At 47.7% G+C, this 107,515-nt stretch overlaps 3 protein-coding genes across 6 annotated transcripts; 1 reads left to right on the top strand and 2 right to left on the bottom strand.

Moving 5' to 3' along the window:
* Positions 1–33,527: 33,527 nt before the first annotated feature.
* On the bottom strand, positions 33,528–67,007 carry RNFT2 (ring finger protein, transmembrane 2). The gene is made up of 10 exons (XM_035098402.3): positions 66,933–67,007; positions 63,788–64,250; positions 58,014–58,492; positions 55,105–55,181; positions 54,367–54,467; positions 49,634–49,787; positions 37,759–37,908; positions 36,794–36,859; positions 35,097–35,198; positions 33,528–34,082 (listed from the first exon to the last, which is right to left on the bottom strand). Exons 2-10 carry the CDS (start codon positions 63,868–63,870, stop codon positions 33,948–33,950), a joined length of 1,347 nt encoding a protein of 448 aa, XP_034954293.1. The 5' UTR covers positions 63,871–64,250; positions 66,933–67,007; the 3' UTR covers positions 33,528–33,947.
* A 73-nt stretch (positions 67,008–67,080) lies between these two features.
* Positions 67,081–79,508, top strand: SPRING1 (SREBF pathway regulator in golgi 1). 2 transcript variants are annotated; one of them, XM_035098785.3, is made up of 5 exons: positions 67,081–67,693; positions 68,977–69,133; positions 72,491–72,642; positions 75,794–75,907; positions 77,014–79,508. In XM_035098785.3, exons 1-5 carry the CDS (start codon positions 67,583–67,585, stop codon positions 77,095–77,097), a joined length of 618 nt encoding a protein of 205 aa, XP_034954676.1. In that variant the 5' UTR covers positions 67,081–67,582; the 3' UTR covers positions 77,098–79,508. The 2 variants fall into 2 exon arrangements, with proteins under 2 accessions (XP_034954676.1, XP_088516294.1); XM_088660168.1 differs by having other exon boundaries at positions 75,794–75,977.
* A 10,935-nt stretch (positions 79,509–90,443) lies between these two features.
* Positions 90,444–104,495, bottom strand: LOC118076201 (peripheral-type benzodiazepine receptor-associated protein 1-like). Of its 3 annotated transcripts, none has more exons than XM_088660166.1 (2): positions 92,742–104,495; positions 90,444–90,620 (listed from the first exon to the last, which is right to left on the bottom strand). In XM_088660166.1, exons 1-2 carry the CDS (start codon positions 98,131–98,133, stop codon positions 90,562–90,564), a joined length of 5,451 nt encoding a protein of 1,816 aa, XP_088516292.1. In that variant the 5' UTR covers positions 98,134–104,495; the 3' UTR covers positions 90,444–90,561. The 3 variants fall into 3 exon arrangements, with proteins under 3 accessions (XP_088516292.1, XP_088516293.1, XP_034954716.2); XM_088660167.1 differs by having other exon boundaries at positions 93,435–104,495; XM_035098825.2 differs by having other exon boundaries at positions 90,464–90,620; positions 92,616–104,495.
* Positions 104,496–107,515: the final 3,020 nt, after the last annotated feature.

Genomic DNA, 107,515 nt, shown 5'->3' with positions numbered 1-107,515 from the left:
GGCTGCCCCTTTTCCATAGAGCAGCATCGCAGTCAGGATGTGGCAGATGCTCCTGCTATCTGCACTTTCCGGAAGCAGTTTGAAGATGTTTCCTGCTCTGGCAGGCATTTATTATGTTTGTGGGGTGATCAAATGTCGGTACTTGTTGACCACTCGCTCTGATTTGTTTGTAGGGAGGTTAGAGGTTAGCAGCAACAGAGCAAAAGTTATCCAGTGCCTTCTGGTCCATTTCCCTTCACTTTCCTTACCGCAGAAAATTCCGATCTTTTTGGGAAATGTGTTTGTCGCCCCAGGCACCCCCAACAACAGCACAGCAGGGCTTTAAATCCCACACAAAAACAGTCTGGGAAAACCTCCTCAAAGAGGATTGTGGATCAAGTGATAGGAAGGCTCTCTTGCATGAGATCTTAAAAGAGTCAGAGTTGACTGCGGACGGGCAAGACATCTGAGCTGGTGTAAGGCACCTTCTGATGTGCCTAAACACTAATTCCATCAAATCTTGACAAAGCTCTGCTTGAATTGATTGGGGTTCGAATTTCACCCAAAGACTGCCAACCAGATCTTTTCCTTTTTTAAAGAAAACACAAACCTTTTTTAAAAAAACAAACACAAACCAATAACAGATCAACATCCTGAGTGTAACAGTTTGAACGCCTTACTCTAAACTGGAAACTCTTGCTGGAGGCAGGGATTTCTCTGGCATCTTTCCTATATGCTGAAAGACACAGCCTCTTTAACCCTGGGCATTTGACAGGTGAGGTGTTGTGTTTTGCAGGACCTACCTCTTTGGCTGAAGTTCTGCCCTCTTCCCTTCCCTTTGAAGCGGGTTTTCTTTGTTCTCCAATGGCAATGGTTCGATCTGCTTTTATAACTCTGTGCTGTACTGTTGCCTCCTGCTCTGGGACCTTATGGTGAAAGGCGGATAAGAAATCTTATAAATAAAAATAAATAAAACCCTCTTTCTTCTTCTTACGAGGGCAGAAACTGATTTAAAGCAGGAAATTGACAATTGGTTTCCCCTGGAGGCTTTTTTTCCACTTTAAAGTGCCTAGGAAGGGGTTTTTTGGTTCCCTTTTTTATTAGGGCAGCAGCATTAGGAGAGGGTGGGTGTTTCTCTCATATCTCTCCCCCCAATCTCTCCCCACTTCCCTCTAAGCTACGATTAGTCCTGGTCCAGGAGAGTGAAAATATTTTCAGGGTGGAAGAATGCATCTCTCTCTTTTTGCTCTGAGGAACTGATACTAATTTAGAGAGCTGGGTGTGTTTTTGTTTTGGGGAGGTTAAATTAGATGGGGTGGGGAAGGTTAAATACTGACCTCCCTCGCTACCAGCACTGTTGATCTGAGGAAGATCAGAGTCCTTTGCAGCTACTTTATAGTAAGAAAAATAAAGGCAGGTCATGGGCATTCTTGTCTTACGCCCTATTTAATTCTCCAGCATTGCAAAGCCTGTTCCTCTCTGGAGCAGGGACACAACTTTAGTTGTTTTCTAAATGGGTGCCCACATGGATGTCCAGTATGGATTGGTGGTAGAGATTTTGCTCAGTGGTAGATGTGTCGTGTGAATTTGGTTTCGGTTCACATCATTTACACTTCCAGAAGGAAAACACAAAATGAAAAGCAGCTGTCCTTTGAAATCCACACTTCTGAATTTGGGGATGCATGTCTCTAACCCAACAGAGCCCAGAAAAAAATAATAATGCATCTGTTATGGGAAAGTGTGCTTGAAAATGCATACATTAGTGAAACTAATACACAAAGATACATTGTATTTTGGGGGGAAATTGCTTGCAAAAAGTCTGCCTTTGAATCAGTATTGTACACAAAACATGTGTGTATGAGCAGAAATTCGCACCAAAATGCTGATGAATATTCGTGAGGACTTAAAAAAACTGATGTGGGAAATGGGGAAACTGATGCAGAAAAATGGGAGAGTAAAAATTCAGATTGGAAGAATTAGATAAACTGCAATTGACAGATATGCCCATCACCAGTACATAAACCAAGTGGTTTGCACGCAGAAGGTCCTGACTTCATTCTCTTTCATTTCTAGTTTTAAAAAAGAACTCGGTGTGTTTCACTGGACCACAAACATTGTTAACCAGATTACCTATCCTGGCCCTGGTTTAGCCCTTCTCTCGATATTTCTGCAAAAAACAAATGGCCTATTGTACAAAGTCCTAATCTTCTGCTTGATAGCTACTGTTCGGTTAGCGGTAGCCGATCGCTATAAGGACTCCACGCAGTTATCATTGGTCCAAAATCTGGTCGTCTGCCTAGCTGAAAAACTCAAAAGGAAATACTAATAAGGGTTGAAAGCAGGAGGGACAAATTTGCAGACAAGTGGGATCCTTTTTGCATTACATGGCCCACCACTGAGGTGTAATACAACTTCCACTTTCCTTAAAAAATAGTTTTGGTTAGATTCGTTACTGAGGCACCTCCCTCCCTGCCAAAAGCAGTCCCTGATGGTCAAGGCTGAAATGGATATATTCCGTGTGCTTGTGAATTTTCCCCTGCTAGCATGTAGCAGATTGCAGGGCCCTGTGTTGTTATGGTTATGCTAACATCTTTTCATGTCATTGTGTACTGTATGACACCGTGATGTCATGGATTGATAAATAAAAATGTGAGAGAAAAGATCTTGAGAAGCAAAACCCCGAAAGAGCTGCTCTGTCTATCCTGAGATCGAGGAGAGCTGCTGCCGTTCAGAGCTGACAGTTCCGGGCTCAGTGGTCTAAGTGGCCTGACTCAAGGCCAATTCATGTTAGTGTAATAACACAGGGATGCGGGTGGCGCTGTGGTTTAATTCACTGAGCCTCTTGGGCTTGCCGATCAGAAGGCCGGCAGTTCGAATCCGCACAATGGGACGAGCTCCCGTTGCTCTGTCCCAGCTCCTGCCAACCTAGCAGTTCAAAAGCATGGCAGTGCAAGTAGATAAATAGGTACTGCTGCGGCGGGAAGGTAAACAGCGTTTCCGTGCGCTCTAGTTTCCATCACGTTGTCCCGTTGCGCCAGAAGTGGTTTAGTCATGCTGGCCACATGACCCAGAAAGCTGTCTGTGGACAAATGCCGGCTCCCTCAGCCTGAAAGCAAGATGAGCACTGCAACCCTATAGTCACCTTTGACTGGACCTAAGCGTCCAGGGATCCCTTACCTTTACCTTTTAGGGTAAAGGTAAAGGGACCCCTGACCAAAAAGTCCAGTCGTGACCGACTCTGGGGTTGCGGCGCTCATCTCGCGCTATTGGCCGAGGGAGCCGGCGTACAGCTTCCAGGTCATGACAAAGCTGCTTCTGGCAAACCAGAGCAGCACACGGAAATGCCGTTTACCTTCCCGCTGTAGCGGTTCCTATTTATCTACTTGCACTTTGAGGTGCTTTCAAACTGCTAGGTTGGCAGGAGCTGGGACCGAGCAACGGGAGCTCACCCCGTCGCGGGGATTCGAACCGCCGACCTTCTGATCGACAAGCCCTAGGCTCAGTGGTTTAACCCACAGAGCCTCCCAAAGCTACCGTGTTTCCCCCTTTTTAAGGCGTAGTCATAAAATAAGCCATAGCAGCATTTCTAAGCATTTGAGAAATATAAACCGTACCCCGAAAATAAGCCATAGTGATAGGCGCTGTGCGGAAGAGATCACTGAGCTCCCCGAGTCAGCAGCAGCAACGCCGGCCGCAGCAGTGTTTGCTGAGTCCTTTCTTGCTTTTGGGACTTGGTTACTGTGCTGGCTTGGGATGGTGTGTGTGCAATTGCTGTTGCTGCTTCGTGTTTTTCAGCTGGATTCTCTGGGTTCTAAGCACTTTCCCCCGTTTGTTTGTGAAGCAGCACTCGGCTGCAGCCCCTGCCTCTCCCGACGGCTGCATGAATGCGAGGCTGGATTTGATCGCTATCTCCTTTTCCATTTCTTTTGTCTTTGAGCACCCGGCCCCGCCCCCTCTCCCCTTCGTGGAATGAAGAACGGAGTTTTAGCAGCATTTCCTCATTATAAAAAAAAGGTCAGGAACTTTTACTTTAACCTCAAAAATGGGATATTTCCTCTCTCTAAAAACAACTCTGACCTGAACACCAATATAACGGGGGTAGATCACCTCCAGTTTATAAATCCGCAAGTAGATCGCAGTCTCCTAGAAGTTGGGCTCTATACTTTGGCTGATTGCAAGCCTTTGCATCTTTAAAAAACAAAAACCATGCGCTTCTCAGTCTTAATTTTCCTTTAATTCATCCCCCTATACCCTCCTCCAACCATTGCCTCCTTCCATTCCTTACCCCCCTCCCTCTCTCCCCACTTCCCTCACTCCTGTGCGATCTCATTTAGTCATATACTTGCTTTTTCTGTTGTGTTGTCTATTTTATATTTAATATTATTACCCTTTATGATGTTATTTTTCCCCTTGCGATAATTATTTATTTTTTATCTTTAACTAACTTTCCTTTCCATATTTTTCCATATATAACTCAACACTTTCCCATTCCTTCTTAACTCTTTGGATAGAGTGCCCCCCCATTATTGTTGTTAATTTTACAATTCCTGGATTTTTTATGGAACCGAACAGCTCGGGTGCTTCAGAATGTGCCTTCTGTTGCTACAGGGCTATGGGGCTTCACTATTTGACCCCCCCCCCCAGGTTGGGATTTTTAAAGTAGTTCTGTGGGTCCCAGGGCACAGAATCACCCCCGATCCTTTCCTTTGTCTAAACAGACCTATTCCCCCCTGACTTTGGAAGGCTGTGCTTCAAGGGTGATACCAGGGGTTTTTTAAGACCTGCGCCTCTTAAGGATTGTTACAGTCCATAACTTCCATTGCTTTCTACAGGGTTGGGGGTTTAAAGCACTGCCACCCCCACCCCACCCTGCAGGCGCTCGGAACTGGCAGCGCCAACAACGCGCCCAGCAATGTGCAGAAGAGAGCACCGAGCATCCTGAGCCAGTGGGTCCCAGTTGTACCAGCACTTTTTTTTTAAAAAAAAGACACCCCCTGAAAATAAGCCACTGTGTGTTTTTTTGAGGGAAAAAAGTTATAAGACGGTGTCTTAAAAAAGGGGAAACACGGTATTGAAGGCTAAGCTACCCGTGCTATGTGGAAGTGCCTGTGGGTATCGCTGGGCAGCAGGCATGCCATCCTCTTATCAGATCATTTCTCCTCCTAAATGTCTGCTTGGATGGTGGTTTTGAACCTTTTCCAGCTCTATGTTTCTGTCTCTCTCTTGGATCCACCTTGATCCAAGCATCTTCCCCTGCTCTCCCTTTTTTTGGGGGGGTACAATGCACGATCAGGAACAGGAAAGTTCTCTGGGGACAAAGGCCATGAGCCTCCCCACAACACAGGATCTCCATCACGCCCTCCTTGTCAAAAGGCACCATGACAGCAAAGAATGGACCGCATCTCATTAAGCAGACTTTTCCCAAAGTGCACGCTTCAATTAATTTGAGGCATGTTAAAAGAGTTAACGAGTCTGTTGCTTTTGCCAGGGTGCGGTGCAGGGAACGATAAGCGCACTGCAGTGTCAAGGCAGCCGAATCAGCTTTGTTATGTATTTGCACCTAGTTGTCAAAGACTATCGAAAACAAAAAGGTTGGAAGTATGAACGTCATCCAAGGTAACCTCAAGCTGAGTTAGCTCGGGTCCACTTCAGGGGCGGTAGCTCAGTGGGACGGCATCTGCTTTGCATGCAGAAAGTCCTTGGTTTGATCCCCAGCATCTCCAGTTAGGGCTGGCAGAGAATCCCATCTGAAACCCTGGAGAGCCACTGCCATCTGGGGTACACAATACTGAGTTGGGGGATTGAGGCTCTGTAATTGTTGTTTAGTCATTTAATCGTGTCCGACTCTTCGTGACCCCATGGAGCAGAGCACACCAGGCACTCCTGTCTTCCATTGTCTCCCGCAGTTTGGTCAAACTTATGTTGGTAGCTTCGAGAACACTGCCCAACCATCTCATCCTCTGTCGTCCCCTTCTCCTTGTGCCCTCCATCTTTCCCAACATCAGGGTCTTTTCCAGGGAGTCTTCTCTTCTCATGAGGTGGCCAAAGTATTGGAGCCTCAGCTTCACGATCTGTCCTTCCAGTGAGCACTCGGGGCTGATTTCCTTCAGAATGGATAGGTTTGATCTTCTTGCAGTCCATGGGACTCTCAAGAGTCTCCTACAGCACCATAATTCAAAAGCATCAATTCTTCAGCAATCGGCCTTCTTTATGGTCCAGCTCTCACTTCCATACATCACTACTGGGAAAACCATAGCTTTAACTATACAGACCTTTGTCGGCAAGGTGATGTCTCTGCTTTTTAAGATGCTGTCTAGGTTGGTCATTGCTTTTCTCCCAAGAAGCAGGCGTCTTTTAATTTTGTGACTGCTGTCACCATCTGCAGTGATTGTGGAGACCAAGAAAGTAAAATCTCTCACTGCCTCCATTTCCTCCCCTTCTATTTGCCAGGAGGTGATGGGACCAGTGGCCATGATCTTGGTTTTTTTGATGTTGAGCTTCAGACCATATTTTGCGCTCTCCTCTTTCACCCCCATTAAGAGGTTCTTGAATTCCTCCTCACTTTCTGCCATCAAAGTTGTGTCATCTGCATATCGGAGGTTGTTGATATTTCTTCCGGCAATCTTAATTCTGGCTTGGGATTCATCCATGCAGAAACGCCCCTATTTTTCTTTGCATCACGCCTCTTTAAAAAGGAATAAACGTTCTCCTCTTAACGAATATTGAAATAAGGCAAAATGAGAGACAAGATGAAATGGATTTACTGAAGCCGACTTAAAATGACGTCAAACCTAAATGAATAAAGGCATGAAATAAAACTCCGCATCCCCAAATCTTCCTGACGAGGCACAGCAGTTTCTCGTAAGAGTTTTCTGCTTTCATCCAGAGAGCAGAATTGGGCTGGGGAGGTGGGGGTAGGGGGAGCAGGACGAAGCCTGTGTGATCCTTTATATTAATAGCCTTCTGTGCCTGCCCATTGAAGCGTTTTTTTAAAAAAACATGATGTCATGAGTAGCTTTGAGGCTCTGTCACATGCACAAATCAAATGGGCCCTGCAACAAAATGTTGCCGCGTAGCTCCTTGCAGGAGACTCGTTGTTCACGGTTCCTTGCAGTTTGCTAAGGGTGCTGAGAGTTGTGAGAAGACCTCTTTCCACTCTCAGAGCTACAATTCCCAGAGTGGTTTAACAATGAATTCTTCTTACTGGGGTACTCTGGGAGTTGCAGCTCCGGGAAGGGACTGGGGTTTTTTCCCCCTAGCATCTCTCAGCAGCACCTTTAACAAACTACACTTCCCAGGTTCCTTTGGGGAAAGCCACAAGGGTTTACAGTTGTATGGTACTGCTTTAAGTGCATAGTGCAGGTGTGGCATTAGAAGGAACAGTGCTCACCTGTTGGACCGCTTCAATCTGCAGAATTAGCCATTTACAAGAGCCACGTAATGTTTCTTCTGCCCTTGCAAGAAATAGCTCCTTCATTGTGGTGGCACCTGCTCATTGGAACTCCTTGCCCATTGGAACTCCTTGCCCATTGACATCATCATCATCATCATCATTTTCCCCATTGACATTATTAAGCAGGTGCCTTTGCTGTATTGTTTTTGGTGCCGGCCAAAACCTTTTCTTCTTCCTTTCATCCTAGCGTGTGATTGTAAACGTGCAATTCTTAACGCGCAATTTCATCATGCATAATTGTTTCGAAACGACCGGTTTTATTTATGTTTTGGATAACACGTCAACTGGTTTTTAATGCTTTGCTTTCATCCGTATGGTTTAAATGAACGGGTTTTTTTAAAAAATTGTTCATGGTTAGCTTAAGAGGCTGAGTAAGCGGTACATACCCTTTGCTAAGTAAGAAATAAATAAAATAGAATAAATTTGGCTTATATGAGAAAGAATGTAGGAAAAGGCCATTTCCCCCACCCTCCCCACTGTAGAACACACACACTATAGCTAAGTTAGTCATGGCCACCTGTCCGAAGACAGGCTGGGAAGCAAGGCAGGTAATAATAAGAATGATAATAATTTTATTATTTATACTCCGCCCATTTGGTGACTGGTGTATAAATGAAGCAACACTGACAGAGAGACTAGGCTTTATACTGTATTTACTTGAATGCAATGCACACCTTTTTTGACAAATTATGTCACGAAAATTAGGGTGCGCATTAGATTGGATGGCGCCAGCAAATACTTGTTTTTTAGTTCCAAGGTTTTGAAAGTTGAAGTGTGCATCAGATTCAATGGCACATTAGATTCGCATAAATACGGTATTATAGGACCAGGTGAAACCCTATTGGCCCTTTGTGTCACCTGATCCCTGCTTCGCCGGTAGCTCTGGCGCCTCCTGCTGGTCACCGAAAGCACAAATGTCGTGGGCTGAAAACTTTGGAAGGCATTATTCCAAGATGGCGTCGCTCTGCTTCCTTACATGCTGGTAGTTACGTGACTGCTTTCTCCTCCTGGAAGTATTCCCCGGGCGCCACGCAGCAGTTACAACTCGGAGTGATAAATACTGTGTGGTGTTTGTCTGCCTGCGCGATCCCTGCAGGATCGAGGAACACAGGTGGCACGCCATCAGTCCTGTAATTACTATATTATTTATTTATCCCTACAGCTAATTAAGTATATTAGACTTAATGTAAGTTCCAGAACCTTCTCCTGAACGCTGGGGGATCAGTCCTGGAACATGCGGAATAATTGCACACGCTGAACATAATCAAAGCTTTCTTGCACCGAGTCAGAACGTTCCCTGTTAGGTGGCCCAAGAAGTATCTGTTCTATCTAAGCTGTCAACTCAAAAATTAGGGTGGAGGTGATGAACTGTTGGGGGGACTCAAGGGCCACATCCCCTATGCTCTGCCTCCACGTTTGGAAGCAGCAATGCTTCTGAATGCCAGTTGCTGGAAACCACAGGGGAGAGAGAGAGAGAGAGCTCTTATGCTTGGGTACTGCTTGCAGGTTTCAAACGGGCATCTGCTTGACCACCCTGAGAACAGGACGCAGGGTTAGATGGCCCATCAGACCAGAGCTTTCCAAACTGTGTGTTGTTACATGTTAGTGTGACGGCTGCCAGGGCCGTCTTAAGTATATCTGGCGCCATAGTGCAAAGATCCCTCTGCCCCCCCCCATTTCCCAGAGTTGTCAACCTTTTTATGGTGCGGCCGGCAGCTTTGCGGCGCTGGAGGAGGCGGGCAGCGGCTGGAGGGCAGCTCTTCCGGCGGGGAATAGGTGGAGGCTCCGGGCGCGGCGCTGCTTCAGCGAGGCGGGCGAGGGTGCTGAGCTGATGCCGGAAGTCCAGCCTCCGCCTCTTCCCTGGCGCCCTCCAGAACTTTGCGCCCTGGTGCCCCGCGCCACTTGCCTCTATGGGCAAGACGCCCCTGACGGCTGCAGTGTGTAGGTTTGTCGCAGGAACGCTCAAAGGGGTTAGTTTAAACTCTGGCTAAATGGAGGTTAAACAGAGCAATGGATAAATTTTTGAAACAACCATGGGATATCAGTTTTGCCCAAGGCATGATGGATAAGAGCAACAATCAGTGGAAAGAAAGTTATAACAGTATACCTGAAGGAGCGTCTCCACCTCCATCGCTCTGCCTGGGCACTGAGGTCCAGTGCCGAGGGCCTTCTGGCGGTTCCCTCGCTGCGAGAAGCCAAGTTACAGGGAACCAAGCAGAGGGCCTTCTTGGTAGTGGCACCCGCCCTGTGGAACGCCCTCCCACCAGATGTCAAAAAGAAAAACAGCTACCAGACTTTTAGAGGTCATCTGAAGGCAGCCCTGTTTAGGGAAGCTTTTAATCTTTAAGAAATTAGTGTATTCTAATATTTCTGTTGGAAGCCGCCCAGAGTGGCTGGGGAAACCCAGCCAGATGGGCGGGGTATAAATAAATTATTATTATTGTTATTGTTATTACTACTACTACTACTACTACTACAAGGACAGGAAGAAACACCAAGGACGGAATAATTGCCACACACAGGGAGAACGAGGATATAGTTTTATAACTTGTAGTTTTATAAATCATTTAATGTGTCAACACAAATAGAAGTTATTAGTATTGCAGTTGTTGTATAACGGATTATTATTATGACCGGAATGTAATGGAAATTAATAAGATTTTGGAGCACAGAAAAAACGCATCGTTTCATCAAGCCATCATTTCTACCGTGTTTCTCATATTATAAGACACGTCTTATATTTATTTTTTCCTCAAAAAAACACACTATGGCTTATTTTCAAGGGATGTCTTATTTTTTTCCTCCTCCTCCTGCCGTGGCCGGCATTGCTGCTGCGCTTATCACTATGTCTTATTTTCGGGGTATGGCTTATATTCCTTGAATGCTTAAAAATCCTGCTATGGCTTATTTTATGGGTATGCCTTAAAATATGAGAAACAGGGTAGCACGTGGGGGGGCCACCTTATCGAAATTATATACCGTAATTTGATATTTGAACTATTGGTATTAATAATTGTATTATAAATTGGTATTATAATGGGGATATTATTGGATTGTAATTGAAAACTGATAAAAATTATTATCAGAGAGAGAGAGAGAGAGAGAGAGAGAGAGAGAGAGAGAGAGAGAGAGAGAGAGAAGTTTAACCTCCGGTTTGCTAGTAAAACTGAATTAAAGGTAAAGGTAAAGGGACCCCTGACCATTAGGTCCAGTCGTGACCGACCGGCGTACAGCTTCCAGGTCATGTGGCCAGCATGACAAAGCCGCTTCTGGCAAACCAGAGCAGCACATGGAAATGCCGTTTACCTTCCCGCTGTAGCGGTTCCTATTTATCTACTTGCATTTTGACGTGCTTTCGAACTGCTAGGTTGGCAGGAGCTGGGGTCGAGCAACGGGAGCTCACCCTGTCACAGGGATTCGAACCACCGACCTTCTGATCAGCAAGCCCTAGGCTCAGTGGTTTAACCCACAGCGCCACCCAAAATGATGCATATCTTAAAAAGCGTGTCACCAACATGAAAAGTTTGGAAAGCTCTGCATTAGACCGATCCCGCAGGGTCTTGCTATGTTCTTATACTCAATGACCAGGGATGATGGGAGTTGTAGTCCAAAACACCTGGAGAGCACCAAGCATAGATGATGGGCCAGTGGTCTGACTCAATATAGCAGCTTCCTCTCTTCCTAAAACAGGGCCAGAACATTAGAGTCTGATTTCAAGCTTCCAGCTATAACGATGAAGACATTTCAGGATTTCCAACTGGTTCAGAAATCCAGGAATATTTCTTTCTCCTGAACTTGGTTTGGGGGAGTGACCAACGAGGTTTCATTGTAATCAAGTGGCGTATAAATTTTGTTAAGTAAAAAATAAATTAAAGGGGAAAGTCTTGAGGCAGTACATAATTAACCTAGAAAATTGATTTGCTGCCCGCAGAGCTCTCTGGGTTATTTTTGCTGCAAGCAGGAGTTTGATACCATAAAACTTGGATCTGGCCAGGGACTTGGGGCCAGAGAATGTGGATTACATGGGAGATTTGTGATTCCTCTGTGAAGGAAGGGGAGGGCAAACAGCGTAGTGGGTGGATTTTGACTGAGGAAGAGAAAGCAAGTACAGAACAGGTAAACACTCAAGTTCTGTGAACGAAATTTATTGTTTCTTTCTTTATTTGCTGCATTTATATCCTACTTTTCCTCCAAGGAGCTCCAAGTGGCATACACAGTTCTCCTCCATCCTGTTTTACACTCACAACAACCCTGTGAGGTGAGTTAGGCTGAGAGGCAGCAACTGACCCAAGGACAGCCAGCGAGCTTCGTGGCCAAGCAGTGATTCGAACCCTGATCTCTCAGGTTCTAGCCCAACACTCTTAACTTAGTACACCACCACTGGCAGCCTTCAACTGTGATTTCAGCCTTTAACAGAAGTTGGATTGTCTCAAGTGCAGCTTGGCTCGCAGGTGGGACCAGAGAATACCACTGAGCCTCCAAGCTCAATGGCACTCTATCTTGGAATAGATGGGGGCAGTGGAGCGCTTGAGTTAAGGGTGCCAATGGCTGGCTCCATTCCTTTTCGTGACGTTTTGGACCAGCGGTTCCCAAATGTTCCACTTCCCCCGACCCTCCCAATGGACCATTTGGGAAAGTCTGTGTTAGACCCCTTAGCTACTCTCATGTGTTATAGCGATGGGAGGGAGCCTTGTTGTGGGTTAAACCACAGAGCCTAGGGCTTGCAGATCAGAAGGTTGGCAGTTCGAATCCCCGCGACGGGGTGAGCTCCCGTTGTTCGGTCCCTGCTCCTGCCAACCTAGCAGTTTGAAAGCATGTCAAAGTGCAAGTAGATAAATAGGTACCTCTCTGGTGGGAAGGGAAACGGCGCTGCAACCCCAGAGTCATCCGTGACTGGACCTAATGGTCAGGGGTCCCTTTACCTTTACCTCTTTGAGTCAGGGAACAATGGCTGTTTTGATTAGGGATAGCCAAGGCCATGTCCTTCCACTGCTATGGACCACAACTCCCATCATCCCTGACCATTCGCCGAACTGGCAGGGGCTGATGGGAGTTGTAGTCCCCGATAGCGAGAAGGCACCAAGTAACGAAAAGGGGGATAAAACTACACGGCAGCATTCTCATTTATTGAACTGCCTTGCAAGGGTCCCACCACATCCATATTGGAGGGAGGCTGTTTTCAGGAACAATTGGGGGCACTTTTGTAGGTGCTGAAGGTGCTTGGGTGCGGGGTCCGAGCCAGAAGAGATTGTGCCGTCTCTTGGCGGCTATACAGTGAGAGATTGAAGCCGTCCAAACTCTTCTGGGGGAAGTTCCAAGGCTGGGACACAGATGCGAATGAAACCGTATGGTGGGATAATTAACTAGACAGCTCGTGCAGCCCAGAGCTCACCCCACCCCACCAGCTGTGTTAATTTATATCATTTCTTCCGCCTCGGACTTATTATTGCATCTTTGCAATCCGTCTCTGTCTCGCTTTGTTTCGTTGATGGGCAGCTCGTGTTCGCTTTGAAGGTCACAGCTAAAACAGCGCATTGGATAACCCATACAGGGACAGAGGAGACCGCCTTGGACCAGGCCACATTGGCTCCACCTTTCTCAGGCCCACCTTGCTCAGACTAGCAGTGGCTCTCTAGATCGGTTTGAGTTGCAAATGACCCCCAGCCTTTGCAGAGCTGGTTCGACTGGATCAAGCTCATTAGTTTTGTTGAATTAATTAATCTAAATAGTTTTAATTGGATTTTGGATAAACATGCAATTATTTGCTGCTGTATCGTTTTTTGTTATGTTATGCTGTATTGTTTTTTGTTTTTTGTTTCCTTGTGGGTCCAGCAAAGCACTATTCTGAATAATGCTTTTCATTGGGTAGCAGGCACTGGGGGTGAGTTTATGGAACCAAGGGGGCACGGCATTGAAACTGCTGCCGAAAGAAAGATTCCCCATCTCCTACATTTTAGCAAGGTGCTTTGACGCCCCAGCTTTGGGACGTCAAAGCACCAAATCACCAGCAGCAAATTGCCTGATGTCTTTGTGATGCTGGGTGATCGGTCCACCCAGCTGTCAGATTTGGCCCACAAGGCCAATCTTGATAAGAAACCAATAAGATTCCCCACACCTGGCACATCCTACTTTCCCCCAGCAGTTGCCTTATGAAATATTTAAAAAACAAAACAAAAAACAGTAAACAAGGATCTCATCACGAAACATGAATGTACATATATCGACTGCTGCACACGTTTACTCTAAAGTAAGACAAGGCAATGGATCAGGCCAACGGCCCAATCTAGTCCAGCATCCTGTTCTTACAGTGGCTGAACAGATGCCGGTGGGAAACTAACAGTGCAAGTGACTAACAGTACAGTCCTATGACATGCTTACCTGGGAGTCAGTTCTAGTGAATTAAATGAGACTAGCTTTTGAGTAGACATGGTGCCGAAAAGACAACAGTGAAGGCACCTGCCTGATATCAATAGGCAGGGAGTTCCAGAGTGTAGATGCTGTCACACCAAAAGATTGAATTCTTACGAATCTGGAATGGGTATTAAGCGTCACCTGTAACAGAGCCAGTTCTGTCCATTGAAGTGGTCGAGAGGGCATAGATCTGGTTAGGCCAGAGTTTCCAAAACTTGGGTCTCTAACTGTTTTTGGACTACAGTTCCCATCATCCCTGACCACTGGTCCCACTACCTAGGGATGATGGGAGATGTAGTCCAAAAACAGCTGGAGAGCGAACCTGGCTTAGGCAATCTCGCAGGTATGCCTAGGCACCTCTATGAATTTCAGTGGGTCTACTCTGAGCACGATGCCACACTGGGCGCATCCCTCTGTGTTGCCGGGCCTCATTCAACCCTGATTTTGAAAGGAAGTTGGGCGTAGTTGAGGAACCAGCCCTCCGCGGATTGCAGCTGTTAAATATGCAATCTGACATCACCTTGAAAGGCCCAGCCAGCCTGTCTTATGCCAGCCTGGCGCCGGCTGCATTTTGCTCTACCAGCCTAGACGTGGCACAGCGTGTTAAATTAAAGCCCTGCTTCTCCCTGCCAGCCCCACTGCCAGCTTGGTCCACCGCCATCAGTGCTGCCAAACCTTTTCCCCGCTGTCAGCTGCTGGGGCCGGCGTGGGGCCGCGCAGTCAACGTTTTCAGCAGAGTAAATTATCTGCATTCGGAATTGGACTGATAAGATTTCCGGAGGCATCTCGTGCTGGGCAGTGCAGAAGTCCAAAAAAACCACACACCAACCCCAAACCCAGGCAAAGGCTGGAGGCATCGCCTTCGCGATGGGGCTTGGCCAGCTGACTGAGCAGTGAGCAATGTTTTAACACGATAAACAGGAAGCTCGCGGGATTTCTCTCTTGCGCTCCTGCTTTTGAGTCAGCAGCTGACGCCGTGAAGACAGGTTTGCTCCTTCTCAGTTGCACGTTGACTGGGAGGGGCCGTTGTTGTTGTTGTTGTTGTTGTTGTTGTTGTTGTTGTTACCCCGGCCACCTGGCTGGGTTTCCCCAGCCACCAGCACATATCAAAACACAATAAAATGTCAAACATTTAAAACTTCCCAATACAGGGCTGCCTTCAGATGTCTTCTAAAAGTTGTATAGTTCTTCATTTCCTCGACATCTGATGGGAGGGCGCCACCACTGAGAAGGCCCTCTGCCTGGTTCCCTGCAGCTTCACTTCTTGCAGCGAGGGAATTTCCGTTTCTCTCAGTTTCTCATTTCCCCCCCAGTCTTAAGTTCAGTTCTCCACATTTCCCCATCCATTTGCAATTCCCTCCTCCCAAAACGTCCTCGTGAAAGCCTGCCAGCAGTTTAGTAGAAATTGCTCCTAACATCCATACTTTTGTGTGCAACTTTGCCTAATAAACACATTTTTTTTTTTTTGCGGAACGGTTTCTCCCAATGTAATGCATTTTTCACTGCGAACTGAATCGGATTCCTCCTCCATCCCTAGAGGAGATACATGGCTTTCGAGAAACCATCAGGCTGCATGATGCTTTTTTTGTACAGGGCATTTAAATCCTGTGCTTTGACCCCCTTGGCGAAACCCCTGCTCAGTGCGCAATCCCTAACTGCATGTTTCTTCCTGTTAAATTCTGAGAGACGGCTTTGGCTTGATGCAGGTGTTGCAAATGGGACCAGAGCTTGGCTGCCAGCATGTCTCATTAGTGAGTCAAATCCTGGCAATGGATGCTTCGGTTAATGGCGATGCAGAGCCTAAGATCGCCAGATCCGTTTATTAGCATGGAGGTGTGTGTGTGTGTGTGTGGTCATGTTGACGGATGAGGTTGAGGAGAGATTGATACTGTACACTGGGGCCTGCAGGACCATCACTGGATGATGTGCAGCTGATCAATAGAATATTATATTGCAGATCGCTTCAGAATCCCTTGTGGGAAGCAATCTGCAAATGGCATGATTATGATAAGTAATGATAATAGGAATATAGGCACATAGGGAGCGGCCTTAAACCAAGTCACACCAACTTGTCCAGTTAGCTCAGTATTGTCCACACTCTCTCGCAGAGGCTCTCCAGGGTTTCAGCCAGGAGTCTTTTCCAGCCCTACCTAGGAATTGAACCTGCAGCCTTCTGTATGATGCAAGGAAGATGCTCTGCCATTGAGATGCCACCCTTACTAGGTCTGAGCTAAATTAAAGGTAAAGGGACCCCTGACCGTTAGGTCCAGTTGCGGACGACTCTGGGGTTGCAGCGCTCATCTCGCTTTACTCGCCGACGTGCAGCTTCTGGGTCATGTGGCCAGCATGACTAAGCCGCTTCTGGCAAACCAGAGCAGCACACAGAAATGCCGTTTACCTTCCTGCCTGAGCAGTACCGATTTATCTACTTGCACTTTGAGGTGCTTTCAAACTGCTAGGTTGGCAGGAGCTGGGACCGAGCAACGGCAAGCCCTAGGCTCTGTGGTTAGACCACAGTGCCACCCATGTCCCGCTTGAGTTAAATTACATGGTTATATATTTTTATATTGATGGGCGGCCCTGAAGCTCACTGGGTGGCCTTGGGCTAGTCATTGTCTTTCAACCCAGCCTACCTCACAAGGTTGTTGTGAGGATCCAACGGAAGGGGAGAGGGACACACCATTTGTTTCATAAGTTGACTTCCCACCCTCACCTCCACAGTGTCTTACGCAAACCTTTTCTCCTGCATTATATCTTCATCCATATTAAAATTATTTTGCCATTTTTCTTCCACTGCTTTTATCTCGAATCCTACCCGCAACTTCATTAGACTGTAATATATTTTTTAATAGGCCTCCATTCTTCTATAAAAAGTTCATCATTTTGATCTCTTAATTTCGCTGTCAGCTTTGCCATTTCTGCATAGTCCACCACTTTCAAATGCTACTCCTCTTTTGTTGGAGCCTCCTCCTCTTTCCATTTCTGTGCATGTAATATTCTACCTGCCGTTGTCACATACATAAAGAGTTTAGCTATCTTCTTTGGAACATCCGTCCCTATAATGCCTGTAAGAAAAGCTTCTGATTTTGGGGGGATAGCCCATTGAAACATTTTCTTCATTTCATTGTATATCAGTTCCCAAAAGGCTTTAGCTTTTTTTTGCTTTTTTTTGCAAGTCCACCACATGTGGAGGAACGACCCATCCAATGTAACAATACATTTCAAGCAAAGCTTTCCCTCCTCTTTACACATGTCTCTCTTTCTCTGTCCCTCTCCCCCCGATCCTTTCGTAGGCTATGAAGGAAGATCTGGGTGCTTGGGAAGTTCCCCCATTCCTGCAGGATTGCAGTCCTTGAGCAGCGGATGCAGAAAGCGAGGCGGAAGAGGAAAGCTGCTGTGCGGTCCGGCGGCGAAACCGGAAGGTGTGCGTGTGAAACGCACTTTTGTACAGAAGATGAAGAAGATGAAGATGATGAGGAAGAAGAATGTAACCCTTCCGTGTCCAGACACGGGCAGCCCCTGCATGCCTTGTACAGCTGAGGTCTGAGTGGCGTGTGAGTCGCCCGCTTTAGCGACCCCCATCCCCTTGTGGGCCACTTTCGGCTACGGGATGTGGCTGTCCGTTTTCCAGCAGCAGAGTGGCACCGCCCTGAGTCTGGCATAACCGGAAGCCACTCTGGCCTGCTGCTGCTGGGCACCAGCCCGTCGATAGGGATGTGGGTCTTTTTAGCAGCCCCTGCCGAGATGCAGCCTGCGTGGGTGTATATCTATCTCTATATCTCTCTACATATGGGTGGGGGGGTGTACATACCTCTGTCTACAAGGTCTAGGCAGGAGGGGCAAAATAAGACTTCTCTGTACCTTTAGTTTGCTGGTGCTACCAATTAAGGTTTTCTTGGGGGGGAGCTGCCTCCATGGTGCTATATTGTGGTTGTTTTTCAAGCGAGCAAACGATCGTATCGTGTGGAACCAGACGACGTGTATTTTTTTTTAGGTTGTTCATATTTATAGGGAAGGAAGGAGGGGGTGCTCTGTTTATTATGTCTGTCCTTCCAGACCAGTTTGATAGCTTTAATCGAGCCTGTCCGCTGTGCTAAGTACAGATTTTCAAAGGTGCTGTTTGAAGATGACATTGTTACCCACTTCATATTCTGTTCAACTACCAGGCACCGTCCCCCGTCCCCCCACGGATGTCCTTTTTTAAATTGTGCACTGGAATCACAGTGGTTATATGCGATTCTACATTTAATACAGTTTGCATCCGCAAAAGTTTTGGGTCGGACACACTGCTTCCTTTCCAATCAGTGCACGTCCCATAACTTCCTGCTGAAATCATGTCACCTGTTTATACCACAAATGATCTCCGGTTATTTTTTATTTTTGGTCCCGCTTTTGTTGTGCTGTAGGGCAAGAGGGCCCCCTCCAGATGGCAATAATGTAGTAACGTTTTTTGGGCGGGAACGGGACATCGTAGAACAACTGGTAAAATGGACTGAAGTCTGGACAGCCCAGTATAGATTCATGACTAATGCACTATTAGTGCGTCATTGGCATGTTGCAGAATACACCTGAGCAAAAACTCACGATTTTGGAGAGCGGGGGTATTAGGTAGTATTTGCAGCAAAACAATGTACACAAACACACAGCATTCTCTTGTTCATTGCATGCTTACCAGGAAGGGAGGGCCTCCACTTTTGTAACTGACAGAATGATACTATGAATCACGTCCACAATGTGCGTTGAAAGTGCTCCTGTATCACTTTAACAGTCATGGGCTTCCCCCAAAGAATCCTGGGAATCGTAGTTTGTTAAGGGTGTGCTGGGAATTGTAGCTCCATGGGGGGGGGTGGTTTCCTCCTAACAACTCTCAGTGCTCTTAGCAAACTACAGTTTCCAGGGTTCTTTGAATTGGGGGTGTGTGTTTAAAAGTGGCGTGAGAGTGCTTTAAAATGTATGGGGTGGACTTTTGAATGCAAAAGAAAAGGGGGGAAGATGGTAGGGGGAGTTTTCACCCAGAGAACGTGGCTCCCCCCCCCCCGAATCAGAATGACCTACGTAGGGGTGGGGGTGGGGATCACCATAAATAAATCGCAGCAATGATATGCACGGATCTGGCGAAGGGCGAGAAAGGCACTGTTTAACCAAGGTAATAGTTATTTTGAGAAGGGGGGTGGGCACAGTCAGACCATACATTTAAAGCACTATGATACTACTTTAAACGAGTGTGGCTCCCCCAAAGAATCTTGGGAGCTGTAGTTTGTTAAGGGGGCTCAGAGTTGTTAGGAGACACACACACACACACCCCTTCACGGGACTACAATTCCCAGATTGTGCTTTCACAATCAATCCCTTTCCCCTGGGAATTCTGGGAATTGTAACTTTGGGAGAGGAATGGGGGAGGGGACGGTCTCCTAACAACTCTCAGCACCCTTAACAAACTACAGCCCCCAGGATCCTTTGGGGGAAGCCATGACTGTTTAAAGTGGCACCACAGCGCTTTGAATGGATGTAGCCAGAAAGAGACCGCTGGCACTGTTTTCTGTGCAAAAGGCTTGTTCTTTTCCTTCCCTTAGACTTCATTTTCTAAGGCAGGCATGGCCAAACTTGGCCCTCCAGCTGTTTTGGGACTACATTTCCCATCATTCCTGACCACTGGTCCTGTCAGCTAGGGATGATGGGAGTTTGTAACCCCAAAACAGCTGGAGGGCCAAGTTTGGCCATGCCTGTTCTAAGGGATGCAGCTGTTGAGAAATGCAGAAGTTAGAAGTGATACCCAAGGGTGCTAAAAGAAGCCTCCAGACCTCCAGGTGTTGTTGCTGCTGCTGGAAGACAGAGTCTAGCAACAGCTAGAGAGTCACCGTAAGCCCATCCTTGCATTGAAAGGTACGATGGGTCATTTCAGCAACCCCCCCCACCCTTTATCCTCTATTTATTTGGAATTTCACAGTCAAGCGCTGCTTTTCCAGTTATAGGAAAGCAGCATGCAGATGACATGAACCCCCAGTTTACGGTCACTCTTAAGGATGGAGTTGTTTCAGTTGCACGGGGTTTACGAGTCTCAGCTTCGGGATCTGTGTTTGGTGCAGCAGGGCTTGTGTCAGGAGTGCCTCTGAGTATATACAGAGTGCCTTTCCTCCTCTGCCGCAGCCACAGCCAGCCTCTATATTACTGGAGGGGGGAAAGTCCAGGCATGATTGAGTCTTTATGCCTCTGTGTTGTTTCGTACAGTGGGCAGGGGGGTTAAAGGAATTAACTTCCAAAATAATAACAAAGAGAAAATTAGGGAGATGGGTGTGGCCCGGCCCCATTATCTTTAGCCCCTGCTTTTTAGAGTAATAAAGGTGAAGGGGAGGATCTGTAAAAGAAAAAGGAGGGGGAATACTGATTAGCCAGAATGTTACTCTTTTAGGCACTAGGAAACAGCTGTTTTTATCAGCTCTGTATGGGGGGGGGGGGAAGCCACCTTTATGAAGTATATCAACGATAGGTTATTTGTATTAGAAATTTGAATAAGGACCATGGAAGCCTAGCTATTGCTTGTATGGGCAGCGAGTCCAAACCAGAAGGGCTTTCATTGTCAACACTCTTAGCATTGAGCTCCTGCACAGTCCATAAGTTGAAGTGTAAGCCAGTCGCTGGGTTGGCAAACATGCACGGTCTGATGGACAATTTGCGTGTGTGGGGAGGATTTTCGGAGAGGCTGCCTGCCTCCCTGTGCAAAACATTGGGGTGAGGTGCTGAAGGAGGGAAAGGGGAGCCCAGTCCGGGTTTCCGTTTGCAAATAAATCCTTTGCAGATAGAAGATCGCTTTTCGTTTTGCACCGAGCTGTTGTCTCTCTTTAGATCCTGCTCCGCTCCTCTCCTCTCCCCGCCCCCACCCCGGCTATTTCCTGATCAGGTGAAAAGAGAACCCTTGCTCATGAACAGACTTTGCATAAGTGTGTGTGTTTGTGTACATGCGTGCCTAATGCGTTGCCATGGAAATCGAGCATGGTTACAAAGGCTGAGGGATGATGTCAAACACAAGTCTCCATTGTGCGGAAGGAGCTGTGGATAAAAGGAGGTCGCCGTGATACAAAACAGCACCCAAGGATTGATCCCGAGGCCTGAGAATTCTTTAGCAACCCCGCCCACCCCACCCCCGTTTTTATGGAAGAAGTTGTATCCTCGTCAGACGAGGTGCAGAAGGGTGCAGCTCAGATGGGGAGTGTTGTTTTGTGCAGTGGAGAGACTAGAAACGTGAGGGTGGTGGTCTAGTTGGTTAGAATGTGGTGCCGAGAACGCCCAGGTTGCAGGTTTGATCCCCGTAAGGGTCAGCTGCATTGCAAGGGGTTGGACTAGATGATGCTCAGGGTCCCTTCCGACTGTGTGATTCTCTCTGGGATTTCAGGCAATTCCTAGCTTTACCTGGAGGTGCTAGGGGTCGAACTGGTGGCTTTTTGCATGCAAAGCAGGTATCCCATCACTGATAAGAAAAATCAACATAAGAAGCTGCCTTATACGAAGACAGCTCATTGGCTCATCTAGCTCTGCAGGTAAGGGGTGTTCCCAGCCATCTCAGAGGATGTCGGGCATCCTCCTGCAATATAAACAGGTGCTCTGCTGCTCCGGAGCTACAGCCTTTGTCCCAGTTTGCGAGACTACAACTCCCATCACCCCTGGCCATTAGCTGGCCAGGGCTGGTGGGGTCTGGATTCCAACAACCTCTGGAGGGCAACAGGCTCCCCCTGGTCAAAATAAACCTCTGCCCACCCCCTGCAAGGGAATCGCAAGTTTGAAACAAATCTCCATGGATGAGTTTGGTGCACTGAGTAGGTTGTTGATAAATGACATGAAGGTAACCACTGATTTAGGGTTTATAATGTATTATTATAATGCCATCGGTGCATGTGGGCTTAACAAGAGGACACAGTGACAAGCTCCCTTCCCTGAAGAGCTTAAGCCAGCCAGAGATTGACAGGTCAGGCCTGAATTCATGGATAGGCTGCCAAATAAATAGCTCATATTTTGCGGGAAACGTGCTCAGTTGGTTATGTTTCCTCCTGATCCAGAACTTTTGATGGTTTTTGGCTAGGCGTGAGAGAGGGGCATTTGAAGTGGAAGACTTATGTCAAGAAGGCATACCCCCACCCTCAAGACAGGTAGCCGCCATAAAATAATAATAATAATAATAATAATAATAATAATAATAATAATATCCTTCCTCACCACAGTAGTGAGCTACATGGATCAATGTTTAGACTTAGAAGGCAGTTTCCTATGTTCCTAAGCATGAAAGTGTGTGTGTGTGTGTGTGTGATTAACCCAACATCTCTCTCCCAGCCCACTCCATCCAACAGTTAAATTTGTTTAAAATCATAGAACTGTAGAGTTGGAAGGGACCCTGAGGATCATTTTGTCCAACCCCCTGCACAATGCATGAATATACAGTTGTCCCATACAGGGATTGAACCTAAAACCTTGGCATTCTCAGGCACCATTCTCTAACCAACTGAGCTATCTGAGCTGTTGCCAGTTAGCAGGAGACAATACTGAGCTAAGTATAAGCTGCCTTGGGAGCGTTTCTGGTCTTGAACAGCAAGGCACATATTTATTTATTTTTTTAAAAAATCTGATATTGGAGTCCAGTTTTGACTGTAGGGGATGTAAAGTCAAGAATAAAGCGAGGGTCAGTTTCTGGGAATCGCAACTGTGTGTGTGCGGAGGGGGTGGGGAGAGAATAGCTGTTGCATTCAGGTCCTGCTTATGTGTTTCCTAGAGGCACCAGGCTGGCCATTGAGAGACCAGGATGCTCCAGCTACAGGACAATTCTTACGTTCTTAATCAGTAGGTATGAAAGGGCAGAACACCCCTTCTGGCCCACTGACCGACCGTCATGTAGCTGCTCCCAATGTCCCAAATTTAAAATGTTAAGAGAGTTCAGAGAACAAAGAGTTGAGGGCACTGGAATGGTGTCAGTTTTACACTGCCTAGAGCTGAAAATAAGAGATTTTCACGGGCACTGGTAAATTTCCCGCTTCTGAGACAGTCAAGACGCCTTTTGTCATTGCAAAACTTAGAGAAGAACAGTCCATATTTGCTGTATATAAATGTTGCGGTTTGCCCACGGATGTATAGTTGTTGGTGCCGTACATGTTTTAGGGTGATCAATTTTCTTGGGCTGCTCCATTTTTTAGGAGGAAGGGAGCGCTTTTTTTTTAACAAAAACAGGCCGACACCAGCTACCTTTTGGCCGGTATTTGCAACAGCGTTCCTCTCGTATCTTCTGTCCCCGCACTCTTTTGAGGTGGGCGGGTCAGTTTTTGTACCGAACCACACAAGCCCCCCCCCCGGTAACACCCTTCCCCACCCGCAAATTTTGCAATGACGGAGGGGTTTGTTCTCTAACCGAAGAGGAGAGAGAGACACCTCCTAGCGGGTGGTCGCTGGTGCAGGCACTAAGGCGTCCGGAGAAGATTATGAGATCATAGTCTGCCCACAGCGTTGCATAATGCGCTCTGGAAGGAACATCGTATGAATTTTTAAAGCAGCGTTTGAAGGCGCAGGCATTGCACTCACACCTCCCAAGTAGCAGGGCATAAGGTTTTTGAGAAGCTGGTCCCCAACAGTTCTGGTTATTATGATGTCATTCTCCAGACTCCGGAGCCTGGTGCTTCTCCGTTTCTGTTTCCCAAGGCTGGTAGCAGACCTCTCTCTTCTCAGAATGATCAGAGCCTCCCCCTTTATTTCTGTTACTAGCTAGACTTCTGCAAGCATTGAGAAATCTAGGGTCAACATTGCAGAGGTTAGTTGTTTCCTTTGAATGAGAGGCAGCGCCGGAGACTTAACAGCGTGAGATTTGCAGAGCGGAGGCAGGATGCATTCCTGTAGCAGACAGCTCAGCTACTACCGTAATCTTGCAGCACATTCCCTCCCAAAGAGGGCAAATGCTCTTCGAAGGATTGTTTGATCTTCAGCCCCCTCTCAGATTATTATTATTTTATTTACTATTTATTAAATTTGTATACCACCCTATGCCCAGAGGTCTCAGGGGGGCTGCAATATGAAACATGAAAACACAAAATGCGTAATAAAAACAAAAACAACCCAACCCCCCCTTCCCCAACGCATTTTAAAAGGCCGTTGGATGTCAATCAGCTCGAGACCTGGTTAAAGAGGTGTATAATGAAGGCACCAGGCGAACTTCCCTGGGGAGAGCATTCCACAAGCGGGGAGCCACTGCAGAAAAAGCCCGGCATTCTCGTGTTGCCACCCTCCAGACCTCTTGGGGAGGGGCACACAAAGAAGGGCCTCAGATGATGATCACAGGGTCTGGGTTGGTTCAAATGGAAAGAGGCGGTCCTTGGGGTATTGCTGTCCTGAGCTATTAAAGATCTCCCTGGTCATTTCTCCATTAAGACTGGCTCCAGGCTTCCACCACACAGCTGGAGGGGCGTCATTGCCCCTAACTCCACATTAGAAGGACTGTAGCTCAGCATCAGAGCACATGCCTTTTGCATGCGGAAGGTCCCAGGACGGACTGCAACTCCCATCATCCCTGGACATCAGCCACGCTGGCTGGCGTGGATGGGAGTTGACATCCAGTGACATTGGGAAAGCACTGTGAAGTTTGCTTCTGGTCGAGAGTCATGGGGAGCTGCTGCAAAGTCAGCAGAGATAACAAGGACCAAGTGACCTGAGTCGCGATAAGGCAGCTTCCTGTGTTCCTAACTTCTTGATGAGTATGGCATTCCAAAGGCTGGAGTGAGGCTCCCAGCCATCAAGGAACATATGGTTTCAGGGAACGTGTTGAGAACTGTGCTTCCAAATGCACAAACTCCAGAAGGGTGGCTTTGTCAATCTGTTATGGCAAACGCGCCTGGCAAAGGCAGCCCTCATTGCCGGCTGATGACGCATTTGACAGAAGCTTCTACCATATTGAATCCAATAACTTTTTATGGTGCTGCAAGACACTTTTCTGTCCCTGTGTGTAGATTTCCAGAGCAAGAAACTGCAGCTCGGGCTTAGATCAAAGCATATATTTTCTTCCCTCTTCATTCATACATTCATGTAACAGTAGATGGGGGCTGGGGTGTCAACCGTGATCAATATTGATTGTCCCCTCCCCCAAATTCAAGGGCTCAGATGCTAATTCTCAGAGGGCCTTGCTCAAATATTAGTTCATTTTCTGAATAATATCCTCCATCTTCATTCAAGGACCTTAAGGCAATATGCTGGAGGCTCCTTCCAAGACCTCCATTTTAACTTCACCACAACAACCCTGTGAGGTAGGTTGAGTGGAGAGATCATTTTTGAGTGGGAATGGGGATTTGAACCCCAGACTTCCAACCACTGTTCCGCACTGGCTCTAGTTATGCAGAGGAACCAGTCTGGAGAGTCGCATATCTTACCCCTGCTCTCTACTTCCTGTCAGGTCTCATTTCCACAGGTCCTATCTGCTGTAGTTCCTACTTTGCCTGCAGTTATAACGAGCTGCAATATTAGTGGATGGCATTACTCAGGACACCAGAGCTGACCTCGACCCACCAATTGCCAGCTTGCAAGCTGCTCCGCATAACACATTTCTCCAAAGACCAGTTGAGTCCCGGCGTTTTTTATTACTTGCAACTGCCTGTAAATGGCCACTCCCGCTTGCCGTACCTGCAGATTTCTTTGTGCCTGTTTTGTGCTCTCGTGCAACGTACGCCAATCCTCCCACCCCCCCTGTGCGTTAAAACAGGCCTTGCATCCTTTACCACTTTTGTGTGTGAGCTGTATCACCTCTACAACAAGCAGAACCTTGACAGCTGTGGCCCCAAAGCTACAGAACTCCCCCCCCCCGGGGCACGGTGGAATCACCCCTTTTTTGCATGGCAGGGCTGTGAAAAATGGGAAAAGGCTCTTGATTTGTGCGCTGGGAGTTTGCAGGTTCAATTCCTTTTTGTCTCTCAGAGCAGGCGATGGGATAGGCTCCTCTCTGTCTGAAAGCCAGGAGAGCGACTGCCAGTCACAGCAGATAACACAGGGTTAGAGAGTCAAATCCTCTGACTTATGATACGGCCATTTCGCTCTGCTCCTTATTCAGCAGGCCTTGGGGATCTTGCCCTAGAGCAGGGAGGGGGAGGTTTTGACCCTCTGGCGTTGCTGAAATGTAACTCCCACCATGCCTGCTTATTGGCCATGCCAGCCAGGGCTGATGGGAGTTGGGAGTCCCAACAAATTCTGGAGGGCAAAAGGAACTGGAACTGACTGCTTGGTTACTTGCTTTCTAGTTATTTATCCATCCGTTTCATCATGTTTTTATTGATTTTATACTGTTGTTATTTGGAGTTCTTCCCCTCTGTTTGTTTCACACCAGGGTGGGGAACCTTTGATGCCCGAGGGCCGCATTTCCTTCTTGGTAAGCTCCCGAGGGCCACATGGTAGTGGTAGGCATGGCCAAATGTGGTGGGAGGAGCAATGAATGTAAATTTTACCTTTGTAAAGTGGGCTGGGGTTGTGGGGTTTTTACACACACACACCTCTCTTTCCAGTAGGAAAACGAGGCCTTATCAAAGTTCAAGGGCTCATTCCAGCCAGGCAAAAACACGGGGCAAGGGGCGTGGCCTGGGGAAGGTTCCAAGGGCCAGACAGAGAGAACTGGAGGGCCGCATTTGCCCCATAGGCCAAAGGTTCCCCAGCCCTGTTGTATGTAAGCTGTTTTGAATACTTGCAAAATGAATAAAAAAGCAAGATACAAATATTTCAAGTAAATGTGGAAGGAGTCATGGGCAATTGTAGTTTTTGGGTACTTGTAACAGGGCAGACTGCAATTTTCTAATGGGAACTGAATGTGAGTTTTGTGTCATTTTGTACGTGGGGGTGAATTCCATGAAACAAATCAGAAATTTAAGAGTTGATACCTAAGCTATTGTCAAAAGGAAGCCACGACGCTCTACTCTCCTAGGGGCGAAGCTGAGGTCAGGAAATTGCCACGCCATCACTCAAAGATGTCCAGTGGTTCTTTGGGTCGAAAATGCAGGCGCGAAAAATTGATTGTCCTTGCAGCTCTTCTCAGTTCCACACCCAGTCATGCGCTGCCTTGCAAGACGCCTGTCTGGGCACATTGCAGATTTTATTTTATTTTGTATTTAGATAAATTTATAAACCACTTAATAAATAAAAAAAGCCTCCAAGCAATGTACATAAGATGGTATAAAATGATTATCAACAGATGAAATCAGCAGAAAATCAAAGAATAAGAAGTATATGTAATGAAAACATATATGCCTCGGAAGGCTTGCTGGAAGAAAGAAGTTTTTAACAGGGGCCTGAAACAGTATATTGTGAGGGGTGCCCTGCCGAATGTCAAATCAGCAGGGAATTCCAAAGCCCCGCACTGAAAGATCGACTCCTCGCAGACACGGAACGAACATTAATAAGTCACTTTGTTTGTAACTTTCATTTGCGGCTCGAGGTGGCTTTTTCTCTCGCCCTTTTGTAAAAGGAATTTCCTATGCTGGAGACTTTGTACATATTTATATTGACTTTATTAAAAAAGGAAAGAAAGGGAAAGTGATTCAAGTTGTGTGCCCATTGTCCTGTCTTCAAAATATTCCAAGATATGTAAATGTTTTTCTTCCAACAGAGTGGGCAGCTGAGGGAAATGTGGGTGGAAGTTCAATGCACACCTGGAGTGCATGTTGCCTGTTTGCTAGTGGTGCTGAGCCAGGAATCCTGAGCTCCTGCACCAACAGACAACTTTCTTCTGAGCTCTGGGCTTCCAAGGCTGACACACCAGCCTGCCTGGGCATTCCGTCAGCTGAACACCAAGGGCCAATCCCTGCCCACCATTCAAGCCCAAACAGCAATATTGCGGAATATGCATTACAGTATGTGACATTTCAGTGAGTGCAAGTTCCAAAGATCAGAGTGGTCAGACACAGAGAGGGGGCAAGGCAATCCCTTAGGGTCACAGGTGCTGAATCTGTGGCCCTTCAGATGTTTTCGGACTCCGCCTCCCATCTTCCTCGGTCCAGTATACCTGAAGGAGCGTCTCCACCCCCATCGTTCTGCCCGGACACTGAGGTCCAGCACGAGGGCCTCCTGGCGGTTCCCTCGTTGCGAGAAGCCAAGTTGCAGGGAGCCAGGCAGAGGGCCTTCTCGGTGGTGGCGCCCGCCCTGTGGAACGCCCTCCCATCAGATGTCAAAGAGAAAAACAGCTACCAGATTTTTAGAAGACATCTGAAGGCAGCCCTGTTTAGGGAGGCTTTTTAATCTTTAATCAATTATTTTATTTCATTTTTCTGTTGGAAGCTGCCCAGAGTGGCTGGGGAAACCCAGCCAGATGGGTGGGGTATAAATAATAAATTATTATTATGATTATTTATTATATCCCTAGGCAGCATGGCCAACAGCCAGGGATGATGTGAGTTTTAGTCCAGCAATATCTGGAGTGCCACACCCTAGCCTGACTTAGACCAAGGTTTCCCAAACTTGGGCCCCCAGCTGTTTTTGGGGTACAACTCCTATCATCCCGAACTAGCAGGACCAGTGGTCGGGGATGATGGGAATTGTTTTCCAAAAACAGCTGGAGGCCCAAGTTTGGGAAACCTTGCCTTAGACTTACAACCAGCTCCACCAATCCCAAGCCATCTGGAGACCTGTCCTTGTTGAGGTGTGGAAATTACTTCCAGTGGGGTGGACGGTACGTTTTAGTGTGCACACACACACCGAGACAAACATGGAGGCACAACGCACAAACTTATTTTCCAGTGTAAAAGGTAAAGGTAAAGGGGGCCCTGACCATCAGGTCCAGTCGTGTCCGACTCTGGGGTTGCGGCGCTCATCTCGCTCTATAGGCCGAGGGAGCCGGCGTTTGTCCGTAGACAACTTCCGGGTCATGTGGCTAGCATGACAAAGCTGCTTCTGGCGAACCAGAGCAGCGCACGGAAACGCCGTTTACCTTCCCGCCGGAGCGGTCCCTATTTATCTACTTGCAGTTTGAGGTGCTTTCGAACTACTTGGTTGGCAGGAGCTGGGACCGAGCAACGGGAGCTCACCCCGTTTCAGGGATTCGAACCGCCGACCTTCTGATCAGCAAGCCCTAGACTCTGTGGATTAACCCACAGCGCCACCTGCGTCCCCATTTTCCAGTGTACCTAGAGCTAAATTGGGGTAGTTGGGCCCAGAAACCATGTTCAACACTACCATGATCACAAAACCAAGAGCAACTGCCCAACGCAAATGTGTTTCCAACACAGGTTCGTGTGTCAAATATATGTCACCGGTGCAATTCGTTCTAAGCACAATATTTTAAGTTTTTACAGAACTGCATTTTGGGGGATTAGGACGGAGAGGTGACCAGGAGAGGCATGGTGAAAGGAAAAGCATCACTGCCTCTCAGCCTACCTCACAAGGTTGTCGTGGGGATAAATAGGGAGGTGGGGAAATGATGCAAGCTCCATTTCCATTATAATCACTATTACAGTGGTACCTTGGTTCTCAAACTTAATCCGTTCCAGAAGTCCATTCCAAAACCAAAAAGTTCCAAAACCAAGGCAGGCTTTCCCATAGAAAGTAATGCAAAATGGATTAATCCATTCCAGACTTTTAAAAACAACCCTTAAAACAGCAATTTAACATGAAGTTTACTATCTAATGAGACCATTGATCCACAAAATGAAAGCAATAAACAATGTACGGCAGTCGCACAATCAATCAATCAATCAGTAGCTGGAATGGGTTCCAAACAGTCACAAAAACAAAACAAAAAGAGCCACAAAAACAAAAAATAAATAGCAAAAACAGCATAACACTCAAAACAGAAGCGTGGCACTCAAATCGGAAGCGTAACACTCAGAATGGAAGCGGGCACTCAAAACGGAGCACGTTCGGCTTCCGAAAAAAGTTCGCAAACCGTAACACTTCCTTCCGGATTTGCAGTGTTTGGGTTCAAAGTTGTTTGAGTACCAAGGCGTTTGAGAACCAAGGTACCTCTGTAGGCTTATGAAACTCCGGACGGGTGCCAGAGCCTGGGGATGTCTGACTTCGCCTCGGTTGAAACACCAGGAACACAAAGGTCAAAGGCATCCAGCATCTCGTTTTTACAGTGGCCAAACAGGTTGCCTCCAACAGGGGAGGCACAACACAGTCACTATGGCTAGTAGCCACGGATAGCCCTATCCTCCACAAATTTGCCTAATAACTCCTTTACAGGCATCCAAGTTGGCCACCATCACAACACCTTGTTAGGAGCAAGTTCCGCGGTTTAGCGGTTTGCAAAGTACAGTACTCACTTTAAGCTACAGGTTCCAGGATCTTCATGAAGGAGCTGGTGCATCACAAGAGGGATAGCTCCGTTGGCAGAGCACGAGACTCTCCATCTCAGGATTGTGGGTTCAAGTCCAGTGTTGGGTGGAAGAATTCCTGCATTGCAGGGGGGGTTGGGCTAGATGATCCTCGTGGTCCCTCCCAACTCTACCGAATCTATCTGCCTGCCTACATGAGCTGAGGAGAAAGGCAAGAGAGGAGCAGGGAGCCTTGGGCAATCGTCTGGACGTGGCCAATACAGCAGTAGTGTGTGGTAAGATGCTAGATAAGAGGGGACCATGACACAGGCAGACACACGGTACAAAGTTCACCTTCCAATGGAGCAAGCTTCGTTTAATGTGAGTCCGTTGGCAAGAAGCTTGTGGGAGCTCCGTGAAAATGCTGCTTATATATTAACAGAGGGCTTACATGTTGGACACATGGATTCAGCCTAGGGGGTGGTACAGCCGTTGCTTAGCTTCAGTGAGCAAAGCCCTTCCAAACATCCCACCCGGGCTGGATAGCTCAGTCGGTAGAGCGCGAGACTCTTAATCTTAGGGCTGTGGGTTCGAATCCCACATTGGGCAAGATTAGATGACCCTTGTGTCCCCTTTCCAATTCTGTGATTCTATGATCCTCCATACCAGCCACCTTGAAAACAGCATCCTTTAATCAGAGGAACCGATGTTTGGCTAGAAGAGTTTAAAATTTCTCTTTCGTTAGCCACCATGACAAACGTATGGTTTGTGAGTGATTAACTGCACCCTGCCAGGACCCAGAAGCTTCTCTGAAGTGCTGTTTGATGATTTCATTACACACCTTCCTTATATACACTAGAATCATAAAAACACCTAGCTCAGGCATCCCCAAACTGCGGCCTTCCAGATGTTTTGGCCTACAAATCCCATGATCCCTAGCTAAGAGGACAAGTGGTCAGGGATGATGGGAATTGTAGTCCAAAACATCTGGAGGGCTGAAGTTTGGGGATGCCTGACCTAGCTGGTGGATGCAGGTCACCTTTTGAACCAACGTTGATCACGCTGGAGGAAGTAAAAATCAGAGGCGAGAAACCTTTTGTCCTCCGGATGTTGTTGGACTCCAAGTCCCATCGTCCTTGACCACTGGCCATGCTCTCTGAGGCTGATGGGAGCTGGAATCCAAAAGCATCCAGAGGAAGAACCAGGCTGCCCATCCTTGGGGAAAATGAAACTCTGGTATCCGATACTGTTTTCTCAGAAGATAACCCCATGTTAAACACAGGGGTGATGTTGACCCTGCAGGCATGCAGGCCAGAGGTTATTGGTGGTCAGGCTTCCACAAATCTCATGGAAATCAGCTCTCCAGGGAACATGTGGTAGGAAACAGATTCCTCAATGAAACAAAAGAGCCCAGATGGATCAAATCAAAGGTCCATCCAATGCAGCCTGGATAGCTCGACTGGTTAGAGCAGGCATCCCCAACCTGTGGCCCTCCAGGTGTTTTGGCCTACAACTCCCAGGATCCCTAGCTAACAGGACCAGTGGTTAGGGATGATGGGAATTTGTAGTCCAAAACATCTGGAGGGCGGAAGGTTGGGGATGCCTGGGTAAGAGCATGGTTGCCAAGGTTGCAAGTTCAATCCCCATCTGGGACAGGGACAGCTGTATATTCTTGCATTGTGCAGGGGGCTGGACTAGATGATCCTGGGGGGTCCCTTCCAACTCTACTATTCTATTATTCAATCCCATTTTTAAAGTGGCAAACCAGATGCCTCTGGAAAGCCCCATAAAGCAGGGTGAGAAGGCAAGAGCCCTTGTTGCACCCCTGAGGCTGGTAGAATGCCTCTAGAAAGAGAAGCTCCATTTTTTCCATTATGACCATTGATAGCTTATTCCCTGTGAAATATCTGCCCAATACCTCTTTTAAAACAGTATTAACTGAGTGGCCATCACTGCAGCATGGGGTAGCCAATTCCCTCGGTTAATTATGAGCCATTGTGAACGAGTCCTTCCCTTTAGGTCAACCAAAACGCAAGAGAGGTGGAAACAAGGTATTTGGTGACTCCATTATGAACACAGAAAGCTACCTTAACACTGAGCCAGACCCATCATTACTGCCGACAGTGGCTGGCAGGAGCTCTGCAGTCTCTCTCAGCAGTACCTGAGACCTTCTGCACATAAAGAAGGTGCTCGGCATTCAGAAGAAATGCAAGCGATGTGCCCATCAGATCCTCCCCTTGCTTCCGAACTCTTATAGGAGCATGAAAAGGTGTGTTATACTGAGTTGGTCCGTCTGGCTCGGTATTAGCTGTGAGCAATGGAATTTTCCCTTAAAAAGAAGTAAGATGTTAGTCCTCATGATTCCAAATGAGGGTTGGAATTAAGCAGGCTGCTGCCTTCTACCAAGTGAGACCATTGGCCAATCTAGCTCAGTACGGCCAACACAGTGAAGCTCTGGCTTTCCCACCTCGACATGAGACCTTCTGAATGCAAAGCAGATACTCTGCCACTAAGCAATGGCTCTTCCCCTAAAAAAGAGTGTGTGTAAGATTCTAGTCCTCATGTATCCAAATCAAGGACTGAAGTAAACAGAAGGCTGACCCATGGGAGAACACTTCAATCGCCCAGGACACAATTCTCCTGAGCACAATTCAAACTGTTGGTGTTGACCTTTAAAGCCCTAAATGGCCTCGGTTCAGTATACCTGAAGGAGCATCTCCACCCCCATCGTTCACTGAGGTCCAGCGCCAAGGGCCTTCTGGCAGTTTCCTCACTGCGAGAAGCCAAGTTACAGGGAACCAGGCAGAGGGCCTTCTCGGTAGTGGCACCCACCCTGTGGAACGCCCTCCCGTCAGATGTCAAAGAGATAACTAACTACCTGACATTTAGAAGACATCTGAAGGCAGCCCTGTTCAGGGAAGTTTTTAATGTGTGACATTTTAATGTATTTTAAATTTTTGTTGGAAGCCGCCCAGAGTGGCTGGGGAAACCCAGCCAGATGGGCGGGGTACAAATAATAATAATAATAATATTCTATACAAGATCGCAAAGTAGCTGTCTTATTACAAAAGAATTTCAGAAATAGACTGGAATGAGAAGTTGCTGAATTTCAACTTATTACCAAACTTAAAACCACGGAGAGACCTGGTCTGAATAGAGACATTGGATTCTTACCTCATTATACATGATAAAGCTCTTTTTAGCCATCTCACCCCTTGCATTTTCCTGTAAGACCAATTGCAGTCGTTAACAGTCGTCAACAGGTTTACCACACCTATCAGTCAATCACCCATTCCCACCACCCTTCTGAGTAATACCCCTCCCCACCCTCTGACTATACATAAGGGTCTGGTGACTTCTGTTTCAGTGTATCTGAAGAAGTGTGCATGCACACGAAAGCTCATACCAATGACAAACTTAGTTGGTCTCTAAGGTGCTACTGGAAGGAATTTTTTTATTTTGTTCCATATCCTTGAGTCCACCTAGCTCAATACAGCCTACACTGATTGGCAGCAACCCTCCAGGGTTTCAACAGGAGATCTTTCCCAGCCCCATCCTGGGAGAGATGCCAGGGACTGAACCAGAGACATTCAAAGCAGATGCTCTCCCTCGGAGCTGCAGCCCTTCCCTTAAGAGCCTAGTTGGCTCTGAGCAGAAGAGGCCAACACAAACATGAAGTGTATGAAAGGAGGGCGTTCTTCACAGCTCCTGGCAGGTCCTGAGAGAAGATGCAAGGGGAGCGGGGTTGCAATGACTTCAGGTAAGCATGCAGGCAAATGCTCCTCCTTCCCACCACCAAAGAGAAGGAGAAAGAGGAGAAAGAGACACAGAGAGAGACGCCATTCTAGTCCTCCTGTTTAATACACCTGGAAATGAGCCGAAGTGGTTCCATCTTTCCAACACCGCAAAGTCTCCACGGCCACAGAGCGGCACAGCGGGCAGGTCTTCTCCCGGTCAAACCAGAGGCAGAGACACTCTTCGCAAAAGACGTGCTTTATAGGCAAAAGGAGCAAAGGTTATTGTCATTATTATTGAACCTACGCAACACCGTAGGTACTGCTGTAGAAAAGCATTAACCCTTTCCCATTGTCCGTCGGTCTGGGAATGTCTGGCGGTGGCAAAGCTCACCTTCACGTGCAAAAGCTCCCGTGAGCTTGCGCCAGGACCTGGAAGTCAACCTGGAAAACAACAACAACTCTCCAGTCTATACAAACCAGACCATGTCATGAACCAGGGGTCGGCAACCTAAGGCCCATGGGCCACAACCGGCCCCAGGGGTCGTTTAATCAGCCCCTGAGCCACCCCCAAACGGAGCCATCCGCTCAGCGATTCCCTGCGTGCTGCGCTACACCAGCGCAGCGCAACACAGGGACTCGCTTTCACAGCGCCATAAATTGCGTCTGTGCAGACGGCAACACCGGAAATCGTATCTGAGCAGACGCAGATGCTGGAGATCACGGGCGTGGGCACGATCCAGCCCACGAAGGGATCTCCACTGGAGTGAACCGGCCCAGGCAAGGTAAACCTTGCTGGCCCCTGTCATAAACTGAGGCTACTTCCCTGCCATGAGTTTATTAATTTAAATATACGGTGATGCCTCGCAAGACGAAATTAATTCGTTCCGCGAGTCGTTTCGCATTGCGAAAATTTCGTCTTGCGGTTTTCCAATTTAAACAAAGGGAAGCAAAAGAAAAAAGCACAAAAATTCGCCTTGCGAAGCACGGCCATAGAAAAATTAGTCTTGCGAGTCAACAAAAAGATCGCAAAACGCTTTCGTCTTGCGAGTTTTTCGTTGCGTGAGGCATTCGTCTTGCGAGGTAGCACTGTATAATAAAATGATGCCAGATTTCATGGAAAGTGCCGTTGTGTGTGTCTGTGTGCCGCTATGACACTTACAATTTGTGTGATCATTCTCCCCCCCCCTCCCCAGTTTGCCAAACTAAGCCCAGAGGTGAGGACAGTGCCATTTTGCACAGACTGCCCTGCACCCAACCAGCCTGCGTTACCTGGCATAAGAGGATCAGGGGTTCCCGGAACTCGGCCTGGCAGATGGCACAGATGTCGCCAGCCTCACTGCACTGCTGGCTGGTCGCACGGACCCCGTAGGTCTGGAAAAGGGAGAAGCGTGCAGTCAAAACGACAAGATGTCACCGTTCAGTTTTACAATTTGATCCCGCCTTTTCCTCTGCCTTTTATGCCCACAACAACCCTGTGAGGTAGGTCAGGCAGCGACACACCGGCTGGGCCACAAGGTCACCCTGTGTTGGGGAACCTGATCCTCAAACCCACCCCCCCCCCCCCACGGTAGGCTGCCAGGAACAAATAAACAAGGAGCATTCTTACCAAGGTCTTTTATTCAATATTCACAGAGAAAAGCTGCCTCTTGGAGTAATGGCGTTGCTCCGAGTAATCTACACCCCACTTCTCTCCTCAATCGTCAACAGCACCACCCCCATTACAGTGGTCGCTTAGGGCCATTTGTCTCCGAGCCCTTTGCTCTCCTACTTCCAATGCTCGCCGGGTTCTGGGAGAAGGGGGGGGGGTCTGGAATGCTTTCTAGTGATAATGTGTCAGCCAGCTGCTCTGGCTCTGCTTCCCCCTCCTCTTCTCCCACTATTTCGAAGCTTCTCTCCTCCTCTGCCTCTGAGCTATGACCTCCCGCAAACCACTGTTGTAAATCTATACTGTCTTCCTCTTCTCTGGAAGGCTCAGGGGAGGCGGTCTCCACCATTCCTCCTCTGTCCAGTCCCCGACACCCTGCAGGCTTCGTGGCTGAGGGGGATTCGAACCCCAGTCTTCCAGGTCCTAGCTCGACACTCTTCACTGCTATACCACACCGCCTCTCAAATGTGAGGCATGGGGGCAGTTGCCTGCATGCAAAACATCCCTACAACACCCTGAGGACCACACTCCCTTCTGGGCAACTTTCTGAGGGCCAAGGTGGGCAGTACAACAAATATAATTTTTTACCTTTGTGCAGTGGGATGGCTTCCCCATGCACCCTCCTTGGTCCTCCCATCCAGAGAGGCAAAAGCAGGCGTAGGCAAACTTGGCCCTCCAGGTGTTTGGTGACTACAACTCCCATCATCCCCAGCTAACAGTACCAGTGGTCCGGGATGATGGGAGTTGTAGTCCCAAAAACATCTGGAGGGCCGAGTTTGCCTATGCCTGGGCCATAGCTGCCAAGTTTTCCCTTTTCTCGCGAGGAAGCCTACTCAGCATAATGGAAAATCCCTTAAAAAAAGGGACAACTTGGCAGCTATGGCCTGGGCAGAAGGCATGGCCAGAGTTCCTGGCCACATTTCCAGCTAGGCAGAAACACTTGGGTGCCAATCAGGGCTGGTGAGGGGTGTGGCTGGGGATTGGAGGCTTGGCCTAGGGAGAGTTCTGAGGGCCAGGTAGAGAGGGCTGGTGGGCCGCATTTGAGCCTGTCTGCCCCCCCCCTCCTGTCTGTATATTTAAACACTGGCTGCCTTTGCTTCTTCGTGGCCGAGAATAATTTCCTGCGATTTCCAGGGATGTGCTAACTTAGCTGGACTCCGCCGCCTCAAATCTTTCCTAACCGGCGCAATGCTAGCAATTCCCCGCGCTCCCTGCAGAGAACCTCGTCAGTCACTTGCCGCTCCGATGGATGCTCTTCCTTGCCATTGTTGAAGCATCCAATTATCTTAATTATAGGAAAGCAAAGCAGCTGCCTACCTACCTGGGGGGTGCAAAGGACCTTCAGTGCTTTCCTCACACTTCCCACGCGACCGCAGATGTCAAAAGACTGGAACAAAAAGAGGTAGAAATTCACCGTAGGATGGGGGGGGGGAAGGTGCTTTTTCTGTCTTTCAAGGAAAGCGACAGCATTTTCTCTGAAGCGAGATCAAAGCTTCGCCTGTTGAATGGCAGCCTGCTGGGAGGCTGATAAAACCACCACTGGCAACTAAACCTGCACTCTAGCGCAGTGTGAATGGGCACTGGCATCCTTGCAAAGGAACACAGAATGCTGCTTTATCCCAGATCAAGCTACTTGTCTTATCTAGCCCAATGTTTCCTACTCTGACTGGCAGCAACTTTCCAGGGTCTCAAGAGAAAAATGGTTTTTCACATGACTTGCTGGGATTTTTTTTTAAAAAATTTTTTAAAAAAATATAATACTACATTTACAGGTGAAACTTGGAAAATTAGAATGTCGTCAAAAAGTGCATTTATTTCAGTAACGCAACTTAAAAGGGGAAACCAATATATGAGATAGATGCATGACATGCAAAGCAAGATATGTCAAACCTTTATTTGTTGTAATTGTAATTATTTGTCGTTAGGCGGGTCAATTATAAATGGAATGTAATTAATGAAATGTAATAGCGATGTTTATTTTTGTATTATTGTAACTATTTGTTTTATTACTGTGGAGTTTCCAAAAGAAAGCATTTGTAAAAATTAAAAGAAAAAGAAAAAAACAATAAGTTGCATTACTGAAATAAATGCACTTTTCGACGATATTCTAATTTTCCGAGTTTCACCTGTATGTCCCACTTTTCCTTCAAGGAGCTCAAAGTGGAGCAGCTGGTTCTCCTTCCTCCTCATTTAATCCCCACAACAGCCCTGTGAGGTAGGTTAGACCAACAGGCTGTAAATGGCCTAAAGCTTTCCCCACCCCTGACCCTCAGGCCGACCACTTACTTTGCAGAGGCTGTACAAGATCAGGAGAATCCCCCCGAGGAAATAGCTGCTGGACGGGTCATCCCCCATGATGTATTTATACCACAGCTGGATGGGGACCAAGGAGCGAAACAACTGGCTCAGCTCTTCAATGACCAGGTAGAACTTGCCCTGTAGGAGAGAGGGAAACTCAGGTAAGGCCACTTCCAGGCTATCACCTGGAACCGTAGATCTAGCAGATAGATAGATAGATGATAGATAGATAGATAGATAGATAGATAGATAGATAGATAGATAGATACAGTGGTGCCTCGACATACGAATTTAATCCATTCCGAAGGCACCTTCGTAGGTCAAAAAATTCGTAAGCGCCATTGGAAATGCGATTTCCCATAGGAATGCATTGGAAACGGAAAAATTCGTAAGTCGAAGCAACCCCATCTAAAAAGCCTATCTAAAACCACCGCGGTTTCCGTCCGGATGTCGAGAAATACGTAAGCGTGGCCATTTGCCCCACTTGTAAGTCAAAAAATTTGGTTGTTGAGTCGTTCGTAAGTCAAGGTACCACTGTAGATAGATAGATAGGTAGATAGGTATGTAGATAGATAGATAGTAGGGTTGCCAGACTCAACAGAGGACAGGACTTCTGTGCCTTTAATTGCCCTGCTCTCTTTTGAGTCTGGAAACCTTAAAGAGAAACCAGCAGACCCTTTGCTTGGAAATTAAACAAAGGGTCTGCTGGTTTCTCTTTAAGGTTTCCAGACTCAAAAGAGAGCAGGGCAATTAAAGGCACAGAAGTCCTGTCCTCTATTGAGTCCGGCAACCCTAATAGATAGATATAGATAGATAGATAGATAGATAGATAGATAGATAGATAGATAGATACTTTATTGTCATTGCACATAGTACAACAAAATTGAATGCCATCCCATAAAAAAACAAAACAAAAACACAATTACAGCCACACATACACATACATACACACACATCGCAACTCCCCAAGATCTTATTATTTAGTTACAGCATTTAAGATGGTTATAGCTCTTGGATAAAACCTATTTTTTAATCTATTTGTTCTTGATTTAATTGTTCTGTATCTCTGTCCAGGTTGCCCAGTTCATTTATTCCTTTATTACACCCAACTGTTCACACACACACAGCCCTCTGCAGCAACCTGGACCGAATCTATAAACAGGTTTGCCGTTTCATCTGAGGTTTCAAAGGACCAGGTTTAAAGCATATTAAGGAAAGAAAGAGCTTTTGAACAGGTGTTTCCTGTATGTAAAACTTGCTAGGAGTTAATGTGAAGTTCTGATTTGGTTTTTTTAAAGCAGGGTTTCCCAAACTTGTGTCTCCAGCTGTTTGGGGACTACAGATCCTATCATCCCTAGCTAGCAGGACCAGTGGGAATAGTAGTTCAAAAACAGGTGGAGACCCAAGTTTGGGAAACCCTGATTTAAAGTATTTGTGCCCTGCTCTTCAGCGACAATCCCTGCCCCTGCAGGCTTACAATCCAAAAGAAAAACCATGACACACAAGGATAAAGGAACAAGGAGGGAAGAGGAAAACACAAAACAAAACTCAGGCACCTGTTTCTAGAACTGCTGTTCCTGTATTGACCAGCTGGCGCATTTCGGGGCGGGGTGGGGGGCTGGATGGAGCCTGTCTTTCAGCAAAGCTAACAAAATGAGCCTTCTGCTTCTCAGTTCCCCTCCCCTCCCGGGCCGCTAATTTTGTTTTCTGTGCCGGATGCTCTACAATACGATATACAATTACCAGTAATTCCATGGCTATGGTTTTCTATTTTTTTAAAAAAATCAGGATTGTTTCCTATATTTGTATGAAGTTTCTTTCCGAGTATCGGTCCCTGATAAAGAGAGTGAATGGCTGACTGCTTTGCTTGGCTCCCAGGCCCACCCACCCACCCACTCGCAGGAGCTCAGCAGCCTGGCAGGCGGCACTCGGGCCCTTTTGAAAACCCAGGACCAGGATCTTTTCCCGTGCATCTGTCCCGACGCACTCGGCTTTAACAGAGCAAACCGCTGTGGGACCTGCAAAGCAATTTAGATCAGTGTTTACCTCCTGGCTGGCTGCCCTCCTGGGAAGAGGAAGGCGGCTCAAAAATACAGTCGTCATATCTTCCAGTCCCAGGGGGTGCTATGCCTCTCGCCTTTGTCCCAGCCTTCTCCTACCTCTACAGCCCTCCAGATGTTTGTGGAGAGGGCGCCCAGTCGGCTCAAGTTTTGGGGAGGGCACAAATCAACTGAAATCCCGCCGGGCAGCTGTCAAAAGCTCAGGAGGAAGCTGCCTTATCTTGAGTCAGGCCACCTGCCTCTCAGCGAGACTGCCTGGCTGAGGTTCTCTCTCCCAGACCTACTTGGGGATGTCAGGGATTGAACCTGGGACCTTCTGCGTGCAAAGCAGATGCTCTAACCCAGGCATCCTCAAACTGCAGCCCTCCAGATGTTTTGGCCTATAACTCCCATGATCCCTAGCTAACAGGACCAATGGTCAGGGGTGATGGGAATTGGAGTCCAAAACATCTGGAGGGCTGAAGTTTGGGGATGCCTGCTCTAACCCCTGAGCTACAACCCTTCTCTTAAGAACGTCATAATGTGCTTTATCAGGTCACTGTGTCACGGTCCGGTCGGCGGGCGGTTGAAGCCCTGGCTGGGGACGTCAGGACCAGAGGCAAGATGGAGGTGTAGAAGCAGGAACAGGTGCAGGGCTGAGGGTCCAGTAGCAGGCAGTCGCAGGGTCAAGGAGCAAGGCAGAGGCAAAGGTCTGGGAGTCAAGGAGCAAGGCGTTGGCAAGGCAAAGGTCCAAGGGTCGAGGATCAAGGCGTCGGCAAGGCAGAGGTCCAAGGGTTGAGGATCAAGGCGTCGGCAAGGCAAGGGTCCAAGGAGCAAGAGGCCAGAGGCAACCAGGCAGGGGTAGCGTTGCTGTGGCAAAGAGCTGAAGGGAAATGCTGAGCTTTTATCCCTCCCAGCTCCTGCCACCAGGTGCAGTGAGGTATCAAGTGGCCTCACCTGAGTGGCCACTCCTTGCCTCTCCAGCACAAGCTGAGGTCTTCACCTGAGTGGCCACTCCTTGCTTCTCCAGCACAAGCTGAGGCAGGCCCCAGTCCTGCAAAGCACTACAGGCCCCAGAGCCTGACTCCTGCCCCTACTCCTGATGGACCCCTACACTGGTCCATCTAGTTCAGTCTTGTCTATACTGGCTGCTATTCTTCCGGGGGTTTCCAGGCAGATCCTGGGACCTTCCGTGGGCAAAACAGGTGATGGATATTATTCAGAACCATGAGGACTAGTACATTTATGGGGGGGCACATCTGAGCACCAGAGCATCTGCTTTGCATGGGGAAAGTCCCAGGTTCAACCCCCAAACCAGGGCTGGAAAAAGATCCTGTCCGAAATCCTGCGGAGCTGCTGCCAGTCAGGGTTGGCAGCACTGAGAAAGATAGATCCATGGCCTGACCAGTGAGCTCCCTGTGTCATCATTGTAGACTTGGTTGCAGTAGCCAAAGGCCATGGCATCATCCAAAAACATTGACAATCACTACAGACAATAAAATCACCGTCAAATCTGCTAAAATTACGTAGGGTAAGAGGCAATTCTCATACAGAATACACAAACTAAATCTCCCACGTCCCCCTTTGCTGCAGCAAATTGCTAGCTTATCTAATTCTTTCACCCTTATTATTATTATTATTTGAATTATTAAATTTGTATACCTTCCTCGGAGCTTCCCATGTGCCTCCCAGAATAGGGGGCTTCACCACCACCCCCAAGCAGAGGAGAATCTTGAATTTATATACTGGGGGAGTTATTCGCACTGCTGCTTTTGTAGACTTGAGAAACATTTTTTTTAAAAAAGAAGAGGTAACTCATGTTTACACGGCCAATTTCCATCCATTTTCCAATACTGTCTCCTTGCTGCCAGCGAGAACCAGGGGGATTGAGCCCATTAGGGTCCTGGAGGAGAACAGCAGGCTCGTCCCCCTCCCTCCCCCCCCGGGGCTCCCCCAGGATGAGATCACCCGGCAAAGCTGTCCTCCTCGCTCTCTCTCGCTCTCGCTGAGCAAATCGAAGAGCTTTGGAGAGCTTCGGCATTTCGGATGATCTCATATCCCCCGGGAAAGCGAGTGAGGTCACGCCAGCCGCTTACTCAAGGACCCGGCCGCCCCCCGCCTCCGCCTCCCGAGGGGCCCATCGCGCGGAGCAAATCTGTAATGGCAACAGCCTGAGATCCCAAGCGCAGGCCATTTAGTAGATTAGAAGGGAGGCTCTGGAGCAAAGCGTGCGGCTCCTCGCAGGGGGTAGCTGCTTGCTAATGAGGAGGCTGTCAGCGGCGCTTGGCAAGGCAGGAGGCCTGCACAAAGTCCTCTCTCGGCTCCCTTCCCCTCTGCTGTAGGTCCAAAGCGAGGAAGGACTTGCAGGTCTTTCGGGGTTAATTTTGCCTTTAGGCCTAGTCCGGCCAGCTCACCAGGTAATGGCATACCCTCCAACACTTCTCCGATGAAAATAGGGACGTCCTAAACCACTGAGCCTAGGGCTTGCCGATCTGAAGGTTGGCGGTTCGAATCCCCGCGACAGGGTGAGCTCCCGTTGTTCTGTCCCAGCTCCTGCCCACCTAGCAGTTCGAAAGCACCAAGTGCAGGTAGATAAATAGGTACCACTGTGGTGGGAAGGTAAACGGTGTTTCTGTGCACTGCTCTGGTTTGCCAACAGCGGCTTAGTCATGCTGGCCACATGACCTGGAAGCTGTACGCCGGCTCCCTCGGCCAGTAAAGCGAGATGAGCGCCGTAACCCCAGAGTCATCTGCAACTGGACGGTCAGGGGTACCTTTTAGTCCATATTAATAACAGTTTTATACCCTGCCCATCTGACTCAGTTGCCCCAGCCATTCTGGGCGGCTTCCAACACACACACACACACACACACACACACACACACACACACACACACACACACTTACTTATTATTTATACCCTGCCCATCTGGCTGGGTTTCCCCAGCCACTCTGGGCGGCTTCCAACAGAAAAATAAAACACAGTAATCTATTAAACATTAAAAGCCTCCCTAAACAGGGCTGCCTTCAGGTGTCTTCTAAAAATCTGGTAGCTGTTTTTCTCTTTGACATCTGATGGGAGGACGTTCCACAGGGTGGGCGCCACCACCGAGAAGGCCCTCTGCCTGGTTCCGTGCAACTTGGCTTCTCGCAACGAGGGAACCGCCAGAAGGCCCTCGGTGCTGGACCTCAGTGTCCGGGCAAAACGATGGAGGTGGAGACACTCCTTCAGGTATACTGGACCAAGGCCATTTAGGGCTTTAAAGGTCAGCACCAACACTTTGAATTGTGCTCGGAAACGTACATAATAAAACATTTAAAAAACCACATTCCTTATACAGGGCTGCCTTCAAATATCATCTAAAGGTTGTCGAGTTACTTATCTCCTTGGCTTGGGGGTTACATACCCTCCAATATTTATCCGATGAAAATAGGGATGTCCTAGGACCTAGGGACATGCAGGATCAAATCAGAAACCGGGATGGCTTCTGTAAATCCGGGACTGTCCCTGGAAAATAGGGACACTTGGAGGGTCTGTTATGGTACAGACTCGCATCCAGGGCGACCTGCCACCTTGGCTGCATCAAGCAGCCAATCCCAATGTAGATCTTTATTCCTCCCTTGTTCCTGACATAGCTCTTCACTCATTCCCCTTTTCCCCTGGCAGAGAGGGAAGCCATTTTGTGGTTTGCCTCAGGTGCCCAAATATCTTGGGACAGCCCTGCCTCCCCCCCCCCCGCCAACCTCAGACAGTTAAATGCTGCCCACGGGTCATAGGTGTACAAACTGGATTTGGGAAGCTTGGGTTGTAATCCTGAGGTAACCGTAGACTGACTTAGGCCATCTGTTGGAAAAACTGTTATAGAAACACAGGGAACTGCCTTACATGTCTTCAGTCCATCTAGCACAGTATTGTCTACACTGACTGGCAGCAGCTCTCCAGAGTTTCAGGAACACAACACTCCCAGCCCTACCAAGAAGCGCCCTGGGAATAGAACCCGAGACCTTCCACATGCTAGGCAGATTCTTTGCCGCTGAGTTACAACCCTTCGCCAAGGTTCTGTCCGATCCGAAGGAAATTCAAGTCTACAGCAATGCCGCCTGCAGCATGTGAAAATCCTAAAAGCAGGCTTGCTAAGTCTACAGAAAAGGCATTTTTGTGAACACAGTGGTACCTCGCAAGACGAATGCCTCACGCAACGAAAAACTCGCAAGACGAAAGCTTTTTGCGATGTTTTTGGTGACTCGCAAGACGAAGTTTTCTATGGCCACGCTTTGCAAGATGAAGTTTTTCGGTGGGGTGGTTTTTTTTGCCACGGCAAACCGCGCTTCGCAAGATGAAATTATCGCAAGACGAAGCGACTCACGGAACGAATTACTTTCGTCTTGCGAGGCACCACTGTATGTGTATAAGACAGAGATCGACAAGGATGTGTGTGAAGAGATCGATCAACGACAGGCTCGTCCCCTCTCCATTAAACCTTCTGCCCAAACAGGTTTTCAGGTGAGAAAAAAATTCGTCCTTTATTACTGGAACATATTTATAGGGTCAACCCCCACCCCACCCCCTGGGCTTGGGAGACAATGGATCTGTATCGGTTGAGAAGTACGCACAATCCCGCCGATCAATTCACATTTTCTACCAGTGTTTGCAAACAAAGCATACAGGCCAGGCATTTTTCCAAACCAGAGTGGCACCATCAAGGCAGGACTCGGGAGGGGCAGTTGTCAGGGGTGGGGGGTGGGTGCTCAGAAGAGTGAGTGGTAGGGTCTCAAAATCTAAGGTGACTGCCTTTCCTTCACACACTACTGTCTGAAGAGAGGGCCACAATAACATAATTAGGTCTAGAGGTGTGGGACTCCAGGTCTGGGGTATGAATGTGGCCCCCCAGGCCTCTCTACTTGGCCCTCAGGGCTTTCCCTAGGCCACACCCCTTCTCATCAGCCCTGCTTCACACTCTCCCTGAGTCTTTGAGCTCTTCCCAGGCCCTCTGCTTATCCGGATGGATCGAGAGGGGTGCGCAAGCATGTGTGGAACTGCTGCCCAAAGGTCAAAACTAGGGGTCAGCAACCTTTTTCAGCCGTGGGCCAGTCCACCGTCCCTCAGACCATGTGGTGGGCCAGACCACAGTCATACCTCATGTTCATCGGTGCCAACTCCCAGATTGAAAAATCCGGGATCGGCAGCAGCGCGGCACCAGAAGCGCGGCAAAATCTCCCCCCTAAAATGAAGTTTTCCAGCCATTTTAAAGGAAATTCACCAAAAAAGCCAACACTTCTGACATGGGTTGTCACATTCCCAGGTTCCCCCCGACATTTTTTGCTGATTTTCTTATATTCCGCACAGACGCAATTTCCGACGGACAAATTCCAGATATGCCCAGGAAATCTCGGATATATGGCAGCCGTACATTACAGAACTTCAATGATAAAAACATAACAAAAAGCATACTAATAATAAAATATCATAGTAACAGTCCTCCCCCCCCCCCACTATCACAAGCCATAATAGCCATAGGCGTCGGTAAATAGTAATTGTTTTTGCCTGGTGCCTAAAGTCATGTAATGATGGCACCAGGCGAGCCTTTCTGGGGAGAGCATTCCACAATCAGGGAGCCACCACAGAAAAGGCCCGTCCTCTTGTTGCCACTCTGCAAAGCTCTCTGGGATGGTGGACGGAGAGAAGGGCATCCGATGACAAGCACATGCAGAAGCGTTCTATCGCGCTTTGCGTGTGCGCTCTGGTTACGGACTTTTCAGGGTGCGAACGGCATCCCGGAACGGATCGTGTCCGCAACAGGTCGGTGCATATGGGGAGAGGCGATTCTTAAGGTACTGAGGGTTAGAGTCTCTGCTGAGTGGTGGCATGCAAAGGAACTTTGCGTGAGAACAACCGTTCCTTCCCTCCCTCCCCGGCACACCTTTCAGAAACCGCCGTTATCCCTAACCTGAAAAGCCCAACGGATCCCAGAGAAGCAGCGCTGGAGCGCTTTGAAACAGCTGCGGCCCTCTCTTCCCTCAAGAGGGCCTTGCCTACACCTCTCCCAAATGCCCTCCATTAAAAACAACACAACAAGCAGAACACCATTTGGGTTCAATAGAAAATGAATTAAAGTAAATTAAAACGGCCAGAGCCATGTGGCTCCTCGAGGCGCCTATTGTTGTCCGGACGGCAAATGGCAGGTTCTCATTTACACCGCTAAGGAGCGACAGCTTGAGGGGTGTGTGGGTGATTTTTTTTGAAGGCAAGCAACAGAAATACTCATGATGGAAATTTGGGGGATGCTAGACACCTCCTGGTGCAGGCAAGCCTCTGAATGTGATGCGGAGAAAACAAATAGAGAAAAAGTTTTCCTCCCTCTCTCCTCATGCTAGAATTCCTGGGTGTCCAACGAAGCTGAATTTTGGGAGATCTGGGACAGGTAAAATGGAAGCACTTCTTCGTGCAGCAGCACAGAGTTAAACTACAGAACTCGCTCCCACATGAGGCAGTGATGGCCACCAATTTGGAGGTTGTTTTTTTTTGGAGGTTGTTTTTTTTAAAGATTAGGCAAATTTTGGAGGTGCCTGAGGTCATCAATGGCTACCAGCAGTGGCAAACCTACATTTTTGGGACCCTGAAGCCTGAGCAGTTATGGGGGCCCCTTCACAACCAGCAAGGGTAGCCACTGTCATCTTCTTCAACAGGGTTGTTCCACAACAGATCACCACATACAATCAATCAGATTTTTTTTTATTAAAGATGCTATACTGGATTATCTCACATGTCAAAGTCACCGGTGTGAATAAAAATTTCCTATGCCTTATAGTTTTTTTAGTTGTGTGGTGTGTGTGTGTGTGTGTGTGTGTGTGTGTGGGTAGGGTGTGTGTGTGAAAATTAATGGAAATTGGGGAAATGTTATATACATGCATGATGTACTTTTTCAAGCAAAATTTCAAGCAACGTGGTCTAAAGTCGCTTCTGGGGCCGCTCAAGGATTAAGGGTCCTCAAGATTAAGCGCTGTGGGTTAAACCACTGAGCCTAGGGCTTGCTGATCAGAAGGTCGACGGTTCGAATCCCTGTGACGGGGTGAGCTCCCGTTGCTTGGTCCCAGCTCCTGCCAACCTAGCAGTTCGAAAGCACGTCAAAATGCAAGTAGATAAATAGGAACCGCTACAGCGGGATGGTAAATGGCGTTTCCATGTGCTGCTCTGGTTTGCCAGAAGCGGCTTTGCCATGCTGGCCACATGACCTGGAAGCTATACGCCGGCTCCCTCGGCCAATAATGCGAGATGAGCGCGCAACCCCAGAGTCGGTCACAACTGGACCTAATGGTCAGGGGTCCCTTTACCCTTTACCTAGTTTAACAGTAGATCTGCCCCTGGCTACTAGCCACAATGGCTATGCTCTACCTCAGGCATCCCCAAACTTCGGCCCTCCAGATGTTTTGGACGACAATTCCCATCATCCCTGACCACTGGTCCTGTTAGCTAGGGATCATGGGAGTTGTAGGCCAAAACATCTGGAGGGCCAAAGTTTGGGGATGCCTGCTCTACCTCCATTGTTGAAGGCAGCAATGCTTCTGAATACCGGGTGCTGGAAAACACAAGAGGGGAGAGTGGTCTTGTGTTCGAATCCTGCTTGCGTGTTTCCCACAGGCATGGGGTTGGCCGCTGTAAGAACAGGATGCTCCAATAGATGGGCCATTGGCCTGATCCAGCAGGCTCACCTCATGCCCTTATGTACAAAACAGCAGGTGGCTGGAGACAACACATAGGTTTTCTGTCTTTTCTCAATGACCATGAGATCTAGAAGCTTGCCTCTTTCCCCCCCTTTTATTCAGGGATTTTAAGAACTCATACAAAGCTAAGGGTTTTGGAATGTCGAATTCCAATGAGAACCCGCAAGCGCAGGGCTGGTTTTCAGACACCGTCCTCAGTCTAGCACTCAAGAGGGTCTTGTTTTCAAGGTCGGCAGGAAGAAAGACGGCAACTCGAGATGATCAGCGTCTCGTCAAAGAAAAAAAAAAGTATTTTCAGAATGAGGCATCTGTGCTGTGAGCCATTAGGGGGCCCCTGACAGATGCAATCTTACCAGCCTCCTGGTGCGGTTGAAAAATACAGGCACAGTCTCTTTCTTCTCTGGGACAAGGATTAATGAGGACTTGGGACGGCTCTTAGACAAGCAAGCAAAGGCTGTGAACCTCTTCCAGCTCTGCAATTTGTCTTGGGCTGACGATTTGCATCGTTTGCATGTTGGATGGGTTTTTACCGCCATCACCCTCTCCCCAAACTGGATTATGCCATGACCCAGCCCATTAATCTCCCCAAATAAAATAATAATAATAATCATTATCATCAGAGGCTTGCGGCAGGGGGAGGGCGGCAAGATTCTTGGACGACCGCCAGGGGTAAATTAATATTTCTTCTTAAGTACCCCGGCACCCAGGGACAAACCTTTCCAACCACACCTACTCGCGCAAAACCCATTTGGAATTACTTTGATCCCCTGGCTTGAAATCTCAGCACCGGCTGAAGGATGATAATTGTGTGCGCTTAACACAGAGGCCCCCATCTGTCTCCCGCACAAAAGTGCTTCTGTACAAACTGGGGGAAATAAAGGTGAAATGGGGAGCAAAGGAGGAGAACGCCAGGAGCTCGGCCGCACCATCGCCCTCGTTTTCTCCTTTCCTAATTCCGTTAAGTACATAAGAAGAGTCTGCTGGATCAGGCCGGTTGGCCCATCTAGCCCAGCTTCCTGTTCTCACAGTGGCCAACCAGGTGCCCCAATGGGAAACCAGCAAGCAGGATCCGAGCACAGAAGCATCTCTCCACTTCCTGTGGTTTCCAGCAACTGGTATTCAGAAGCCTTGCTGCCTGTGACCTCAATTGAAGCTGCCTTGCATTGAACCAGACCTACTGGTCCATCTAGCCCAGTGCTGTCTACACAGACTGGCAGCGACCGTCCAGGGTTTTAGACAAGGAGACTTTCCCCAGCCCTACCTTGAGATTCCATTGGAACCTGGAACCTCCTGCACGGAAAGCAGATGTTATACCACTAAGTTTGGACCCTTCCTCTTGCAAAAAGATGGTTCCGTTCTCATGGCTCGAAACAAAAGGCTGAATTAAGTAGGCAGCAACCGGGCCAGACCATTGGTCTACCTAGCTCATTGTGCTCCATATTGAGAGGCAGTGGCTCCCCAAGGTTTCAGGCAGGGGGCCACCCAAGCACTACCTAGAGATGACAGAATTGTAGAGTTGGAGGGGACCCTGAGGGTCCTCTAGCCCAACCCCCTGCAATGCAGGAATCTCAAGTTGATCATCCAGGAGATCATCTGCAGCAGCATTGCTGGTCACTCCCCCAACTGGTCAGGCTCATTTGACAACGATAAGAAACTGAGCCTTAATGTCGACGGCCTAGTCTTGTGGAACCCCCTGCCACTAGAGATCCAGCAGGTTCCCTCTGTTTCAATTGCGTGCTGAAAGCTTTTCCATCCTGCCTGATTTATGGAGGCAATTAACAACACGCCTTTGCATAATAGTTAGATGGCTTCTGAATTTAACTTTTTCGTATGGTTTTTTTTTAATGGTTTCATGTATGATTGTTACAAAACGCTCTGTTTTTTTGTTTTTGTTTTAAAATAGCAGAATATAACTCTCTAGATAAGTAAACTCTTTGTAACAAAAAGGATGGGAGCCCTAGCCTGGTCCACAACTCAAGATCCGTCCCCATGCACGGGCGAAAAATAAAATAAATAATCTTAAAAATAAGAGCAGCATCCCAACCAGAGTGAGAACAGAACAGAACAGAACTCTCTCTCTCTCTCTCTCTCTCTCTCTTTACCTTTGATTTCACGGCAAGGACAATTTTCGGCAACGCGACAACCAGACACTTCAAACCGATGGTGAGGTATTTGAGCACAAAGTCTGTGATCCCCACAATCCACATCAGATCGAAGAAATCCAGCTTCTCCAAGTTGGGTCTCAGGAAGATGAGGCTGAAATGGGCAGGGCAGGAAGAGGCGGGTGTTTTATTTTTTTGAACACTTTACACACCAATTCACTTCAACAGTCCTCTAAGCGGTTTACAAAGATACAGCTTCCTAAACACCTGGTTTGAAATTGGCTCGTTTCAAGAAAAGCAGAGTTAAGATTAACTGCAGTTTTGCTCGGTTCAGATAACCCAAGAACCTAAAAGCTTCTAAATTCTTTCCGGATGTCGTGGAAACAGAAGGGGGAAAGCCTGAGACTGTTGGGCAGAAGGGATGTGGGAGGAATCGAGGGTTTGTTCCCATCATGCTAAAACATGGGTAGGCAAACTGAGGCCCGGGAGCAGGATCCAGCCCAATCGCCTTCTACATCCGGCCCGTGGAAGGTCCGGGAATCAGCGTGTTTTTACATGAGTAAAATGTGCTATTTTATTTAAAATGCATCTCTGGGTTATTTGTGGGGCATAGGAATTCGTTTATATGTTCTTTTTCAAAAGATAGTCCGGCCCCCCACAAGGTCTGAGGGACAGTGGACCGGCCCCCTGCTGAAAAAGTTTGCTGACCCCCGTGCTAAAACATAGCTTTATCATGACATTCAAGCAAAGTCACTGTAAAATGCAATAGAAAGCAAAGCAGGAACTAACATGTTTATCGCACAATTCTTGAGAAAAGAGAGACTCCAATAGGCAGTGGAAAAATGAAATAACAGCCTGAAATCAATATAGACGGCACATTACAGAAGAGGAAATAAATGCAAAAAGACCGTATGCTTGCAATCCTAGATCTATCTATGTATCAAGCCCTGTTGAACTTTATGGGACTTACTTCTGAGTATATGTGTGTCTGGCAGGTGTTGATCAAGTTTTTTGATTCAAAGGAAAAGAATAAAAGGGGTGGATATGGATGGAAAAATTCATATTTTTCTAAAGGAAGTTGTTGATAATATCTTGATCAATTACAATTATAGCAATGGCTATTTAGATCAATTTTAAGCATGCAGTACTTTTGTTGTAATACTGTTGTGAATTTGTCATTTATTTATTTTTAAAGGAATCGAGGAATGTTCTCAACGGAAAAGGCAGCGACTGAAATCTCGCAACAGTTTTTTTTAATTAAGATTTTCTTGGTTTACAAAAGCATGTGCGAGAAACCAAGAAAATCTTACAAAACCAAGATTTTCTAGGTTTACAAAAGTGCATGCATTGTCTCCTTTCTCGTGTTGTAAAGCCTTTTCTACATATCAGCTACATACGATGTGAGACATTAGTGTTGTTTTGAGAGTCCTATTGTTCTGCAGAGTGTGGTCTGTGAATCTAGCTAGAGAGGGGAATTTCCCCCGTTGCAATCACACAGAAAGAGAGATTTGTAGAGTAAGAAAATAACAAAATTGTTTCTTGCGGGAAGTACATAATTTGGATAGAACATTTTAAAAGTCCAACAGCCTATATTCCCATGCTTTAATTTGCTGCATATTTTGTGGTTTTAAGTCTCTACTGGGCTTCTCACACTAAAGGGCACTTGCTCCAAAACTGGATCTCGGCATCCAGGGAATTCTCATTTGATACTAGTACCTTTTTTCTCCCTTGCCAACTGTGATGGCCTGGGATTCGGACTCAGATGCTGAACCTGAGGTGTCCCAGCCAGCACAAGGTTCCCTGCCTCCAGTACCAGCTGAGCCGGGTCTAGGGCCTGAGCCTGAAGGGTCCTCACCTGCGCAGGATTCCCAGGTGTAGTCATCAGCTGAGTCTGCTCTGGGCCCCGATGTGATGGAGGACCCATTGCCTGCAGCTGCTCCACTCCCAGCCCCATCAGGAGAAGCCGAGGCTGACCCTGGGTCCAGTTACCCACCAGTAGGGTTGCTGGACTCAATAGAGGACAGGACTTCTGTGCCTTTAATTGCCCTGCTGTCTTTTGGGTCTGGAAACCTTAAAGAAAAACCAGCAGACCCTTTGCTTGGAAATTAAACAAAGGGTCTGCTGGTTTCTCTTTAAGGTTTCCAGACTCAAAAGAGAGCAGGGCAATTAAAGGCACAGAAGTCCTGTCCTCTATTGAGTCTGGCAACCCTGCCCACCAGCCTCTCCTGAGCTGCAGAGGCTCAGGGCAGAGAGGCGAAGGGAACTAAGTTCTTGCAGGAGGAGTGCTCGCCTCCAGGCCAGAAGGAGAGGCGAGTCACCAAAGGATCGGGGCCACCCCGTGCCTCGGGGCAGATAAAAGCCAGCCAGACCCAGACCCAAGTTGTGTGAGCAACATAGTTGCTACCGTGAGCCCGCCTGTGACCGTGTGACCCTGTGCCTTGCCCTGCTCCCTGCCGGACTGACCCCTTGCTAGATTCCTGGACCTAGGACTGTACTTTGACCCTGTTTACGGACAAACCCATGGCGTGTTCCCGACCTTTGACTACCTGGCTAGACCCACGGACTGTTTCCTGACTCTGCTTTCACCCAGCTCCTGGACTTGGTTGCCTCGCTTGGACCTACCGCTGCTGACCTGGACTGTTGACCATGTCTCTGCTCAGCCCCGGGTGAGTTTCTGGTCATCCTATCCAGTGTCCACTAGGCTGGGCACCCCGGGGCCAGCACACCAACACACAAACTGGAGGTCCTTTACTCTATCTGCTTTTAGGGTTGCCAGACTCAAGAGTGGACAGGACTTCTGTGCCTTTAATTGCCCTGCTCTCTTTGGAGTCTGGAAACCTTAAAGAGAAACCAGCAGACCCTTTGCTGGGAAATGAAACAAAGGGTCTGCTGGTTTCTCTTTAAGGTTTCCAGGCTCAAAAGAGAGCAGGGCAATTAAAGGCACAGAAGTCCTGTCCTCTATTGTGTCTGGCAACCCTAGCTGCTTTAACCCCAGGCAAACCCCTTTCTGCAAGCAGAGTTGCACCCACACTTCCGAGAGCAAGTGAACAATCGGAAGCCTCGTCCCCATCACATTCCCAGGGTGGTTAAGCACTGGCTTTCCTTCCTAATTAGGCAGCCACTGTGGGATATGGTTTCATGCTGGGTGGGAAGCATCAATGGGCTTGTTTGCAAAGTAAATAAACGAATGGATTGGGATAAACAGAAATGAAAATACTCACAATATGGGCACATCACAATGGAAATTAAACCCTAAAAATGAAAAAAAAAAACAATCGAAAATGAGAGACCTCCCAAAATGAAAACCCAGGAACACAGAGATGGGAATGAAAGAAATTGATTTTAAAAAGCGAACAGGCAGACACACACAACTGAATCCACAAATACATTAGATTGGGGAAACGGAAAGAAAAAAACAAAATCGCAAATCTGAGCAAAGAGAAAGTCAACCAAAGATCCAGGCTAATGTCTGTGCTTTCTAAGTATATGGGGTGAAGATAAACCACACTTCCTACCCACAAGGCAACCCCCCCCCCGCCGTTTCCATTTGATGCCAAACATCACTCAGCTTTGCGAAACATACCTGCGGATTCTCATCCAGGGCCCAGAAGATCTAGATTGAGAGATGGCCTTATTTTAGATCACAGAGCCCAATGCTATGATTTGCACATTGGGACCCATCCACACCAGCAACTTCACGCCGCTTTTAAACAGCCATAGCTTCTCTCCAAAGAATCATGGGAACTGTAGTTTGGGGTGCTGAGTTGTTAGGAAGACACCCACCCCCAAATCCCCTCAGAGAGCTACAATTCCAGGAGTGGCTTAATAGTCAGTCCCCTTTCCCAGGGAACTCTGGGAATTGTAGCTCTGTGAGGAATGCGGCGGCGGGGGGCGGGGGCGGGGCAGGAATCTCCTAGCAACTCTCAGCACCCTAAACAAACTTCCTTGGGAAAAAGGATCCGCTGTTAAAGCATTCCGGGAATTGTAGCTCTATGAAGGGAGAATAGGGGGTCTTCCGAACAACTCTCAGCACCCTGAACAACTATAGTCACTGTGGACAATGCTGAGCTGAGACGCAGGCCTTTTTTGTGGCAGTAATCACACACCTCTAGTTTTGTAGCTCATGGCAGCCATTTTGTGCTGGCACCCACATTTTCATCAATATACCGGTATGAGCACAGGGACACCTTTTATTTTTTACCAAGGAAGGAAGGAAGGAAGGAAGGAAGGAAGGAAGGAAGGAAGGAAGGAAGGAAGGAAGGAAGGAAGGAAGGAAGGAAACACTGGCTAGATCAGGCATCCCCAAACTGCGGCCCTCCAGATGTTTTGGCCTACAACTCCCATGATCCCTAGCTAAGAGGACCAGTGGTCAGGGATGATGGGAATTGTAGTCCAAAACATCTGGAGGGCCGAAGTTTGGGGATGCCTGGGCTAGATGAATCAGTGGTCTGACTCGGTGCAAGGCAGCTTCCGATGTTTCAGACGCAGGAAAACTCCAACTCCCATCAGTGCCAGCTAGCATAATGGGAGTTGTAGTCCAGCAGCTCCTGGAGGGATGCAGGTTCTCAAAACCTTGCTTATCTGGCTGTGAGCTTTCTCCAAGTCCCTTCCAGTCACACACAAGCAAAAAACAACAACAACATGTTTCTCCCCCTTTCATTCAACCCCTCCTTGTTCTTCTGATAAGCGGCTGGGTACCTGTTTTTCCCAAGGATCCAAGCCGTTTTGCTTACCTGTTGTACAACTGCTGGGAGCTGAAAGTATACAGCAAGTACAGGGTGTTCCCTGTGAGGAAGGCCAGGATCCAGAACACCACCAGCACAGACCGCTTTTCCTGAGGAGGAGAACAACAACAAAAAGCCCAATATGTAATCCCAGAGACTCCAAAGGTAGTTCCTTGCCACCATGAGGACTAGCAACTTGCTGTATGAAAAAAAGAACTCCAAGACTTCTAAACCTGCTTTTCTCTGTCTCTGCTTTCATTGCCCGTGGTGAATTTTAGACTGTAGACCAGGCATCCCCAAACTGCGCCCCTCCAGATGTTTTGGCCTACAACTCCCATGATCCCCAGCAAACAGGACCAGTGGTCGGGGAAGATGGGAACTGTAGTCCAAAACATCTGGAGGGCCCAAGTTTGGGGATGCCTGCTGTAGGCTCCCTGCGGCAGGGACGGGTCCTTTCCAGTTCTAAGGAAGTTCATAATGTAAAACAAAACAAAACCCCACACTTTTTTTGTTATGTAATCACAGAAAAATAAGCAGCCAAAATTCAGCTGGTCTTGACGTTGCTTGTTCCCAGTGCCCTCACAAACGGAGGATGTTCTTGTTGGTTTGAAACCTATCTTAGGAAAGGAACTCCTCTTAGCCCTTGGGCTTCATTATGCCAGGAGTCCAGAGATCTCCCTTCAGACCCTTCCACCCCACTGCCAACCACCAACCACTGTCCAGAAGCACTCCTGTTCCGCAACTCACCTTCAGAGACACCTGTTCTCGGAGAGTCGAGTTTGCATATGCGAACGAGCTTGCCATGCCGATGCACAGAGCAATTCCTACAGAGAGAAAAGAGAAACATGATCTGTATATCTACCACAGAGGTCACCAACCTAAGGCCCATGGGCCGGAAGCGGCCCGCAGAGGTCGTTTGACTGGCCCAGGAGCCGCCCCCGAACTGAGATGCCCGCTCACGCGCTGTGCTAAACCGGCGCGGCGTGGGAACTCGCTTCCGCGGCACCTGAAACCGAGTCTGCGCAGATGCCGGAAATCGCGGGCGCATGCGCAATCCGGCCCACAGGGGGATCTCCGCAGGACAGATGCGGCCCAGGAAAGATAAACCTTGCCGACCCCTGGTCTAGCACAACCACCCCATCCAAATCCTCGGTCACCATTCTGAGAGCATGAGTGGGGATGGGAATCGGAGCCGCAGCTACAGCAGGGATCCTAGCCAGGGTTTTTTTGCCCCGGGTGAAGCCTCCAGAGAGACGCCATTGAGGCTCCCAGCCTGTGTGTGTGTGTGTGTGTGTGTGTGTGTGCAAATATGTGGGGGGTTGGGGTGTGTGCCCAACTGGGTCTTTGACCTGGGTGAAATAAAGCCTAGTTTTGCCCCTGGGTGGAATATTTCTTCTGATGTGTTCAGTGGCACAGTGGTCCGGGGTTGCAGGGGTTCAAAGACACCATTACTATTTCTCTAGTAGGGTCAGGCCCGCTCCCGGTGGCGCGGGGCGCCAGGCCACCAGGGGTGCCGCTGCGCCCGCTGAGAGGTGCGGCTGAGGCTGCCCCAGGCGCGCCTCCGCTTTTCAGCGGCTTCAGGCCGCTCTCATGAGGCGCGCGGGCCTGGGGCCGCCTCCGCCGCGTGCAGGGGCGTCGCAACAGGGGGCGGGCAGCGTCCCCTGGCCCAGGGCTGACCCTACAGCAGGCTGCGTGGCGCAGTGCAGCTGCGCCCGTGGCAGCCCCCCTGCACACAGCGCCCGCCCGCCCGCCGCGCTGGGAAACGGGGTGGGGTGGCGGCGGAGGGATACGGCACACCACGGCGCCAGGCATGCTTAAGACGGCCCTGAGTAGGGTCCTTGTCTCCAGGGGCCTACAGCTGTCCAATCAGCATGAAAGTAGCTTTTAATCCGCAGAAATGAAGTCTTTTCACCCTTTGTGCCGAATGGAGCCAATTGGGGTGAAAGGAGGTGAGTCAGCCACAGAGGATCGGCGCCTAGGGTCACTCTGTAGAAGGTGTGGAAAGAACCCCCAAAATGAGTTGTTCAGTAAGCTAAGCTTTAGGAATACTGAAAGCACCAGGTGCTTCAGTTTCAAGGGAATGGTCCACAAGCTCTGTTGCATCTATAATGGGCCTTCAAGGAAAACACAACTGAAGTCACTCCGAAAGAAGATATCGGAGCACTCCAAACCACTTGCCCGTGTGCATGCACAGGAATTACCAGACCTCGCTGAAAGGACCCCTTGAGATCCTCATTGATCATCACAATGCATCTCCAATTACTATTATTGCATGATTCTAAGATTATTGTATTTTGATTATTAATATTTTATTGGGGGAAATCAAATATAAAAAAATAAAGTAATTCAGAAGCAAAAAGGGGGGAGAAAGTGAGGAGGAAAAAAGAACAAAGATATGTATAAGAAAGTGGTGGGGATATACATACAAAAATGCAATGTAATATACTCCCATACATTCTCATATAAATTTATATACAGTCGTACCTTGGAAGTCGAACAGCCAAGTTCTCGAACGCTTTGGATGCCAAACGATTGAAACCCTGAAGTAACTGTGCCGGTTTTTGAATGTTCTTTTGGAAGCCGAATGTTTGACGGGGCTTCTGTGGCTTCCGATTGGCTGCAGGAGCTTTCTGCACCCAATCGGAAGCCATACAGTGGTACCTCTACTTACGAATAACTCTACTTATGAGTTTCTACTTATGAATGGAGCTCCGTCCGCCATCTTGGATGCGGTTTAGATAGGATTTTTTCTACTTACGAATTTTTAGATAGGGTTGCATTCAACTTACAAATTTTTTCCACCAATGCATTCCTATAGGATTCGACTTACATTTTTTTTCGACTTACGAATGTGTGTTCGGAATGCATTAAATTCGTAAGTAGAGGTACCACTGTACTTTTTTTCCAATGTTTTGGAAGTCGAATGGACTTCCAGAATGGATTCCGTTCTACTTCCAAGGTATGACTGTAGTGTTATTTTCCTAATACATATGTAGATGTCAATAGCCTCCTTCATTCTGTATAAACTCATTTCAAATGTTGTCATATTTATCCAAACAAAAATAGTGTATCTGAAGAAGTGTGCATGGACACGAAAGCTCATACCTATGATAAACTTAGTTGGTCTCTGAGGTGCTACTGGAAGGATTTTGTTTTGACTGCGTCAGACCAACACAGCTACCTACCTGTAAAAAATAGCGAGTGTCGTCCTACGGTTGGGTTGGTCCATTGATTAAAGTGTATCCTATTTTTATACAGTCATTCCTTGGAATCTGCTCCGGAAGTCCATTCAACTTCCAAAACGTTTGGAAACCATGGCATGGCTTCCAATTGGCAGCAGGAACTTCCTGCAGCCAATCGGAAGCCGCAGAACCTGCGTCGGACGTTTGGGTTCCAAAGAACATTCGCAAACCGGAACACTCACTTCTGGGTTTGCGGCATTCGGGAGCCAAAACGTTCGAGTTGCAAGGCGTTGACTTCCGAGGTACGACTGTATTGTAAGATTTATTGTATGATCTTGGAAGGTTGTATAATCACAGAGGTGTATGTGTGGTTGTGACTACCATGAAGGGCCCCGAACTCCTGGATTTGCTGCTACGCTACTGGACTCACCAAGTTCTTACATTTGCTCCAAGCGTCGAACGAGAGGGGCTTACCAAGCTTATGCTGGAAACAGACTTTCGCCAAGAGGATCATGATGAAGGGGAGTCCCTTCTGCAACCAGGAGACGACCGCTTTCAGCTCCGAAAGAGCAGGGGCTGGTGTCCCGGGCTGGTCCCCAGGCCCCTCCTCGGTGTGTCCGTGGCGGTCGCTGCCGGCCATGTGCAGCAGGGAGGAACCGCGCTGGTGGCTGTGGTGGTAGTGGTGGGGCTGCTGCCGGTGGTGGTAGGGACCTCCTTCTGGCCGGCTGGGCCCCTCCTCCCGCGAGGAAGGCATCTGGATGAACACCTCCCCGCCTCCCGCCGAGGACCCCAGGACCAAACTGGATTGGAAAGGGGTGGCTGCGATGGTGCCCGACGGGATGCCCCCCAGTCCAGAGAAAAGCTGCTGCGGAGTGGGAGCTTCCGTCTTGAGACCTTCAAAAATGCCGCCTTCATCCACGCTCGTCTCGGAGGAGATGGTTTGACTCCGGCTTCTGGTATAAACACACACACAGAAATCCAAATCATAATACAGTGGTATCTTGGTTCTCAGACGCCTTGGTTCCTAAACACCGGAAACCCAGAAGTGTGTGATCTGGTTTTCGAACGTTTTTCGGAAGCCGAACGTCCGATGCGGTTGTCGGCTTTGGTTCCAGGGCACCTGCACGAATCAGAAGCTGCGCCTTGGTTTTCAAACATTTCAGAAGTCAAACGGACTTCCGGAACAGATTAAGTTTGGTGCTTTTGTTTTTGCTATTTATTTTGCGTTTTTGTTTTTGAGGCTTTTTTTGGTTCATTTGTTTTCGTGACTGTGTGGAACCCAGTTCAGCTACTGATTGATTGCTTGTATGAATGTGGAAATGGATAAAAGCTCCCCCATCCAAACAATGACTATCATCAGTGCATGTAAGAAAAAACAATAATTTTAATTTTTATCACCTACAATACTATCTCATTTATTTTATTACATTCATTCTTGCTTTCAGTTTTATTACATTGATTATTGCTTTCATTTTATGAAACAGTGGTCTCATTAGATAGTAAAATTCATGTTAAATTGCTATTTTAGGGGTTGTTTTTGAAAGTCTGGAACGGATTAATCCATTTTGGATTACTTTCTATGGGAAAGCGCGCCTTGGTTTTGGAACGCTTTGGTTTTGGAACGGACTTCTGGAACGGATTAAGTTTGAGAACCAGGGTACCACTGTAGTAGTAGTAATAATAATAATAATAGTAATAGTAATGGGGAAAGAAAGAATCAGATTAAACTACAATTTGTTTAATCAGGTGCTAGCTGAAATGCAAGAAAAAAACTTTCTCCTTATACACCCGGTAGATCGTTGCAGTCAGTGAGAAAGTCTCTCTTGCCAGATCCAAAGATCTCAGAAGCCCCTTGCTCTGAACTGGCTCCAAGAAGGGATTTTATTTTATTTTATTTTAATAATTTTTATTGGTTTTACAAATACAAAGTACAAATAAACACAAACTAATAAGAACATATCTATATGAGGAGATTCTCCGAATCTCGAGACTTCCCTCCATGGAGTCTTTAAAATAAGACTTGTACAGCTGCGTATTCATCCGTACTCCAATTTTTATATCAAGCCATATTGTCCTTAATATTCTTTGCACTACAAGCAGGTCAAAATCCTGCTCTTGTTTCCATCTGCTTACAGTGGTCTCCTAAATAATGGCAAACCAAGCTGATGGAATATGCTGAGATGGCAAAGCTGGTGGAAAACTCAGAAACCAAGAGGACAAAAACTTTATCCAAGAAGGGATTTTAGAGTGTCTACCCCTGCTCTGCGAAACAGCATCCCTTTCAAGACACAACAGGTGCCCACATATATGCACATTCTGGAAACAACAGCATTTTTGTTCTGATAGGCTTTCCCAGCTGGATAAATGGGTCTGTACCACTTGTTAGAATTTCAGCTTTGCTTTAAACCACAGGATCATAGAAATATAGCATTGGAAGGGGCCCCAAGGGTCATCTAGCCCAACCTGCTGCAACGAAGGAATCACAGCTAAATGTATTTGTGGGTTTTATGGCTTTAATTATCTCACGGGTAAATCATCCTTGGGATTGTGGTTTATAGAGGGGGGATTGAGAAAGTAATTGGAGGAAGGAGGTGGAGGAGGAGAAAGATTTTTTCAAAACACAACTTGTTAAAAGGAGAAGAAGATCAGCAAAAGTCTGAAGCCACAAAGAGACACATGGGAGCGGTGAAATCTCTCCTGGTTGTGGATCCATCCCCTGCGCCCCAACTCCTCCAAGTTTAGAAATGATGTGTGCAGCCAGCGAGCCCCCTATGGAGTTCACTAGCCTCACTGGACCTCTTTATCGACTCCAAGCATCTCCCAAGTCACACAAAGCCACTGCTTCTCAGATATTTTTAAAGCTACTCCTCAAAGGCTAGGTTCACACACAAGACACACAGGGAAATAAAACGGTTAGCAAGATACGTTGTCATGTGGCTTTATGCCCCCACCTCCAAATTAGCGGGGCAACGTTCCTAATCGGATCTCCCAGGGCTCAGGAATTAAAAAATAAATCACAAACACCGACATCTCCATGCTCTTCCCTAGGAACATGTGAACCACGTACAGAGCATCTCAAATAATAATAATAATAATAATATAATATATTTATACCCCGCCCATCTGGCCGGGTTTCCCCAGTCACTCTGGGCGGCTTCCAACAGAAAAATAAAATAAAATAATTGATTAAACATTAAAAAGCCTCCCTAAACAGGGCTGCCTTCAGATGTCCTCTAAAAATCTGGTAGCTGTTTTTCTCTTTGACATCTGATGGGAGGGCGTTCCACAGGGCGGGCGCCACTACCGAGAAGGCCCTCTGCCTGGTTCCCTGCAACTTGGCTTCTCACAACGAGGGAACTGCCAGAAGGCCCTCGGTGCTGGACCTCAGTGTCTGGGCAGAACGATGGAGGTGGAGATGCTCCTTCAGGTATACTGGACTGAGGCCAGTTAGGGCTTTAAAGGTCAGCACCAACACATTGAATTGTGCTCAGAAACGTACTGGGAGCCAATGCAGATCTTTCAAGACCGGTGTTATGTGGTCTCGGTGGCCGCTCCCAGTCACCAGTCTAGCTGCCGCATTCTGGATTAGTTGTAGGTTCCGGGTCACCTTCAAAGGTAGCCCCACGTAGAGCGCATTGCAGTAGTCCAAGCAAGAGATAACTAGAGCATGCACCACTCTGGCGAGACAGTCTGCAGGCAGGTAGGGTCTCAGCCTGCGTACCAGAAGGAGCTGATAGACAGCTGCCCTGGTGAGGTCGCAACAGCCCAATCCAATACTATGGGGGTCCCCTAGGGTAACACTCCCACAGGAGGCAGGCAGAAAGGCTTGGCAGAAAGACTTCTATCTTTAAAGGGGGGCGGGAAGCAGTTGTGCATTTATGGTTCCTTTTAACCTGACACGGCTGACTTTGCTTTGTGACATGGACTTCTTTAATTTTGCCGCCACGGCCACTTCAATAACACCTCTGAAATCTGCCAGCAACCAATCAAAAACAGCACTGAAAAGTCGAAAATAAAATATTTACACCAACAACCCATGATTAAATGAAACACAACAAAAACTCTTGGAGGCTTTTGTGATTAAGCGGCGTATACAAAACTCTGTGAAATAATTAACGACAACAGGGAAAGCAACACGGGCACATGCCGAGTCCCGAGTCCAAAAAGGGTTCTGTTTTTACCAGTTTTCTCAATGAGGGAATTGAGGGGGACATCGAGGCCTCCACTGGCACCAGGTTCCATAGGTAAGGAGCCAGCACCAAGAAGGCTCTGCAGCAACGTTCTTCAGGCAGCGCCTTTCATAGAACATAAGGGCTCATATGAAAACAGGCTGCAAGGTCTGCAGGCTTAGGCCATAAAGCAGAGAACCTGTAGCCCCCTGGATGGTGTTGGACTCCAGCTCCCATCAGCCCCAGCCATCGTGGCCAATGGGCAGGGACGGTGGGAGTTGTAGTTCCCCATTCCTGCTATACATGGTTGGGGTCCATTTGGATACATAAAGAGCCACCTTCTCTTTTATAAACCTATGTGTTGTTTAAGGCAGCACTGAGAGCCAGTGTGGTGTAACGGTTAGAGAGCTCAGCTAAAATCTGGGAGACCCGGGTTCAAATCCCCCCTCAGCCACAAAGCACATTGGGTTGCTTGGGCCAGTCATTGTCTATTAGCCAGTGTTAGAAACTCGGTTACATAAGTTAGGCACCAAATTGTGTTACAGTCACCAAAATGGAATGTCCAGTTGCCATTTGGGGGCAAGATGGCTCTAGAGTCTTCTTTTTCAAAGGATGGACTGACTGTGATTGATTCTCAGTTAAACATGTGGCTAGTTCAGATGACAAACTTGAGCTAAGTTCGGAACTTTGAGAACTTAAAGAAGTAAACTTAACTAGATCCAGGGACAGTCCACATATCTATCGGATGATTCCAACCTCTTTTTCTTAATGGACCATTCATAACGTTAGAATATTCTTCGCAACTGTGAGCAAGGCAGTGGGGTGAAGACAAGCTGCAACAATTAACTATCACGTTGTTCACTGCTCAAGCTGCACGCACAAAAAAACCACACGTTTTGGTTCCTGAAATTCTGATTGTGCAGGTAAAATATAACAGATGAAATTCTACAGGATGGGGTATGTCAGGGGACCTCCCTACAGGGAGCCTCCCCCCCACCATCCTGACCAGCACTTCGCCCAGCGAGAGCGGCAGCAGCGGGTCAGGGGGAGGAATTGAGGATGGAAGCGGAGTGGAGGAGGCACGGCTCAGCGATGTATCGGAGCCCCTGCACCACTCCAGCCAACAAGTAGGAGAGGAGCACAGCCGCTTCCGGCACCCGAATTGAGGCGCATGCCCAAACGCAAGGTTAGAGAGCGGCTTTTCGGGGTGCCCAAGCTATTATGCTGGCCCCGGAGCAGAAGGGCGCCATTGCCGGATTCTGCGAGTGACTAGGAGGTCATGTTTTCCGCTATCTCTGCAGTGTGGTGTAGTAGTTAAGAGCGGTAGACTCGTAATCTGGGGAACCGGGTTCGATTCCCCACTCCTCCACATGCAGCTGCTGGGTGACCCTGGGCTAGTCACACTTCTTTGAAGTCTCTCAGCCCCACTCACCTCACAGAGTGTTTGTTGTGGGGGAGGAAGGGAAAGGAGAATGTTAGCCGCTTTGAGACTCCTTCGGGTAGTGATAAAGCGGGATATCAAATCCAAACTCTTCTTCTTCTCTTCTTCTTCTGTAAATACTATGCACAATAAAACCGTTAAAGACAGAACGGACTTGGGCATGTTTACTCGGGAGTAGCCGCAACAATCCCCTGACAGGGTATGAAGTGTGTGAAAACAGGCAAGAGTCGATGATCCCCAGGCATGCACCTCCAGATGGTGGAGATGTCAGAAGCCATCCTGGCACCCAGGCCTCTTCACTTGGTCACAAATGGCCAATAGCCAGGTGCAAAATGCACCTGGCGCCTGCCTAATTTTGAACGATGCTCTTAGCCTAACCTAGAGTTGTTGTGGGATTAAAATAGGTATCAGGGGAACCACGTATGCCACCTTGAGCCCCTTGGAAGTGTTTACAAATCCAGTAAACAAACTGTGGCCTTTCAGATGTTGCTGCGGGACTCCAATTCCCAGCAGCCCCAGCCCGCATGGCCAACACTCAAGAATGATGGGAGTCCAACAATATCTGGAAGGACGCAGGTGTCTCCACCCACATCCCTAGTTAAGATAGAAGGATGCCGTACACTTAAAACAGAACTAACCTTTCGGGAGGCAGGCTGTCTGTGATGCTGCTGTGCCGTCTCTGCATCTTCCTTAAGACTTTAAAGCACAACACACTCAACATTAACGTGGCAGATCAATGGTGGCAGCGAGGAAGTAGTGGCAAGGACTGGAGAGAAGGCTGGAGAACAGACGGGGCCCCCATTCACTCAGTGGCAGGGAGCGCAAAACTCTATCTGGGCAGGCTGGACAAAGGCCGTACCACAAGGCAACGGGCGCAGAGCAAATCTTGGAAGCTCCACGATGAACGCGATAGCGGCGCCCAGGAGAAATAGATCTCTGGAGGAAAGTCAGGTCCTATCCTTTAGGTCAGTAGCTGCATCGAAAGCCGGCAACCGCACCAAGTTTGTGATGCAAGGAAGGGAAGCGGTCCTTGGGGAAAGCGATGGAGAAGGGGTGGCTGCAATCGGAGCGTCGACCGCGTGTTCTCCAGATGTTGCGACCCTGAGAGATTTTGCAAAGGAAAAAGAAATGAGGCAGGAAAAATAGGAAGGAGGGGAGTCAGAAGACAAAGGGCCATGTGGCCAGCATGACTAGGCTGCTTCTGGCGAAACCAGAGCAGTGCACGGAAATGCCGTTTACCTTTCCGCTGGAGCGGTACCTATTTATCTACTTGCACTTTGACGTGCTTTCGAACTGCTGGGTTGGTAGGAGCTGGGACCGAGCAATGGGAGCTCACCCCGTCGCAGGGATTCAAACCGCCGGCCTTCCGATCAGCAAACCCTAGGCTCAGTGGTTTAGACCACAACGCCACCCGCATCCGCTTAAATGGTTATGGCTCCCCACAAAGAATTATGGGAAATGTAGTTTATTAAGGGTGCTGGGAGTTGTCAGGAGGCTCCTATTCCCCCCCAAGGGCTACAATTCCCAGAGTTCCTTGAGAAGAGGGGCTGACTGTTAGGCCACCCTGACCAAATGAGCATCCCCTCTCCCCAGAGAACATAGTTCCGAGATGAGGAACACAGATCTCCATCACGGAGTTCAGAGCATCCTCAGCAAACTACAAATCCCAGGATTCTTTGGGGGAAGAACACTTTTGCTTCCATTCTAACCGAAAGCTAGCTCCCCACCACCTCTCTGCCTTGACTGTGACTGAGGTTTTCAACTATACTATCTATTTATAGTACTTGTCCCCAAGACATATCCAAACACAGGCTTTTAGATCTTAGGCGCTGCTGCTTTTAAGCATATGCTGCTGCTTTTAGCCTGGTTCTCTTCTAGTGCTGTTTTAATTTGTTTGCGATTTCATGACCACCGTGTATTTTTCTTTTCTTTTTACATTTTATCGCTTTGCTTTTAAAACACTGTGCACCATCCAATGAACTTAGAGGTTAACAAATGGCAGAAGAATGCTGCAAGCAAATAAATAGAGAATTTAAAAAAACAAATCACAAATACTTTCAAGGAAAGCACAGACAGCAAAATATAGTTACTGATGCAAAAGTATTTCCAATACAATGCTATAGTCATGGAGTGACCTGCAATAGTCCAGACTGGATTTCAGTTACGCCTGAAAACCTGAGACAAGATCACAGCTGTCAACCTTCCCCTTTTTTGCTGGAAATTCCCTTACTCCAGTGCCGTTTCCCGCTGCTATACTGGATTGTTAGATATACCGGAGACTATCCCCGGGACCCAGGTGGCGCTGTGGGTTAAACCACAGAGTCTAGGGCTTGCTGATCAGAAGGTCGGCGGTTCGAATCCCTGCAACGGGGTGAGCTCCCGTTGCTCGGTCCCAGCTCCTGCCCACCTAGCAGTTCGAAAGCACATCAAAGTGCAAGTAGATAAATAGGAACCGCTCCGGTGGGAAGGTAAACGGCGTTTCCGTGTGCTGCTCTAGTTCGCCAGAAGCAGCTTTGTCATGCTGGCCACATGACCCGGAAGCTGTCTGTGGACAAACACCGGCTCCCTCAACCTATAGAGTGAGATGAGCGCCGCAACCCCAGAGTCGGACACGACTGGACCTGATGGTCAGGGGCCCCTTTACCTTTACCTATCCCCAGGACAGGTGAGGCTGTTGATCCCTTATTTTCAAATCTGAAAGTTGGCAGCTATGGACAAGACACATCTTCTCCAGATAGGGTCACAACTGGTGTGTTGGTTAAAAAAAACAACCAGTCCTGCCCATCTCTGTTACCTGAGCTTCCCAGATACTGCCAAGTCTAGAATTCTCCCCTCTCATTCTACATATGGTTCTTAACTGTAGTTTTTCACTGGAGGTGAGTGGGATTAACATGCAGCACCCTTCATCATACTTAGGCTGTGAGCACATCACGCAGTCTCCCTGCACCAGAATTCTGGGAGCTGTAGTTTAAGGGTGCTGGAAATTGTAGATCTAAGAGGAATAAACTACAGTTTCCAGTATTCTTTGGTGACGGAGAGTGTGCGCTTTTAATATACCACCTCTGAAACAGGAAGAGGCCCTATTCCAAGACAGACCTGTGGCCTGCCTAGCCCAGTTTGTAAACACTGACTGGCAGCAGCTCTCTGGGAAATCTCTCCCAGTCAGTCCTACCGACATTGGGGACATGAACCTGGCACCTTTTGCATGAAAAGCATGTGCTCGACTGCTGGGCTATCTTTCCTGGGGAAATCTTTCCCCTTGAATGCTCCCCTAAACATACAAACAAAATTGATCCCTGCACATACAAGAACAAGCAGGTCGGGATTCTGGGTCGACACTCCTCCCCGATGGTTTGGTTGTTGACATGCAGGTCTATACAGTATGTCCAAAAATTGGTAGGGAAGAATATACCCTAACACCCGCGGCTAAAACAGCAGCCTGAAGTGGTCCAGGCTTTCCAGCTCAGTGAGAACTAGGCCCTAGATCAAAGCATTGGATGTTCCTCTATATTTAGAGGGAGAGATAAACCTGGCATTCAACACTGGGATGTATTGCTGCTTGGCCAGGGGCATGAGATGGGGGGGGAGGAATGATGGGGGGGGCAACCTTAACCCCTCCATCCTTCTTTCCTCCTGGCTTATTTTTATTCTCCAACCAGGAAAGGAGAAGATCGTCTTGGAACTCCCAGCCACCCATAAAGCAAGAAAGCGATCAGAAATGAATGGAGGAATAAAAACAAACACCATCACCATCCCTCCGCGCCTGATGGAACATTATATTACCTGGTCCCCGGGCTGTTAGGCGGATCGGCCCCTCCCTCTTTGCTCCTCCCTCCTTCCCTCCCCCGCGCTCCCTCCACGCACGTGACTTCCGTCTCCACCCCCCCCCTCCGACCGGAGCATTCTCAATTGGACACAAAGTAACCCTCTCGCTTCCGGGGGGAGGGAGGAGAGAGACGGAGGAAGGCAGCCGGGCGTTCCTGCGATCGCCGCACAAAGGCAGGCGAAGAACCCCCCCCCCCGCCCCGTCAACACCCCGGGCTTGCTTTCCGTGCCTTCTCCTTAATTCGGATCGCCGCTCCCTTAATTCGGATCCAGGCCCTTAATTCGGATCGCCTCCTTAATTCGGATCGACTTGGAAGCGGGTTTGTTTTTTTGGTGGGAGAGCAAGGAAAGGGGCTCCTTGGCTGCTCAGAAAGCCCACCCTCTCTGAAGCGGCTCACGGTCTCCCCGTATCTCCCTCCCCTTCACATGCCCCCCACGATCGCACCCGGAGGCCTGCCCGGGGATGAGGCGGGGGTCTCCCGGGCTCCCCCTCGCGCCCCAGACCCCCGGGTGGGCTAGCCAAGCCAAGGAAGAGCCCGATCCGCCGCCGCCGCCCCCCCCCCGTTTTCTTTCCGGGTCGTCGCTTGACCCCCGCTTAGTCCTTCTCCATGGTGCAGATTCTGGCCCTGGTGTGGCGGAGGCTGCTTCGGAAGCGCTGGGTCCTGGGGGTCGTCTTCGGGCTGTCCCTCATCTATTTCCTCAGCAGCACCTTCAAGCAGGTCAGTCCAGACCCCCCACGTCGCCCCAGCACCTCTCTCTCGTTTCGTTTTCCGGCGTCTCTATTATTTGTATCGATCGCGTTTACGGTCGGCCAAAGGCCGACGGGGTTCTCCCCTGCTCCCCCAAATTATCCTTCACACAATAACCCTGTGAGGTAGGTTAGGCTGAGAGGCAGCAGTCGGCCCAAGGTGGTCCACAGATGAGCGCCAGGGGGATTTGAACTCTGGTCTCCCAGGTCCTAGTCTGAGACGCTAACCACTGTGCCACCGCTGCCTCTCACCATTGGAGGCAGCAGTGCTTCTGAATCCCAGTTGTGTTTGCGTCCCACTTGCTGGTTGTGTGACCACTGTGAGAACAGGATGCTGGACTTGGTAGGCCCTATAAATGTTGTTGTTTAGTCGTGTCCGACTCTTCGTGACCCCGTGGACCAGAGCATGCCAGGCACTCCTGTCTTCCACTGCCTCCCGCAGTTTGGTCAGACTCATGTTTGTAGCTTCGAGAACACTGTCCAACCATCTCGTCCTCTGTCATCCCCTTCTCCTTGTTGTGCCCTCAATCTTTCCCAGCATCAGGGTCTTTTCCAGGGAGTGTTCTCTTCTCATGAGGTGGCCAAAGTATTGGAGCCTCAGCTTCAGGATCTATCCTTCCAGTGAGCACTCAGGGCTGATTTCCTTAAGAATGGATAGGTTTGATCTTCTTGCAGTCCATGGGACTCTCAAGAGTCTCCTCCAGCACCATAATTCAAAAGCATCAATTCTTCGGCGATCAGCCTTCTTTATGGTCCAGCTCTCACTTCCATACATCACTACTGGGGAAACCATAGCTTTAAACATTATGTTTAAACTATAAACATTAGCATTTATATAAAGCGCAGCACAGCCAATGGTCCGGGAAGGTGAGAGTTGCAGTCCATCCCATCTAGAGGGCACCCCTTTGGCTATCCCTGCAATACAGCTCTCAGGGGTTCAGTGTGCTTTCCACGGTCCACCTTTGTTGAACTCTTTACAACAGCCCTGTAAGGTCGATCAACATGCTCACCATCTTGCAGATGTGAAGAGAGGGTCCTGAGGTGCTCTTTAAATTCAAAGGTGTAGCGGCTTGTGAGACCCATGCATCTAGGGGTTTTTTTTGAAATGAGGCATGGGCAACCCACCTCCCCAATGGAAAAATACAATGAAGAAAATGACCTTTTGAAATCTCTTCTCCCCTGCTGCAGGTTCAGGCAGCATCGGGAGGACAGGACTGTAGCTTGCTTCCCATGCTCCTCTGTTTTCCGTTTCAGGAAGAGCGAGCCGTACGAGATCGGAATCTCCTCCAGGTGCAAGACGAGGATCACCCGATCGCGTGGAAAGTGCAGTTCAACTCCGGGAATGGCAGCCAGCCTGGTAACCAATGCCGGAACTCTGTCCAGGGGAAGCTGCTGATCACAGATGAGCTGGGTGAGGCTCCCTCTTCCAAGGGTGGTGTGGTGTAGTGTAGTGGTTAGTGCTGGAGTAGGACTGGTGAACGCGCATGGCGCTGTGGTCTAAAGCACTTAGCCTAGGGCTTGCTGATCAGAAGGCCAGCGGTTTGAATCCCTGCAACGGGGTGAGCTCCCGTTGTTCGGGCTCTGCTCTTGCCAACCTAGCAGTTCGAAAGCATGCCAAAGTGCAAGTAGATAAATAGGTACCGCTCTGGTGGGTAGGCAAACGGCATTTCCGTGCGCTGCTCTGGTTTCACCAGAAGCGGCTTAGTCATGCTGGCCACATAACCTGGAAGCTGTCTGTGGACAAACGCCGGCTCCCTCGGCCTATAGAGCGAGAGGAGCATCACAACCCCAGAGTCGTCCGCGACTGGACCTAACGGTCAAGGGTACCTTTACCTTTACCTAGGACTGGTGAAACAGGAGAGCTGTGTTCCATCTCCCCTGATGGAGGCTGCATTCCTCTGGGTACCAGTTCCTGGGAGTTGGGAGTCGCAGGTGGAGAGAGATTCTCATTCCATCTGGTTGGCCACTGTGCGAAAAGAATGCTGTCATTTCCTCGTTGTGCCTGAGCTTTTACACAACATAATAAACCATTTCCAGTAATACAGGTGATAGGGCTGGGTGAGATATCAATAAACCAGTTTTAAATCCATATATGATACTGGATTCATAATTTTTGACCTGGTAATACAGATATCACGAATCATGATGCATGTTAGGGACGGGCGATATATCGTCCAAAAACCGGTTTCAAGTCCATCTCATGATACTGCTTTCATAATTTTTGACCTGGCGATATATTGCAAATCACAATATGTGAGTGTGTGCTGTGCAAAATATCGCCATGTGGGGAAAACAGTGCCATCCAATTGAATCATAGAATCATAGAGTTGGAAGAGACCACAAGGGCCATCCAGTCCAACCCCCTGCCAAGCAGGAAACACCATCAAAGCATTCCTGACAGATGGCTGTCAAGCCTCTGCTTAAAGACCTCCAAAGAAGGAGACTCCACCACACTCCTTGGCAGCAAATTCCACTGCCGAACAGCTCTTACTGTCAGGAAGTTCTTCCTAATGTTTAGGTGGAATTTTCTTTCTTGTAGTTTGAATCCGTTGCTCCGTGTCCGCTTCTCTGGAGCAGCAGAAAACAACCTTTCTCCCTCCTCTATATGACATCCTTTTATATATTTGAACATGGTTATCATATCACCCCTTAACCTTTTCTTCTCCAGGCTAAACATACCCAGCTCCCTAAGCCTAGCTCCATCCTTCTTTCAAACATTGTGATATATATCAGTATGTCACGATGTTTAGCTGGTGATATATCACGAAGTTGAAAACCAGATGTCTCCTGGCCCTAATAGTGGAATGTAGCACATCTTTAGCTCTTCATTTCCGTGTTATTTGCAACCGAGTTTTTCCTGGAAGCAGAATTCAAGGAAACGAGTGCTAAGCTTGTACAGCATTTCCCTGGGAGTGGCATTTATGTCGTGCGGAAGCTCAAGGGCTCTGTAGGAATTGGCAGGGGGGAAGCGCAATATCCTGCTGTGCAGCCATAAGCACCACGCCACTGTAGCGCAGTGGAAGAACATTTGATTTGCATGCAAAAGGTTTCTGGTTCAATCCCTGGTAGGCTAGGTCAGGCATCCCCAAAATTCGTCCCTCCAGATGTTTTGGACTACAATTCCCATCATCCCTGACCCGCTGGTCCTCTTAGCTAGGGATCATGGGAGTTGTAGGCCAAAACATCTGGAGGGCCACAGTTTGGGGATGCCTGGGCTAGGGGAAGCTCCCTGCTGAATCCCTGGGGAGTTGCTGCCAGTCAGTGTAGACAGTTCTGAGCTAGAGGGGCCAATGACAGCACTCTATGCCCAAGGCAGAACTCTATGTTCTATGGCTTTCCCTAATACCAGTGGAACCTCTACTTACAACCATAATCCGTTCCGGGGGTCCGGTCATAACTAGAAATGTACATAAGTAGAGGCACACTTTTACATAGAAAGTAATGGAGAAGTGAATTGATCCGTTCTAGACGATGAAAAACACCCCCTAAAACAGCAATTTAACACGGATTTTACTGTCTAATGAGACCATAGATCCTTAAAATGAAGGCAATAATCAATGTACTGTACTATAAAATAAAATAAATGAGACAGTATTGTAGATGAAAAAAATTAACATTTTTTCCCCCTTACGTGCACTGAGGGTGGACGGGCTTACCTGGCTACACGCTGGGGGTGGGGCAAGGGTCAGTAAAGAGCTGATTCACTTTGGCCAGGGTCACTTTTTTTTCTTGCCAGGCCAGGTTCTTCTCTGGACTTCCTCAGATTAGTTGCTCGGCAGGGTTTGGGGCTGCAGTGAGCCCTGCTGTGCCTCTTGCAGGCGGCACCTCTTCCACAGCTTCGGGGGTGGGATGGGGGCCCTCTCCCCGGTGGCGGAGGGTCCAGCGCTGTCCCGCAGCCAGCCGGGCGAGCTCTGGACTGCTGGCATGGCCTCTGTTTGTGTCTAGAGGAAAGTTCATAAGTCAAAGCACCTACTGAAGGTCGTAACTGGAATCGAACATAAGTAGAGCCGTACGTAAGTCGAGGTTCCACTGTACAGTGGTACCTTGGTTCTCAAACGCCCAAAACCTGGAATTAAGTGTTCCGGTTTTTGAACGTTTTTCAGAAGCCGAACGTCCGATGTGGCTGTTGGCTATTGTTTCCAGGGCACTTGCACCTATCAGAAGCTGCGCTTTGGTTTTCGAACATTCCAGAAGTCAAACGGACTTCCAGAACAGATTAAGTTTGGTGCTTTTGTTTTTGCTATTTATTTTGCGGTTTTGTCTTTGAGGCTTTTTCGGTTAATTTGTTTTTGGGACTGTGTGGAACCCAGTTCAGCAACTGATTGATTTATTGTGTGACTGTGGAAATGGCTAAAAAAAAACACCATCCAAACAATGACTATCATCAGTCCTGGTAAGAAAAATAATTAATTTTTAATTTTTATCATCTACAATACTTTCATGTTTATTTTATAGTACTATACTGTACATTGATTATTGCTTTCATTTTATGGATCAATGGTCTTGTTAGATAATAAAATTCATGTTAAATTGCTGTTTTAGGGGTTGTTTTTAAAAGTCTGGAATGGATTAATCTGTTTTGCATTACTTTCTTTGGGAAAGTGTGGCTTGGTTTTGGAACGGACTTGCGGAATGGATTAAGTTTGAGAACCAAGGTACCACTGTATATTTGTTGTCTCTTCACTCTGATTTCAAACAATCTAGAATGTCAAGTGCTGTCTCCATCCTCAATAGCTCTTCCGGTGTTTTTTTTTGGGGGGGGGGATAGGTTACATCTGCGAAAGGAAGGACTTGCTGGTGAACGGCTGCTGCGACGTCAAAGCCCCCAGTGCAAAGCTCTATAGCTGCGAGAGCTGCTTGCCCAACGGATGCTGCAGCATCTACGAAGCCTGCGTTTCCTGCTGCTTGCAGCCCAACAAGGTACGATGTGTTTGGGCTTCCGGATTCAGCGCCAGCGTCGATCGGCGGGGTTTCGTCTCGTCTCCGAGACGGCCCGTCTCTGCTAGGAGTGGGGAGGGCAGCGAGAGCAACGCTGCGCCCCTTAGAACCTCGGGAAGGGCGTCCCGAGGGCAATTTGCTCGGCACAGACCCAATCCGGACTCCCCAACTCTTCGGTTAGCTCTAATAAGAGCTCCGGAGCGAGGAGGGTAGAAGTCGCGGGGGCCATTTTGAGCGGCAACGTTATTCTAGCAGGGAGAAGCTTCAAGCCGAAGGCGGAGAGCGCTGGATTCTTCCGAAAATAAAACGATTGGAAAAGACTGTAAGTAACCTCACGATTTGGATTATAAAACAATTTGGTCTGGGAGAGAGGGGAGAAAAGAGGAAGCCACCCCCCCCCCCACGGCAACAAAGAGACAGTAAATAGAAACCCGAAGCCATAAACAGAAGATTTGTAATTCAAAAGGATCCCTCAAAGGCATCAAAGAGAATATCCCCTTTGATGCAGGGTGAAAAGGGGAGAGAGACTGTGGTTTATGACTGCCCTGCACCAATGAGGTAAAGCCTAAGAAAAACCTTTCTTTCCCTCGGGAGCCGGCAGCCTAGGCAATTCAGTGAGTTGATCAGGATTTATAGTCAATTTTTACTTCACTTTGTATTTCTGGACTTTGTGGAATTTCTTTTTTGGCTTAAGTGCTTGTGAAATGTGAGTTCGAACTTTATTGTTAACAAGACTTGAAGAATGCAGCCAGCTTGTTAAAATGGAGTCGAGAAAATAAACTGTGATCATATTCCACCCCACGTGATAAGTTTTGACCTTGGCAGGACTGAAATATGTCAACAAAAAAGTGTTCCCCTGAGTTCCAGCGGTCTGTTTTGACCTTAATGTGGGAAACAAGAATAGAGTTATGTCAAGAGGAGACACGACGACAGGAGTTACAGCAGAAATTTCAGGAGGTGATGGCGGAATATGATTTTCTAGGAGATGAAGCTTTTGACACTGAAAAAGAGCAATGTGAGAATGACAATGATGGGGAAGGAAAAGATGAAGATGAGGACTGTGATGATTCAACACAAAATGAAACACACCATGAAAAAAATGATGACTCTACTCTACAAAAAGTTGGATGGAGTGCCCTGTCTTTGAGGGGGGCACGATTGGTATTATTGGAACTCCAGAACGCCCACAGGGAAGAAGGAAAAAATATGCAGAGAAGAGAAGAAATTCAGGGGTCCTGTATGGTGACCTGGATGGCAAGAGACTGTAAACAGGGGGTGGGGTGAAGGGAAAGTGATGTTGTGATTATAAGGATGGATTAACAGGTTTATAACTGGTCTGCTGATTTTGGAATTTGCTGGATTGGGGGGGGTGGAGCCGGTAATCGGGGATGTAAGGTTAAATTGAGAATAGTTATAGTTTTAAAAGTGAATGGATTTTGGAAAATGTGAAAATATGGAGGCTTATAGAGGGAGAAAAAAAAATTAGGCACGGGAAGAGAAAATGGGAGTTTGAATTTTCAGTGATTTGAATATTAGATGAAAATGTTAACAATTGATTTATAAGTTGTATAAGATACAAAGGTGTATTTTTATAAAGTAAGAAACTGTTGCAGATGATAAAAAAGGGATGAAAACCGGGGAAGGGGGGGGAGGGGAAGCCCATAAAATATGGTTTTTCAACTATGAATGCAAGAAAAATTTTTCTGTTTTGTATTGTTTTTTTCTTTTTCTTTTTTTTCTTCGCCCTTTCTTTTTCCCCTTTTTTTCCTATTTCTATTTTTCTCTTTTTTTGGTATAACAATAGATGGTTGGATGGATGTCCTCCTGCGTACTGCCCTGGTTTGCTGGAGCTCCCTGGTGGCAGGGGGGGGCTTTGGGGTCAGGGGAGGGGGAGGAGGACAGAAATCCAAGCATAAAATGGACCATTTCTGACTGTTCACAAACATGGGATACTTCTGTGGCAGGGGAGGACCCATGTGGGTGGGTAGGAAGGAGGTGGAAAAGGGGTTTAAGTATGTACCGTTTTTTTGTTTTTTTGTATTTTGTAAAATTAATAAAAAGTATGTTTAAAAAAAAAAAAAAAAAAAAGGTACGATGTGTTTGGTATGAACCCTGGCCACCTGCAGCAAAATGTTGCAGCGCAGCATCGCTGGCATGGCATAAATAAGAAAGCATCGCATAAATAAGAAAGGAGTGCTGCCCTTCGAGGTGCCAGCCAGCCATGCCCTCTGTTGGAATACTCTTACAGGGCTCAAGCAGGCCATTCGATTTCCTTTGCCATCTGCTGGTTTTCTTTTTCAACTAATACACATACATCTATATATTTTCTCCAGCACCTGCCTGGTTGCATTTCACTCATTTTCAGCCCAGTTCTCCACTCTTAAGAAAAAAATTATTAACCAAAACAACAACAACAACAACAACAACAACAAGTTCATCCTCCATAAAGTTTGCAGCTCCTCCCAGTTTGTGTCATCAGCGTCGTTCTGTTTGCTCATATTTTAATGGGGACTTCAGCGACTCAAAAATGCTTGCCTGTTGGAGATCTCTCAGGGTGAAAGGCTGGGAGGAGACTCCTTTCTCTGTATAGGACAAAAGTTAGGATTTACAGTCGTACCTTGGTTGTCGAACGGAATCCGTTCCGGAAGTCCATTCGACTTCCGGAAACGTTTGACAACCACGGCACAGCTTCCGATTGGCTGCAGGAGCTTCCTGCAGCCAATCGGAAGCCGCATCAGATGTTAGGGTTCCAAAGAACGTTCGCAAACCGGAACACGCACTCCCAGGTTTGCGGCGTTCGGGAGCCAAAACATTTGACTCGCAAGGTGTTCGAGATCCAAGGTGCGACTGTATTTGTGAGAGAGGATTCTGAATTCTTCTATCTTGTCTATCTCTTTCTTTCTTTCTTTCTTTCTTTCTTTCTTTCTTTCTTTCTTTCTTTCTTTCTTTCTTATTCATGTAGATTAGCTTGTCTTTTATAATATTGTGAAAACTGTTAATAAAACTTTATCCAAAAATAAAAATAGAAAATGCTTGCCCGTTGTCTGCTGCTGTTCCTTCTCCTCCACAGTGCCATTCCTGCCTTCATAACTCTTCTGTTGTCACCTAACTTTTTTTATTTTTTAACCCCCAGCAACGGCTGCTGGAGCACTTTCTAAACCGAGCTGCGGTCGCCTTCCGGAACCTCTTCATGGCTGTGGAAGATCACTTTGAGTTGTGCTTGGCCAAGTGCAGGACCTCCTCGCAGGTACAGGGAGAGGTCTGCGGGGCTGACTGAGCAGCGGCTCATGATCTCCTCTGCTCCCATCCTGCTCCTGGTGGGTTAAGTGCAACAGATGAGCAAGACAACCCAACTGTTAGTCGGGCAGAGGGGATCAATAGCAACCATTTGGGGGGACCCTGTTCTCACCTGGGGTGCCTGGGATAGAGCCTGGGATTTCAATAATAATAATAATAATAATAATAATAATAATAATAATAATAATAAATGTATTCATATCCCTAGGTTTTCCCAGCCACTCTGGGTGGTTTACAGCATATATGAAAAGCAGAATATCTTATACAGACTATAAATCAATCAATAAACCAACAGAAATAATAATAATAATAATAATATAATATAAATAAATATTATTTTATTATTTATATCCTGCCTATCTGGCCAGGTTTTCCCAGCCAGTCTGGGTGGCTTACAGCATATATGAAAACATAATAAAACATCAAACATTAAAAAACAGAATATCTTATATGGACTAAATAAATCAATAGAAATAATAATAATAATAATAATAATAATAATAATAATAATAATAATAATAATAGCAATAACAAGCCATCTACAGTTATACCCAAATTAAAATAACTGCCAACCCCAGCTAAACATTTAACCAACCCCAACCAACCCAAAAACAAAAAAGAGGAACCAAAATTAAAACCTTTAAAAACATTTTAGCCAGTTGCGCCAACCCAATGGTTGTTCTAGCAATGTCCCTCTGGTCTCCCAGGAGCCTCTTTTAACTGTTCCAGGTGAGTCTGGACTCCACCTCCTAGGCCAGGTGAAAATGGGCCTTGCAGCAGGGAGCAGGTTTTCCTTCCAGCACTGATGGCAGCAGCAATTTCATGCATGAAAAGCCTACAATTGTAGAATTGGAAGGGACCCCAACGGTCATCCAGTCCAACCCCCAGCAGTGCAGGAATCTCGGCCACAGCATCCGTGACAGATGTGCGCTCTGTCATTCAGCTGGTGGCCACGCTCCGTAGCTGCCTGGCAAATCTGTGTCCCTGCATGTGCTCTGTCCCCTCCCTAACAAATATATATCTCTCCCCCCCCCTCTATTTCTCCCCTTTGCCCAGAGCGTGCAGCATGAGAACACCTACCGCAACCCCATTGCGAAATACTGCTACGGGGAGTACCCTCCGGACCTCCTGCCAGTGTGATAGCGGCAAGGGGACTGTGGCAGCAAGGAGAGAGAGAGAGACCGGAGGCGTTAGCGATTGTGGAACGGTGACATTGTGAGGACGCTCGGACACCTGCCTTTGTGCTGCGGCACCCAACTTAACCTTTCAGGAAATAGCCTCTTTCATCCGCCTGTTGCCGCCTCCCTGCAGTTAGAAAATGGAATGAGGGCGGTGAGACGCCCTCCGCCGGCTGTCGCCAAAGGACTGTGCTCAGGCACTGCACTGTGGCTACAGTCAGTCCTGCCCCCATTTTGAGATACGAACATAATAGAAGTTGTGTCTCTCTCCCCGTAGCCTATGGGCCTTCTCTCTCTCTCTGGCCTGGCCAACAAACACAGTGAATGACGAAAGGTCCCTTGAGATGAGAGAGCAGTGCTTGGTTCCTTGCAGGCGAGAGACGTCCTGTATCCTCAAACCGTGCTGTGTAAATACGAATTATTTATTGGGATGACACTACAGCTCAAAATGTATTGCAGGGTGTTCTAGAAGACGGTGCCAGGAGGGTGCCGGTGACGTTCTAACATGGGACAGAGAAAGCCCTTCACCTTAGATTTTTCTCCAAGCTTTGTCATTAATCTTGTTCCGCATGCTCTGATCTTCGAATTGATTTGGCTGTTGCTTGCCAGCAGGGGGCGGTAGCAAATAGCACCCTGTTTCCTGGCTCTGCATGGCTTTGGAGCTAAATAGAGCTGAGGTTTCTCTGCATATCCGGGGTGAAAAATCCCTGGCCTGTGGGGCTATCTGGACCCACCAGGCTTCCCCATTTGGACCAGGGAGCTTTTTTACCCTAGCACAACCCCCCCACCTGATGTCACATAAGGAGGCGGCTCTCGCAAAAAATGGGATTTACAAAAAATGGTCAGCTGATCAGACCTGTTCCCGCAGGGCTTCACAAGCACCGATGATCAGCCTCGATCCCCACATCACCATGATGTTTGGTGATTGTCATGTGGGCAGCCCCTACCCACCTGTCAAATTCAGCTAGCAGGGATTGCAGGCATCCCCAAACTGTGGCCCTCCAGATGTTTTGGCCTACAACTCCCATGATCCCTAGCTAACAGGACCAGTGGTCGGGGAAGATGGGAATTGTAGTCCAAAACATCTGGAGGGCCGAAGTTTGGGGATGCCTGGATTAGTGGGTTGTGGTACTGTGATTAGATGGCTGTGGGTTGGGGGAAAGTAAACCAAAAAAAGAAGCCTATAAATGTAGTACGCATTGCACAGATGCTTGCAGTTCTGAACCTCTGCTGCTGCAGTGGCAACCCAGTGAGCGAGGCATTGAATGACCCAAGGAGTGGGGTAGGAGAGCTGAAAATAACGCCAAGGTATTTGGCATCTGGTAACCATTGCGTCCCTTTGGTTTCAAGTAGTAAAATGGGTGGACGAGTCTTAAAAAACCCGGGACACAAATTCTCACAGCCCTCTAGCAGCTGTGGGGCCTCATTTACCAGAAGTCATGTATTTAGCACAGGCACAGGCAAACTCTGCCCTCCAGATGTTTTGAGACTACAATTCCCATCATCCCGGACCACTGTTCCTGTTAGCTAGGGATGATGGGAGTTGTAGTCCCAAAACATCTGGAGGGCCGAGTTTGCCTATGCCTGATTTAGCGTGAACTCTGGAAGTGTCCACTCAGTTCTGACCAGGTCAGCCTCCTGATAAGTGTTGTGTTCTAGGAAGCTAATTTGGTCAGAATCGAGTAAACACTTAAATGCATTACTTCTGGTAAATGAGTCAACATATCTGGGCTTTTAAGGCTTGTCTAAGCATGTACTATCTGAAACCGAAGGGGTGCATTGGTTGCCAGGTGTGAAGTTTTTTTCCTGCTCTCCTACCCCACTAAAGATGCTTTTCTGCTCCATGTGTCACCTGGAGTTTGGGAGGCAATCCATGTTTTGTGATGCAGCTGTTTTCCTCTCCTGTGACATCATCAGGCCGCCTTGGAATGAGCCACCCAGGTGTAGAGCAGGCATCCCCAAACTGCGGCCCTCCAGATGTTTTGGCTTACAACTCCCATGATCCCTAGCTAACAGGACCAGTGGTCAGGGAACATGGGAATTGTAGTCCAAAACATCTGGAGGGCCGAAGTTTGGGGGTGCCTGGTGTAGTGCAAGCGTGGGGAACCTCTGACCCTCCAGATGTTACTGAACTACAACTCCCATCATCCCCGAACATGGACCATGCTTGCTGGGCCTGATGGGAACTGTGATTCGGCGACATCTTGAGGGCCAGGGTGTAGCATCCTGCCCAAGGGTCCACAACTCAGCTAATGAGTTCTCTTTGACCACAGAAAGCTGTAATCTACTGATCATGGAATACTCTTTGTCGCCTCTGATTTTCCCACTTCCAGTGTGAAACAAAAGTCTAAATACACTCCATCACAAACTAAACTTCTTGTTCACCTGTTTATTGAATGGTGAAATATTCCTCACCCACATGGTTGCTGGTGGGAGACTTTCTGAATAAGGAGTCATTCCTTGTTTGCCCTAGGAAGGCAGCAGTAGCCGACATGGTGCCCTCCAGATATTCTGGATGCCAGATACCATCAGCACAAGCCAGTATGTCTGGGGTCTTAAACCTGGAGCCTTCCCGATGTTATTTGGACTACAGCTCCCATCATCCTTGACCACTGGTAGTCATGGTTGGGGCTGATGGCAGCACGAGTCCAGGAAATGGCTAGAGCAGTGTGTTCTTCAACCTTAGATCCCCAGATGTAGGTGGACTACAATACCCATCATCCACAGCCAGCTTAGCCTAACAATCAAGGATGCTGTGCGTTGTAGTCCACACGTGCTTGGGGACCGAAGGTTAAAAGAACAGGGTTCTCAAGCAGGGTTTCCCAAACTTGGGTCTCCAGCTGGTTTTGGACTACAATTCGCATCATCCCTGACACTTAGTCCTGCTAGCTAGGGATGATGGGAGTTGTAGTCCAACAACAGTTGGAGACCCAAGCTTTGGGAATGCTGTTCTAGAGGGTCACAGATTTCCAGGCATATGTGGGTGCAAAATGTTTCAATTGCAAGGGCTACACAAGTGAGAGAGTGCTGCTTCCGTGCTAAGCATTTAGCAACCCTGAAAGATAATGGGCTTCGGTTTCAAGAGAATGATGAGCGAGTTCTGTTAACGTACAATGGAATGTCAAGATAAACACAAGCCACTCCGAAAGAAGTTGCTGGATTGCTCCCTTGGCCCAGGTCCGTGCGTAGAAAATAGATCTAGCTGGAAAACAACGCAGAGCAATTTGCATTGATCATGGCAATGCATTCCTAACTATACAACCTTCTAATATTGCAGGATTATTGCAAAATTTTAGGAGGTTGTATGACCTTAGAACAGTGTGTGGCTGTGGCTATTGCAAAGGGATCCTGCACTTTTGAAACTGCCACAACACTAAAGGGTAAAGGTCAAGGACCCCTGGATGGTTAAGTCAAGTCAAAGGTGACTATGGGGTTGCGGCACTCATCTCACTTTCAGGCCGAGGGAGCTGGCGTTTGTCCACAGACAGTTTTCTGGGTCATGTGGCCAGCATGACAAAACTGCTTCTGGCACACGGAGGACCGTGATGAGTGCCAGAGTGCACGGAAACACCGTTTATCTCCCTGCCGCAGCTGTACCTATCTTATCTACAGTGGTACCTCGGTTTAAGTACACAATTGGTTCCGGAAGTCTGTACTTAACTTGAAGAGTACTTAACCTGAAGCGAACTTTCCCATTGAAAGTAATGGAAAGTGGATTAATCCGTTCCAGGCGGGTCCGCGGAGTACTTAAACTGAAAGTACTCAAACCGAAGCGTACTTAAACCGAGGTATGACTGTACTTGCACATGTGTGCTTTTGAACTGCTAGGTTGGCAGGAGCTGGGACAGAGCTATGGGAGCTCACCCCATCGTGGGGATTCGAACCACCGACCTACCGATCACCAAGCCCAAGAGACTCAGTGGTTTAGACCACAGCGCCACCCGCGTCCTTTGCCACAACACTACTGAGAGTGAGTCCCACCAGTGTAATTTACTCCGGTGTAAATTATTCTGGCTTTTTGTCATTTGAATGGCTCTATTAGTTGCAGGGGGAAAGGTGAATAAAAAGTAAAAAGGTAAAGGACCCCGGACGGTTAAGTCCAGTCATAGGCTGGGGTTGCGGCACTCATCTCTCTTTCAGGCTGAGGGAGCCAGCATTTGTCCATAAACAGCTTTCTGGGTCATGTGGCTAGCATGACTAAACCGCTTCTGGTGCAATGGAACACTGTGACAGAAACCAGATCGCACAGAAATGCCATTTACTTTCCTGCCATAGTGGTACCTATTTATCTACTTGCACCAGTATGCTTTCGAACTGCTAGGTTGGCAGAAGCTGGGACAGAGCAACGAGAGCTCACCCCGTCATGGGGATTCAAACCGCCGACCACCTGATCGGCAAGCCCAAGAGGCTCAGTGGTTTAGACCACAGCATCACCGACTTCCCTTCGGTGAATAGCAATGATGTGGCAGAGGTGAGTGGCAGAAGTATCTTAAAGCCGCCTCTCATAATACTAGAACTCTGGGCCGTCCCAGGAAGCTGAATTGCTGGAAGCTACTGCGAGGTGCTTTTGTGACTGCAGAAGAAATGAAGATCTTTTGCTCTCAAAGAGAGGATGGGTAGATGCTCCGGGAAGTTGCTCTGCCCTGTTTTCTTGCCCTCTGACCCATCAAGGTGAGAGTCATTTGGCAGCCACTTAATCAAATGGAGATGTTGATTTTTCTGTTAACCCAGCTGGGACGACATTTTCTGCAGGCTGTCGTGCCAGATAACAAATGGCTTTCCAGAATCCCATTATTCTCCCACTGGCAGGATCTGCTCCAGGAAAGGGAGATGGGAATGGATGTGTCATTTCGGGACAAAAGGGGACGTCAATCCCGGTTATCGCTGCTCTGGAGAACTGAGCAGCTGTGAGTTTATTATGCAAAAGCTCCAAATGTGGTATCGGATGGATTTCTGGTCACACAGATTTCCCCACCTTAGTTTGTTTATTTGTAATACTGTATCCTGCCAACCTAGCAGTTAGAAAGCACATCAAAATGCAAGTAGATAAATAGGAACCGCTATAGTGGGAAGGTAAACGGCGTTTCCATGTGCTGCTCTGGTTTGCCAGAAGCGGCTTTGTCATGCTGGCCACATGACCTGGAAGCTATACGCCGGCTCCCTCGGCCAATAATGTGAGATGAGCGCGTAACCCCAGAGTCGGTCACAACTGGACCTAATGGTCAGGGGTCCCTTTACCTTTACCTATTTATATACTGCTCTTCAACAATAAAGGTGATGTCCAATATTAGACCTATTCAGAGTAGACTCATTGATTATATTTTATTTTATGTTAGACGAGTCTCTCTCTCTCTCCCCGCACACCTTCCCTATTAAAGTGTGGTGCTCCCCACTTTACACGACTTTACTTTATACACACTGGGCCCCGGAACATAACCCCCACATAAGTAGCAGGACACCTGTATCCTAAATGCTGCTTCCTTAGGCTCTGCCTCCACAGCTGGAAGCAGCAGTGCTTCTGAACAGCAGTTGCTGGAAGCCACTGGAGGAGAGAACGCAAGTGGCGCTGTGGGTTAAACCACAGAGCCCAGAGGGCTTGCCGATCAGAAGGTCGGCGGTTCAAATCCCTGCGACGGGGTGAGCTCCCGTTGCTCGGTCCCCACTCCTGCCAACCTAGCAGGTCAAAAGCACATCAAGTGCAAGTACAGTCATACCTCAGTTTAAGTACGCTTTGGTTTGAGTACTTTCAGTTTAAGTACTCCGTGGACCCGCCTGGAACGGATTAATCCACTTTCCATTACTTTCAATGAGAAAGTTTGCTTCAGGTTAAGTATGCTTCAGGTTAAGTACAGACTTCTGGAACCAATTGTGTACTTAAACCGAGGTACCACTGTAGATAAATAGGTGGGAAGGTAAGCGGCGTTTCCGTGCGCTGCTCTGGTTCGCCAGAAGTGGCTTTGTCATGCTGGCCACATGACTCGGAAGCTGTATGCTGGCTCCCTTGGCCAAAAGAGCAAGATGAGCGCCGCAACCCCAGAGTCTGTCACGACTGGACCTAATGGTCAGGGGTCCCTTTACCTTTACTGGAGGAGTTACTCTTGCACTCCATTCCTGCTTGCAGGCTTTCTGGTGGGCTACTGTGGGAACAGGACTGACCCAGCAGTTTCTCCTTATGTTCTTATGCAACCTTTCCTCATAGGGGAGTCGCAACGGGGATCTCACCTGAAACATCGGGGATTATCCCATTACCGGCTCTGGCAGTTAACAATGAAAAAGTTGACTGTGCATCCTTTTTGTGTGTGTGTGTGTGTGTGTGCAATTTATGCCAGGGATTTGAAATGAGAAGGTAAGCCACGAGAGCTACTGGGCAGACTGTTTTACCAAGTGAAAACGCAATGGAAATTAAATGTGAGTTGGGGATGTTATGAGGATGAATGTCTTCATTGATTAAATGAGCCGCTGACAGACAAGGAGCAGCGGCTTGGCTGCCGAGTTTTCCGTCGCACATTATTCATGTGGTATTTAAGTAGCAAGTGATGGACGTGCCAGAATTTCCCCCTAATTGTTGGCACGAAGAAAGGGATTCTGCCTGATTGGTCTGCTCACAAACTGCTGTGGTGGGGAAATGGCTATATTCCAAAGGTTGGGGTTTTAGCATGTTGCTAAGTGTAGGGGGTTTGGGGGGGGGAAGAAACTTACAGTATATCTGCCAAATACATAAAAATGTAATGCTGTCGTCATGCTGCAGTTTGCATGGCCACCAGTAGGCGGCCACTCCAACTCCAGTGTAATAACAGAATGGCAGGCAGGCAGACGAGCGAGCAAGCAAGCAGTGTGGGTGGCAGACGGCCCAAGCAAGCTGTTTAGCAGAGAGGGGAGGCGGGCTTGCCAAATCACTCTCTAAATCAGGCACCCCCAAACTGCGGCCCTTCAGATGTTTTGGCCTACAACTCCCATGATCCCTAGCTAACAGGACCAATGGTCAGGGATGATGGGAACTGTAGTCCAAAACATCTGGAGGGCCGAAGTTTGGGGATGCCTGATCTAAATTATCTCCCGTGCTCCTTTTAAGGGGATTGGAGTGAGCTGTGAGGGGATAGGTAATAGGTGTGTGAATGAGGTATAAAGGGAGGGGTGTTTGGTCAGGTGTAAAAAGAAGACTGGGTGTCCAGTTGTGGGGAAAGTGGGTCAGCAAAGGGTTTGGCAAGTGGAGCATGGAGGGGCAGCAACCCCTACAATACAGGTATGTAGATCCAGAGGTCTCAGTGAGTTTCAGCTCAGCAGAACCCAGAAGATGTTTTAAATCTCTGTCATTCAGTTCTGCTCTCATTTCTGTTTATAGTTGATTAAATCTGAATCATTTACATTTAGCTCCTGCATGCTAAGTAAATGCGTCTGACAACAAGACGCTGGAGGCATGCAGATGTGAAGCCACATAACGGAAGGCATTGGGATGTTTCCTGTGAACGTCTAATGCAGGCATAGGCAAACTCCGGCCCTCCAGATGTTTTTTGAGACTACAATTCCCACCATCCCTGACCACTGGTCCTGTTAGCTAGGGATGATGGGAATTGTAGTCCCAAACATCTGGAGGGCCGGAGTTTGCCTATGCCTGGTCTAATGCAGCCTTCTCCAGCCCGGTGGCCAGCAGATGTTTTGGTTGATAATCTCCAGCATCCCTACTCATTGGCCATGCTAGCTGGGACTGGAAGGAATTGTAATTCTTTAGAGCCCAGATGTTGGACTGCATTTCCCATCATCCCTGACCACTGGCCATGATGGCTGATGGGAAATGTAGCCCAGCGGCACCAGGAGAGCTTCAGTTTCGCCACCCTTTTTATGACATACAGTGGTACCTCAGGTTACAGAATCTTCAGGTTACAGACGCTTCAGGTTACAGACTTTGCTAACCCAGAAATAGTACCTCGGGTTAAGAACTTTGCTTCAGGATGAGAACAGAAATTGCGCGGTGGCAGTGGGAGGCCCCATTAGCTAAAGTGGTACCTCAGGTTAAGAACAGTTTCAGGTTGAGAACGGACCTCCAGAATGAATTAATAATAATAATAATAATAATAATAATAATAATAATAATAATAATAATAATATATTAATTATACCCTGCCCACATGGCTGGGTTTCCCCAGCCACTCTGGGCGGCTTACAACAGAAAAATGAAATAAAATAACCTATTAAACATTAAAAGCCTCCCTAAACAGGGCTGCCTTCAGATGTCTTCTAAAAATCTGGTTTCTTTGACATCTGATAGGAGGGCGCCACCACCGAGAATGCCCTCTGCCTGGTTCCCTGCAACTTGGCTTCTCGCAACGAGGGAACCGCCAGAAGGCCCTCGGTACTGGACCTCAGTGTCCGGGCAGAATGATGGGGTTAAGTTCTTAACCCGAGGTACCACTGTATTGGCAAAACAGGATGGAGTTCAGGCACATTTCACTTCGTCATTAAGCTTGAAGTGCCGTTATAAAACTACCGGAGTTATGAATAAATCCCGCATGTGATCCATCTGCAGCATTGACAATAATGGTTAAGTTTCACAAACCAACAACACAGGGTTGCCTGGCTCTGGTTTGCAAGGTACAACTTTTTGCAGCTGTGGGTTCTAGTTGTTGCATGTTCCCATTCTTTCCCCGAAAGAAGCCAGCTGCTGAATCACATTATTTAAGCGGTAAAGGACTTATTCTGGTTGCCAGAGAGAGGATCAACATACAAGATTCTACTTGTCTTGGTAGGCAGCACTGTCGATGTAGGGGCCATAGCTGCCAAGTTTTCCCTTTCCTCGCGAGGAAGCCTATTCAGCATAAGGGAATTTCCCTTAAAAAAAGGGAGAACTTGGCAGCTATGGTAGGGGCATGTCGCAACATTAAAACACATTTTTTTTAAAATGACTTGCAATCACAAACATGAGGTGTCCTAAGAACATACAAGTTAAATGTCCAAAGCCAGGGCAAAGAGGTGAGTCTTCGTCTTCAGCATTTTCCAGAAGCAGGACAATGAAGGTGCCGGGTGCACCTCTGTGGGGGTGGAGTTTCACAACTTAGGGGCCACCACAGAGAAGACCCTCTCTCAGACTGCCACCCCTTAAGCCAGGGGTCAGCAACCCTTGTGGGGGGGCGGACTATTTTTTGGGGGGGGGGAATGAATGAATTCCTATGCCCCACAAATAATCCAGAGATGCATTTTAAATAAAAGCACACATTCTACTCATGTAAAAATATGCTGATTCCCGGACCGTCCGTGGGCCAGATTGAGAAGGCGATTGGGCCGTAGTTTGCCCACCCATGCCTTAAGCCTCTGAGGCTGGAAGAGCTAACCGGATGGAATCCTCTGCCAATCTTAGCGGCTGAGAGGGTCTCTAAGCGCCTGAGAGGGTCTCTAGGGAAGGATGCAGTCTTTCATATACTTGGGGCCTGAGTCGTTTTTGGGCTTTAAACACCAACGTGTTTAAACCACTGGGAATCTGTGGCCTATACCCCAAAGGACTATTGCTTTCCCCACACAGGTACAGCTAGGAAAAGCAGATCTCTGGTTCTTGTATTTAAATGCAAAAGAATCCACACCTTTAAGACTGTGTGCACCCCTTTGCTGCAATCCCATCATTGACATACCGCATTGGTCCGAATATAAGACGCACTTGCAAATAACCCGCACCTTTAAAATTCAAGGCTTATTTGCTCTACTGCAGGCACCCCCAAACTTCGGCCCTCCAGATGTTTTGGACTACAATTCCCATCATCCCTGACCACTGGTCCTCTTAGCTAGGGATCATGGGAGTTGTAGGCCAAAACATCTGGAGGGCCGCAGCTTGGGGATGCCTGCTCTACTGCCTCCCGGCACTACCTCCCCAAGCCAGCACCAAGGGAGGCTTGGGAGCGGCAGGCGGGCTGCGTGCCATTACCCCACACTCCTGGGCTGCTTCTTGGGGGAGGGGGCTGGGAGCTGCGCCGCTTTGCAGTGGCTCAGGGGAGGCCTGGGAGATGTGGTCGGGACGAGCGACATTGTCCTGCACCCCCAACAGCCCTCGTGGGTAGCTGTTTCAGCAGTGATACCGTAAGGCCATGAATATACGCTGCACTTTAACTTTTCACAATCTTAATTTGGAAAAAAAAAGGACAGCTTATATTCGGGCCAATACAGTACATTTCCCAGGACTTCAGACCAGGTTGGTGACTGGTCTGTTTCCCAGAACACTTAGAAAAAACATTTAGAAAACAGGAGCTGCAATATTTTCCTGGGTCTATGTCTGGCTGAGCACAATTATGCTTCCAATTAAACATGTGTACGATTACATAGTGGGACACGGGTGGCGCTGTGGGTTAAACCACTGAGTCTAGGGCTTGCCGATCAGAAGGTCGGAGGTTTGAATCCCCACGATGGGGTGAGCTCCCATTGCTCAGTCCCTGCTCCTGCCAACCTAGCAGTTTGGAAGCACACAGTGCAAGTAGATAAATAGGTACCGCTCCAGCGGGAGGGTAAACGGCGTTTCCGTGCGCTGCTCTGGTTCGCCAGAAGCGGCTTAGTCATGTTGGCCACGTGGCCCAGAAGCTGTACGCCGACTGCCTCGGCCAGTAAAGCGAGATGAGCGCCGCAACCCCAGAGTCATCTGCGATTGGACCTAGGATAACATTGTGAGTCTGTCTGTCTCTCTGTCTCTCTAGATGTCTTTCTGCACCAGCCATTCAAGGTGACCACTAAAATAACGAATCAATACAGTATAAAATGATGAAAAAATAAGTTAAAAGGCCATATCGCCATAAACAAAATGAGGATAAAGGCAGGCATTGACAGAAGCCAGATATTTTATTAGCAGGGCTGCAAAGGGCATGCCAATCTGCTGTTTTGGGAGGGCGGAAAACCTGAAAGTTCTCCAAAGAGTGGAGAGGCTGCAGATAAAAATTGCACCTTTTAGTAGGTCATTTGAGCAGCCTCTGCAGGTGGCCTAATAAACACAGCAGGGATGAATACATCATCCTGGGGTGCTAAAAGCATGTCCTCATTTTCATCTGAGAAATGTTCTGAGAGTGCTTTTGCGGAAGGAAACAAATACAGTGGACATCAGGTGGAGGAAAAAAAACTTCTTGCAATGTGTAAGAATGGAGGGGGCTTAGGTTGTGATCCTTGGTGAGATTCGACAGGGGGTGTTATGAGGCTACCTGAGCTTTGTGATTTTCCTCTGTGAAATGGGCAAGACTGGTGTTGTGCTTACAGTTATTGGGGTGCAATTCAGTCTTACGGTCAGCAGGTGCCGCTATTGATGTGGCTTACAAACTGTTACGTGAGAGAGCCAGAAAGAGAAACTGCACAGTCCAATAGAAGGGTTGAAAACACACAAGGCGGAACAATTTGTTCCAAAACATTTTGCTCTGCAATGGGGTCATCTATAAATTCTGGGATTTCCTGTTTTCTGAACAGCCAGCCTCAGACAGCAACCAGGGTCTCTCTCTCTCTCGTCTCAGACACCCTCCTTTATCCAAGAGCTGCATTTTGCTCTCAGAAATCAAACAAGCCACAAACTCCTGCCTCCTGCGGGCTTTGCAGGAGATCTTGTAACACACACCCCGCACTCCTGCTTGTCTCAGTGCCAGGCTTTCATTTCCTCTAGGTTGTGTCATGAAATCATGGGATTTCCGTGGCTTTCCACAACTGCTGTGTAGAATAAATGTGAAAAAGAAGCAAAAAAGGCTTGAATACACATTCCTAGCATCACTAGGAAGTTCAACAGGTCTAATGGGAGCTTGAAGTTGACTTCGGGCCAGTGTGCGAAAGGGCTGATCCCTTCTTTATATTTTTATTTGTTAATGTATTTATATTCTGTCTTCTCCCCAAACTGGGATTCAGGGCAGGTCCCAGCTTTTAAAATGCATCATTATAAAACACACTGCGATAAAAACAAACTAGATTTTAAAAAATAGTTAAAATGCATTAAAAAACAGCAGTTAAAATGCAGTTTGCCCCGACAGCAGCCCAATGGTCAGTCTCATCTGCCCCTTAGCTTCCAAAGGCTTGGGTGAGCAAGAATGTCTTAGCCTGCTGCTAGAAGGATCGCAAAGAGGGAGTCAGTCTAGCCTCTATTGGGCAGCCACAGAGAAGTTTCACCACAAACTGTACCTCTGATGTCAATGGGAAGGTGCTCACCTGAGGATTTCAGCATCCAGGCAAGTTCATGTAGGGAGATAGAATCTGGCAGGGAATCTGGGCCCAAGCCACAGAGGGCTTTATCAATCATAACCAGCACTTTGAATTGAAACGGACCAGCAGCAAGCGAAGTAAAATGCTCCCTGTAACCAGCCCCCCGTCAGCAATCTGGCTGCAGCATTCTGGACCAGCTGAGGCTTCTGACTCAGCTTTTCAAGGCAGACCTACCTCTACCTCAACTGCCACTGAAAGGCTTCCCAGAAGACAGGGTGGCTACTGTTCACAATTGCCGGCAGTCTATACTCTGGGATGATTGTACTAGTACTTTCAACTGTTCTTGGACTCAGTGGTTCCCATATGTAAAATGGACGCATGTTTTCTATGATTTATCGGATACTGTATTTGTATGACTTGGTTCAACGCCCCCCCCCCCTAGGTGTCTGTTCTTACATGCATGGGAGCTAAGTGGTGGGTGACTCTGTTAATTCTGGCTTATCATCTTTCCTATATTAAGTTTAGTTCTACCTATTTCCACATCAGTTTGCAATTCTTTTTCACAAAGACCTCATGGAAATTCATAAGCAATTTAGTGTGGATTTAACCTAATACACACATTCTTCCCTAATTACACATTCTTTGCAAGCAAAATTCTGTAGTATAATGCTTTTTTGTATATTATTTTCATCAACATATGCATTTTATAACCATTTTACCCTAATAAATACTTTTTTCTTTTGGTTATGGTAAACATGACTTGGCTAGAGAACTGCATTTCATAACTCAGGGAAGTGTGGCTTTTGAATAATAGCTGCATTTTGGTTTGCAGAATTTGAAGTGTGAGCTAAGCAAATTCCCCTTTAATGGTGATCTGAAGGGAATTCCTCCTCCATTCCTAGAGCCAATCTTGGCTGGAGTATAAAAATTATAAATAAATAAATAGAGATCCTGCATTCTGATTATGCTGCTGTATTTAGATTGAAGAATGCTCATCTGTGGAAAGGCTACTTTCCACTCATGGGATCTGCCACTACAAGTTGAGCGTGATATATATACACACACAAAATATTTTATTTTTGTCCTTTAAATAAATCCCTGTACTTTTTGCCAAAGATACCACCTTTACAGCTAAAAAAAATTGGCAATACTTTTGCTGATTACAGACAAAATGAAAATGCAATGGTGATGATTGTAAGGTACAAACTTTGCAAATATTTTAATAAATAAGGAGTTTTAGTACAAGAATAGGAAATGTATTCAAAAGTAGCTCCCAAATCCGTAGTCAATATGGCTTCGATCCGAATAGCAGCATCACTCTCTCCTCAATCCAGTAGGTATAGCCTAAATTACACAAAAGCACAATTAACAACTTTGTAGAGTAACAGGCGTACAAGAGTAAAGTAAAAACATAAAATGGTTCTGCTACTTCAAAACACACAAATGAAGAAGGAAAATACAAATAAGATGGAATGCAAAGCGAAGCAAATCCTGGAAGTAACTTTCATTGGTTGGCATCAACAATTGTTCTCAAATTAAGAGCTAGACTTAAGTATAAAATCATGCAAATGTCTCATTAATTTAATATATTGTCATTACTATTTCTAAAAGTTTCTGGGGCGCAAGGCCTTAACTAAAAGCTGTTATGGTGGGTGATCAACGTCACCGAGCACCAACAAACACCTATGCTGAAAAGCCAGCATTAACTTGAAAAGTAACAAGTCATTTTCCCTCAAACACATGTGCAAGTTGAACATTCCAATCTGAAGTTAGAAAGCTTGAACGCAAGAACAAAATGCTTTAGTATTAAAGTACGAGCAACTTTGCAACTGCATTCCATATAGTAAGAGTTGGTTTTGGCTAGGAACATAGGTGCCATCTCACGCTGAAGATTGTGGGTGCCCGCCATGAAGGGCTTCAGCTTTGCTCATTGACCTTGTGGGGGCCCAGTCCCACAAATATATAATTGTGGGTGCTGAAGCACCCATGGCCCCCTGAAGTCTGCTTAAGTGGCTAGGAAAAAAACCTCAAGTCAGAAGCGAAAGGAAGTGTGTAAGATGACAAACATTTATTCCAGAGTTGCTTCTGCTCTTTTCCTCATCATCACTCAACTCGTCTGCTATTGGCACATGCATGCAGCTCCTGGGCATACCCACAAAAAGACTCACTTGATCACTGATGTTGTGAACTAAAACAAATTATGCCCTTAAGCGTCAGGAATCAAGTAGCTGTTGCTTGGGGGGAATTTCTCACGTGGGGTATGGACACATCTTCAGTGAGTCACTTATTGGAGTAAAAATTGCCATCAATCAATATGCAGGTGAATCATTTGTTTTACGATTGCAGCTAAAATGCTGACTCTGCTCAGTGCAATGTAAAGTAGTTGGAATTCCACAAAACACAGACATCTTACAGAATGTTATTATAGAAGTTCTACTGGAGTCAATAAGCCTGACTCCTGTGTCTATGGCACAGTGAATACGGAAAGACTTGCTTTCCGTATTCACGGAATTGACACTAGGGATACTAGGGAGGTATTGATACTATCTATTCTGTAACAACAGAGATGCTGTTGACTTGGAACTACACCCACCTCAAATGCTTCTTGGGCAAGAATCTTTGACACTGAAAATATTGTTCTAATGTTGTTCTCTTGCTATACAATTCTAAACACCTTTTTTGTCTACTGCTCATCTTCTAGGGTTTTCAAAAGGCTAACAAGTTTGATTCTTTTTGTTCAGAGGGAACAGCTTCCGGACATCTATGGTGCCTTTTTATTAAGTCTCTCCTTTATCTGTGTGCAAAAGTATGGCATTCTCTATTTTTTAAAAAAGGTAAAGGACCCCGACAGTTAAGTCCAGTCACAAACGACTCTGGGGTTGCTCGCTTTACAGGCCGAGGGAGCCGGTGTTTGTCCGCAGTTTTTCCAGATCATGTGGCCAACATGACTAAGCCACTTCTAGCGAAACTAGAGCAGCGCACGGAAACGCCGTTTACCTTCCCACCTATTTATCTACTTGCACTTTTGGCATGGTTTTCGAACTGTTAGGTTGGCAGGAGCTGGGACCGAGCAACAGGAGCTCACCCCGTCGCAGGGATTCAAACCGTTGACCTTCTGATCAGCAAGCCCAAGAGGCTCAGTGGTTTGGACCACAGTGCCACCCATGTCTCTATTCGCTATTTTATATGGCAGATATTTTTTCACCCACATTCAGCAAGACTTGGTTGCTTAGGATATTATAATCCCAAAGCCTTAGGTGGTAGGTGTTAGTTTTATTATCCTACTGCCAAGATTTGGGGTCAGATCTGTTGATTATTATGCTGTCTAGAGCCACTAACCTCCTCATAAGCTTTCATCTTTACTGTAACTCGACTTTAATAGATGTTCTTTCACTTCCTTACTCTCAATGTACATTTCAGATACCAAATTGCAGGGAATATACCCTTTCTTTCCTTCACATTCACCTCGGTAAAAACCATCAGCATCTTGGTGACCAATCACTTTCAGAATCTGTCCCTTTTTAAAAGATAGCTCCTCCTCAGCTGTGTCAGAATTAGGTGACATAGTTATGGGATCATAGTCAAAAAGTGCTACAAAAAGCCTTGTTGGGTCATCATTAACCCTTTCTCCTGAAACAAAGCTGCTCTGAGGGCCTGCATTAGGTACTGTTTGGTCAGTTCTGGGGCTCATGGTTATAATTTTAGCTTTTGCCAGTTCTACAAGGGACACTGGCGTCTCCTGTGGTTTAGGGTCTTCTTGTCCAGAAACATTCATCCTATACAACTGGTTCTCCTCTTCCTCAATATCTGAAAGATCTGAAATATGGTTATGGTCACCAAGAGGAGTCTTCAAATTTTTAGTTCTTGATATTTGCTCTTCCTTCATTTCAGCATCAGACACGCTCAAGTTGGAGAGTTTTTTGCATAACTGCTTAACCTTCTTTATGTGGTTCTTTTCAGAAACATGACCCGGCTCTTCCTGAAGACAGAAGTTGCGCATTCCTGCACCTCTGCAATTGCCCTTCTCCAGTTCAAACTCTGCGGAAGAAACCGTGGGTGCACCCATGTCAATATGGCATTGAAAAGATGGGTCTTTGGCATTGGTATGTTGGGCCATTGCATACACCTTGATCTTGCTGTTGTCTGGCTGATTCTTACCTACAGTTGTTTTAGTCAGAGGATGATCTTCTGGCAGTGCGGAGCTGGCTGGGCCTTCGTACTTTGACGTAGGAAAAACATGTTCTGAGGAGTGCTTTCTAACAGACGTGTGTAGAATAGAATCACCCTTGTCTTTATTTCTTGCATCGTGTGAAGCTGTCAGTGCAGAAGAGGTCATATGATTCTGAGAAACATTCACTGGCACAGAAACTGCTGCTTCTTTGTAATCAGACGTGAAGTGAATGGTGAAATCGGTGTCTGCACCAGCCAGGCACATGTGGGAGAAGACAGATGAAGACATACTGGTTGTGGCAGAGATGTGCCCATCTTCAAACTCTAAGAATTCGTTGAAAGTCATCTCGGAGGCAGGACTGGAGGAAAAGAACTTTGACATTAAAGAATTAGGAATTTCCAAATGAGCGGACGGAATTAAAGCTGGCACAGAATCCTCAGATTCCCCAAAGGGGGACACAGTTCTCACAGAGACCTTCCAAGACCCTTGGAACATATTTAGCTGAGATATTGCTAATGATATACTTCCAGCTGTCGGTGATGCAACTTCTGTGACTTTCTGTCCATTGATATAAATTGCATAGCCAGTGACTTTTACTCCATTGGATGATCCTGCTGCATCAATTGTTACTGGCAACCAGCTAACAACTAGGAACTCTGCAGAGGAACTAGGTTGTACTTGGACATCGAGGGGAGCATGAGGTGGTCCTGCTGGTGGAGTAGTGAACATAATTGCTGCTGATTTCTGCTCCAGATCCCCTTGAGGAAACATCAACACTTCTTTAGGAGGCAGTGCTTCCACTTTTACAGTGTACTGAGTGCCGGGTCTAAGATTCTGGAAAGTATACCAATATACCCCTGCTTTTGTGACATCATATTCCATCTCGTTAAGGTACACCGCATGAGTGTAGCTACTGTTGCTTGGCAACCAAGTAATTTTTGCTGACGTTGCAGTGATGTGCCAAAGCTCCAGGAGAGCCGGTGCAATATGGAAACGGTTTCCTACAAGGAAAGTGCATTGCATCTTATCGGAATGTCCTCTGTCTGTCACACTTTGAACTGAAATGCGATAAGAACACAGCTCTAAATCTAGGTTCTCAATCACTGCCTTCATCTGACTGCCACACTTCACACTGTGACATAGATCTGTATTGACATAAATGTTATAGCTGTACACTTTGCCCTGGCTATCTAGCATGTGTGGTGGGTCCCAGCCTATAAGGATGGACCTAGCAAACTGTTTGATAAGAGTCAGATTCTGGGGACAAAGCACTGCTGCCTGGTCATCACACAGCTCCCCTCCCAGTCTGTTAGACAGCAGGTTAACACACATGTCTTCGTCAAGGCTGTCGCTTTTGTCTTCACTACTAGCACTTTGGCAGGGAAAACTTATTTCACGGTATGAATGATAAGAAACATCACTTGGCTCTGAAGGAGCAAAACTTATTAGATCGTTACCTGAAACTTCTTCAACTAAGTTTGAGGGGATCAGTCCCCTCCTACCATCCATCAATTCCCCTTCATAGAAACCATCCTCATCCATTTCTCCATAAATATAAACATATTCCCCAGCTGTCAGTGGAAGTTCGGCTTCAGGGTTCTTATTAGGGCCATGAAAAGGGTCATAGCTATACCGTGCCAAAAAGACAGAAAGTTTTGAAGGGCCTTGATTTTCTAGCTGTTGGCTTATAGAAACCTTATCTGTTTCTAGGTCTTCTGTTTCACCTGCTGTATCTTCTTCGGGATTTAGGCAGGATTTAGAGCTGTTCTGTATGGATTCGGATGCAGATGAGTTTGACTGGGATTCTAATTCTTTAGGTTTGGGGGGCAAGCCAGAAGAACCCGCAGATGCAGAGTCTTCATCACTGATGCTTTTATTGCAATGACGACTGTGGCCAGTACATTGTTCCCATTTTCCTGGGCAAATTATTGCTTGGGAATTGCAAGCTGCATGGGATAATTCTGGTTCTAAGAGCCCAGATGTCTTAACTTTCTCAAGTTCTTCAGTCAGGAGATTAAAGTGTTTGGTCTGACTGTGATACTGGTTTTCCAGCTCTTTCACTTGAGCTTCAAGCAGCTGTACTGCCTCCTCATGCTCTCTTTTTATCTCTGTCTGCATCTGATGCAGTTGTTGTATTTCTTCCTCTTTCTTTTGCAGCACCAGTAAAGTTTTCTCATGTTCAGATTCCAACTGTTGCCATCCTTCTGCCGTCTCTTCCATGTTCTTAATGACTTGCTCCAAACTCTCCACTTTAATTTCCAGTCCGTTAGTCAACTGCACGACAGAATTGTAGTCATCAGTTGCCTGCACGAGCTTCACCTTTATCTCGGTATTTTCACTCTGGATCTTTTCCATCTGTTTGTTCTTCTCATGCAGCTGAGAGTTCTCCTCTGCAACCTTGGCCTTTTCACTCAATGCTGCATTGATCTGCAGTTCCAAATAATCACATCTCTTTTGTTTCGCCTCCACTTCACGTTGAAGGTTTTCACACTCCTGGGCTTTTTCAGCCAGCTCCCTTTTCAAAGTCTGCAAGGAATGCTCAGCATCCGAACCCAATTTTAAAGTGCTGCTTTCGTCATTCTTAGCACTGTTCCCCAAAGCTGGTGCTTCTGATTCTACATCTTTCACCAATGTGTCCAATGTTTCTGGCACCTCCTTTGGCAAAGGCAAGCCCTTTAAGCATGCGCCTACAACTGATGTTTCTGGGATGATAACTGGCGAAGAAGGATCACTGGAGGCCATTTTAGAGAGCTGAAAAGATTCCCTGATGTTCCTGAGCATGATCTGTCTTTGCAGCCTCAGCACTTCTCTCTGAGACTCTCGCAGCAAGCGATCAAACTCACAGATGTTGAGAAAACAGGGATTCTCTGTGCCTGAAGTCAGTTTGGCCTGCAGCTCCCAGCACTCCTTCTGCAAGGCTTCCAGCTGCTGGTCCTTCGCCAGCAGAACATTGGCTTGTTCGCTCAGGTCCTTCACCCGCTGCCGAGCAAAGCTGCTCTTGTACAGATCTGAGTCGGGGCAAGCCAAGGCTAAGGGGATTGGGGTGCCGCCAACCATGAGGCCGGATTCCTGGAGCTTCTTGGCCCGCTCTTCCAGGCGCTTGGCGATGGCCGCCAGCTCCGCGTTCTTCCTCTTCAGCCGCTTCACTTTGTCCTGCATCTCCGGGAAGCTGCTCTTCCTCAGCAGGGCATTCTCCTCCTTCAGGTGGGTGCACCGCTGCTCAAGGGCCCCCAGGGCATCCAAGAGGTCCGTGTTCTGCTTTACTAGTTGGTTGTAGCCGTCTCCTGACAGCCAGTCTTGCTGCTGACCCTGCAGGCCTGTTGGAGGCGGCACGCCTTCTCCCGCAGACCCTGAGCCCCACGATTTCCCTTCTGGGGGCGCGTCCGCAGACCCCTCTTTCTTGGCCCCTTCCTCCAGAGGGGCCTTATCTTTCCCCAAGGAAGCAGCGGTGGTCGCAGCCTTCTGGGGCTCCGGCTGTGGGGCGCAGCCGCAACCCGCTTGGCCCCCTCCTTCCAGCGGAGCATGGTGGGGGTGAGGCTCGCATCGGCTCAGGTTGCTGTGCAGGGAGCGGGACTTGGAGGCTGTTCCGCTGTCGGGGGCGCAGGAGGAGACCACGAGGCTCTCCAAGGAGCGGGGCCTGCTCTTGCCCAGTCTGTGGCTGGGCAGTGTCATAGGCAGCGGCCTCACTTTGTGCGAGGACGCCAGCGCCGAATGCTCTCCCTCGAAGCGCTCCAGGATATACTTGAGGAAGAGGCTCCTCTCCAGCTCCAGCTCGGCCTTGAGGTGGCGGATGCGCGCGGCCTGGTCGCCGTCGACCTCCCAGCGGAGCTTGCCCAGGACTTCTTGCAGCTTGGCGCGGCACTCGCCGTTCAGACCCGCGCTGCTTCCTCCACCTCCGGCAGCTCGGCTGCTTCGGCTGACCAGCTCCTCGGCCAGCTGGCGCTGCAAGTCCCGGGCCTGTCGCATGGCGGCGTCTCGCTCCCGCTGCAGCAGCTCCTGGGCCTCTCGCAGCTCCGCCTCCTTCCAGCGCAGCAGCTGCCGGATCTCGGTCTCGCGCTGCCGGGCGCCGGCCTCGCGCAGCTGGTGCAGCTCGCGCGCCCGCTGCTGCTCCCACTTGGAGCGGAGCTGGTCGGCCAGCAGCTGCCGCTCGCGCTCGGCCGCCTCGCGCAACTCGCGCGACTCCAACGCGAAGCGGCGCCGGCACTCCTGAGAGCGCAACCGCTCCGCCTCCAGCTCCGCCCGAAGCGACTCCAGCTCTCGGCGGTGGTCCTCGTGGAAGGCGGGCGGAGGCGGCGGCCCTGCAGGAGGAGGAAAGGGCGGTGGAGGGGGAGGAAGACCAAGAGGCGCCCCGCTGGAGGAGACGCCGCCGCCGCCGCCGCCCACGGCAGGAGGAGCGCCGCAGAGGGCTTGGGACGAGGCCTTGCGCGGGGAATGGCGCGCAGACACAGCGGGGCCTCCGCCGCCCCCTGAGAGGCTGTCTTTAGTCATGGCGAGACCAAGGCCTGCAGGTGCGGCCCGCCGTATGAGGCGAAGGCGCCTGAGGGGAAGTTCAAACCGTCGCCAACCGCCGCGCGTGGAACGTTCGAGGCGTCTTTCCGTCCCCCTCCCCCTCGTTCGCGCGGGCGCGCTATTGTCCCATGTCCTGCCCGCGCGGTGAGTTCCACAGGCTTTCCCCATGCACCCCATGAAGAAGCGTCCTCTTAGGCCTCTGGGTGCGATGGGAAGTTGTTGGCATCCCTAGGGGCCGAGGTCCCTTTTTGGGGGCCCCCCGAGAAAATATTTGAGGGGGGCTGCCCTCCCTCCCAGTTGATGGGCTCTGCCATTCAAATGGTGTACGGGCACCGTGCTGTGTGATCGATTCAAGCTTGCATCCCCCATTGGCACCTGTCTGCCTCCAGGGACAATGGAGTGTGCCACTGGGGGTGAAGTCAAAACTGAGTGACCTCTCCAGGGCACAAGCCTGGGCAGTGTGAATGAGGGTCCTGGGCTGCCCAGACAACAAGAGCCCCCTCTCGTTCATTGAAGTCCAAAAGAAAACGGAGAGTGATACGTTTGGCATCAGTGTGGCTGCAGGAATGATGCGAAAGAAGCGTACAATACAACATCCAGCCGTCTTAGGGACTCCGCTACGGATTTCCTCTTAGCCTTTTCTTCTCCATAAGATATCCCACGAAGCAGAGGGAACCACCTGGCAGAATAAGACCAGCCTAGAACTGACCAAAGAAGCAATAAGTCTCCTGAACCAAGTACTGTAGCCAGTAGAGATCTAAGGAGCCAGGGATTGCATGTCAGGAAGGTGCGTTGTTACGTAGTTTCCCTTATAGCTGCTAGGTGCTTGACTCATCTAAATTCTCCATGTATCTCCCTCTCTGGTACCGTATATGTTCATTTATAGAAGCATCTGTAATTTGTAGACCCTTGACCCAATAAGAGCCCCAGAGGAATAACTAGGACAATATATCCATTGACTGATATTAATATCAATTGCATATCAATATAAAGGGAGTACTACTTGAAGCACATAGTTGAACTATGGAACTTGCTGCCACGGGAAACAGTGCTGGCCAACATAGATGGCTTTAAAGCGAGGACAAATTTTTGGAGCAGAGGGATATCGATGGTTACTAGCCACAATGGCTAGGCTCTGCTTCCACAGCTGGAGACAGTCATGCTTCTGAATACCAGTTCCTGGAAGCCACAAGAGGAGAGGGGGCTCCTGTGCTGGCATCCTGCTTGAGAGTTTCCCACAGGCCACTGGTTGGCCAATGTGAGAACAGGATGCTGGACAAGATGGGCCACTGGCCTGACCCAGCAGGCCCTTCTTATGTTCTTAATGGAACAGTAACAACAAAGAGCATTCATAGAACCAGTAAACCACAGCACACCAAGTCCATTCACTACAAATGTAAGAGCCATAGCAGGAGGAGGCAGCATTCAGGTACCCTGGTCCCAAACTGTTCAGGTCCTTGTAGGTAGCAAGCAGCACTTTGAATCGCACTGAGCCACCCAAGCCAACCTGTTCACAAGTAGTTTACCTTGCACGTGAGTGGAATGTTCTGAGCCGGTGATCCTGTGCCAAATCTATGTATGGTGATTGATGGTGTCTCCAGCAGTGACAGCAGGAACATCTGAAGAACTTTTCTCTAGGACTCTTCCCCTACTCAGGATACACATGGCTAGATACCTGTTTTGTTAGCTGTACTGCTTTGAGGGTGGCTATAGTTGAAAAAACAGCATACACACATTGGAAAATAGAAATCTATATATAAAAATGTAAAGGGTGCATGTACAGTAGGTGACACAGCACCTTTCTCAGAAACCGCTTGACTGGTTACATTCAAATTTGGACACGTTCCGTTCCACTGTGCGGAGGTTCCTATATAGGTTGCGTAGACAGATGTCACACCTGGGCCACGTAACCCCCCCCCCCAAAAAACCCCGTGTTTCAGAACTCACAAATCATACAAAAGTGCATGCTGGGAGTACAGGAGAGATTGCAACACAGCGCCCTCTAGTGATGGCTACACTGGTACTGCACCTAGGAAAGCTTCCCTCTCCACAGTATCTTGGCTCACCTTTGCAGACTAGGCCGAGTGGAGGTAGGGGCTTGCCTGGGTGGAAGATGGGGTTAGCCCAAATAGGTCATGGGTCGGGACAGGGTGGGCCCAATCTCAGGGATGAGGGGAATTTGAAGGGGGAGTCTGAGGCTCCATTTAACAGACTGAGCCATAGCAACGCATGGCACGGCCAGCTAGTAAGTGAATAAAAATGGACTGATTCCAACCATTGTTTGTTCCATCGGCCAGTACCCTAACATTGTATGACCCTAGCATTTCATGTGATGGGATGCACGTGTAACATGCACCTGTTTATCAGCCCTTATACATGCACGCCTTTTTAATTCCTCTTCTCCCACCCCTACCAGTTGGCCAGGTCTGAAAAGCCTGTCTAGTAACTACAAACTAAAAAAAATTCATTCCAGTTGCATCTTAGAGACCAACTAAGTTTGTCATTGGTATGAGCTTTCATGTGCATGCACACTTCTTCAGATACCAGTAACTTCAGATGTAGTAACTACAAAATGAGAGATGGGTGGTCTCCACCAGGACACTCGCACTGTCCTGGAAAACCTACCACCACCAACCCACATGCTCATGGCACACTCTTCTTTAAATACTTTTGTTTTCATTGTATTTAACCAGATTTATATACCACTTAATTAAAAGAAAACCCTAAACAGTTTCTATAAAACAGTAGAAAATGCTACGTTAAAGAATACAAATAAAATCAAACTTTTAAAAAGCAGGCATAATATTTATCAAAATACTGTATTAATAAAAACCAGATACACATAATAAATTACAAATGAAAATTAAAGGTCTGAGTAGCCTTGCCTAACCAATCTCATTAAATATGTTTCATATTCTCTGTCTTAATAATCATTGAAAGAGAGTCCACTGCAAAGTAAGGAACACATTGTAGAGTAGAGCCTTCATCTAAACCTACAACTTCATTTGCCCCTTGCCTTTCCACCACCTGACAGCCTCGTGTTGATTGGCATGGCTTGGGGAAAACTATATGAGCCCTTCTGAGTCGCTTGGGATTTCTCCAAAGTTAATAGCTGGATAAATAAGTGCAAGTCCAGGTGTGAGCAGATGTGTGCTGTTTAATTATTTCCTTCCATGCCCCCAACAAATCAGTCCAAAATGTTGCAAATGGTGAAACGTCTAATAACTTTCAGCCGTCTTTTAGATAACATGCCAAGGCCTGAACTTGGCGTGAAGACCAATGCATGGTTCTCAAAGGGTGTGGCAGGAAGATTCAAGGACAAAGAAACATTTAAGCAATTCAGTGTAGCGTAGTATAGTATAATTTTTATTTGTTTGTTTAGTTGCAGAATATTGATAGATATCTTCAAAATCAAGCACCGCTAGAAGTTATTTTTGTTTTTCAATGTATCAATATTTTTTGTTTTTCCAACTTATCAGTTAAAAAAAAAGTAGACGTGGCATTAGCAATTTTTTAATTCTGAGAAAGTGGCCTGGGGGAAAAGGTTTGAGAACCATTGCCCTAATGGGTGGTGGCAGGGGGATGGTGGCTTTTGATGTCTTCCTATGTCAAGTTCCGGGAAAGGGAACCTTTCTCTTTCCTGCAGGGAGCTTTGGACCCAGCAAGAGTGAGTGGTGGCGTGTGGGTACAAAAGCATCCTGCCAAAAATGTACCACCTGCTCCTTCAACTCCCTGTTTTTCTTTAGATTATTAAGTTATCTGGGAAAAAAGCTAGTAAGCTTCGCTTTTCTTAAAAGTCCCAAAGGGAAGCGTTTTGGCCTCCTTTGAACCGAGAGTTGCTGTTTAAATAGAATTATAACTGAATGTCTGCATAGAGGAGAAGGTGCTCTGCAGGGCAAGTCCATTTGCCAGAGCTTTGATAAAATATATATGTATAATTGATGCAGCTGTTCGGTTAATCACACCCTGTACTTAAGACCGATTAAAGCCCATCACATTAATTTAATTGAAAGGGGGGGAAACTCTGGGAATTGTACTAGATTTCCCCCATTAAATTAAAATTACAGCCCTTGATTAGATGTCCTAGGTGTCCATTGTTGTTAGCAGATAATGGAATTATTATGCAAATTGGTATCTGCCCTTAATTGATCTGGTCACTGATGCCTTCCTACCGTAGTTCCTCACACATTCCTTTTCTCCTAAGCTTAATTGTAATTACATTCCCACCCCACCCCTAGGCTGATTGATGTAGGCAGGAACCCAAAAAGATACTTTGACACACCCAACAGCTTCTATCTATCTGCTAGGATTTCTGATTCCTTTCCCCTTTGAACAGCAGGACCTCCTGTCACCCCTACAGACTGGCGCATATGTGGAGGTCTTTGGGGGTGGGGTGGGGGCTGTGTGCGACATGCCATTGATGCAATAATAGTTTATACCATCCACACATCATGCAGAATTGTAAAAGGTTCAGAAACATGCAACCAAAATGATCAGGCGGGTGGGGCAACTCCCCTGTGAGGAAACGTTGCAGTGTGGAACTTGCTTCCACAAGAGCTAGCGATGGCCACCAACTTGAAAGCCTTTAAAAGAGGATTAGACAAATTCATGGGTGACAAGGCTATCAATGGCACTTAGCCACAGTAGCTCGGTGCTGCTGTTGGTGTGGCTTTTACTCCTGTTCAATGGGTTTTAAAATGTAAATGCAGCCATGCTTCTGAATACCAGTTGCTGGTAACCATAGGAAGGAAGAGTGCTGTTGTGCTCAGGTCCTGCTTGGTGGCAACAGGATGCGGTACTAGATGGGCCATTGTCCTGAACCAGCAGGTTCCTCTCATGTCCTTAGGCAAAAAGCTCCTCCCTTCCACCTCCTGCATACCATTTCATTTTGGCCTCAGCTTAGAGGCCTCTCAGCAGACCTACTTTGTCAATTTGGTGCTCAGAGAAGCCCCAGTGGCCACCTTTTCCAAACTCTGTGCAGCCTGCCCTTGCATCTGGTTGGCCACTGTGAAAACAGGATCCTGGACTACATGGCCACTGGAATGATTCAGCCAGGCTCTTCTGATGCTCTTCTGTACTTGCAAGCTCCCCAAAGGCATGACAAAAAGCCAGGCTATGAAAATGGGTTCTAAGCGAGACTTGAACTTGCAGCCTCCAGGAATGTAATCACTTGGTCCCAGTCCCTCAGCAGCAGCGTTAAATGGTGTTTGCTCAGAAAAGAATCTGCACCCTTTGGGGATATATTCCTTACACGCGTTATTAACAGCTCCCTAAAGTCAGCCCTCCGTGGAAGATTAAAGACCGCTGCTCCAAAGTCTGCAAGACAGAAAGTATTCTAGTCTCTCTTTCAGGTCTTGCTAAGAAGCTTAATAGTACCATAACTGTTCAGGGTTTGTGTCCCACCCCCCACCCCCCGTTTCCCTTTGTAATCATTATTTCCTCTGGCAATGTTTCTAACTGCAGGTTTAGATTTGTTTGGCTTCGTATTTATTCAGAAAGAGTATCAGTGACCTTTATAGAGGAAGGAGGTTGTCAGCCGACTGGTTTCTCAAAGGCAAGGCATGATGTGAGATGAAAATGCAATTTGTGTATGATTGTTTTTCTTCTTTGCAAAGAAAGTCCTGCTAAACATTCACCTCTGCCATGGACTTCTTGGGTGGCCTCAGATAAATTACTGTCCTTTAGTTTCCCATCTGCATAGCTGCAGTGACCAAGGCAAATTCATTTCAGACCTTATATTTTGCTCATGTTGCGTCAGACCACTGGCCTGAGTATTGTCCACAGCAGGTATTGGGAACCTGTGGCCCTCCAGATGTTGCAGAACTATAACTCCCATCATCCCTGGCCTTGCTTGCTGGGCCGATGGAAGTTCAACAACATATGGAGGGCCAAAAGTCATTGCCACCCATTCACGAGGCAAGGTGAGGCGCCACCTGCTTGGCAGCCCCCCTCCCCCCATGCCATCTCTACAGTGGCCTCTTGATGAAAAGGAGGCACTGCTGGTCTTCCACCTCTAGGGAAGAAGTGGCAGGGTCTGCCTCTGGGTTTTCCTGGGCTCTGGACCTGCCTGATATGATTCAGAGCGGGCCCTTCCCCTCCATAACAGCCTTTGATTCCCACTTCAACCGTTGCATGAGTTTGATTTGATTCTCCTCCTCGTTCCCAATGTAGATCTTCACTCACCCCTTTTCCCCTGGTGGTGGTGGCACCATTTTGTGGTTCACTGCAGGTGCCAAAGTGTATTGGACTGGCCCTGCCAAAGTTTCTGCATACCTGGCTCTCCAGGGTGTCAGACTGGGTCTCTCCCAGCCCTGCCTGATGATGCCATGGATTGAACTTGGGTTTTTTGGAGGTGCCAGGATTGAACCTGAGACCTTCTGCATGTAAAGCAGATGCTCTACCACTGAGGTACAGGGAGGGGAACAGGCAGTAATTGCTCACATGGAACATACTGGTTTTATATTTTGATTTTGTTCTGTGAACTGCCCTGAGTATAGGGCGGTATATAAATTCAATAAATAATAATAACCAAATGATTTCACCCGGATCCCTACTCCTATCTGGATATAGGTCTATTTGCATTGGATTTTATACACATTTGCCCTACTTTAATGTTGTGGAGATGTAGGGGAGGGAACTTCATTTTCCTTGATAGGAAACAATAAAATTTCTCTTCTAAAATCAACTAATGCTTGAAATGCTAGAGGTAAGCCTCCTAATACAACACAGCTCTTCTTTAGAAATGGAATTGTCTAGAAAGCAAATAACTTTTTGCAGACACTAGCAACCATAGATTATGAAAAGACCTGACCCTGCAGGAAAGGAAGGAAGGCCACTTTCAAGCTGTTACTACGTATTTCGTGGGTGCTACTATTGTATCACATATCAGCCACTTCAGTTGGCGCAATTAAAGTGGAATTAACATGTACAACAAGATGGTTTAAAACACCAAGAGGGTGTTTCTCCTCTTCATCTATTGTCCTATGCCTCACTTTCCACTTTGTATTTGGTTTTCCATGAAACTATTCCTGGTTACTTTTTGTTATTTCAGTAAGTTTAATATATTGTACTTGGATTAGTGTGGTTGTCCTTCTCAGGTTTTAATAAAAGAACATATTTAGGCCTAGGCTATCTGAAAGACCATATTCTTCCATACAAACTTCTAGTGAGGCTAGCCTGGCTCTATCCTTGTTGTCTTTCCACCGGCAGGCCTTTGGGAACTGACTCTGCTATTTTTATTATCTATATTTTAATAGATTCTTAACATATTATTTTAATTCTATTAGAATTTAATTACTTTTTAACTATTATCTGTTAACTATTACTAACTTTCTGTATTTTATCTGTGTTGATTACATTTGTGTAAGCCGCCTCGAGTCCCAGTCTGGGGAAAAGGCAAGATATTGTTCTTATTGATACTACTACAGTACTACTACTAATAATAATAATGAATTTTTTTGGGGGGGGGGCTCTCTACCCCAAAAGGATGTAACATTTGAATGAATTGAAGGGAGTAGGGTACTTTAAAGAGAGAGGAACATTTTTCTTCCCACCCCCCTCTCAAAGACAGTATCAAGCTTTGGCAGAAGTGCAGGTAACGTTCACAGCAGGAGAAGCTGCCGAGTGGCACAGCTTGGTGCAGCTGGCACAAGCAGCTTTGTTTTGGCCCAGGGCTGCTCTGGGAAGAGAGACTGAGCCCGTACCCTTGGAATCTACCCTCGCTCTCCAAGATTCTCAGCCACTTGGCTCCAAGTGGCAGCTCGCATGCAGGCATCCAACTCCCTAAGCCGAGGCTTGTGTAAAAAGAGGCATGTTTGCGATTTGGCAAGATATTCCTCCCCTGCACCACCTGCACCAGGACAGAAGGCTCCTCCAGTTGACCCGTTTCTTGAGCATTCATCCCAATTCATTCTGCACAAAGCAAAGGAACATAAGTTGGCATGTATGGTTCTCTGCCCCCCTCCTAAGAATATAAGAAGAGCCTGCTGGATTAGGCCCATGACCCATCTCGTCCAGCACCCTGTTCCCAGATGCCCGTGGGAAACTTGCAAGCAGGACCCAAGCACAAGAGCACCCTCCCCTCCTGTGGTTTCCAGAAACTGGTATTCAGGAGCACTGCTACCTCCAGTTTTGGGGGTAGAAGATAGCCTTTGCGGGTAGCAGCCCTCTCCTCCGTGAATTGGTTCAATCCTCTTTTTCTGCCACCCAAGTTGTTGGCCATCACTGCTACCTGTGGGAGTGAGTTCCATAGTTTAACTAGGCACTGTGTGAAGAACTTTCTTTTATCCTGTGGGAGTCAGTCCATTTATCCACTGCAGTTGCGGGGGGGTCTGTTGGATAATGGAGGGGCCTAATCAACATTGCATCTCGCACCCCACCCCAAAATCTGGTTTTTGGCCTGAGTGTTCCTCTTGAATGAGCAATATATGGGCAAACATACAGGTTCTCTCATCTACCTTAGTTTCTCTCCCTGTGGCCTGTTGGTTTTTGAAAAGATCAAACCTGAAATTGTTTTGTTTATGAATATTGTGTCAGAGTGACTTGAGGGCGTTTTATATTTGTCCAGAAAAACAGACTGAGCACAAACTGGCTCTCCCCCCCATTAAAGGTCAAGAGAGAGAGAATTTGGTTGTGTGTGTGTGTGTGTGCGCGCGCGCTAAAGTAGCAGAAAGATTTCCAGTTGGCAGTTCAGCCTGATTTGTAATAAAACATTTCTTGGGGAGAAAGCCATCCGCTTGACAGATGGCTCAGTCGGGACCAGCAAGCGGGAGAATGAGACTGTATTTTCTCAAAAGTGTTGGGCTGCAGATAGCATGATTGTTTCCAACCATTTGTTGGATGGATTTAAATATACTACGCAGCAGACAGCACTTATAACAGCAACGGATCCAACCTGCCTTACTTGATCTTTTCCTGAGAGATAACACAGATTTGAACAGGGCCGTCCCTACCATTTGGCAGAGGGCACCTCCATAAGAACATAAGAAGGGCCTTCTGGATTAGGCCAGTGGCCCATCTTGTCTAGCATCCTGTTCTCACAGTGGCCAACCAGCTGCCTGAAAGGGAAGCCCGCAAGCAGAATCTGAGCGCAAGAGCACTTTGCCCTCCTTTGGTTTTCAGCAACTGGAATTCAGAAGCATTGCTGCCTCCAGCTACTCCTGCCATTTGGGAGCAGCAGAGAGCAAATATTTGCCCTCCTCTGCATATCAACCCTTCCAGTAATTGGAAGACTGTTGCCATGCCCACCACCCAGTCTTACTTTCAAAAATAAGCTAGCTTACAAGAGGCTTTTAAATATACAAATATGGGTGATATGAGGATACAGCATAGCATCCTCAGAGACATATGCCCTGAGTTCCTGCAGAAGGATTGGATGCTTTGATTAGCAAGCACAGCCGTGATGAACTGGTGTTCTACTGGAATTTCCTGCAGCAAAGGCACACAGCATGGATATCACAAATAGTGTAGTGGAAAATTCAGAAGTGTAGTGTCCCTTCATGGTAGTCACAGCCATACTCCTAAGATTATACAACCTTCTAAGATTATACAGAATTCTTAT

Source organism: Zootoca vivipara, chromosome 16 (assembly GCF_965207765.1).
Source record: "Zootoca vivipara chromosome 16, rZooViv2.hap1.1, whole genome shotgun sequence".
NCBI lineage: Eukaryota > Metazoa > Chordata > Lepidosauria > Squamata > Lacertidae > Zootoca > Zootoca vivipara.
The sequence above is the reverse complement of the archived record's forward strand: the minus strand, read 5'-3'. Positions and strand labels throughout refer to the sequence as shown.

Coding starts and splice junctions, on each gene's coding strand:
- LOC118076201 (XM_035098825.2), bottom strand. CDS start 98,133: ATGGGGTGCATGGGGAAAGCCTGTGGAACTCACCGCGCGGGCAGGACA.
- RNFT2 (XM_035098402.3), bottom strand. CDS start 63,870: ATGTTGAGTGTGTTGTGCTTTAAAGTCTTAAGGAAGATGCAGAGACGG. Junction 55,182..58,013: donor CTGTTTCCAGCATAAGCTTG/GTAAGCCCCTCT, acceptor TTCTCTCTGTAG/GAATTGCTCTGTGCATCGGC. Junction 36,860..37,758: donor TCTTGTACAGCCTCTGCAAA/GTAAGTGGTCGG, acceptor TTTTTGTTCCAG/TCTTTTGACATCTGCGGTCG.
- SPRING1 (XM_035098785.3), top strand. CDS start 67,583: ATGGTGCAGATTCTGGCCCTGGTGTGGCGGAGGCTGCTTCGGAAGCGC. Junction 67,694..68,976: donor TCAGCAGCACCTTCAAGCAG/GTCAGTCCAGAC, acceptor TTTCCGTTTCAG/GAAGAGCGAGCCGTACGAGA. Junction 75,908..77,013: donor AGTGCAGGACCTCCTCGCAG/GTACAGGGAGAG, acceptor CCCTTTGCCCAG/AGCGTGCAGCATGAGAACAC.